This window comes from Misgurnus anguillicaudatus, chromosome 10 (assembly GCF_027580225.2).
Source record: "Misgurnus anguillicaudatus chromosome 10, ASM2758022v2, whole genome shotgun sequence".
NCBI classification, from domain to species: Eukaryota; Metazoa; Chordata; class Actinopteri; order Cypriniformes; family Cobitidae; genus Misgurnus; species Misgurnus anguillicaudatus.
The window spans coordinates 21,333,015-21,465,796 of record NC_073346.2 but is presented as its reverse complement, the minus strand read 5'-3'; the positions used below and the strand labels follow the sequence as shown (position 1 = coordinate 21,465,796).

At 39.5% G+C, this 132,782-nt stretch overlaps 2 protein-coding genes across 2 annotated transcripts; one reads left to right on the top strand and one right to left on the bottom strand.

Moving 5' to 3' along the window:
• Nucleotides 1–15,739: 15,739 nt before the first annotated feature.
• LOC141367253 (uncharacterized) lies at nt 15,740–60,117 on the top strand. Its single transcript, XM_073872101.1, has 8 exons — nt 15,740–16,004; nt 48,315–48,507; nt 48,605–48,718; nt 49,401–49,753; nt 49,954–50,153; nt 52,838–52,997; nt 53,109–53,250; nt 59,758–60,117. Exons 3-7 carry the CDS (start codon nt 48,690–48,692, stop codon nt 53,171–53,173), a joined length of 807 nt encoding a protein of 268 aa, XP_073728202.1. The 5' UTR covers nt 15,740–16,004; nt 48,315–48,507; nt 48,605–48,689; the 3' UTR covers nt 53,174–53,250; nt 59,758–60,117.
• Nucleotides 60,118–60,293: 176 nt separating this feature from the next.
• LOC141367382 (cell adhesion molecule 4-like) lies at nt 60,294–101,607 on the bottom strand. The gene is made up of 6 exons (XM_073872726.1): nt 101,451–101,607; nt 89,758–89,904; nt 83,653–83,940; nt 81,285–81,446; nt 61,485–61,562; nt 60,294–60,778 (listed from the first exon to the last, which is right to left on the bottom strand). The coding sequence occupies exons 1-6, from the start codon at nt 101,605–101,607 to the stop codon at nt 60,762–60,764; spliced, it is 849 nt and encodes a 282-aa protein (XP_073728827.1). The 3' UTR covers nt 60,294–60,761.
• Between the last annotated feature and the right edge of the window lie 31,175 nt (nt 101,608–132,782).

Below are 132,782 nucleotides of genomic sequence, written 5' to 3'. Positions count from 1 at the left end.
TTGCAGTGCTGGGTTAAAAGTTACTGGTTTGATCTTTTTCTACATTTTCTAGGTTGATAGAAGCACTGGGGACCCAATTATAGCACTTAAACATATAGAAAAAGTCAGATTTTTATGATATCTCACCTTTAACTCTTTCCTCGCCAGCGTTTTTTTTTTTTTAATTGCCAGCCAGTGCCAACATTTTTCATGATTTTCACAAAAGTTTAATGCCTTCCAGAAAATGTTCTTCTGTAAATATATAAACATACAATATATCAAATGAAAAGACAGACCCTCTGCTCTCAAACTAAAAAAAGTTTCATCCTACCTAGTTCTCTTGAATCACCTTCTTCAAAAACAACAAATTTTGAGCAAAAAGCTGAGATAATTCAATTTTTTATAGGAATTTTGATAGAGATCTCATTCAGCGCACTCCTCAAAACACAAACTTCTTGCTCTTTAACATGAGGTGTCTGGGTTGCATAAGTTGCAGAAGAGCGCACAGCCAAAAAATACTCATGATTGGCAGGGAAATTTCTCATAATTGATGCGTTAACGTGTCAATGTCGGGAAAAGAGTTAAAATAACCACCAGAGCAATGTTTGCGGTAGCTGTGATATAAGCGGATTCATTTACAAAACCTCAGTTGGGGTGTGCATTATGTTCAAATAATTAAACAGCCTTCGTTAATTATTCCTTACTTAAAGTCACCTTATATTGCACATTTTCAAGATGTAATATTAGTCTTAAAGGAATATTCCATTTTCTTAAAAGAAAAATCCAGATAATTTACTCACCACAATGTCATACAAAATGTTGATGTCTTTCTTTGTTCAGTCGAGAAGAAATTATGTTTTTTGAGGAAAACATTGCAGGATTTTTCTCATTTTAATGGACTTTAATAGACACCAACAATCAATACTCAACTCAACACTTAACACCTTCTTTCAACAGAGCTTCAAAGGACTATAAACAATCCCAAACGAGGCACAAGGGTCCCATCCAGCAAAACGACTGTCATCTTTGACAAGAAAAATAACAAATATACACTTTTAAAGCACAACTTTTCGTTTAGGTCAGGTCCAGCGCGACCTAACAAATGCGTAGTGACATAGGGAGGCCACGTGTTACATATAAAACGCACATTTGCGGACCATTATAAACAATAAACTGACACAAAGACATTAATTAGTATCAGTTGACATACAACAACATAGGAACGGTCCTCTTTCACCACACTTGTAAACACTGGGGTGGAGTTTCGTGTTCGTCCTCTGTGACCTCTTGACGTGATGATGTATTGCGTCGGGTCACGCTAGCGCATGACGACCAGATCTAAACGAGAAGTTGTGCTTTAAAAGTGTGTATTTGTTATTTTTATTGTCAAAAATGACAATCGTTTTGCTGGATAGGACCCTTGTGCCTCGTTTGGGATTGTTTGTGGTCCTTTGAAACTCAGTTGAAAAAAACTGTTAAGTGTTGAGTTAAGTATTAATTGTTGGTGTCTATTAGGGTTCATTAGAGTGAGGTCCTGCAATGTTTTCCTCAAAAAAGCGTAGTTTCTTCTCGACTGAACAAAGAAAGACATCAACATTTTGGATGACATGGTGGTGAGTGGATTGTCTGGATTTTTCTTTTTAGAAAATGGAATATTCCTTTAAGTGTCCCCAGAATATGACTCAGAATATGACTGTGAAGTTTCAGGTCCGAATTCCGAATAGATAATTTATTTTACCATGTTGAGAAGCCCTCTTTTGGGGTATGCAGGAAAAGGGGCTGTTTTTGTGTGTGTCTCTTTAAATGCAAATGAGCCCCATTTACTGCTATCATTACTGAAAACATACACCGTTTTAGACAATCACCTTACTTTATTGTTTATATTGAATGTGCGGGAATGAATTATGTAAAGAAGATTTAAAATCTCTATGTTACTATTTCTGGTAGCAGCCAGTGCCTGTTGTGTGTTGGTGTGGCTGATGGGCCGTCATAGACATGACCTGTACTGTTGTTCATCAGCAAAAATGCTGGTCAACCAGCATAATCTTTCTGATGAAGCTGGTTGGTTGACCTTGCACTCCTGAGGACCAACATCCACAACATTCTGTTTTTTGAACAGTGTTTTGTCCTTTTACCCTTTCTCATTCTATTTCTTGTTTTTATACAGTCATTAGATTGCATGACCATGCAGCTGAACCGAGTGAACAGTGCTGGACCGAGTGAGACTGGGACTGAGATCTTTTATGTTCCATCTACAGTCATAGTGCTTGTCTGTCAGGTAGTACAGAGCTTCAGAGCCACACTGGGACATTGAGACCGCTGTCTGGATACAGAACAGTGCCTGTCGCCCGTTTTTGAAGAACACTCAGGAAAAAAACAGGCATAGAATACTAATGCTACGTTCAAAGTCAGGAGAGTGAAAATTTAGGACACTGTTCCAGAAAGAAGACATTGTGTCATTGCTCTCACATCTATTAGCATGCCAAGTTGTCTCTATCCCCTTCTTTTTAAGGGGCAGAAGAGACCTTTAAGTGCTACTTCGTGATGGATGTGAGGTATCTAATGCAGGCTACTTGAATCACTTCGTACGCTATAGAGCAAACTGTTTTGGAGATTGTAAATTAGTGTCTCATTCGGTCCCATCTGCATACTCTTGTCATCAGATGCAGATGAAAGGTTTGAACCAGCGTTAGTGCTGCTCAACTGTTACAGACAGATATTTAGTGTTACATTATGCGTTTGCCTGAGGCACTTCTGTACTACAGTAATAGGGAGTCTTGCTTTCCTGCCTTTTGATATATGAATGACCCTCTTTTTCATTTTTCATCACAGCCACTATGCTTCCTTTACAGCTGTCTTATGTCTGATGGTGTTTTAAATCTGTAGCACTACACACACACAGCATTTCATGAATAACATTGCGCTAATACTATTCATTGCCCTATGGGAGTAATGGTTGGGTGGGTACAAAAATCCCTGCCCATTAAAAATTTCTGCCACCTGCAATTGTAACTGCCACTCAGCTCTTGCTGCCTGCACAATCCTTTTTTTTTTATCGATAACATGTTTTATTCCTTTTGTTGTCCTGTTTTATCTAGGACTGAGCAGGTTGGGTTTTTGCGTTCATATTTTGACCGAGAAATTAGCTTCAGTGCATTTTGTGATGTCAGAATACTTTCGCCCTATCGTAGTTTAATGTGTTGTGACATCATAATAAGACATTTGCAAATTTACTCACGCAAATATGTAAATGTTGTGGCTAATTTGTATATTTTGAGTGGCGTATCAGCATGTATAATTATCTAGCCACTCTGAACAGTGCTGGATTATTTTCAAAGGACAAACCCAGACTGTTGGGTTGTAACTTAAAGGGTTAGTTCACCCAAAATTGAAAATAATGTCATTAATGACTCACCCTCATGTCGTTCCAAACTCGGAAAACCTCCGTTCATCTTGGGAACACAGTTTAAGATGTTTTATATTTAGTCCGAGAGCTTGCTGACCCTTCATTGAAAATCTATGTGGTATACTGTCCATGTCCAGAAAGGTAATAAAAACACCATCAAAGTAGTCCATGTGACATCAGTGGGGCAGTTAGAATGTGTTGAAGCATTGAAAATACATTTTTTGTCAAAAAAAAAAAATAATTACGACTTTTATTTAGCATTGTCTTCTTTTCCGGTTCTGATGTGAACCGCGTGCACAAGACTCAAGTCATGTGACTGCAGTGACGCGGATAACGCGTTATCCTCAGACATGTTTGCAACGTTTTTTTTTTCAAACTTACAGCATACTTACTTACTTAGTCCCTCAGACTGTAAATGAAGCAAATAAATAAAAGACTGTAAATAAAGTTGTCATATTTGTTATTTTTGGACCAAAATGTATTTTTGATGCTTCAACACATTCTAACTGACCGACTGATTTACATGGACTACTTTGATGATGTTTTTATGACCTTTCTGGACATGGACAGTATACCGTACATACATTTTTAATGAAGGGTCAGCAAGCTCTCGGACTAAATATAAAACATCTTGTGTTCTGAAGATGAACGGAGGTCTTACGAGTTCGGAACGACATGAGGGTGAGTCATTAATGGCATTATTTTCATTTTTGGGTGAACTATCCCTTGTTGTTTTAATACAAAATGCTGGGCTTGTTAATTTTATTTTCAATTGCAAACATTTTCTGGATTAATTTAACCCAACATCTGGGTTTGTCTTATTTTACCCAATGCTAGGTTAAAAAAATAACCCAGCATTTTAGAATGTAAATGATGGACACAGTGTCAATACAGAAATAAAAAATACATTTTCCATCAACAAGGTTTTTTCAATTTTTTTAAAGGGATAGTTCACTTTAAAATGAAAATTCTGTCATCATTTACTCCTCATGTTGTTTTAAATCTGTATGAATTTTTTTTCTAATGAACACAAAATAAGATATTTTGAGAAAATGATGGTAAACACACAGCAGATAGTGACCATTGACTTCCATAGTAGGAAAATTTTTTTTTTATATATTTTATTTTTTGTGATAAATGATGGTAGGCACACAGTTGACAGTACCCATCAAATTCATCATATTTTTTATTCTTACTATGAAGTCAATGGTCATTATCTGCTGTGTGTTTATCGTCATTTCTTAAAATATCTTCTTTTGTGTTCATCAGAAAAAATAAAATTATACATGTTTAGAACAACATGAGGATTAGTCAATGATAACAGAATTTTCATTATAAAGTGAACTATCCCTTTCATAGAATTGTACCAAAATAATCGGTTATGTCGCTTATCATAAGTTATGTTTGCTTTGATGGTTTATAATGCCATGGTTTGTATTCACTCTAAATTCTGCTGGTTATTTTAACCCAATGCTGGGTAAATATGTACAGATCACATGTTGGGCTAATAAATAAACCTATGCTGGGTTGTTTCAATGCAATGCTGGGTTGTTTCAACTCATGGTTGGGTCAACAACAATCCAGCATAGGTTTATTTGTAACCCAACATGTGATCTGTACAATATTTACCCAGCATGGGGTTAAAAATAACCCAGCAGCAGAATTTAGAGTGTTGCCTTCAATCCAGGGTGTACCCTAAAGGTAGCTGTGACCTGAGATGGAAGGACGTTCTCCTGTCCCCGCAACCCTGCAGAAGACAAGCTTGTTTGGGGACTGGATAAATGGCTTGTATTGCTGTTATTTTATTCATTTATACATTAAAGGTATTGCGGAGGATTTTCTTTTTTCGGGTGGATCATCAAGACTATTGGTCCTCCTAGTTGTCAATCAGGAGTGTTGCGCAATTGCATTCTTTAAAAAAGTGGAGAAGGCGGTTCTTTTCTAAAATTCGAGAAAATCCTCCGCTACACCTTTAAGAATAATTAGAGTTAATATTGTGGTATTGTGAGTGACTGACAAATTCATAGTGACTATAATACACTTGCCCAAGGCCACAAAATAATATTTCGACTCGTTGTGTTGTTCTAATAGCTTTAATATTCATTAAAGACATTTTAATTACCATTCTTTAATGTGCACTTAACATTGTTAGTGCAATTTCATCTCTCAAACATTTGCATTGGGCACTGCATTGCAGTCTACATAGTCCGGTTCTGAGCTAAAGCCATGACAAATGCTGGAGGAGGATAATCTGTTCTTTCTCTTTCTTCTATTTCCATTTCAATCCCTTGTTCACAGCTGGAACGCAGCCACTTTGCATGTTGATGAAGAATGGATCATCCCGTAGGAAAAAATGCAACCCGACAGGAGGAGTTACACAACAAAGGAGGGTAGGAGTAAAATATAAGAGAGAGAAAGAAGGGAGGCAAGAAAGAGAAAGGGTGTGATTGTGATTGTATGCTTTTAAAAAGCACTCAGAGAAGATCTATTATTTCTACTTGTAAACAGATCGATTGTTCTTGCATTTCCCCCCTTTCTTTGATATTCCTGCCAACAGTAGCGCGCATTCTGTAGACTGCAGTGTGAAGTCATCTTTTCTCAGTCCGGCACGAGTCAGAGATGCTGAGTCAGATTGCTCATAGCCAGCATCATTCTACCAGGAAGTGCTGAGCGGTGGGTCACCATGACAGAATAACTAATCTGTCACTGGGTCATTATGACATAATAATCAAACTATTGTTGATAATGTCAGAGGGTGGATGAGGATGTGAAGTATGAAAGTGAGTCAGATGTTGGTGGTTATGAAGTATGTGAGACAGGGGTTAAATTGGGACTTGTTGGGGAACCCATAAGATCTGGTGTCAGTGGTGAGGCTACATAAGGGGCAGGGTGGCACTGGCCCACTCAGATTGACAGCTGGCCCACCCAAACAGAAGAGACACAAAATATTTTTGTGGGAAAGCAGAAGAAATCACGTATAAATGATAATATTCTCTTTAATAAGAATCACATTATTCAGAAATAAATAAGAAAGTTTTTCATGTGCATGTGTTTCTAAATCTTGCAAATGTTAGCATTCAAGCCATTTTAAACAATCTGAGTAAAAGAAGATGCTAAAGTGAGCTGTTATCTGTATGCACAGACACACACTCACAAGCGCACGCTTTTAAAATGCACATAAACACAGAATCTATCTGCGCTTGACAGGACACATACACCCAAAAATATCTCAAAATACAAGAGTCTTGGCAATTATTCTCATAAAAACAGTCAGTTATGTCTAAAAAGTAAACACAAACAGTTAAGAAAGAAAGATTTGTGTAAGGACCATGTTTATTTAGGCTTAAGAAATATGCTTATGTTTTTGTCCTTATGTTAATCAAACAACAGAAGGCAAAAGGAAAATCACTTGTGTAGCTCAAAAATATTAATTATTTTTAATTTATAGAATGAATGAAGAATTATTTATTTGATTTTATTTCTGTTCCTAAATACTGATTTGTTTTCATAAATTAACCACTCTATATTGAATGATTTCCCTAATACATTGTGATAATTATTAAAAATGCCAAAATGTCTGGAATTGGGTATATCCACTGTAACAAAAATTCTAAAATGAACAAATTCTTACTGTAGAACATTTATACTGTAAATATATTTATCCTGTGAATCATAATAATATTATATAAATAAAATAATATCATAATCATAACAATAAGAGTTTTATCTCAGCTGGATTAACCCACGTGAAACACATTGACGTGCACATTTTTGTCCAGTTTGACCCCAGAAAGGTACAACTCATTATTTTTTATTATTTGGTGTCCAAAGTGCCTCTAGGAGCAAAAAAGAGCTGTTTTCATGTCTGTACTTTTAAATGCAAATCAGCGACAGCTCCTTATTCCCTTACCAACGGACAGTGAGAGCTTTTAGTGGAAAATAGATCTGATTCCTGTAAATACAGTCTGAGAAAATAGTATCTTAAGCTACATTAGTGCTACAAGTTAAAAAAACACATTTAGAAAAGTTTTTGGTTAAAATAACCAGTCAGTCATTGGTCGTGGGCAGGGCTTTGTTTTTGTGTCAGATTACCAAGAGCACCAAACCAGCATGTCTAATGAGACTGCTTTGGTTAAATGGGGATTAAAAAAGAAATAGAGGGTGTCTTTTTATTGTAGGGTTGTTTTGTTTTCACACACTGCCAATTTTGGTCCAAACCTTGTTAAAGTGGATTTTGCATATATAAAATATGTGCCCTTTAAACTACTCGCTGCACTTGAAAATAAAATAAATAAACAACTACTAAATCAATGTTCTATGTTGGCCCGTAAATAAATCTGATATACTGTAATCATATATAAAAATGTATATAATCACAGTTTGTGACTTTTTACATTGAATGCTATTTACACTCACCTAAAGGATTATTAGGAACACCTGTTCAATTTCTCATTAATGCAATTATCTAATCAACCAATCACATGGCAGTTGCTTCAATGCATTTAGGGGTGTGGTCCTGGACAAGACAATCTCCTGAACTTCAAACTGAATGTCACAATGAGAAAGAAAGGTGATTTAAGCAATTTTGAGCATGGCATGGTTGTTGGTGCCAGACGGGCCGGTCTGAGTATTTCACAATCTGCTCAGTTACTGGGATTTTCACGCACAACCATTTCTAGGGTTTACAAAGAATGGTGTGAAAAGGGAAAAACAGTCTGTATGCGGCAGTCCTGTGGGCAAAAATGCCTTCTTGATGCTAGAGGTCAGAGGAGAATGGGCCGACTGATTCAAGCTGATAGAAAAGCCACTTTAACTGAAATAACTACTCGTTACAACCGAGGTATGCAGCAAAGCATTTGTGAAGCCACAACACGCACAACCTTGAGGTGGATGGGCTACAACAGCAGAAGACCCCACCGGGTACCACTCATCTCCACTACAAATAGGAAAAAGAGGCTACAATTTGCACAAGCTCACCAGAATTAGACAATTAAAGACTGGAAAAATGCTGCCTGGTCTGATGAGTCTCGATTTCTGTTGAGACATTCAGATGGTAGAGTCAGAATTTGGCGTAAACAGAATGTGAACATGGACCCATCATGCCTTGTTACCACTGTGCAGGCTGGTGGTGGTGGTGTAATGGTGTGGGGGATGTTTTCTTGGCACACTTTAGGCCCCTAAGTGCCAATTGGGCATCGTTTAAATGCCATGGCCTACCTGAGCATTGTTTCTGACCATGTCCAGCCCTTTATGACCACCATGTGCTACTTCCAGCAGGATAATGAAACAAAACTCGAATCATTTCAAATTGGTTTTTTTTAACATGACAATGAGTTCACTATACTAAAGTGGACTATGGCCCCCACAGTCACCAGATCTCATCCCAATAGAGCATCTTTTAAATGTGGTGGAACGGGAGCTTTGTGCCCTGGATGTGCATCCCACAAATCTCCATCAACTGCAAGATGCTATTCTATCAATATGGGCCAACATTTCTAAAGAATGCTTCAGCACCTTGTTGAATCAATGCCACGTAGAATTAAGGCAGTTCTGATGGTGAAAGGAGGTCAAACAGTATTAGTATGGTGTTCCTAATAATCCTTTAGGTGAGTGTACATTTGAATGTAATTATAATATTTATGTATTCATGCTTGTGACATAGGGATTTGAATAGTTCACAGAAATATGACAAATATGTTTTATATTGACAATAATTTGTTCTATAATATCTCTAAAATATTTAAATGCTTTTATTATCTGATTTTCATACTGAATTCAGAACAAGCTTTCAAATAGTGAATGTAAAATTGTGTGTCCATGCAGGGGCTCACACAGACGCTTGGATTGTCTCTGCGACCTGCTTGCCTGATCAAAGGGACAGAAACAAAGCTCACAAACCCACCGAGCCAGATGATCACACACCCACAGTCGCACACATATGCTCTCCTGTGGGACACCGTGCCTCACCATATGCTGAATATTGATTATGATTCTTATTGATTTATACTTCCATGCCTTAGCACTTAATTAAGTCTGAACCCTTTTCAAGAAATTACTGCAGTGAAATTACATTATGCTGCCCTTGGCTTTTGAAAACAGCAAAGACTTTGCTTTATGCTTAAATAATGCAAAAAATGTTTTTGCAGATCTCCGCAACAATCTATTTCTGCTGGCAGCCATGGTAAATCAGCTGGTAAGTTGATTAAAAGAACACGTGGGCATTCCACTGCACTGCCCCATTCGTCCTGATGAGCGGGCATGCTGGGAGCTCAGGAGTCCAGATCACAGTGTTAAGTAAGGGTGCTCAGTTTCACCCTCCCAGAACTGCAAGAAGCATGGGATTTACAATCTTTTTTTCCAAAGCTTGCAGCAATTTGTCATTGTGCCTGAGCATGTGTCATAGTGTCTCTTCCCTGAATGCAGCGTCATTGGGGTTAATACAATAATGAGCATCATCATGAGTAATAGTAGATGGTGAGAGAGATGGGCAGGCATGAGTTGAAAAAAGAAAGGGTATTCAGGGTGATGTAAAGGAGATGGGAGGTGGGGGGAGAGGAGGAACTCGAGGTTGAAAATTAAATATGAAACATGGATAGGTGAAAAACAGATGGAAATATTGTATATATATAAAAGATAACAATTAAAAATACATCACTTTTGCATGTCTGCATTACACAAATTCTTTGTCCCCTTATGTGCTAGGTTAAAAAGACTATTGGCTGAAGTGGTTTTAGTCCAGTATCTGAGAAAAGAACCCCACATCAAGTGGATTATCCTGCTACTGTAGTTGAATCGATAAAAGGCAGAAGTTGACTATATAAATGTGTATATGGTGGTTTGGGGGTGAGTCTGGTTGTCCCCCTCATGTGATGAGGCCCCTCGGGGGGAGGTGACATCAGTGGACTTTGGCACTGAAATAGGCCTCACTGAACACAGATGGGGCCCCACTATAAAGCAACTAACACGCACAGACACTGCCTAATGGATGCACAGGTGGACAAACACTTTTACGATCTGGCTCTAGAGAGATGGACTAGAAATCTGAGCTTACAGATCTCTCAGCCAAAATTCGCTGTTATTTCTGCTGTATGGTGCAATTGTTAGATGAAATTGTGGGTGGGTTGAGAAAGTGTTCAAATATTATATTTTCTGGCTGGTTCAGACTGCAGTCTTGCTTGTGTTTAGATTATGAGATCCGGTGTGGCCAGCGCGTCATGTTTATGCACATATTGGTTGCCTCATTAAAATGCTTCCTAGATAAACAGTCACGCTTTGACTCGTGCATAATTACCTCTCAATTCATTTCATTTAACTATATTATTTCCCTTGAAAGTGAGTTATAATTTTTTATGTAACTTTATGTAATTTGCCTTAAAGCTCGGACACCCCCACACATAAATCTTTTGAGTCCATGTTGAATTGTACCCCAGGCTAGTGCAGGCGTACGTGTGTAAAGAGAGAGTGCTAAAACCGATAAAGGTTTAAATTCTCAAGGCATGTAAAGTATGAATATTTTAATATTGTTTTTAATGTTTTATAAAATTGGATGTTTATTGGCCTTTGATGCTTACCATACAGTTTTTAGAGTAGAGGATGGGTTTGTTTGATGTGCTACCTTTAATTAATTACTTTGTACGCTTTGGATGACAGTAGACCATATGCAAGTGGTTCAAAAATATTACACATGCAGCTTAAACAACAGCAATCCTAAATGCACTCTTAAATACATGATTCTGTTTACACAAAAAAAAAACAGATCCTTTCAGGAGTACATGTATATTTTTCCAAAAACTAGGTAGTTGCATGTCAAATTTCTCTGTAAAGCAAAGCTTAAATAATCACTCCCGTTCCACCACATCCCAAATATGCTCTATTGGGTTGAGATCTGGTGACTGTGGGGGCCATTTTAGTACAGTGAACTCACTGTCATGTTCAAGAAAACAATTTGAAATTATTTGAGCTTTGTGACATGGTACATTATCCTGCTGGAAGTAGCCATCAGAGGATGGGTACATGGTGGTCATAAAGGAATGGACATGGTCAGAAACAATGCTCAGGTAGGCCGTGACATTTAAACGATGCCCAATTGGCACTAAGGGGCCTAAAGTGTGCCAAGAAAACATCCCCCATACAATTATACCACCACCACCAGTCTGCACAGTGGTAACAAGGCATGATGGATCCATGTTCTCATTCTGTTTACGCCAAATTCTGACTCTACCATCTGAATGTCTCAACAGAAACCGAGACTCATCAGACCAGGCAACATTTTTCCAGTCTTCAACTATCCAATTTTGCTGAGCTTGTGCAAATTGTAGCCTCTTCTTCCTATTTGTAGTGGAGATGAGTGGTACCCGGTGGGGTCTTTTGCTGTTGTAGCCCATCCACCTCAAGGTTGTGCGTGTTGTGGCTTCACAAATGCTTTGCTGCATACCTCGGTTGTAACGAGTGGTTATTTCAGTCAAAGTTGCTCTTCTATCAGCTTGAATCAGTCGGCCCATTCTCCTCTGACCTCTAGCATCAACAAGGCATTTTTGTCCACAGGACTGCCGCATACTGGATGTTTTTCCCTTTTAACACCATTCTTTTTAAACCCTAGAAATGGTTGTGCGTGAAAATCTGAAAATTGTCTGGCACCAACAACCATGCAACAATCAAAATTGCTTAAATCACCTTTCTTTCCCATTCTGACATTCAGTTTGGAGTTCAGGAGATTGTCCTGACCAGGACCACATCCCTAAATGCATTGAAGCAACTGCCATATGATTGGTTGATTAGATAATTGCATTAATGAGAAATTGAACAGGTGTTCCTAATAATCCTTTAGGTGAGTGTATAAGCACTGGTAACTGATCCGAAAATCCTTGCCAAATGTAAAACATAAAAATGCTGCCGTATACACAATAACATAACTTTGCTATTACAGTACAAAGAACTTGTGTGATTCACTGTAGTGATTATGACACCAGCAGTTTTATTATGTGAGTCATCCTATTTGCGTTTACAGTAAACCCCTGCGTTATGGAGCATAGAGTCATTGAATTGTATTCTGTACACACTGACTGTGTTTAATGAGGCTGTTACTTTGTCTGCATGATGAATCTTCATCTGCAGTGTTTACTGATAGTTAGATGTCGTCTTCTGTGTTCTCTGACCCACACATTAAGCTCTGGTCTATGTGGTTTATGGTTTATGATAATCAGCTCTGTGTGCAGAGAAGGATGTTAAGTCAGGTTGTGGGCAGCAGGAATGATAGCCTCCATTGTTTCTCCAAAGGCCCCAATGAGGAAGAACCCTAGAGCTGAAATGTCAGCACGCCCGCCCACGTGCCACGCTGCCATGATTGGCACGTAAAAGGCAAACTTTTGGGTTAAATTCTAGGCACTATGCCGTCATGATTAGAGACTGTTATGGCTAGATCTAAAAGCTGGATATGTGCAGCTTGTGGGCTTAGTGTGGTCATTCCTGGAAAGAGAGCAGAATGTGGATCTGTCCCATCTGTATTTAAGTTATACTCTCAGCCACAGGCACCGAGTGCAAAACATCTCTGCATAATGTAGATGGTAAATCCAGTTTAGGAAATTTAAAGAAATTGTCCTATCAAAATATTTTTTTTTATCATTTACTCACCATCATGGCATTCAGCCAATAGTATGTTGTGTCTTCTGTGAAGCACAATAGGAATTTTATTCAGATAAATATCTGAGTAGCAAGTGGAAACCCACCACCACTGGAAATTAGTTTCAAGCTTAATGATTTCTTACAATAGCTTTGTGAGGAAAAGACTCAAATGTAACTTAATCTTGCATTTGGATTTGACAATGAAAATATTTTCTTTATTTGTAAAATATTTATTTTAGTTGGGATATACATACCATCATTCGAATTTTGTTTCTGTAAAATACTGTATCTTACGCATCTTTCAATAACCAGAAGGATTTTTTCCCAGCACTTCTTGAAACACTGTCTCTGTGCCAAATTTTACCACTTACTGTACCATTTTGGCTTTTACTGAAAATAAAATGTTTCCGTTTTCTAAGCAAAACGTAGCCCAATGTTAAAAAGGCATCTCTTAAAAGCACATTTTAAGTCACATCTCCTATGACAGGAATACCATGTGCAGTAAAATAGGGAAGGTAAAACGTATCTGTAAAGTGCATCTGTAACAAGAAAAATTAAAGCAAGAAGGAATTTAAATTCAAATTGTGCTTGCATGGGGTGTATGAAAAAGCAGTTTATGTAACTGCATTTATATGCGCAACAACCTATAATATGCATCAGAATGCATTAAGCGCATCAATTTATTATAGCTGCACTGTCTGTTATCCCTTCATTCTTTCTGTACTAATTCACTAAAGCCTAAAGTCCTGCTTTCTGTCTCTTAAGCACCAATTTATCATTCTGTTTCTCTCCTCTGTTCTTATATATCTTGTTCCCCGAGGCTTCATGCTAGTCACACCTAAGAATCAAAGACTTCTTCTGACCTCTTCTCTGCCCTTTTCATCATTTTATCATTACGTCGCTTTATCACCCTGCCGTTTGAGTGTAATTCTGATGGTCCTGAAAATGACACTCAGCACAACACTTTTGAAGGATATCACACAGTTTAGATCACTACTACACTTCTGGGTCAATGTTTACAAGACTACTGTTTGGATCATGGAAAGGTCACAGAGTGGGATTCAATTACTAGAATGTTCTCCACTTCTGGCTCTGGTACCAGTAGTAAAGTAGGCTTTGAAACTTTATACCATATACTGTACAACGGAAGCTTAATATCAGCAAGGTTGGTTTATATCAATCTGTTTTATCGTTGATGGTGTTTTAGCAGAAAATATGTACAGTCAGAAAATATGGTAAAAATGGGTTCCATGCTGTCAGTACTGTTTAACAAAGTCCTAGCATTTAGTTACAGATGTGTAATCATTTGGTACTTTTGAGGTATGAACTCTTTAGGTGCAAAGGTGTAGCCTACTATTTGAAAGAGCACTGCCCCAATGAAAGCTAGGAACCAATTTTTGACAATTTTTCTTAAAAAAAAAAAAAAACTTAAATCAATAAGTTTAAAGGTGCAGTGTGTAATTTTTAGAAGGATCTATTGACAGAAATGCAAAAAAATATATAAAAAAAACTATATCATTAGGGGTGTATAAAGACATTTTTATAATGAACTGATATGTTTTTATTACCTTAATGAGACTTTTTTATCCACATACACAGAGCCATTTTGTGCCGCCATGTTTCTATAGAAGCCCTTAACAAACTTTTTTTACTAAGTTGTCTCCGACAATGACATGTTTTTCTGTGGTGGCTATCGTAGCTTCTCTATGCATTTCAAAAGTGAGGGGTGAGCAGTGGACTGAGCTGTTGGTTGCTATTCGCAACCTCACCACTAGATGACGCTAAAATGTACACACTGCACCTTTAACTCCAATCATTCCAAATCATTCCATTCTTCAGGAATCTGTAATTTCCCCTTACCTTTAAATGTGAGGATGAAATGCCTGTGCAGGGTCTATATAGAATTTGAAGTGCTAAGAGTCACTGCTATTGTTATGAGGTGAGCATTTTAATGCTTTGCTGTGGTGTCATGACGCAAGAATAGCACAAAGTAACAGTTATGACACATCTGAACATCATACTGTATCAATCCATCCATCTCTCTCTCTCTCTTTATGCCCCGCCTCCCGTCCTCTCTCTCTCTCTCTTTCACACATTCTTTCTTTACTTCTTTGCTTCTTAATTTCCCACACCCTTCCTTCTTATCACGTACCCCACCTTAGCCCTGAGAAAAATAAAGCAGTTCATTTGCTATCACTATCCTCTAAATGTCTGTTTGAAACCTTGTGTGTATCTGAGAAACTATTATTACCAATAGGACACAGAGATGCATGATCTAAATGAGTGGCCGGGGTGAGATTATCACATCCCTGCCTGAATTAGAAACTCCTCTTTAGTCACAGAAAAAAACAACACAAATTTAGACATACAAGTAAGTAGCCTACTACACTTGCGTGGGGCATTTACAGAATATTTTAATACCATTAGACTACTACTATTGTGTAAAACCCATATAGCTCCACTGAGCAGTCAGCACATTTTACTAAACCTATAACTCGAATGCATTGTAAGTTGCTTTGAATGAAAGGATCTGCAGATGAATTGTGAAAGTTTTTTTTTAAGATTTAGAAATTATACAAAGACACCCCTTAGGTTTAATCTTGTTCTTTGCGCATAATCATTCATTTTTGAAGTAAAAATTAAAACGTGCGTTTCAGACAACGTAAAAACTCTCGTCCGTTTGCACTCATTCTAGCAGCACTTTTTTGGGAAGGGAGAGGGAGGGGCGGTTGGTCACCTTTTGTAGACTACATATCAACCAAGTCACCATCCGCATCAGATTTCTTGCAGTAAAAAGAACAGGGGTGCGCACTACTGAGTGTGTGTGAGAGAGTGAGTAAGGCAGACAGCAGAGAGTGAAGGAGTTGTACAGACCTGCGACGGACTGACGAGACATCGCAAAAATATTAAAGCGACGCTACTCGAAATAAAGCAACTATGGAAAGAACGATGTTGGGACGCTGCAGGTTTTGGACCTTACTTGCTTTAACACTGCAAGGTAAGAACGATTCAAACACGAGTCATTTTACAAAAAAAGCGCCTAAGCAAGTTTGCCTCGCTGCGGCTCAATTAAGGCGCATTTGTGTTAAAAAAATGCACTTATTGATTAATGATTGTGCTTTTGAATGTTTGGACGCAGATTACATTTCTGAAATGGATACATTTGCATGATTGTTTTTTCTGATGTTTTGCCTCAACAACCTGTTCCTTAAAACCTTGTGCGGAAGAAACAAGAGCGCAAGTGTGTAGACTGTTTTTAACGGTTTTTACTTATCCCACACAAGTTCACGGGCTTCACGTCTGTCGTTAAAAGAGACACTTCCTCAAAGTAACGAGATTGTGATCATTTTTGTGGCTGTTGGTGGTCTTTGAAAGTTTGCGCATTGTTTAAATCAGGGAATGGTTCAAGGGTTAACAACTCGGACAAGTCTTGGGTTTGAGTCGTCGCTCCGCTGCGCTCGAGAGCGGAGGTGTCGTCGTTGCGCGACTGTCGCCGGATAGACGCGCTTCCTTTAATCTCACCTTAAATGCGCAACAACCCGCTACAGACCTTCTGCTCACCGTTTTTACAATTAAAACTTCTAACATATAAAAATGAATGGGTTAATTTATTAGCACTTTGGTAAACCGCACAGCCGAAGCCGCTTTGCTAAACGACATTCGTTTAGCAAGTCAAGTTAATGAACTGTTGAACATGCGTTTAATTGCAAATTGCAAAATTTGTTTCACATATGTCTCAAAACATCAATTTATGACTAATTATTTGAATGTGGCAAATAAAAGCGATTTATGGGCAGCTGCACCAGTCCAACTCCCCCAAACCCCCTTCAAATCCAAAACCCCTTCCAGGCAGGCATTCCTCTCCATCTCAGAGGTACCTGCTTTTATCTTATCTGCTCTTGAGGCTCTCTCACTCCCCAATCATATCAAGTGTATCTGCCTTTTCTAGCACCTTCTTTCTGGTGCAGATATCTACTGCCTTTTTTACCCACGTATGTTATCCCTCAGTCAGCGCCCTATACTTTGAGAGAAATGCGCACACTCGCACAGTGCCCTTTGGCTGTATGTGTGGAGCAACAAATAGATGAAGTATTTAATCAATATGTGATGCCTCTGTATCTTTTAAAACCTCATGTGAGCCTATGTATTTAAGTGTATTTATGTTTTCTTAACTGTTTAGTAAGCAACTGTTTTTTTTTTTTTTGCAATGCTTTGCATGAGCTGAGACAGTATGTCGTTTGATCACATACTCACTTTTGTGGCCAGACTCATACCACATGCAAATCATACCACATGACCCACGATTTCATGAACTTGGTGGGGTTAAAAATACCATTTCCTTTAAATTTAGAGCAGAAAATGCATCCACGGGAAAACCTGTTTTAACATTTCTAGTGGTTTCATCGCTGTAGTGTTTAACTGCCAAATGGAAGCTGTTGGACCCGTGCCCATTCATTTCAATTTGTTGCGTTCCTCTGCCAGCCCAGAGGGGCACCGGCTTCTGCTGCTGGTTTCTTATAATTTATCCTATCTATTCCATAACGGAAGGCTCGGTGATTAGCATATAAAATGGTTCTTGGCCAGTCTCATATTTAGTTCACCTGACCTTGTTACTTTAGCCACCATTACTCTCAGTCACAAAGCAATACTCTATTCAGGTGGCATTTAGACTGTATTTTTTGCTTTTTTGGGGGGTTCCCAATAGTGTGTATCCCTAGGTGGTATCACCGTGCACCTCAGTGAGGTGTGTGTGGCTTCATGCGCTTGATCACAGTAGGTTGTTAGAAAGTGGCGGAAAGAATCGTTGAGACAGCTTGTCAACCGAGTTTAAAGAGCTGTGCAAAAACACTGCGCTTCCCTCCTTTGTCTATCACTGGCTTATTTCCCCAGCTCATTTCCTTGCTTAAATTTCGCCTCCCCTAACTCCGCGGCATCAAACGCCAGCACGCACACACATCACCTCCTGCTGCCAACTGTAATTATTATGGTATTAGGAAGCTTCAAATTAAAACCTGCTCTTTGTGCCCGCAGATAAAAGCCAAACTTGTGTCTCTGAGGTGGATTTTCCGAGCTCAAAACTCACGTAGATATCCATCTCACACACGTATGCATTTCTTTATGACAGCGCGTGCACCTGCAGCTAGACACGCACACCCATTTACGGTAACACGTACAGCTCAGTGGCTACTGCAACTCACTTTACACATTGTGCAACTTTACCAACCCAAGGTACTCATTTGGTTGGGGATGGTGGTGGTGTGTGAGGCAGCTTATTGTTGTGGGACCCAGATTCGCATAAGCCTTGTGATTCATGCCTGTGGGGGGAGTTACTGCTTGGAATGAGAGGCATTCAGCAGGGGACAGGTTACATCTCGCCCCCTGACTCTTCAAGCCACCCCCCAGATTCTCTCTCTCTCTTTTTTGCTATCTCTCATTCGGCACAGATGGACACACAGGTTGCCAAAAAACTGCTCGTGCAACCACAACACTGGTTTTAATCCAAACCAATATGACACTTTGGGGTTTACCATAAGGCACATTTTATGCATAGTTCAGATTTTGGTGGTTTAACAGACTGTTTGTAAATATAACTGTAGCTTGAATAATATGACATATCTATTACATTTAACACCAAAAACAGAGCCAGCTTTAGTGATTCTTTAAACGCCTGAAACGATGATCAAAAAGCGCTTGGCTTGCTTTAATTGTTTGGAAAGCCCATTACGAAAGCTTGTTTTTGGAAGCTTAGGCCCAATGGCGGCAGTCGTGCTGGCAGGCGTTTGAAGAGAGCTCGCTGGCAACAAAGCGGCAACAACCACATGCTGCACTACAGCTTGATGTGAGCTCAGAAAGAGAGAAACAAAGCAGTCTGGCATTAATATCATCTAAGCCAGTGTTTCCCAAGCCGTTTTTATCTTATAAACCCCATCAGTGAGCCTCAAGGTTCCTTCCTAAGGTAAAATAGGTTTCTTTTAACTTCCCTGTATGCTAGATGTCATTCAGCATTATTACAATGACTAGGATATAACTAAATCAAAAATAGGCTTGCCAAGTAGCTTTATTTCCAATGAATAAAATGTTTATGTCTTGCATGTTTTAACAGTTCTGACTTTCTCGAGAAGGACCTGTGAAGTTTTTTAGAAACAAAATCTAGTCTTGACATCACATCTTTTTTATAGGTTCAACAAATATAGTAAACTATAAAAAGCCTCTCTTTGAATCTGGTTTATTACCTCTTGTGAAGGACGACCCCCTTGTTGGTTCAGTTGAGACACTGCTGCAGATGTTATAAACCCAGACACAACATACACACATAGTTTATATGCACTGGATGAGCTTTGTCTCAGTTCTTTCAATGCCCCTATGATTATTAGTTTCTCTCATTGTTTTCAGTAATGATGGAGGTTTTTGTTTGAAGATCAGTGGGTGACTATTGATGTTTTGTGGTGATTTACGGTTGTCTCCATTTAACATGCAGCTATTGTGCGTGTCCGCATAGATATCTAGCTTTCGTACACACAGAGAGGTTGACACTGAGGGCAGACGTGTGTATGTGGACGTGGGGTGGCAGTAAATTCATGCAGACTTTTCACTTTTCGCAATTTATCACCACCACCACTGCTGATAGAGTCACGACTTTAGAAGAGAAAAGAAAACCCCGCCGTCTCTTCTCTCCCCTTCCGTCTGCACCTCGGCCCCTCACCAACCCTTGGGTCTTTCATGAAATCTGGACCCTGCCCAGTCCTCCAGCCATCAAACACTACAAAGCATTCGGGCAGGGCTGAGAAAGAGGATGCAGGTAGACCCGCTGCTCTTTCATTTCTCCAAGGCAGTTATTACTGGCATACACAGACAAACACAACAGTGTGTAAGGAAGTTGTGTGTGTTGGCTGTAAAGGATATTGAAGTGGTTTGATACTAAAGCGGGGGGTACAAAAGGATATAAGGGACACTGAAAAGTGCATTGTTGTGTGTGTGTGTTGGGGTAGTGCTTTGAAGCACATCCTTGAATGTGGGGCTGATGGTAGCGAGAATGGAAACCTCATGGGCTCTTTGGGGAGACAGGGTTAAGTGCGACTGATCCATTTAGCTGTAGAGATCAGCAGGGTGATTGGCCAATGCAAATCCTGAAGCCTCTCTCAGGCATTCCTAATGGATTCAGCGCTGATGGGTTTCCTTTTGGGGAAAATATCCCTTTTTAGCAAAGAACTTAGGTCATGATGTATTATTGCCCATCCTGTAGTACATCGCAGCATCTATTAGACTCTTATCGATCCAGAAATGGACATTAGTAGTACTGAATTGATTTGTTTATCCTAACAGTGTTTGGGGATTTTGCTTACGAGAAAAGCTTGGTAGTTTTACATCTTGTTTTTTGTCATACACTAGATCTGCGTTTTCCAACAAGGGGGCCGGGGCAGATTTCCAAGGGGGCCTCAAGATGACCTAAAATATAAAAAAATGGACAAAACAAGCATCAAAATAAGCTAAAACAAGCAAGAATCTACCGTACTTTCTGGACTATAAGCCGCACCAGTCAAAAATGCGCCATTAAGATGAAATAACATATATAAGTCACAGAGGACCATACGTCGCGTTTATTTAGGAAATTATTTCACAAAATCCAAGCCGAAGAACAGACATTTATTCTGGAAAGGCAAGTTATTCAACTAAACAATAGCATACAGAACAGCAGGCTGAATAGATGTCTGTATGTTAAAAGTAATATTTTCAGTTATTTAAACGATAAATCATAGCATACAGAACTTACTTGGAAGGTTTAATAGGCTAAATTAACTGAACAAGCCAACTACTTAAGTTTGCATACTCATCATTCCACATTACTGAATTCATTGTATTACATAAATAAAGAAGCAGCATATGGCGAACTCTCGCGGCTGTAGATGGTAATGTTGTCTCTTGCCTCATAAATGTCAAATTTAATTCATACTGACTTACAAGGCGCACCTGACTATAAGACGCAGCACAAGCCAAGTTATGAAAAAACGCGGCTTATAGACTGAAAAATATGGTAGATGTTTCTTTTTTTGGCCATTTTAGTAGTGAATCTGTCTAGTTATTGTAAGCTCTAGTTAATTTTATTTGGGAAAAAAATTAGTGAATGGGGGGCTTCAAATATTGTTGTGGGCAACTAGGGGGCCTTGAAGTGAAAAAGGTTGGGAACCACTGCACTAGATTGTTGGTTTGATTATATGCTAGGACTGGATGATGATATAGCATAATAATATTTTTATTTTTTGCCCTTTTTTCCTGGAATTGTCAGCCATTGTTGCACATCAAATTCAAAACATTTAAACCTTTGTGGTCCTGTCTGCGGCATCCAGGTTAAAGTCTCATAATCTCATTGTGAGATTGAGAGCATCAAAGTTTGATTTCACTTCAATCAGTATTTTTACAATGCCGCTTCATTTATATATCACCAGCATAAAACGTGCTTTGCAAATAATAAATATATATCATGTATTCCTTACTACATCACAGACTGCTTTCCACCCTGCTGAAAAACCACTATAGATAGTTTCATCGGATGCACATGCACTGACGCGATACATGTCTGTATCCGAACTTTACTTCCGGTTTCGTTTTTTTAATGGTCTGACTAGTTGCTAAACTGATCTCTTTGTCGAAAATAACAAATGTTTTGGTTTCCTAGGTAATCTGTGTTGTTTTTTTTGCTTGTTATATAAATAAACTATGTTTAAAGAACTTTCTTATTATTTATTCTTAGCAGAGTTTACCGGAAGTTACGTGCGGACCACGACAGCCGCTTGGTTTGTTTATGTTGTTACTGCTGAAATCGTTTATAGACCAGTATGAATTACGCGGGTTTGATTCTGCTCAGCAATGTTTAAAAGATCTCTTTCATTTGCGTCATCTCACAGTTAGACTCCACAGAAACTGTTTTAAAATGTGCAAGATTTACCTCAAAACACAGAATTGTTAAAACACTGCTTGTTTAAGGACTCTTCAAACATCCTCTTCCTCACACAGACTCGGCTTGTTGTCCTTGTATTATCAGCTGGCAAACATTCCCTAGAGAAAAGTATACTGACACAGGGGAGAAAAAAGCTTTTATAACCCTTAGCTTACGGGCGTTTGGTTAGTAGAACACACCCCTAGGCTCAGGTATTCAATACCCCACACTCCAGAGACCCTTTAAGATGTGTTCCCATTACACAATCACACACATACACATTAAAGTAACCCTAATCTTTTGATCTTTTGCACAATCTTGTGTTGGGTGCACACAAAATCTCCAGCAAATATTGCAATTGTAAAAATACAAAAAAGTTATTTTATTGGATAAGTTTGGTTACTGTTTAGTCTTAAGTGTCCTTATGTGTACGCAGGATCTACAATTTAATGTTTTATTTTGGATATTTAACTAAGACAAACAAGGTATTCAGTGTGCTGGCTGTTATTTATCATCTAAAGTCTCCTTTTCAATCTTTCATGCTCTATTTACATAGCATGTGCCATGAAGGACACATTTTTTTGTATCGGGACTATGTTGCCGTTTTTTTAATCTGGTTAATGGTTAGCCGACCATTGTTAACCTCTTCAGCGAAACGGTCACTGCTTGACGAGCCGCATTGTTGCTTTAACAGCGCTTGACCCATGGAGCACTGCAGGGCCCACTGGTGATTTAAAATGTCCTCGTAGGGAGGAAAGCAATGAGAGTTCTGCTGAGCAGAGGAAAACAAATTAAATGAGTCCATTAGTGAGTGCGTGTGTGGGTCTGGGGCGCATTACATCAAGAACTACTGCAAAAATCATGACATGTTTCTCTATAAATAAACCTGTTTATAAAATGGACTCGACATTAGATAACCAGCAGGCTTATGGACACTTTAGTAGGGCTTTGAGATTGGGGGTTCCCCGTATTCAGACTGGGATTGGGTGACAGATCACATTTCATTCAGGATGCACATGTTTACCTGCGGGAGAACAGCACCTTTCATTTCATCTAACGTCAGCTCTCGGAACCTGCTCAGTGCTCACTTTGCTTAAACCTGTATGAACATGACTTTAAAATTGACCAGTTTAGATAAAAAACAGATTTTGCACTTTTCCTCACCCTTTCCCTCCTCCTCTTCCACATCTAAAACCCCTCATTCCTGTGATTTAGATTAGCTGGCGTAGCGTTTTTTGGTTAATGAGTGTCCCAAGCTGATAGTTAATCTGGAAGGTGGTCGGACGGACTACGAGGATCTCGGTGCCAACTCGAATTCTGGTGGCCTCCTGATTGACACTTAGCTTGATAATCATATTCAGGCCTGCGGGGCTTAAACTCACAATGGTTTAACTCCAGTATAATCTCATCCAATCAGTGATTTCCCTGTACAGTATACCAGCATGTGACTGACAGCTGTGGCTAAATTCCCTATTGAGTTTCAAGTTTCCTACCTTGTTATTTCTTATAGGTTGTAACCATATATTTGCTCTGAAATGAAAGGTTATTAATGGCCAGAAATCAGTTTTGGAAGTTATTTTAGTTTTTAGTTCAAATCACAGAGGATATAGATGTCATTTGCGTTATGCACCTGCTTCAATGGGTAAGATATTTCCCCATAGCTAGAATATGAGAGCCAAGCTGACTAAAATTTAGCACAAATGAAAATCCAGATGATGATATTATGTGTAATCAAAGGAAATGGGATCGGTGCAATCAAATTAAGCTTTCATTAGACCAATAAATTCTTGTTTGCTTTCAATTCCCAGCAAAATCACGAATTGCTCTTAAATGACAATTATACAGACAACTATGGCATTTGGCTTATGGTGGATTAGTTTAGTTCATTAGAAAGCAAAGCTTACGAAATGGTTCTGCACTAAAACACACAGGGCTTTAAGACTGACTTAATTAGACAGTCATTTTGGGATGAGACAGACACACATTGGTAGACTGAATCTGTTAGGCATATGTTTGTAGGGGTTTGTTGGTGTCTTTGGACAACCTGGCTTGCCGTATGGGGTGTGGAACGCCCGTTGGGCGAGGGCAGTGACGGCTGTCGCTCCCCACACCTCGGATGAACATTTTTGAGATGGAGGTCAGTCTAACCCCCGTTCCCTGCCAAGTAACCATAGCGACAAGCACGCACAATTCCCTAGTCAATTAACAGTCAAAGTGGGAGTAGGAGTGGGCGTATGGGCGCATATTGACTAGTGCACCGGGGAGGGCTGGTGGAGAGAGTACAGAGGACACATGTTCATTAAAATGATCCACTCTGGTTCAGATGTAAGATCTGGAGACCCCCTTTCTCATTCTCTTTGAAACAGTGGTTGTGTGAAACAGTGGTTACTGTACCTCACTGAGCTTAAGGCAACTTTCTCACACTGTGCTCTTTCCTTTGCCCTTTGTCTATTGTGACTTGCTTTGTTAACGTCTCTGTTTCTGTTGAGAAAATTCCCTTTTTTCCAAATATACAGTAAGATATCTTAAAAAATTGTTTGCTAATTGTCTCTGCACTCTCAGGAAAAGGTACAAAAGCTGTCACTGGGGCGGTACCCTTTAAAAAAGTACACTTTTAAGAGTACATAAGTACCTCAGCTTTGGTACAACTGGTACCAAATATATACATTTCCGTAAACCGCGTCAACAAATTTTACGTAGAGCGCTAAAACGGATTTGAGGCTGTATCTTCGCCAAACTTAAGCCTATTGACACGAAAGTTGGTATTTGTGATGCCATTCAGGAACTGAGGAGGCATGCCCAGTTTCGTTGCAGGGTCTCCTAGTGGTAAGACAAATGTTTTACACGCTTATAACTTTGGCTGTGATTGACATATTCTCACGGGACTTGTTTCCTTGGAGTCCTGAGTAGTAGCCGAGTCCAACGATACCAAACATGCCAGAATTCGCCTTATGGTTAGCCCCGCGCAACATAATAGCACTTAAAAAACACGAAAAAAAGCACTTATATCCGCGAGTGTTATTCTGATCGACTCGAAAACACCATAGGAAGAACAATGCATTTCATTCTGAAGAAAAAACTCTATTGGCGTTATATAACAATAAAATCAATGTAAATCAGTATTTCATGTTTGTTTATGTATTTAGTAAGTGCACTCTGTGACTTTTTAAATCTTTTTCCGACCCATTCAATTCATTTGAATCTTTTCACTTTCTGTCTTACGCACACACAGGCATAGAAACATGCAGCCGCACGTGAGCAGACACACATCCTCTTGTACCTGTGCAGCGGTTTAAAGACAGGGCTACATTGTTAAGACATTCCTCAGGCTGCCGGAATGCAGGTATTAATGCTGAGTGATTAGACACAGCGAGAGGGCACACGAAGATGAGGAGGAACAAGAGAAGGAAAGAAAGACTGGATTGGGAGAAAATAATGATGGAGTGGGACAGATTGGGGAGCATATTGCAGGTGGAGGCATTGTAAAGCAGGAGAGGATCGTGGGTAAATGCAGTTCACAGGTCACTTTGAATTCTTAGGATTAGTTTGTGTGTGCAGAATGTGTTTATTATTGACAGAACTAACATTCCGATGTGTTTGTGTGTTAACATGAGTGTGTTAACTTTTTAAGTGTGTATACGTGGGGGGATCACTATCAAACAGGGACTTAAAAAAGATAGGAATTTGAATTTAACTGTATTTAAAAATAGGAAGTGGAATGCCTAGGAGGTCCCAGCATAACAGTACCAGATGGTGATTGGATCTGCCGTGGATCAGAGTGTATGAATAAGAGAGAACCAAAGAGGGTGGGGAAAGATGGGGGTTGCCTGTTGGTGCTTCTATGGGGAGGGCCACATTGCCAACCAATGTCAACCATGCCATCTCTGCTACATGGCCAGGTGGCGTCAGCCAGCATCATGTCCTGGCACCCTCCACACCATTCCGTTTCCAACACGTAGGGTGGTGTAATCAATGTCAAAGTCAACCTCCTCTACACCATGATCTGCCCTCACCCTCCATAGAATTCCAGCTTCTATGTCCATCTGCTTCCTGCAAGTGCTGGGCAACTGGGTTGAGGTTCCTTTAAACATTTGTCATGGTTTCCTATACTGAAATTTGACTAGGTACAAATTCATTCATTTGCAAATTCGTAAGCTGAATGCCATGAATAAAAATGTAATGTTCAATTTAATTTGTTAATTACATTTAGGCATTTGACAGGTCTATACATTTCTTTTATTGGTATGTATGTTCCTTGCGATTTAACCCATGACCTTTGCGTTGCTAACATGTTGCTCTACCAATTGAGCTATATGAACACTAACTATAATGAACTTATTAGGATTGGTTGTACTGTTTATAGATCACTTTTATTTTTGTCTTGGTTTATGCATAAATCTTAACTTCATTTTGCAAGGTTTAGGCTTTAAAGAGTAGTCACCGATCTCTGTGGGAATGACGGTGTACAGTGTTGCTCTGGACAGATTGACAGAGAGACAGCTGGACACGCTGCCCTACGGATCAGCTTACACATGCTCACTGGCATGTCTGCTTGCAGTTTTCCTCTCTTTCTATGTCTAATTCTCGTTCGTTCCACTTCTCTTATTCTGCCCATTGCTCTGCTTTTATCAACTCCCTACTGTAAATGCACACGGTGCTATGTGTTACGGTAGAGTTGGCGTCTTGTATTCATGTTTGTGGAGCAGTGGGTGAAACTGCTCTGGGGCAGTAACAATAAGCCCCTTACCACACACACACACACACACACACACACACACGCGCTCGCACGCATGCACGCACACACACACACACACACACACACACACACACACACACACACACACACACACGCATTCAGATGGAAACACGTTTTAAAAGCGTGACTCTACGATACCCTGCGGTGTCATTCATTTGTCAAGCATGGAACGTTTCGCTCATGGAAAACTTTTGATGGTGAAGACTGATGAGTGACTGACATGCAGATACTATCCCCCGTACCCCACCCCCTCCTCTTTCGCCGTACCCCCATTTTAGATGACAGATGGCTGTTTTCCCTCTTTCTTTTGTCACTATGTTTCTTTATACCTGCCTGGACACAGACCCTATGCCACCAAGCCTTGCAGAACCTTTAGCAAACACACTAATATACACATCTTACCCAAGAGTTAGGACACAGCCTAAGGCCATGCATACTTCTCCAGGTGGGTTTTAACACCAAAGCCCTTTAAAGATTTAGCAATAAAGGTGTGTGCACACCAAAGCTTTTAAACACGGCTGAAAATGTCAGGCGGACGCCGACTGCCAGCTTTCTTCAGGTGATCGCTTTGGTTGTTGTGATACTTCTGCTTTGTTTATCAGTCGTTGTACGATTCGCCGGTTGGTTGTTGTGACTGACATTGACGAGCTGAGAATTTCACTAGTTTTTGATCTGTATAGCCAAGTTTGCCCTTCATGACAAATGTGAGGGGGGTGAATTTTTGTGTAAGTCCTCCATTTAAATTATATTGACCTTTAAAGTTCTGCATAATTAAAGGTGTAGCCACTTGAGTGAGGGGTGAACAGCCACTGCGGTCACTAGAATCGATCTAGGCAGGCGTGGTTTCAGCAACCAGACACCTCAGCTTCACCAACGTCCCGCCTCTTTACCCATTTTCGGATATCCGCGAGTGATGCGCGATGACGCGTGGCCAAGATGGCGACGGAAGGCAACGCCTACTTTAAGCTTCAAAACCGATCTTCAGAAATCAATGGATGACGTTACGGACACTACGTCCATCTTTGTTTACAGTCTATGTGTGCACGTCCCCTAAAAGTTGAACTGACACTCTCATTCTAGCTTAAAGTCACCATAAAACAGAAGTAGTGATTGTCTTATTTTCCCTGTGGTGATGTATGTCTGAGTGAAACGGCTTCTGGAATGAATAAAGCTAGGACTGGACTTGTCCATTGACAACTGATTGGATCGTTTGAAGTTGGGTCATGTTGCTATTTGCTAATTGCTACGTTCTTTTCCCGGACCGCGCCCACCTCCCATACCATATGACCAGAAATAAAGAAAGATTTTTTCGAGGAGGAGAAGAGATATATGTTTTTGATTTAAGATTATGAGGGCACTCAAATTTTTCTACAACAAATGACAGTTTTTCATTTCAGCTTTATTGTGACTTTAAACTGCCGACAGCTGCCATCACCTCCACCCGGTGTGTGTGTTTCCATGATTTTAAGCGGATACAGTGTGACATGTCTTTTCATGTCAGTCGTGCGCTTGTAACATATTTCACCGGTCAGACAATGAGTCACAACTCAGAAGAAAAGGCTTGAATACACTGCAGTCCTTTAATGTTTGTTCTTATCATGTTTGTCAAATAGTTGTCATAGTTGGGCTGCGTATGACCTTGTTATCGTTACATGTGCATTTCATACTTAAGGTTACACAGCTTAAAATCATTTTCATAATCTGTGTGTTTTTAAGTGCAAATATGCTTAAAACAAGATAAAATCATTTGAGAATCAAAATTGCGATTTGGTTGTAACAAAATGTTTAGTTCAAGAGATATTCATGAAAATAAGTCTTAATAATGTATGTAGTTTTCACTATCAGAAAAAAGATTGTGACCGAATCTTTCAAACATTTCCTGCTGACGTCAGAGGTATTCAGGCCAATCGCAACGTACAAATTAGCTGACCAATCAGAGACACATCGCTTTTCAAATAAATGAGTTTTGTATATGAATCAGTGCGTTTCAGGAAGCAAATGAAATCTGGAGCTACAAAAATGTACGGTATGTGGAAAATAATATGTTTTTGAACCAGAAATCATGCAAACACATTGTATTATACCAAATGCACAAAATAACCTTGTTTTAGCAATGAAATAGGTGACAGCCCAGTGACAGCTTGGGTCCATTTTCTTAAAGTATAATGTAAATGTATCTTGTTTCATAGATTTATTTTCATAGACGAGATCAAAACCTCGTCTGTTTTTGTCTTTCTGTCTTTGTTTCAGAATTTAAGTTTTCTGGGAGACAGTAGCCCCTGTTCTTATCACTCTTTTACCCAAGGTTTCAGTTCACTACCCTCCTCTATGTCTCTATCTCTCTTCTTATCTCCACAAGCACAAGCTTCTGTCCATCCTGCCAGAACATTTGAAGAGGAGGATGTTGTGCCAGGGGCATCAGAGCAGCCTGTGTTCAATTTCATTATTTTTTTTTTTCACTTTTTTTCTCCCTCCCTTTAACCTCAGATCTCACCCGCTACTAGAAGCCATAGTTTTAACTTCAGCAATAGTTTAACATGGAGGCTTTAAATTCTCTCTTACATTTCTCTTTCTCTGTCCAGCTGGAAATCAGATTGAAATGATAATTTGTCACCTGCCCTAATTATTGATAAAAATCTTTTTTTTTTGATCATACAATGCTGGTTCTTCCACCTTCATGTCTTTGTTTTGGTCGCACTCTTCGTCTTTATCTGCTTCTCAGCAGACTGTGAACATTCTGGCCAGTCTCCACCCCATCCGCCCTTTTTACATTCAAGCTGACTCGCGCTCACCAACTATATCTCAAGTTCATCAGTATGATGGTGGTTTTGTTTGTTTGTGTCTTTATTGCAGCAGTGTTGAATTAGCTTTTCAGCTGGGTGCTAAGTTGCCTGCTGACCTTCATAGTGGAACCATGTCCTTGTCTTCCAATGTCTTTGATATGAGAAGACAGAACGTCAGCATTGTGTTACTTAAGTGGGTGTTCAAAATCTCAGCAGTGTTGTTTGTGTAATATTGTTAAAGTAAAGGATAATACATTTAAATAATTGTTTTTTGTCTTTCTGAAGTCTGTTCCAAAAAGTGCTGTCCCCTAGGACAGTGTTTCTCAACCCTGGTCCTCAAGGACCCCCTTCCAGAAAGTTTTAGTTGTCTCCTTATTTAAAACACCTAAACCAACTCATCAGCCTCAAGGGAGTCCTTGAGGACCAGGGTTGAGAAACAGTGCCCTAGGATACATTGTTTGCATGTATATTTCATACAGAAGGCAATCCCAGAATGCACTGAAAATGGGCTGAGAACAAATAAGCACAAGATGGTGAATGAGGAAGAAAATATGTTGGTTATGGGTGTACCACCCTGTCAGAAAAAAATATGAATGGTCCCAAGCTGTCACTGTGGAAGTACCCTTTAAAAATGCCCCAGACCTCAGACAGAGAGATGCACATGTGTTTACTGATAAAAGCATTACTGAAGGGCAGCTTGTGCAGGAAGAGATTTTATAAAGTACACCTGATCCGTAGCCTTAAGGAACCTGTGACTCCACATCCGATGTGACACATTTAAAACAACCATTTATGTGTGCGAGTATCGGTCTGAGATGGTTACTCAGATTCCATGTGTGGTCATGTCTCTGTCTTCAGCAGGATGTTTTTCCCCATCCCGTCATGTATGAAAGAGTCAAATTGCAACCTTTTTGTGTTTATAGACTTTTCTCAATCTGTTCATTAATTATACAGCTCTATACCCCTGACACAAACAATCTCGTATCTTTGCTTCCTGTCTCCTACAGGTTGAGACGTGTTATGTCTGTAATGCAGATATGGCTGTGTGATCCTAATCTCTGGCTCACTGAGATTTCGCATTGCTCTGTTCTTCAACTTTTTAAGTGTATTTACAATTAATACCTGGGTGTTGCCATATTTACTGTAGCTTTTAATAAATTCTAAAGTTTTTTCAGCATCATATGAACCAACTTTTGCACATAATGACAGTATGTCCCATATTACAGTACATTTGCCCTGTAGTGACACCATAAATGACGAATGAAAAATACTTTCTGGAGGGGCATACTATACATAACAAGGAGTGTTATTTGTCGCTTCTTTGATGTCTTAACTATGATCTCTGCTGTGTAACCTCCAGCAGTGTTACCTTAAATCAGTGAAGCGATCAATAAAGAGGTGATTCCTTAGGCCAAAGACCCGTCCTTGACCTGACCTATCCCGACACCCCGCCGCCCCTCTCGCTTCTCTATCCAACCTCTGTCCATTTAAGGGGATACATCCTCCCCTTATTATCTCTGTCCCCTTAATGGCTTTCCTACATATAAGCCAGTAACCTTGTTGACACTGCATTGTTGTCCTTTCCGCCCTTCAAATTTAGAGGTTTTCCCTGTGGATACGAAGCAGGACGCTTTGTCTGTGTTATTGTGTAATTTAGAATTTCTCATGTCTTTATAGCTGACTTTTTGGCAAGTGATAGATGTATGAAGGGCAAGTGGAAGTGTTGTGTGTGTGTGTTTGTTTGTGTGTGTGTTAACAGAGTGATAAAAGACAGGTGTCTCATAACTACAAAGATTGGGTTCGATTGTTCCACATACACACTGAAAGACGGATAATGTTTTAGGGAGGTGGGATGGCTGTTTTTCCTGCCTTTGTTGTCATTGGCAAAGGCCACTGATGTCTTTCTAAAGGAAAAATACTGTTTCATAGCACAGAAAATGCAACAGTGTTGTGTTTGGTTATTAATAAGTTTTTAAAGAATTTCTAGGTATAATAATAATAATTTGGAATTTTGAAGAATTGTCTAAGAAATGTTTGAGGTTGCAGACTGTAAGCACACTTTGAGACATTGTTAAAATTCTTCTAAATCTTTCTCCGGAGATTTAAGACAAACTGTCAATTTAATCTCATTTCTCCATTTTGTCTGATAACTCATCACTTTTTGATTTTTCTTTCCTACGTGATCGAAGACACGTGTATTTCTCTGTCTATCTTTATGTCTATCTGTGTCTCACTGATTGAATTCAAAGAATCATGCATGTATGTGTGTTTGATCAGTGTCTTACATACCTAAGTGTGTGCGATATACTGCTCACATGACACAATAGAATGCAAAACACCTTTAATGAAAGCACGTCACAAACACTGTCCCAGCACAGATAATGCAAAACTTCTCAATGCACTCATGTGAGGTTGCTCTCTTATTAACTTTGTCTGCATTATAGATGAGACGGGGTGTTAACAAGGTCTTCCCAGCAGTCCACAAACAAGCACACACTAAATATGGCTCGGGTTGTTGTGTTGTATCACTAATGTGTATACTGTAGGTAATTGGAAGATTAGCACTGAAAAAATAGTTGTCATCATTTACTCTTCATATTATTTTAAACCTGTTTGATTTAATGTGGAACACAAAAGTGACTTCAATTTCAGTCTGTCCTTATTAAAGCTTTAACACTCAAAGTCATATTGTTATTTGGAAAATGCAAATCTCTCTTTTGGTGTTGTATGGCCTGATATGACCCATTATTTTTGTAACCGAAGATCAGACGTGAGATTTTCAATCAGCTTGCATGTTGTAATGTGCAGCTGGATATTTTTAAACAGGGAGGAAAACCATGTCTTTGAATTTTATTTTCATCATACACTGTTTTAATAAACATCTCACATGAGGATTTGAAAATATGCCCATTTTCCAGCTCCTCTCGAGATAAACATTTGATTTTTACCGTTTTGGAATCGATTCAGCCGATATTCGGGTCTTTTAGTATAGCTTAGCATAATCCATTAAATCTGATTAGACCATTTAGCATCACGCTCAAAAATAACCTACAATTTCGATATTTTTCCTATTTAAAACTTTACTCTCCTGTAGTTACATCGTGTATTAAGACCGACGGAAAATTTCTAGGCCGATATGGCTAGGAACTATACTCTCATTCTGGCGTTATAATCAAGGACTTTGATGCCGTACCATTGCTGCAGGATGCGCAATGATATTACACAATGATTCTAGCCATATCGGCATAGAAAATGGCAACTTTTAATTTTCCGTCAGTGAAAATTAGCATATTTTTAAGTGTCCCTTCAACATTTATAAAAAAATACAGATATTTATTGCATATCGCCATCCATCCCAAAATTACAAAAAATATGAATTAGGGTCAATATCACCCAGCCCAATTCTCATTTTATGTGAATTGTCTCTTTAATGCTGCATTCAGACCAGCCGCGGTAGATGCGTCAATCACAAGTGATATCAATGTTAAGTCAATGTAAAGACGCGATTCCGCCTCATTCGTGCGTCTAGTTTGCGCGAATGGCGTGAATTGAGTGTTGCCGCGGCAAACGTGAGAGTTAAAAAAAATGTGAACTTTGGTTAAAAAACGCGCCATTTAAACCAATCAGGAGCTTGATCTAGTAGTAACGTGATTACAGGAAGCGAGTGGAGTCGCAGAAGCCCCTCCCATGATGCGGATTTCCACGTGAATGAAGCAAGCAAACAATACTAAATAAAGCTCCTCATCTCATCTAAATATAATTTCCTGCTGCTGTAAATGAACGTCTCCTCAGTGCGTATGTGGACTGTGTGTGGTTTAACATTGAGTGTCGTCTGCGCTAGGTGACCCTCTGTTTTAATCAATCAAATGGATCACCTCACAGCTACACAAGAACAATACAGTGATGGAGAGAAAGAGAGAGGAAGAGTACAGTAGAGAGTAGGTTGACAAAAAGGAATCATTAAAGGTAGAGTGCACAACGCTAACAGGGATAAGATGGATTAGCTGGCCGTGAGCTGCATCGATCCTCCGTCGAACTCTCTGACTTGTTTACGCACTGGCTGCTCTGAGCTACAGAGCTCGAGACACAAACCCCAAGCGTCCGTGAGATTGTGACTCGCTGCCTTCCACTTACCCACAGCCATTGAAGCATTATAAAGCTAATCCCCCCTAATAGGGAAAAGAGAGGGAGAAATAGAGGGCTTGGTTTCGCAGTGTATGAGGGCAAGTGAAATGGAGGGATAAAATGGAACGGTGGTTTCATACTAGAAGCTTAGCTTTGTGTTTTTGGTTCGAGAAACTGATAACTTGTACAGACGGTCCCTTATGATGAGGTCATGGTTTGTGCCACTAGGCTAAACCCAGCAATAATCACACTTAATACATTGTGAGGGGAAAACAGTGCCATGTTTTTAGGATATAGTGGCAGGATAGTAATGCCATGCTGCTATAAGTAACTTGCTGTTTTTTTTTCAACCCAATGTTGGGTAAAAAGCACAATCCCATTGGGTTAAGTTAAGCCAGCATTTTGGGTTGAAACCACCCAGCATAGGTTGGGTTCATCCCTTTTTGACCCAGCAGTGGGTTGGAAATCAACCCAGTGTTTAGGAACCATGATATAGGAATATAGAAATACACTGATGTTTTTGGCAATACCAAAATTATAATTTCATGGGCAATAGTTGATATGTGGGTCGATACACTCTCAGAAATAAAGGTACAAAAGTTGTCACTGGGACAGTACCGTTTCAAAAAGGTACGCCTTTGTACCCAAAGAGTGCATATTAGTATTTCAAAGGTACATATTGGTAGTTCAAAGGTACATATTTGTACCTAAATGGTACACATTAGGACCTTTTGTAAAGGGTACTGCCCCAGTGACAGCGTTTGTACCTTTATTTTTGACAGTGCATAATAAATCTAAATGATAAATATACATCTGTCAGTTTTTTTTTGCTTTACATTATTAAGACAATATTTAGTCAAGATTTATTAAATGTAGTTTTTCTGTTGTGTTGTTTTTCTTTTCTTTATTGTTTTATTTCACCAAAATATAAAATGCACTGTACATTATAATCAAATATTTATTTATTGCTTTTCATACTTTTTTCATGCATTTTTTCATGCATTTTTTGGCATCAAAAATGCATGTACTCAATGCAAGAATATAACTCAGTTTGGACCAATACAGGTCATAAAAATCTGCTAATATTACAGAGACTGATATGGTCAAATATATCATGCATCCTTATTAAAAGTACAATTTGATATGATCGCTATATTATGATATTGCCTCAGTACTGTATCTCTATCTGGTTTAGGGAATATTGAAGAAAAAACTCCTCAGATAAGCAGAGTGAATAAAACAGAGAGAAAGGATGAAAGGGTGTGTTGAAAGAGCAAGGACTGTTTGTGTGTGACCTTTTGCCTTCAGTCTACTGTTAGCACTGTCAACACTGTAAACAATCATATCTTATGCTGGAGACAAGCTCAAAGAAAAAAGCAATATGAGACACAGAAACAGCAGGAATAAGAAGAAAACCTGGAGGGGAGAGACATGGGGCGAGAGGCGGAGGAGAAGAGGAAAAAAGATTTGAGAAGGAGGGGAGGGAGGGAGGCAGGTGCGGGACTGACATTAATAGTATTGTGCTGGAAACAGCAAGACATTTACATTGATGCATTTATCTGTGCTTTGCAGATGAATATCATTTTCTATTTGTAGATTGTGTCACATTTGTTTTCAGAATTCTGACACTATTGTTTCGCTTTTGTGACAAAATAATGCTATAATCGTTGAAAATGAAGAGACTACAATTTGTAAACACGAAACAAATCTGTAAATAGGTTCTAAATCTGCAAACAAACTCCTCATGATCCGCAAATGTAAAACGAGATCTACAAATATATAAAAATCCACGAACAGACTCTTCATGACATACAAATATAAAAGGCGATTTACAAATAGATTTAAAATCCGCAAACCAACTCTTTATGATTCACAAATAGAAATCATCGACTTGTACTTGACAACCAGAATTTAAATGAATGCAAAGTGATTTGTCTGCGCATGAGGGTCATTATTTGTTTTTAGATTGTGTTGCATTTGTTTTCAGAATTTTGGCACAACTGTTTCGCTGTTTTCCATTAAAAAAATCTACAAATGCCCTCCTCACAATTTGCAAACAAACACAGTCTAACTTGTATTTTCCAACCATTGTAAAAAGACATTCTTAGGGGGCGTGCACACCAACGCTTTTACGCCCGCGGCCGGCGCATGTTTTCAATTCATTTCAATGAAAACTCAGCGTTTTTCAAATAAGCCAGCAGCTAGCGGTTTTCTTCCGCGCTGAAAACCGGCGCTCGGCGGTTTTTCCGCGCTCTGCGCTGAGCACAGAGAGTTGAAAGATATTCAACTTTGGAAGAAAAGCTCCGCTCGTCAATGTCAGTTCTCACGCGGCGTCCAATCACAGTGGAGGTGGGGCGGGACAAGTATCACAGCAACCAACCATCTCACAGCTGACGTATCAGAGCTACCAAAGCGCTTAGCTGAAGAAAGCTGGCACTCAGCTGAAAAACAGCTGGCATTCGGCGTCCTCAAGGCGTTTTCAGCCGCGTTTAAAAGTTTTGGTGTGTCCAGCCCCTTACACATTCTGTGCAAAGTTCAGCATGCAAGTGTTGAATCCGTGTTTGCAGATCACAGGGCATTCACGGATCCTTTTGCACACATCTACAGATCTTTTTGGCACTTTTATGGCTGAATCCAAAACCGCCTACTTCAATACTACATAGTATGTAAAAAGCGCACTTTACGTACTATATAGTATGGAAGTAGGCGGTTTGGGATTCAGCAGAGTTTGTCACTACGATCCACGCGTGTAGTCAGCCAATCAGGAGTATTGCTTCAAAGTGATGCCACGCCCCCTCAATAAAATCTTTTCAAAATAAAAGCTGGGCTGTGTCACAGCGCTGAAAGGCGGCCAGACCGGGTTATCGATATTATATTAACGATATTAAAGCATTTATAGCATGGCAAATATGTAGCAGTAACGTAAACTAGAACAACCCCTCGTTTAAGTTATTATCAGTGCCTGACAATTCAGCTGGTTGACTGTATGCAAGTCTATTATTTTTTCATGAAATTGCTTTTGTGAACAACAAATCCGTGTTGGAAAGAACATAGCTAGCAAGCGGCGTGCAGCTAATGTAGTGTGTGTTTACAGCGTTACCTCCGGTTGGTGCTCAGTGTTTTTAGTTCAGGAGGTTTCTACCGGGAGACGAATTAACACCGAGGTCATGTCCAAAACATACGGACCTGGCCATTAAATCGTTAAAAACACTGCATGACGCGGTTTTATTCTTAAAACATCTGTGTCTCTTCAACGAACATTTGCCAAGCGTCAGCAAGCCAGCTGGATGGAGTGGAGCTGCTAAGGTGACGCAGCTAAAATAAAGCAAGCGGGTGCACCGATAATATTGGATTTAACTTGCAGTAATTAACAAAAACGTGAGCCTTATTTGACAGCAGCACTAATTGAACTATTTGACCATAAGCATTTGATATACAGACCGTGACTGGAATGCACTCAGAAATCGCGCTGTTATTAGAAACATTTAACTGTTCCAGACTGAGCATGGACACAAACAAGCACAAGACCGTTTATAAAAGCAGCTGCCTTAGCGTGTACGGAATGAAGTCAAAACGGTCTCAGTTTTTAGACCGGCAGTCTGCCTGTGCCATTCCACCCTAATCCTGACTGAAAAAGACATGTTAATATTAGATCCACCATTTACAATCTTTCCCTTAAAGGCTGTTCTGCTTTTAACAGCTCAAAGCTATTACTCTCTGTAGCTTTCGAGTCCGTTGTAGGCTACAGGTAAATTTTGCAGATGTTTTTGTTAACTTTGCAGCGCATTTTTTTATTGTCGCAAATGGTCCTGGGCTGGGTTTCCCGATAACGATTGAACTTAGCTGCGCTTTCTACGAGCTACTTAAAACGATCGCTCGCAGCTGGGTTTTAAGCAGTGTTGTATAAAGTACTAGAAAGCAATACTTGAGTAAAAGTACAAGTATTATACTAGAAAAAGACTTTGGTAGAAGTGAAAGTTGTCTTTTAAAATATTACTCAAGTAAAAGTCTTAAAGTATCTGATATATACTGTACTTAAGTATCAAAAGTAATTTTCTGATATTTAATGTACTTAAGTATTTGAATTAAAAGTAAAAAGTTTTTTTTTAAAGCAAGCGGTTAGAACTTTGATTGTGAACTTTATTGTGGCTTTCTTATAGTAAAGCATATTCAGGGTTCCCATTATCTTCTTAATCTCAATCATCAAATAAAAATCTTTTTTTTCCAAGACTTTTCAGGCACAATTCTCTTAAGTTCAAAGAGCAAACAGCATATTTTTAGAGCTGACATCAAATAAAAAAGCAGAAATTTCACTTTTGTATGAACTTCGGGTAAAAATGAAAAATAAATAATAACTTATTTATTTCAAAACATGAGCATATTTTTGAAAAAAGTGGAGTATCCCTTTAAGTTAGCTGCTCTACTAAGAAAAACATGCCAACTCGTTGAGTGGCAATGAAAGCAATGTGACTTTGATCAACAATGCAAGCGTACATTCACAATGTATAACATTAGCACAACATTATCCTATAGCCACTGAGTTTTGAGTTAATTACATAGACCGTAAAAAAATATGGACGTAGTGTCCGTGACGTCACCCATTGGTTTGTGAAGATCGCTTTTGAAGCTTAAAGTAGGCGTTGCCTGCCGTCGCCATCTTGGCCGCGCGTCCCCGCGAATTACTCGCGGAAAACCAAAAATGGGTTAAGAGGCGGGACATGGGTGAAGCTGAGGTGAAACCACGCCCGCCTAGCGCGAGTCTAGTGACAGCAGTGGCTGTTCAACCGACACTCAAGCGGCCACGCCCTTAATTATGCAGAAGTTTAAGGCTTAATATAATCTAAACGGGTGAGTTACAAAAAAATGCACCCCCCTCACAGTTGTCATGAAGGGCAAAATTAGCTATATAGGCCAAAAACACTTTTTGTACCAGGCTGTAAACATATTATTTTCTACTGTAAAGTTGGCATTTTTAACATGGGAGTCTATGGGAATTGACTCCCTTTTGAAGCCAGCCTCAAGCGGCCAGTCGATGAATTGCAGTTTAAGTCACTTCTGTGTTGGCTTCATTAGAGAGATCGGAAGGTTGCCCCTCGGTTAATTAACATAAAAGGAAATCTCAAGTTTGGCAAAACGTATGATGCTTTTGAAGACGTGAATACAGTCCTTAAACTTTCTTTCTAACCTGCCACTGATTAACAGCAGTTTTTAAAAAATATTTCTCAATCTAACATTAGCCTACCGGAGGGAATATTCGGCCGGCAGTTATGCTGTTACCATAAACAGTTAAGCGTGTTTCAGTTGAGAGTTCTCTGTGAATTAAATAAATCCATGGTAAAATCAGCAGGTTAACGTTGACGTTTATTAAACATGTGCGCCTGGCCATCACATTAGACAGATCATTATCTGATACAGCTTGTGATAACTAATGTTGAATCACATTTACATTGTGGCTTTACTAAATAACTATTTTAACGTACCTTGATGTGATTCTTCAGGTTGGACGGGGAGTTTTTAAATGACAAAATGTAGGTGATTTTCGGTAGGCTTAAGAGGCACTTTATTCGGTAATCGGGAATTTTTAATTCCAATGTAAAAAAAACAAATACGGCCACGGGTGTATAACGTTAGCTTTCTCACCCTGTTCATCGTCGGGGTGGTCGATTACGATAACGGGAGGTCCTCCAGTAGGTGCATTCATTGCAGTTTCAGTTGTGCTTCCTCATCCTTTGCCAACACTACGCTAAAATAGATGCTGAGTCCCAATTCGCCTACTTATACTACGACCTAAAAGTATGTACTGTTTTTGTGAGGAAAACGTACATACTTTTGAGTGTGTATCAAAAGAGTATGCACGTTCTGGGACGTACTTCGATGACGTCATGCAACGTGAACGAAAACGTGGTTGCCTAGCTACGCACACCACGACTGTTAACAATATTTCATTCATTCTTATAACTTATGTCAAATATTATTTTATTTACTATTTCCATCTTTTTCTCTCATCGTTTTTGTTCACAATACATTTTACAATGTGTTCTACCAAGTTGAGGAGTGAAGCAGAGCATCATACCAAACGCAGGTCGTTTGTGAGGCGGCTGGTTCTGACGTTCATGTGCAATGTGTGTAACGAAAACTACTTATTTTAAAGTCAAAATATTTAAAGTTTATAGTATAACTATTGTTTTACGTATTTTATAGTTAATTTTATACTTATGTATATGACTCAAAAACACTCAGATGAAAATGAACCATGTTTTTACTATAGTAAAAATGTAGTAACCATGTTTGTTTCGTTGGAGTAATAAAGTTAACATTTGTACAGCCACAGTATTACTACAAATACGCAAGAGGGTCAGTGTAGTTAAGCTCCTCCCTCCCGCACGCAATGGGTTGTGGGCAATATTAGCCATTAGAGTGTGGATCGATCTGCACTTCGAATTCCAACCGGAAATAGTAGACCATCCGGGTATCTTTGGGATACTCATTTCAACATACTACGATTTGGGACGTACTAATTCTAGTTTCGAATACTATTTAGGACGGATAGTATGCGAATTGGGACTCAGCAAATGTGTGCGTGAAATAGAGTGTGCGCAGCGTGCGTAAATCAATCTAGAAGCACTGATTCGCCAAAACCTCCCTTATTGAGGTCGCACACATTTCTTCTGATTTTATTTTGTAGTAACGAGTAATGAATATGCTTAGTGGGAATATATCGGAGTAAAAGTATACATTTTATCTAGAAAATGTAGTGGAGTAAAAGTGAAAGTAGACATAAATTTAAATAGCGAAGTAAAGTACAGATACGTGAAATTTCTACTTAAGTACAGTAACGAAGTATTTTTACTTCGTTACATTACAACACTGGTTTTAAGTGCTACTAACGAGTCGCTATCCGTTTGTCAAGTGCTGAAATGTCACTTATTGAATGACTCGTAATTGTAGCAGAAGCTTGTTTAGGCTATGATCGTCAGCCGATGTGCACTAATATTTTTTAAAATAGTATTAATTATTTTTCAATGAATGTTTTAATCATTTGTGCATCATGAAATGAAATGATATATGTATATGAATAATAGCAGCAGTTAGGAACCATTTATCAATTTGCTAGTACCTTTACCAAAATTGTACCAAAAACATTTTTCCTTCTTTATTAATTTATGTTTAGTCATTTATATTTGATTTCTCATTTGAATTTTAAATATATTATATTAAAGTAATTTAAACAAAGAACCCAATAAATAAATATACATTCAAAACATTACATTCGATTTTTCTAAAGATTTAGCGGGTTGTTTGGGAGACTGGGCAACACATCTTGGCATTTCATTGATTGCTTTGTCTGCCCTTTTGTCTATACTGACTTGCTATAGCGTTGCTTCCTTGGGGAGCGGATCATTCCATTATTTTGGTATACAGAAAATGTTCAGCCACATATTTCAGAAGCTTTCGTCAGTTGTCCGAAGTCAACACTGTTTCAAATTACAACTAAACATTGATGGTCTTCCACTTTTTAAAAGTTCAGGTGTACAGTTCTGGCCAATTTTAGGATTGCTCCCGACTTATAATAGAAAACCTATGCTGATTGCTCTTTACAGTGGGAACTCAAAGCCCCAGTCACTCGCAGAATATCTGAAGGATCTTGTTTGCGAATTGAAATCCTTGAGCTCTGGTTTTGTTGTTAATAGAAAGACCTTCTTTTTGACTGTGAGTTCCGTAATCTGTGATGTTCCTTTATTAAGGGTATTAAGTCGCATAATGGGTACAGTGGCTGTGATAAATGTGTACAGTCTGGGGTTTACATTAATAATCCCCAGAACTCAATGCTACATTAAAAACTGATGCATCTTTTTCAAATGGAGAGGATGAAGACCATCATGTACGACAATCCCCATTTTGTGAAACAGGTGTTCCTATGGTTAGTGGATTTCCACATGATTACATGCATTTAGTCTGCTTGGGTGTGGTGCGTCATCTACTTGATTTGTGGATGGGTACTTGTGGCAAGTTGAATTATCGTATTTCATACAGGCAAGTGTCTTTAATTTCAGGCAAACTGCTTGCTTTGAAAAGTTACATACCCTCAGAATTTGCTAGGAGGCCCAGGACCCTTGATGAGAGATTGCGATGGAAAGCAACAGAACTGAGACAGTTCTTACACTGGTCCTGTAGTTTTAAGGGATGTGCTGAGGTCTGAGGTGTATCAAAATTTTTTGCTGTTGTCTATAGGCATATACATCCTGGCAAGTCCAACTTACTGTTTGCTGTTAAATGACTTTGCAAACAGACTGCTAAGATCATTTGTACAGCATTTTGGGGAGCTCTATGGGAAAGAATTTTTAGTCTACAACATACATGGCCTGACTCATCTCAGTGATGATGTGAAGGTGCATGGCCATTTAGATTTAATATCAGGGTTTCCTTTTGAAAACTACCTGAAAAAAATTAAAGGACTGGTTAGAAAACCTAGCTCACCACTTCAGCAAGTTGTACGCAGAATTTCAGAACTTGATTCAACAAGTTTAAAAGATCAGGACTCTATAAAAACCCACAAAAAAATGAAAAAGTTGCACTCGGATGGACCTGTTCCACACGGATTTACAGGAGTGGTCTCCCAATATCAGGAACTAGTAATGGATGAGTTTGTCATAAACACATCAGAAAGGGACAGATGTATCCGAATGAACAATAAAATACTCTTGGTTCAAAATATAATTGTCTTTGAGAATGTAGAACACATTGTTGGCCAAGAATACAAGCACATTGCACAGTTTTTTGATTATCCCATAGACTCTATAGAGTTGGGAATGTGTTTTGTGTCAGATCTGTCACCAAATATGATGCGTTTCAAAATTAGCACCAACATGCAGAAGTGCATCAGGCTGCCTTTGGAAGTTGGTTTTGTTGTAATTCCGCTTCTTCATGTAGATGAATCCTAAATGTCTGCCCTAGTTTGTTTGGGGTTTTTAAATTGTACATATGCAAACCTTTTAATCTTGAGAAAAAAAATCATAATTTATCATGAGCAACAATTGTGGACAGCAGCTACAGTAACCAGCCTACCTTCATTTATCATTATAGGTGTGTATACCACATTGATTTTGGATTGTGAACATGTATTAACTCATTCCCCACCGGCCTTTATTAAAAAGTTGCCTGCCAGTATTTTTTGTGATTAAAAAAAAAACGTTTTACAAAAAGCCTTCCAGGAAAATGTTTGTCTATAATTGTATCAACATACAAATGAAAGAACAGACTCCCTGCTTTCAAAAAAACTAACAAAATGGAAAAAAGCTTTATCTCTTTTATCACATCTCAAATATGGGCAGGTTTCTTCAAAACTACCAAATTTTAAGCAAAATGCTGAAATAATTGCATTTTTGTAAAGAACTTTTGCTAGAGATCAGATTCAGAATGATGATTAAAACAAACACAGAGCTTACAATGTTGTTGAACTATACGTGCACAATAGCGGAATTATACATTACTGTTAAAAACTCATCAGGGAAGCATCATTGGCAGGAAAATGTTTTCTCTTAATTGCTGAGATAACTTATCAATGGTGGGGAAAGAGTTAATAAAGAACCCTAGTTGCTCCCTGAGCACTGCAGGATAGCTGCTCACTGCTCTGGGGCCTCATTTATAAAAATGCGACGTAGGAACTATCCTACATTTTATCTAAGACAATTTCTGAAATTATCGTACGTGTGATTCAGAGAAAGGGAGCGTACGCACAAAAAAACGTGCGTACGCCTCTTTTCCAGATGTGCAGTTTATAAATCACAAATGATCTTAAAATTGTGCGCAGCCGAATGCTCTTAGAACTCCGCCTTGTAAACGCCCCTAATTTAATTCATTAGCATATAAATCACTGATTCTTGAGAGTCGGGACAAAACAGGTTTTAAAAAACTGTTTTTTAAAATACACACCATATCAATTAAAGTTATATGTTTCTGCAGAGGAAGGTCTTAGCTATTTAACCATGTAAAGGAACAGGTTCTAAATAAAAACACATTTTTAAAAAATAAACATGTTTCCCTTCAGAACTGGATTTGTGTCAACTCCATCAGACACACTAAAAAGTATAAAATTGAAATTCTTTCAATCCAACCAGAATCTAAAGTTCTCAAGTATATTGTTACAGTGTTTAGTTACTCTGATATGTAAAAAAAATACAATATATAAACTTAGGTTGTGATTCCACACTATTCTGAAAACTCAGATTTCTAAATATTAGCATTTGCAAACATTGATTTTAACTTTAATATTGTAAAAACAATTTCCTTAAATAAATAAAACATAAGAGATGGTAGATCAGATGGTCCTTTATTACAAAAACAACATTAACTGAAGAAAGAATATTTTTTCCCCCAAAAATTAACAAAAAATACATCCAACGCTGTTGGAAAATCTGACGGTGTTGACAGAAAATCTGACGGTGTTGACAAAAAATATGTGTGCATTGCTGATTATTGAACAGATGTGCTCTTCAAACACTACTACTAAAACTACTCATTGTTATTAGAGTATTGAACTTACTGTAAAGTAAACTATAATAAAGATATTGCACATACACCGTTTCCTACTATCAAAAAAAGAACAATAAGGGAAACCAGGGGCCCTCCTCCGCCTCTGTTTTCATTTCACATGTGTGTGTTTGGGTGTGTTGGATGTATGATTGATGTTAATGCAAATTTCTAATCAGCCAATCACATGGCAGCAACTCAATGCATTTAGGCATGTAGACATGGTCAAGAGGATCTGCTGCAGTTCAAACCGAGCGTCAGAATGGGGAAGAACGGTGATTTAAGTGACTTTGAAAGTGGCATGGTTGTTGGTGCCAGACGGGCTGGTCTGAGTATTTCAGAAACTGCTGATCTACTGGGAATTACACACACATCCATCTCAAGGGCTTACAGAGAATGGTCCAAAAAAGAGAAAATATCCAGAGAGTGGCAGTTTTGTGGGCGCAAATGCGTTGTTGATGCCAAAGGTCAGAAAAGAATGTCCAGCCTGGTTCGAGCTGATAGAAAGGAAACAGTTACTCAAATAACCACTTGTTACAACCGAGTATTCAGAAGAGCATCTCTGAATACACAACATGTCGAACTTTGAGGCGGATGGGCTGCAGCAGCAGAAGACCACACCGGGTGCCACTCCTGACAGCTAAGAACAGGAAACTAAGGCTAAAACTCACACAAGCTCACCAAAATTGGACAATAGAAGATTGGAAAATGTTGCCTGGTCTGATGAGTCTTGATTTTTGCTGCAACATTTAGATGGTAGCGTCAACAATATGAAAGCATGGATCCATCCTGCCTTGTATCAAGGTTCAGGCTGCTGGTGGTGGTGTTCTAATGGTGTGGAGATATTTTCTTGTCACACTTTGGGCCCATTAGTACCAATTGAGCATCGTGTATTGTTCCTGACCATGTTCATCCCTTTATGACCACAGTGTACCCATCCTCTGATGGCTACTTCCAGCAGGATAACGTGCCATGTCATAAAGTGCAAATCATCTAAGACTGGTTTCTTGAACATGACAAAGAGTTCACTGTACTCAAATGGCCACCACAGTCACCAGATCTCAACCCAATAGAGCTTTTTTGGGATGTGGTGGAACGGGAGCTTTGTGCCCTGGATGTGCAGCTGACAAATCTGCAACAACTGTGATGTTATCATGGCAATATGGGCCAAAATCTCTGAGGAATGTTTCCAGTACCTTGTTGAATCTGTGCCACGAAGGATTAAGGCAGTTCTGAAAGCAAAAGGGGGTCCAACCCAGTACTAGTAAGGTGTACATAATAAAGTGGCCGGTGAGTGTGTGTGTGTGTATATATATATATATATATATATATATATATATATATATATATATATATATATATATATATATATATATATATATATATATATATATATATATATATATATATATATATATATATATATATATATATAAGTTACATGTTACACAATAACAAGCAGACCACTGCCTGCCTATTCTTTACAAGTGAGATGCGTATGGTTAAATAATGTAATGCATGCTATATGTGCATTTATGTGTAAATAAAACCCTGAAATAACGATTTAATCCTTTACTATATTCACAAATAATAATATAATCGCACATTAAGAGGTTATTGGTGGATTTGTCAACTCCATCAGCTTACATGTCAACTCCGTCAGACATAGAACCTGACGGAGTTGACGTCTGACGGAGTTGACATAAGGGCATGTATTTTCGCTCCAAAACATGTAGTGTACACTGCAGCTAGGTACTTTTTCCTCAGTTGCTAGCTGTCCCAATAACCTCACTAAAATGCTTAAATTCAATCCACTATGGTTTAAAAAAGTATCTTAACAGAAAGATGGTGTTGACATGGTACAGCTGTGACCATAGGAATATGCATATTGTTTGTCTAAAATATATAACAAATGTAAACATAACAGAGAATGTGTGGTAGTGCTGCATTCACCACAGGCAGGGAGATGAAAATGGATCCTCAGGGATATAGCTGACCTGAATTTCCTGATTTAAATAGCTTTATTAAAAAAATCTGACGGAGTTGACAGAAACTGAGGACACAACTTTAATAGGTAGATTTTTATGGAAAATATTGTTTGATGTTCACTTCATGCATTGTTTTTTATATTTATAACCCTTATTTTTTATTGGATATATATGTTTTCACAATTGTAGAGCTTTTTTAAAGTTTTTTGGGATGATTAATATTGTGACCTCTTGCTGAGGACAAGTGAAATAACATGGACCTTCTAACCACAGACCACACATTTTAAAAAAAATCCCCCCAAAAATAAAAAAGTTTATTCTAAAAATCTAATTGGTATATACAAATCCTATAGATTTAACTTTGTAATTATGTCAATCATGATGAATTTCTTAAATTTTGCTATAAATTAGACTTTTCTAAATGGGACATGTTTTGTCCCGACTCTCAAGAATCAGTTAAATATTACATTATCAAAGGCCAAATTCTCTGACTGCTACAATGGCAGTGGTAAAAAAAACATCTTTGTTGATTGCTTATGTTTTTAATATTTCTAAATTCTAACATGGAAACTTTGACATCATTCAAGTTAAGGCGATTATTATTGGACCTTTCAATTAACGGGTTTTATTTTACTTTACAATAAGGTTCATTAGTTAACATAAGTTAATGTATTAACTAACATAAACAAACCATGAGCAATACATTTGTTACAGCATGTATTCATCTTTGTTAATGTTAGTTTAATAAAGGTTTAATTGTTTGTCCATGTTAAAACGATTGAATTCGCATTCACAGTGCACTAACGTTAACAGGATTTTAATAAAGTATTAGTAATTGTTGAAATTAACATTAACAAAGATTAATAAATGCTGTAGTGCAGTTCATTATTAGTTAATGTTAACTAATGTAGTTAACTAATGAACCTTATTGTAAAGTGTTACCCATTTAAATATATTTTTTACATGTAAACGTAGTATTTGTGTCTTAAAAGTTTTGTTTCAGTTTGGCATGCTCTTGCACGGCGGTGTAAAAAATAGATTTTTTACTTTAAAATTCAAAGATCGTATCATAAACTGTCTGAATATATTCCATATTCATTTGGATTTACAGATGTTTAACATTAAAATCGATGCATGGGAATAATTTATATTAATTTTTTAAATACCCATCACTCTTAAATGTCGCATGTCCCTTAGGCTACATCGAGGCTTTAAAATGTAGTTCCTTTCACGTCCTTTTAATCATTGAATTCGTTTTTTTCTTTAATTTAATAAGCACGTTTTGTAACATTTACATATGCGTTAAACACCGCGAAACAATTTTGCTATATTTGTTTTATATTTTTTGAAAAGATGACGAACTAGAAAATCGTTTCCTGAGCCTATATGGACACATTGTTGCATCGGAATTGCCATACATTTTAAAATATCAAAATAGGCCAACATATTTTGTTTAAAATATATTCTAAAACTTTTTTATTATGTTTCTATTCTGAATAAACCAACAGCGCAGTTTACATGCTTCGTCCTTGTTGCATTAGTTCATTAAGATAATTCTGAACAGATTTCTGTAGTTCAAACAACTCTGAATTGTAGTTGAGAACGTCATGGCGCACTTTTAAAACATTGTCGGGTTTAAATTGGACTCGGGCTTATAATTACAGTTAATTTGTTGGTCGGGCCGGGCCCGGACACAACGCGCAGGGGGCCTCGGCTACCCCTTCTTTGGGGGGGCCTAATATAAGCTCCAACACAGATGATGCCGACGCTGCAAAAGTTTCGAATATGCCCACCTGCAAGACTGCAACACCGCCACAAGGAAACGTACGCACGTCAAGTAGAAACCCGACGTGGAGATAAGTACTTTTCCACGTCAAAGACGAGTTTTATAAATCTGAAAGTTGGAGTGGATTTAAGGGTACGTACGGTCTAAGATCAAATCTGTGCGTAAAAACGCTTTATAAATGAGGCCCCTGGTGTGTGTTTGTTCACAACTTGCAGTGCATGCATTCACTGGAATGGGTTAAATGCAGAGGTAACATTTTGAGTATGTGCTACATTTTTGACAAACGTTTCACTTCATAAACCCTGTAAAGTAAACTTTGTAATAATTAGTTAATTTGTTATGCAATTAAATTTAAAATTAGAAAAGTTTATGTTTATACTAACTTTGTGCCTTTTCTGGTTCTAGGCAATGTTTTACATGGTTGAGTTTCTTGCAACCCAAGAGGTTGAAGTGGTACCAGCAGTCTGGGTTCAAGATGATGAATTGTGCCAATGGCCAGCTCACTATAAATCCGATGAATTAATTAAATCGATACGAAGTGAGGAAAAGCCTGGACACACATGGGATGCATACCACGTCAGAATTTTATACACAGCAGGTATGCACATCACACTTTTTATCAATTTGAATGAGCGATTTGACAAATCGCAATCTAAATATCTAATATCAAATCAAAATATTTATCACTATTACAGCCAGCAACTTACAAAACAGCTCGTCTAAAACTTCCTCAAGCAGAAATGCACACAGACTTGCAAACTGCAGAGGAGGAAGAGAAGCATGAAACTCGGAAAAAAACGGAAAAGGCTGTAAGTATTAAATAAAATATATTTTCAACTTCCACAGTACTCAGCATAAATTAGTACACCCCCTATTTAAATGATTGGTTTTCTCTCTTAAATACCACTCTTATTTGGCATTTATCCTGTGGCCATGCCCCTGCATGATTATTTGATAGACTAATTTCCTTGTGAATTCTGTTAATTACACTTAATTTTTTTCTGTTAACATATTCATTGGGTTGTACTCACTTTATTAAGATATTCTTTGTGTCTTAAATATGTAAAGTGATTTTCATGTTCATAAAAACTATTTTGTAAAAATACAGCAAATTGGTCTTATATTTACTAACAAGTGGAGAAAGATCTTAACTTTTAAGGGGGGTGTATTAATTTATGCTGTATGAATTTATTAAGGTTCTCAAATTTGAATTCACAGAATTTCAGAGTTATATATCTTAAGAGAGAAGAAATTTGTATAAAAATGGGAACACACATAGCAATGTATTGTTAGCCTGCATCATTAATGTTAGTTTAAATAAAGTATTATTCACTAAAATTGGCTAACTTGAATCAAAGCATACATGCAAATATTAAACCAGATTTGTAGCAATTTAGAGACACTACCACAGTAGACAGAAACTGGTCTGTAAAATTGTTAATAATCATTTGTGATTTCATTTATCGTCCCCTCTATAAACACCACTACAAGACCAAGCAGTCGCTTTGAGAGTGGGAGTGATGATGAAGGTACGGTGAAACAAGCCAAGACATTGCCTCCAGCCCCAAAAATAAAAGGCCCAAACTTTGACATCCAATCTTCAATAAAGAGACCGCTCAGAAAGCCTGAATCACACACAAAAATGACAAGCCCAGAACCCAGAATGTCTGTGAGAAGCCCTGAGCCCAGCTGGAGCCTGGCGAGTCCTGAGGTTGAGGAGTCTGAAACAAGCATTGAGTGCATACACTCAAAAAGTCCTGAACCCAGCTGTGTGAGAAGCTCTGAACCACAACAAGAAAACGAAGGTCAAAGACCAGGAACATCTACCTTAAGTGGTCTTGTTAGTAAGTGATTTGTGCAATTTTGGTGTTGTTTGTATATAAATTAAATAATGTATTTGTGTGTGTGTATAATGTATTCACATAGTACATACCTCTCTCACAGATGCATTAAATATTTTTTTTTATTACAGTCATCCTTGTAAAAAACTTGTTTCATCAGATGGAAAAGAGTCATCTATATGTTTATTGTCTTTATTTTTTAGCCCTTTTGCATCGAGTTATTACGAATCAAGAAATGAAGATGGATCATCTCAAATTTATTCTAATGACTATGCAGAAAACAGGCGAACCTGCTCGTGGGCAGGATCCCTTTGAGAGAGAAATGCTGCCACTACAAGATACTACCTCCCTGCTTGCCCTGGAGAAACGATTGCGAGAAGAGGATGACCTCAAGAACAAAATGGTACATATAACATTGTGACATGGCATAAAAAACTGCTTTAAATGCTGACTTTAAGTTGATTCTACAAAAATCTTTAAATGGCATGGTCTCCAAGGACATAATACTTGGTACTACTGTAAATATCAAAACTCATTCTGGGTTCTGGGCTTGTCATTTGTGTGTGTGTGATTCAGGCTTTCTGAGCGGTCTCTTTATTGAAGATTGGATGTCAAAGTTTGGGCCTTTTATTTTTGGGGCTGAAGGCAATGTCTTGGCTTGTTTCACCGTACCTTAATCATCACTCCCACTCTCAAAGCGACTGCTTGGTCTTGTAGTGGTGTTTATAGAGGGGACAATAAATGAAATCACAAATGATTATTAACAATTTTACAGACCAGTTTCTGTGTACTGTGATAGTGTTTCTAAATAAGTAGAAGTCTGGTTTAATATTTGCATGTATTATGCTGTGAGCCAATTTTAGTGAATAATACTTTAAAGGTGCAGTGTGTAAATTTTAGCAGCATCTAGTGGTGAGGTTGCGAATTGCAACCAACGGCTCAGTCCACTGCTCACCTCTTGCTTTTAAAACACAGAGAAGCTATAGTAGCCGCCACTGGACAAACATGTCATCGTTGGAGACAACTTAGTAAAAAGTTTGTCTGTTAAGAGCTTCTGTAGAAACATGGCTGCACAAAATGGTGGCTTCCATGTAAGGGGACCCTCTGTATATGTAGATAAAATGTCTCATTCTAAGGCAATAAACACATACGCACAACCGGCGCAATGTCATAGAATGTCTCTGAAAAGGTTCACGCCCACTTTTGGGGGAAATCGCACTAGACGTTCCATTGGCTTTCATTCAAAATAGCGGAACAAAGCAACCTTCGTACACAGCCGGCAGGCGTAAATAACTTATGAAATCACTCAGATTAAACATGTTGAGTAATTATCTGTCCACCCTGCCGGCAATAGAGCGCGAAAGATAAATTAACATATTTAATTTGGTCAATATAAAAACATGTCTCTTTCATTCTCCCAGCATCAAATTTGTGTAACAACGCTCCCTATTGGCCAGAGGTGTCTTACCCGGACATTTACTCGTACCTCATCGAGTCAACAGGGAAGCAAGTGAATGATTTTACTTCGTATTTGAAAGTTACTTCGTAATTATTTATTATGTCTTTATATTTAGAGTAATGAGTGCACTTTTCCGTCCAGCCATACAACTAACTGGCTTAGCGATATTTCCAGCAATCACTGGATGGCGTTGTTACACAAAATTTGACGCTGGGAGAATGAAAGGTTTTTATATTGACCAAATTAAATGTGTTGATGTACCTTTCGCGCTCTATGGCGGGCGGGATGGACAGATAAATACTCAACATGTTTAATCTGAGTGATTTCATAAGTTATTTACGCCTGCCGGCTGTGTAAAAACGTTGCTTTGTTCCGCTATTTTGAATGGAAGCCAATGGAAGGGCTGCTTTTTTATCCCCCGAAAAGGGGCGGTGACGAAAATTACAGTCAAGTTCCAGGATGTGCCGGTAGTCCGTATAACGGTTCATTATGAAAGGTATTTATACACCCCTGATAATATAGCCTGACGTTGTCATACTCAATTCTAGTCAGAATTTGAGTCTGATACCGCTCCATTGAGCTAAAATTATGAGGCGTGTCTCAACCGAAAAATGCCTCTGCACTCAATTGGATAGACATACGACCAATCAGAGCAACGGAGTGTGTGACTTATGTTGAAATGGCGTCTTTAGCAGCCTGACCGAACTGCTAGTTATTTCGCTACAATGATACTAACATCATTGTAATTATACTAAGTCTGAGTTAGCGAAGGTACATCAACACCTACTATGTTTACAACATTTCATTTATATCACAACATTAAGTATTTAAGTCATACAGTAAGACTATCTCTTACCATTTGTACGTTAGGTGAACTTCATCCACGACGATAGCTACCCGGAGCCTAGCATGTCCCTCCACTTATTCAGCAGTCACGATTCCAGGCTTCCGAAAAGAAGCTGGCAACGACCGCTAATTATATCCATCTCGTCATGCACGCCGAGTTGCATCGCCGTGATACCAATTTCAGTTGCTTCTTTAACTTTGTCCTCCATAGGAAGGACGGCGAAAACATAAACAAATGCCTTGATCGCGTTTCTCTGTTCCTCTTTTTAAATCAATGCTCTGTCGATATCTTTTAGAACAGACTCGATGTCAGAATCCACACATCTGAATTCACCAGCGGCAGCCATTTCATTGTAAACAGATTGAACACACACGCTCTTTGGTGACGTGGTTGATACGTTACTGTTGATCATCTGTCCATCATCGTATAAAGCCCGCCCTCACAATTTGATTCGTCGGCCGGTTTTGGTATTCGCATAGTAGCTCCTCAACGGTGAATCCCCAGACCGATCTTCCCGTTTTTCCAATTGTGGTGGGCAGGGCTAAGATCGGCTGGCACCCAGGCTACTGATAATATAGTTTTGTATAGTATTTTGCATTTCTGTCAAGAGATCCTTTAAAAATTAGACACTGCATCTTTAATTATTTAAACTAACATTAATTGTGTGTGTGCGTGCGTGCGTGTATTATTATATATTGTATGTTTATTATTGTTTAAGAGTAGGGTTACTGTGAACAGTGTTGGTACCATGTATTCATTGCTTATAAATTATATTTGTCAGATTATGGCGTTGAGCGTCATTGGAGGACTTGACATCAAGGATACTGTGTGGCGAGTTATGAAGCACTGTTTTACAAACTGCCTTGCCAAACAACCCAAATGGCGTGGCATTAATGGCAAAACAGCTTTTCAGAGGTTGGAGCTGAAAAATGTAACTACTGGTAAGTGTTACAAGTGTCACATGTCACATTTCTTGCATGTTTGACAAACTGTTTATATTAATGTTAAGTTAAAAAAATCATTATGTAGTTACTGTTGATTGTGTATTTTAGCCACTGTCAGAAAGAACAAACTTACGGCGATGGCCACTGATCAAGAGGTAGAGATATTTATTTAAAAATGGCTTCACCTTGCAAGTGACCGAGATGGAGGGAGAATAGAAAGAGAGAAATGAAAAGAGTATCCCAGATACCCGTAAGTCAGTCACTTAGTTTCTATATGTGTAATTGATTTTGTGTACTATGGTCTGAAATTTTAATGGTGTTTTTGTATTTGCTTTGACACCAAAAGTGAATCTAAAAGCCCAATCAATGAATCCGTTCACTCATATACATAACCTTTAGACCAAGTCTAAACTACAAGCACGTTACAGGCTTTAATTTCTTTTTTGTAATGAAAACGTCTCGGTTACATATGTAACCCTCGTTCCCTGAAGGAAGGGAACGGAGACGTCACGTCGTGACCGACGAATTGGGAACCGCTTCGCGGGTGACCTATCTGCTTCGAGAAACCTTTAAAACGCCAATGAACTTGGCATGCAGATAATTGCATCTGCCGGCGCCGCCCCGCCGCATAGGTATTTAATGAGCCGGCAGGTGCAGTTATCAAATCAGCTATTTTTTTGCTGAGAAAGCTGGCCAGAAAGAAAAAATTGTCCGGCCGATATCAGCAGTGGAACAGCAAACTGTGGCGACGGGACGTGACGTCTCCGTTCCCTTCCTTCAGGGAACGAGGGTTACATATGTAACCGAGACGTTCCCTTTCAGTCGGTCACTACGACGTCACGTCGTGACCGACGAATTGGGAATCCCTACCAAAGCGCCACTGAAGCTGACCCTTCCAGTGCCTGCGTAAACCCTCCGACTCTCCCCTTTAAGGGAACGGAAATGGGGTTGAAGCAGAGGCCGGTCACTACTTGTTCCTTAACCCACGATAGTGACTAGGCGAACTGGGAAGCGAACTCGTCAGGCGGGACTAAGATCGCTGCGGAAGAAAAACCCTCTAGGGGTCTACCACTAAGGTGATAGAGAAAAAGACACAAAGTCTCTAAAAAATACACTCTCTTAGCAACACTAGAGGAACTCCGCTAAGGGAAACGTGGTAAATCATAAACTTTCCACGGAAATACTCACAAAGAAACCACTAGGGGGCGCAATGTGGGCGCTAGCCTCACCCAGATAGTCAAGAATACATCCAGTGAGAGGCTGGCAGCCGATGCTCCGCAACATCGGCCGCCAAGCGGTGGAAAAAGACAAAAAACATTTTTTGTAAAGTTTTTGCCATAATGGCCTTCCATACTGGTGCGGTTTCTGCGCAGCCAAAAAGAAAGGCTCCAAGCCGACACAGGAGCCGTTCCTCGATGTTCTCACTGATCTGATGAGAGAACTCGAGAGGATACCGGCTCAACACGAACACTGTAGAATCTAGTGAACGTATTAGGTGTCGCCCAGCCAGCAGCTCTACAAATATCTGAAAGCGAGGAACCACGAGCCAAAGCCCAAGATGAAGCCACGCTTCTGGTTGAATGGGCTCTCAAACCAAAAGGGCAGGGAATGCCCTGTGTCTCATAAGCCAGGGCGATTGTGTCTACAATCCAGTGAGACATCCTCTGTTTAGTGACAGCTCTCCCTTTCTGCTGACCACCGTAACAGACAAAGAGCTGCTCTGAGGTCCGAAAGCTTTGAGTGCGATTCACATACACACGTAGTGCACGTACAGGACATAACAAAGCCATAGCTGGGTCTGCCTCTTCCAAAGGCAGAGCTTGTAAGTTCACCACTTGATCCCTAAAGGGAGTGGTGGGAACTTTAGGCACGTAGCCCGGCCGGGGTCTCAGTGTAACGCTGGATTCAGCCGGCCCGAACTGAAGGCACGAATCGTTGACCGAAAATGCATGAAGATCCCCTATCCTCTTAATAGAAGCCAGTGCGAGGAGCATCAAAGTTTTCATAGTGAGAAACTTGACACTCACCGTCTGCAGAGGCTCGAACGGGCAGTCCCTGAGAGCGTTCAGCACCATGGACAGGTCCCAAGGAGGAATAGAGGGAGGACGCGAAGGATTGAGCCTCCGTGCACCTCTTAAAAACCTAATGACCAGATCGTGCTGACCCACAGATCTACCGTCTATGGGTGCGTGATGCGCGGATATTGCCGCGATATCTACTTTAATAGTAGATGGTGACAGCCTCTTCTCCAAGCGGTGCTGGAGATATGAAAGCACAATACTGATCGGGCATTCTCGGGGGTCCTCTCGTTGAGAAGTACACCAAACAACAAACAGGTTCCATTTCAGCGCATACGCCTGTCTCGTAGACGGCGCTCGCGCTGCAGCGATGGTGTTAGATACCGCCGGGGGTAAATCACCTACAACCTCCGCGCCCCGTCCAGAGACCACACATGGAGGTTCCACAGATCGGGACGGGGGTGCCATAATGTGCCCCCTTCTTGAGACAGAAGGTCCCTCCTCAGGGGAATCCTCCAGGGAGGGGCTGTCGCGAGGAGAGTGAGCTCTGGAAACCAACTCCTGGTGGCCCAATATGGAGCAACTAAAAGAATTTTCTCCTCGTCCTCCCTGACTTTGCACAATGTCTGTGCAATGAGGCGCACTGGGGGAAATGTGTATTTGCGAAGACCTCTCGGCCAGCTGTGTGCCAATGCATCCACGCCGAGTGTTCCCTCGTTCAGTGAATAAAATAGGCGACAGTGGGTTGTTTCTGGAGATGCGAACAGATCTATCTGTGCTCTGCAGAAACATCTCCAAATCAGCTGGACCGACTGAGGGTGGAGTCGCCATTCGCCGGGGCGCGCTGCTCGGGAAAGCGCGTCTGCCGCTGCGTTGAGCGACCCCGGGATGTGAATGGCACGAAGAGACCTCAGATTCTTCTGACTCCAAAAGAGGAGATGGCGGGCGAGATGCGACATGTGACGAGAGCGCACTCCGCCTTGGCGATTGATATACGCAACAGTCGCAATGTTGTCTGTGCGAACTAATACCTCTCAACTCGCTGCTGAAGCAGACGAGCGCAAGATATACAGCCCACAGTTCTCGGCAATTTATGTGCCAATGCAGCTGGGGTGATGTCCATGCTCCTGAAGCTGCAAGCTCGCCATACGTGGCTCCCCACCCCGTGTTGGAGGCATCTGTGCATACTATTGCATGTCTGGAGACCTGTCTCAGTGGCACCCCCGCCCTGAGAAACGCTGGGTCTGACCACGGGGTGAAAGTGAGACGGCATTTCGGTGTGATCGTGACACGGTGAAAGCCGGTTAGCCACGCTCTCCTCGGGACTCGGTCGTGAAGCCAATGCTGAAGCGGTCTCATATGCAGCAAACCGAGCGGTGTTACAGCCGCGGCTGCAGCCATATGCCCCAGTAATTTCTGAAATTGTTTCAGAGGGACCGCAGTCTTGCCTGAAAACGTATTCAAGCAAGCCAGAATCGACTGAACGCGCGCCTCCGTGAGGCGTGCTGTAAGATTGACCGAATCCAATTCCATGCCGAGAAAAGAGATCTTCTGTGTCGGGCACAGTTTGCTCTTCTCTCGGTTGACCTGAAGACCGAGACGGGCGAGGTGTTTGAGCACCCGATCTAGATGAGTGCAAAGCATTTGACGCGACTGTGCTATAATGAGCCAATCGTCGAGATATGCCAAGATGCGAACACCGCTCTCTCTGAGAGGTTTTAAAGCGCCCTCTGCCACTTTTGTGAAGACACGGGGAGAGAGAGAGAGCCCGAACGGTAAGACTTTGTACTGATATGCTTTTCCCTCGAACGCAAAGCGGAGAAACGGCCTGTGCCGGGGAAGGATTGAGACATGAAAGTACGCGTCCTTCAGGTCGATGGCTGCAAACCAATCCTGTGGGCGGATGCATTGAAATATGGTTTTCTGCGTAAGCATTTTGAACGGCATCTTGTGCAGTGCTCGATTCAGAATGCGCAGATCCAGGATCGGTCGCAACCCGCCGCTTTTCTTGGGTACAATAAAGTAAGGGCTGTAAAACCCTGACCTCATCTCGGCTGGAGGAACCGGCTGAATCGCGTCTTTCGCCAATAAGACAGCAATCTCTGCACGTAGTACGTGCGCATCGGCGGGTTTCACTATAGTGAAACGGATGCCCGTAAATTTGGGAGGTCGCCGGGCGAATTGTATCGCATAGCCAAGACGGATCGTGCGTAAAAGCCAGCGCGACGGACTGGGAAGTTGCTGCCAAGCTTCCAGATACCGGGCGAGGGGAATTAACGGCACAATCGTAGTACCCGCGGCGAGTGGAACGGCGGTGCTCGATGACGCGCTCTCTTGGGCTGCGTTGACATGTGTATTGTGAGAATGAGCACTCACCTGACTCCGCTGATGGATGGCTGCGCGGGGAAGACTCTGATGAAGATATCTCGGTGCGCTTAACACATCCTTTGGCGAGAGAGGAGGGGGAGAACGTAGGGTTATGAGCCCATCCGTCACACCCGACTGCCTCTGATGACCTGGAGGAGGAAGAGGAATTCGCTCTTTTTGTGGTTTTGTGGGTGCCGGCTGAAAAGCCGGCGGAACAGAAATTAAAGAAAACCAAAGATTCCCCACCCGGTCCTCCTCCGGGGGGGGGGAGTGGTGCGTTCACCATCTCCCGAAGAGCGATCCCCTCCACCTCCAGGTCGCCCATCTCAGGGCCGCTTAGATTTTCGCTTTCCACCAGGCTTAGCGGGCTGAGCGGGCGGGGCGGGCTGCTGACGGCCGGTTCCTCGCTTTCTTGGACGGCCCCGATGAGGAACGGAGGCGGCCGCCGCTGCAGGACGCCCTCGGCGAGGGGCAGACTGAGGTGCCGACGTCGACGGGGCAGGTGCTGGTCTCTTCCGACGCGGCATGATGTTAGCCAGAGCCTCAGTCTGCTTCTGGGTGGCGGAGACCTGTTGTGCGAAGTCTTCCACCGCCTCGCCGAACAGGCCGGCCTGGGACACCGGGGCGTTTAGAAGCCGGGTTTTATCGGCATCCCGCATGTCCGCAAGGCACAGCCAGAGGTGGCGCTCCTGGACCACCAAGGTGGACATAGCACGACCGACGGCCTGTGCGGTGGTCTTGGTCGCACGTAGCGCCAGATCCGTAGCCGCACGCAGGTCTTTAAAGACCGCCGAATCGTGACCTCCCTCGTGCAGGTCCTTCAGAGCCTTAGCCTGATGAACCTGCAACAAAGCCATGGCATGTATGGCAGAGGCCGCCTCCCCACAAGCCCGATATGCAGACTCCGTCAAAGCTGACGAATGCCTGCAGGCCTGTGAGGGAAGGGTAGGACGGTCCTTCCAGTAGGAGACGCCGGCAGGACACAACTGCATCGCTACCGAACGCTCCACTGTCGGGATACCGGCATACCCTTTAGCGGCCCCCCCATCGAGGGAGGTGAGGGGTGATGGCTGATGCGGACGGTTCCGGGAGGAAAACGGGGTTTTCCACGTCCGAGTCAGCTCATCATGCACCTCGGGAAAGAAAGGTACCGGTGGGGAAGACTGTGAAGCCCGTGCAGCCCCAAAGTACCAATCGTCTAGGCGGGACGGTACGGGAGGGGGAGGAGCTCTCCACTCCAACCCGACCGTCTCCGCGGCCCGAGCGAGCATGGCCGTCATCTCCGGGTCGAGATCGGGAACCGCAACCCTTCCCGAAGGAGGGAGAGACTCGGGATCCACGTCCGAAAGTGACGGCCCCCCCTCCGATGTTACGACAGACACCGAATCCTCGGGAGGTCCGACAGAGGTAGAAAGCGACGCAGAACGCGCGCTCTCCGTCTCCATCGGAACCTCAGATGGTTGCGGATCCGGTGGCTGAGAGCCGCTGGACGAACCAGCTTGCCGATTCAGCACCGTGAGGCGGAGGTCGTCTCTCCGTAGCTTCACAGCCGCTTTCTTAGCGGTGATCAGCAATGGAGGGCGGCGTTCCCGGAGAAACGCCACACGACCCCGCAGATCCGCAAGAGTCAGGCTCTCGCAAGCGGAGCATGTCCCTCCCATGAAAGCTGCCTCAGCATGCTGGAGACCCAGACATGAGAGACAGCGATCATGTCCATCGCGAGGACCCATGTATTTGCCGCATCCAGAAGTCGAACACGGACGAAAAGACATCTTTAAAAAGACGCTTTAACGCCCGTGAGCAGTGAACGGCTGTCTTTAAAAAGACGCAAGTTCAACTGCAGCTCTTTTAGGGGAAATCACTCTTTTAGCTGTGTAGTTGATGAAGCACACAGGGAGGAGAACGCACACACTCAATAAGAGAGAGTGAAAAAGGTGATCACAGAGATCAAAGAGGTGGAAACACTCGCGAGCCTCGCTGTGGTGCCTTCGCCCAACCAACTGACACGCAGAGATCTATTCCTGAAGATCAGAGCAGCTTCTCGTGAGCAGTGTTAGTCTGCCAGCTTTCGAAGCTAAAAAGCTGATTTGATAACTGCACCTGCCGCTCATTAAATACCTATGCGGCGGGGCGGCGCCGGCAGATGCAATTATCTGCATGCCAAGTTCATTGGCGTTTTAAAGGTTTCTCGAAGCAGATAGGTCACCCGCGAAGCGGTTCCCAATTCGTCGGTCACGACGTGACGTCGTAGTGACCGACTGAAAGGGAACCAAACCTTTTTGTACAATTCTAAACACACTTTAGTGTGCGTGTGTGTGTGTGTGTTGCACAATCAGCGATAAAGGTCTGATTCATTTGTTTATATTTTAAAGACCCGCAAGACTGCCGTGACTCTGCTGGGCCCAGCTAAGGAGACCATTAAAGCCTGTGTTTGGAGGATTCCTGTTCCCAAGTTTCTGTTGTGCTGAATTGAATTTTTCATTTCTGACTTTTTTTTTGAAAGAACTTTTTTCCAGCTGTCACTGTCAGAAACTTATAACTTATTTTTTTATTTATTTTTTACACACCAGGTGTGTTTCTTTTTTTGCATGTTTAAATTGCTTTCAAGTTTTTGATATGGTATGTACCATACAATGTTCCCTACATGGGCAATATTAATAAAGGATTTAGGAATTATTTTCCTAAATGTTTTTGGATTATCTGTTTTTACATTTGTCTTTATTGCATGTTAGACATTTGATGCACATGATGCAGAATTATGTTTGGTTACACTTTACAATATGATTGATTTTTTTAACATAACCTAACATGACTGAATAATGAGCAATATAGTTTATCAGCATTTCTTAATTATTGTTAATGTTAGTTAAGGTCAATACAATTGTTAATGTTAGTTCATGGTGCATTAGCTAATGTTTACAATTACAACTTTTTTATTGTAAAAATGTATTAATTATTGCAGAAATCAACATGAACTAAGATGAATAAATGCTGTGGAAGAATTATTTATTGTCATGTTAGCTAGAGCATTAACTAATGTTATTACACGGCTATAACAAATAATAACCGCTCCAAAGTAATAACGCATAGCCGGTACTACTTGTAAGATTAAAATCGCTCCACGCCAATAAAGATCAATAAAGATTACTGTTTGGCACCATCTTGTGACAAACACTGGACAACCACAATTAAGAATGGAAAATTTAGACATTAATTTTAACATGTACGGAAAAAACAAAACATTTAAACATTCCGAAAATCTGGAAAACAGGGGAGGACCGCTTAAGTGCCATCATTCCATGCCAAAGGTGGGCCAGATGAAAGTGACAGATGGGAGCCAGATCTGGGCCACAGCAATTTTGCTATCTGGGTTTCACTATTTCAAAACAATACCTGTTAAGGTAAAAGAAAGAGTTATCTCTTGTAAAACAACATGAGAATGAGAAAAGGATGTCATAATTTACATTATTGGGTGAACTACTGTACCATATTTTCCGGACTATAAGTCGCACTTTTTTTGTAGTTTAGCGGTTCCTGGAACCTAAGTTCAGGTGCAACTTATACGTCAAAATTATTTCATATTTACCTTCTACAGCTGAGAGAGTCGGCTCTATGCTGCTTATATATATATATATATATATATATATATATATATATATATAATTAAATGGATTCAGTGATGCAAAATGACTTCGGGACCTTTTTAAACTTGATTTGGATTATCGTGTTAATTCAGCCTCCAAGGTATGTTCTGTATGCTATGTGTATCGTGTAAATAACTGTTAATGTTACGTTAACCTACAGACACCTATTCAGCCTGCTGCTCTGTGCTATTGTTTAGTTGAATAACTTGCCTTTCCAGATTAAATGTCTGTTCTCCGGCTTGGATTTTATGATCCTCTTCAAAACGCATTTTTGACTGATGCGACTTATACTCCGTAGCGACTTATATTCTGGAAAAATATGGTATCCCTTTAATAGTTACAATAACAAAAAGCCTCTTAAAAATAGGTGAAAATGCCAAAAACATACATTTGGTTAGAAACAGAAAGGGAAGGGAAAATGAGCAGAGGAGGTGAGGTGATGGAGGAAGGGTTACCTTGACACTTGCCTTGAAACCTGAAGGATGGAGGGGTGGGTTGAGCAATGCCAGGATGGGAGGTGGGTGAAACAGACACTACAAGGGAATGGCAGTAATACAGGGTTATTTATAAACTACTGCAGCTGAACACAAGCTCATGCAGAGGCAAACACATGCAAAATGACACATATTAGACATGTACTGTGTGTGGGTAGAGAAAAAAAGGTTGGGGGTCAAGAGGTCTCCACATCTTCAGCCAGCAGGGTGCAGCAACTTTCTCCTGAAGCCCTCTTTTCAACACCGCTGACAAATACTGCAGTTACAACGCACCCCAGGTTCCGCTCTCTGTCTCACTGTAATCTTAAATCCCTCCGTCCCAAAGATCATCAATCTTTCTGCTGTGCTCACCATCCTCCACACCTCTAATAAAAGCACTAGTCTCATCAGTCTTTCTTGCACTGTCTCGCTCCCCTCATAGGCTCACAGCTACTCTTTCTTCCATTTGCATATAAGTCTATCATCTTTATATATAACCCAAAGCAATGACTATTTTTATGAGCGCGTATGCGTGTGGCCCCTTCGAGGGATAAATAGCATGAGACCACACAGATTAATAACTCGACACAGATCAATATCTTGAGACCACCCTGCATGTTCAGAAAGAGGAGGATGCTATATTTTCTCTTTCTCTCCTCTCAATGGGTGTCATTGGTACGTGCCGACGCACACATCTGTCAGTGAAACCAGCATTCGAACACAGAGGTAATGATTCACGATACGAGTTTGCAATTTACTTCATACTAAATTTAAAATGAATGACTGACACCATACGTATGCCAAAGAATCCCAAAACAGCCATGATACTCAATCATTCAGATTCTTTAATTATATTACATCTGCTCCTCTCTCCTTTTCAACTCTCACTTTTCATTCAATGCGTTTCTATAGCACTTTTTCGTAACTGCCGTTTAAAAGGCATTTCTTCCTGCTTCCTGTATATCATTACAGTTTAGGCTGAAATCTAATTAGCATTTCATAACACAGATGTTAGAGATGTCGATCTTTGAGTTTTGAGTCAGCATTATACCGAAGACAGCGAGACAGTAAGTAGATCTTGCATTTATATTTATGAATTTGGCAGATGCTTTAATTCTTATTGACTTAAAGTGCAATCAATTCATACACTTATTTATCAGTATGTTAGCTGGGGTCAAACCCACAACCTTACTAACAAATGCTACCAGTTGAGCTATTCTAATCCACCGACTATGGAGTCCATATTGATCTCTCACCTCTCCTCTCTTTGCTGAAAGATCACATCCTTGTCGTCAAAACCGTCGTCGTACCTGTGATTCAGTGCACTTAATATTCCTATCATGACTTCTAAAATGTCAAAATTGCAATTTTACTTCTTGCGCACTTTCTCACCCTTTTTACCGAGCTTCACTTCATTAATTAATCGCCTGTGTTGTTTCTCCCAATTAAAGCTCCAGCTCATTACTGTGCATCTCTCCTGCGGGGCAACGATGGTTCTGCCTCCATCTTTCTCTCCATCCCACTTTCGTCTCCATTCATTTCAATTTCGGTGGCTCTCTCAGGCAGTTCGATAGTAATGGCTTTTATTGGCAGCGAGGTCAATCATAGAAAAGTCCTGCTTCTGTTTTACATAAGCACGTCTCCGGAGGGCTTCAAGGTCTGACTGGATGACCACTAAAACTGGCTGCATATGTGGAGGTAAGCAGCACACACACACGGTTAACTGAAGGACCTCACCGACAGTTGATTGCTCCCCAGGATGGTTTTAAAATCCTTGTAAAATTTTGGTTGGTAGCAAACCATCCCAACCATAGAAAAATATAATGACTTAGTAGTTACACAATAGCTTTGTTAGGACAGCGTGTCCACAAATGTAAAAGCAAATAAATAAGCAAGGCGCAGAAATGTGTACAGAATGACATTTTGATAAAAACACACAGCATGTCAGCATAAATTTTGACAAACATATTTTCATCCGCCTTTGTCCTTTGCTCCTCACAAGGGTGAATTTAATAATTCGGAGGCCCTAGGCAGAGAAAAGACTTTGTTTCCCCTGAGCTTTCTCTCTTGCTGCTGCGCTCCCTGCTGTTAATCTCCTCTGAGACTGTTAACAGTTCTAATAATTCATTTAAATCATTATTTTACAAGTACATTTTAGATCTCAGGTGGATTTAATGTAATTATTGTGTAATGTTTAATATACTTGTGTACATACAAAGATAGTATTTTAGCACACACAAAAATGGTACTACAGTTGCCAATAGATTTATTTCCGATAAATTAAAATTATTTTTATAAAATCTTCATTGCATGTGAACCTGTCTTAAAAACATAAGATTAGGACCATCAGCGTTTCATTTCAATCTTTGACATGACCTCGCTCATTTAATATTTAAGACCTTAACTGGCACCGTCCCCCGTGAGCGGGACACCTGACTTTACTTTCAATATTTTACATGTAAATTTGTATGTATCACGACAAACTATGCACCATTAGAAAGGTCTAAGCCTCTAGAATAGATATTTCAACAGTGTTTTTATAAAATAAATTATGTAGGGAGAATAATTGATTCATTTATGAAAATGAAATGTCACTGTCCCACCAGCGGGATGCCTACGTTTACATCAGTGTATTGTATGTGAATTCTTATTCAATCATGATATTGTTTAAAAGCTCTAAGAGTGTAGTTTTCAATTATCATTTTGGTATAGCAATGACAAAGTGAGAGCCATTTTCTAAAATGTCATGGGTCCACAGATGGGCCCACTTTGTTATTATATATTTGTAACACTAATACCCTATTTTAAACCTAAACAATCTTGATAAACTATATATCATTGGAAAGCTCAAAGAGTGTGGTTTTAATATTGCTGCATCACCATTTTCTGTTACATAACTCCCCCCATAGGAATGCATATTCATTTTATATATTCCTAACTATATATCCTATTATAAATATCTTGAAAAATGCTTACAAACTATATATCATGTTTAAGCTCTAAGAATGTGGTTTTCATATTTCAAAACTTTTTTGCAATAATTATAATGCAGTGAAAGTAATTTATTAATTTGTGACAAGAGTATGCAGCAAACCGTTGACACCTAGTGGCCGTTGTTGGTAAAACCACTAAAAGTGTGACACAAACCTCATTTTTTGGTGATTTTAACTTAAAGAGGCCATGGCACAAGACTTTTTTAAGATGTCAAATAAATCTTTGGTGTCCCCAGAGTACATATGCTATAATAAATTATATATATGGTATTTTGAGCTAAAACTTCACATTTTAAAATTGACACTTTGTAGGTGTGAACAAAAATGTGTCGTTTTGGGTGTGTCCTTTAAAATGCAAATGAAATTCAAACACTGATCACAATGATGGTGGTTTGTTGAAATTGAAACTCAATTGTGCTGTGAATTATTTTCTCTCTTTCTCTTTTTCTCTTCATTAAATTGCAGTGCTGTGGTTGGATAGTGCAGATTAAGGGGTGGTATTATTATAATAAGAGCTCCTTATGACATCATAAGGAGAGACAAATTTCAACGACCTATTTGTTCATGTGCTTGTAGAGAATGGTTTACCAAAACTAAATTACTGGGTTGATCTTTTTCACATTTTCTAGATTGATAGAAGCACTGGGGACCCAATCATAGCACTTAAACATGGAACAAGTCAGATTTTCATGCCATGGCCCCTTTAAAAATTTGGATCATAACTACTTGAGACCTGTGGCTTCATGCTTACATTATTACTTTTGTGAAACATTTACATTTTTATAATTGTATTTATTTATTGCATTCTTTTTATTTCTTAAAAACATTTAAACTGCTATAACATTATTTTTCTATATCACGTCCAGATCTGTGAAAAACTTTACATTTCTTCTTTAAAACGTGACCAAGATTAGGCTTCTAGCCCAAAAAAAATGCCGAGGTTGTATTAATTTGAAGATGTACATCACAGTTTCACCCCCCCCCCACACACTTAAAAGGGATTTGTGCCAGTTTAGGGGTTAAGATATCAAGGTAATATTTTTACAGAATGTTCATTACCTTACGTATGTTACGCCTCCCTGTTTCCCCCTGCTGGCTCTGCTAAACAGTGCAGATGTTAGTTGGGTAACAGGTGCATTCTATTTGTAATCAACCCTCTTATGTGGTGTGGGTATAAAAGATCTGTGGCGCCTGAGTCTCGCTCTCTCTATTTTTTTTATAATATATATATACATTTTTTTCCCTTTATATCTTTTTTTCCCTATGATTGTTTGTGTCAGACTTTATGCATATTTAGTTACCACACGCGCGTGTTCTTTTTTTCCCTAGACGTATGTTGTTTAATGTTTTTTTTGTGTTGACAATAAATTGGTTTATTGTTTGAATCACTTGTTGTTCTCCTCTTTTATGTTGCGGTTTATGAGCCAGCCGTAACATAAAAATGGGGTCTTGTCCCGGATTTTGAGCGTTTTTGTTTGAGGGAGTATTTTTATTGTCTCTTCAGGATTTCCTGAGAATCGGCTTGCACTCCGGTTAGTTAGAGTGTTTCAGCTGGGCTGCCTGTGCGCGGTCCTTCCGTCGGAACGCTGTTTGTTGTTTTGTTGATTTCTTTCTATTTTGTTTGGAGTTTTTGGAAGGAAATCCTGGGTGGGGGTACGCTTCTCGCGCAGCTGAACTCATTTGGGGAACAGCTGTTACGAGGTTTAGCGTTTCAAGTCGCCTCGAGCCCGGCAGTCCTTTGAAGACTAGTTAGGTTAGTTTCAACAGGCAGACATATCGGAGATGTAAAGCCAATGGAAATCCTGGTGAGTACTCTATTTTTTTCTCTCTCCCTGTGTTTCGCTTAAAATAAATTACAAAGAGAGCATTTTTTTTCTCTCGCGTGTTGGTACTATGTGCTAGTTATGCCATTGTAGGACATAGGTGGACGTTTGTGTAGACCGGTTAAAACATTGGTTTTGTTTACACGGAAGTCTTGTGTTAGGGACAACAGTAGGTTATATGATTATCGGGGTGAAATCACTGTTGTAGCCTATTGAGTATTGTATGACACGAGAGTGTTTACTATTTGTAAATTAACACTGCATCGCGGGATGATGCACGTCATACAAAAATTACTGGTGTAAATCGGTTTTGATTTTGTGTTCACTTTAAAACACTGGAATTGTGGTATTGAAACAGACTTTATGGTCTGTGGAGAATAATTTGAATCATAAAACTAATGAATTTGGGTTTGTTATTCATCTTATGTGTTCTAGTGTTATTATAGTGGATTATTTAGCTAGGCTGTATGAAAGATTATGTCAATAGGGGTAATATTGAATAATCATTTAAGTCTAGGATGTTTTCTGGCACTTCATATTTTAGGAAGTCAATTTATTAACTAATCTTCATTGTGTGAATTTTTTTTAATACTGGTTCAAAATGACTTCCAACGAGGAATTGAATGTAGAATTTTCTGAAAGGTTTCTAGATAGGTGCACCAAAGAACAACTTCTAGAACTTGCAGAGAGTTATGCCATTGTTTTGACTAGTAGTGATAAGAAGCGCAAGGAAGATTTGTTAAAGGCTGTTAAAAGCCAGTTGATAATTAAAGGAGTTCTTGTTATAGGAGATGAGAGTAGTGGTGGTAAGGTATTGCCTCCAAGTGTAGGGAGCGATTTAATGTCAAGAGAAAAACAAACACAGTTTGAAACTGGGAAACTAAAGTATGAAGATACTCAAGTATTGCAAGAGAGAGAATGGGAAAAACGTGTTCAGTTTAAAAAATTGGAGCTTGAACAGGAGCTTGAGCGTGCTCAGTTTGAGTTGAAAAAATTAGAGTATGCACGTGAGAGTGAACGTGAACAGAGTCAGTATGAGATGAAAATGCTAGAGCTTGAATTGGAAGTTAAAAAAGCTGAAGCTTCTAAGTCCGTTCCGGTAGGGCAGACTTCTTTTGATGTTGGTCGAAACATTAAGATGGTTCCTCCATTTTGTGAACGTGATGTAGACAAGTATTTTGCCCATTTCGAAAGAGTTGCTGTTTCTCTAAAATGGCCAGAAAAAGTCTGGACTTTACTTTTGCAGTGTGTTTTGACAGGGAAGGCTCAGGAGGTGTTTGCTTCTCTTTCTGAAGAAGAAAGTGTAGATTTTAAACAGGTAAAAATCGCCATTTTGAGAGCATATGAATTAGTGCCTGAGGCTTATCGACAACGATTTCGGGGTTACAAAAAACTTGAAAAACAAACTTATGTTGAATTCGCTCGGGAAAAGGAAATGATGTTTACAAGATGGTGTCATTCTCAGAAGGTAGAAACCTTGAACCAGTTGAGGGAGTTAATTCTTGTAGAGGAGTTTAAAAACTGTGTACCAGGCTCGGTATCTACCTATTTGAATGAACAAAAGGCCTTGACCTTAGCAAATGCAGCTGTGTTAGCTGATGAATTTGTTCTGACTCACAGAGTTTCTTTTCCTGATAGAGCATCAAGTGATCAGAATAAAAAGTTATTTAGAAATCGGTGGACACCTCCAATAGTTACATCAGGTACGGTGGCAAGTGTACCCCCTGTGAATTTGAATGTTCCATCTGATAAAAAAGGTAGGGTGGTCTGCTTTTATTGTCATAAAGTAGGACATAAAATCTCTGAATGTAACGCTTTAAAGAAGTCAGCTAAGCCAGTTGGATTAGTTGGGCTTGAACCACTGAAGATTTGTGCATACGAACAGAATTCTGCGGGTACTAAGGTGATATCAACTCAGGCTAACGTTGGGGATCATTATACAGAGTATGCTCCATTTATCACTACTGGTTTTGTGTCTCTGCCAGGACAAGAGGAAAAAGTTTCTGTGCAAATTCTGAGAGACACTGGAGCGGCTCAGTCCTTTTTGTTAGAGGGAATTCTTCCACTCTCATGTCAGACAGCAACAGGGAAGGATGTGTTGATTAGGGGGATAGAAATGACTTTCTTAAAAGGTCCCTTACATAAGGTACATCTTTCTTCTGATCTTGTAACTGGTGAGGTGATTGTTGGAGTACGATCTTCTCTCCCTGTGCCAGGGGTTACTTTTATACTGGGGAATGATCTTGCTCAGGGAAATGTTTGGGGAACATTAAAATCTGTACCATCTACTGTTGTAGTCTCCAAGCCTGTGTTTACAGATATTCCTGATGAGTGTGGGAAAAAGTTTCCCCATGTGTTTCCTACCTGTGCTGTTACCCGAGCTAGAGGAAAACAACTAAAAACCAACCAACTGTGTGAAGGTGAAGTTTCTTTAAATCCCGACTGTGAGGTAACCTTAGAGGGAACTTTACCTGTTTGTTCTGAGAATTATGCTGAGGAAAGTGATTTACCCTCTAAGGAAGTTGGTAGTGAGACAGGTGAAGATGTATCACTTAGCATGACCTTAACTGATAACATCATTCAGGATTCATCTGATTACTTTTCTGAGAAATGTGTTTCTCAGGAGGATGGGATATCAGAACAATTTTTGTCTTCTCTTTTAAACGTTTCTCGAGAGAACTTGATTCAAGAACAGTTAGCTGATGCAACTCTTGAATCTTTGTTTTCAATTGTGTGTCCTGAAGGAGATATTGAGACTTCGTTACCTTCCTGCTACTTTTTAAAAGAGGGGTTGTTGCTTAGACGGTGGGTCAGTGAAACTGAACCAATTACCAAATCTTATATTCAAGTGGTAGTTCCTCTTAAATTTAGACAATCTGTGATCAGGTTAGCTCATGATGGAGTGGCTGGACATATGGGTGTGCGGAAAACGTATGATCGACTGCAGCGAAAATTCTTTTGGCCCAAATTAAAAAGAGATGTGTCCAAGTTTATTCGAACTTGTCATGTGTGCCAACTCACTGGTAAGCCAAACCAGAAAATCCCTGTGGCTCCTCTCCAACCTATTCCAGCAATATCAAAGCCATTTGAGTATTTGCTTGTTGATTGTGTAGGTCCCTTACCTAGATCAAAGACAGGTCATCAGTACTTACTTACAGTTATGTGTTTGTCTACTCGATATCCAGCTGTGTATCCTGTTAGGTCCGTCACTACAAAGTCTATTCTCAGAGCTTTAACTGATTTTATGTCAACGTTTGGCATTCCTAGAACTATCCAGTCTGACCAGGGCTCTAATTTTATGAGTCACCAATTTGCTAAAGCTTTGCGACAGTTAAAAATCAGCCATAACATTTCCAGTGCATACCACCCTCAGAGTCAAGGAGCCCTAGAAAGATTTCATCAGACCCTGAAGTCATTGCTGCGGTCATATTGTGTGGATCTTGGCTCTGATTGGGAGGAGGGGTTGCCTTGGCTGCTTATGGGTGTTAGAGAAGTTATTCAGGAGAGTACTGGATTTAGTCCCAATGACTTGGTCTTCGGACATGAAGTTCGTGGTCCTACTGCAGTTCTTGCTGATAACTGGATCCCCATTGAACCCTCTAAAAATGTTCTTGATTACGTAAGTGGGTTTCGATATCGGCTGTATGAAGCTCGTGCAATTGCCCAAAGGAAGCTGGGAAAGTCGCAAAGAAAGATGGAAAGGTTATTTAATAAGCAAGCCGTGTCTCGAAAGTTTAAGGTTGGAGACCAAGTATTAGCTTTGTTGCCTCTTGTAAATAACCCTTTTCAAGCCCGTTTTGCAGGTCCTTATCCTGTTTTAAAATGCCTCTCTGGACAGAATTATCTGTTAAAAACACCAGAACGACGTAAGGGAGTACAGGTTTGCCACATAAATCTTTTAAAGCCTTATTTTCCTCTTGCATCTTCTGTTGGTTTAGTAACCACTGTGTTTGATTCTTCACATTTGAGTGAAAAGGAAACTTCCTCTTTAAACGGCTTATCTCTGGATTGTATTGGAGATGACTATGTCAATCTTCCTTCCCGAGGTATTATTGAGGGACGATTGGATAACTCGGAGATGTACGAAAACTTGATCCATCATTTACCCCATCTCTCTGAGTCTGAGAAAAGTGACATTCTTCAGTTAGTGGAGTCTTTTCCTAACCTGTTTTCTGATGTGCCTAGTTGCACTACCATTATTGAACACGACATTGATGTGGGAAGTGCTTTACCAATCAAGCAGCATGCATATAGGGTAAATCCTATGAAGCGTGAATTGTTAAAAAAGGAGGTTGTTTACTTATTGAAGAACAACTTGGCTGAGCCCAGTTTTAGTGCTTGGAGTTCCCCCTGTCTTCTCGTAAATAAGCCTGATGGATCTTACAGGTTTTGTACCGACTATCGTAAGTTGAATTCCATCACTAAGCCTGATTGTTATCCTTTACCCCGCATAGATGATTGTGTGGACCGAGTGGGTTCTGCCAAGTTTGTGAGCAAATTTGATCTTTTAAAGGGGTATTGGCAGGTCCCATTGACTTCTAGGGCAAGGGAACTTTCTGCATTTGTAACACCTGACGACTTCCTACAATACCGTGTTATGCCATTTGGCGTTCGAAATGCTCCAGCCACTTTCCAGCGCCTTGTTAACAAGGTGTTGTCTGGATTAGCTGGTTGTGAGGCTTATTTGGATGATGTGGTCTTGTTTAGCTCATCCTGGGCAGACCACTTAGTCCAGATAAGGGAGTTTTTTGTTCGTTTGACAGAGGCCTCTTTAACTTTAAATCTGGCAAAATGTGAATTTGGAAAAGCTACTGTCACTTATTTAGGTAAGATCGTGGGAAATGGACAGGTTCGTCCAATTGATGCGAAAATTGAGGCTATCTGTGCTTTTCCAGTACCTACAAATCGCAGAGAATTGCGTAGGTTTCTGGGAATGTCTGGGTATTATCGTGGGTTCTGCCCAAATTTTGCATCCATTGTGTCACCCTTGACCGACCTTATAAGTACTAAAGTACCCTTTGAGTGGACCACTGTTGCTCAGCAGGCATTTGATGGAGCTAAAGCTCTGTTGGCTTGTGCCCCCGTGCTTGTTGCACCAGATTTTTCTCAGCCTTTTTGTTTGGCTGTAGATGCAAGTGATACGGGAGCTGGAGCTGATCTCTTACAGAGGAGTCAAGATGGAGTAGAGCATCCAATCTGTTACTTTTCAAAAAAATTTAATGTTCATCAGAGAGTTTACTCCGTTGTTGAAAAGGAGGCACTTGCCCTTGTCCTAGCTATTCAACATTTTGAAGTTTATTTGGGGTCTTCGGCTAGTCCCATTGTGGTCTATACAGACCATAATCCTTTGGTGTTTTTACATCGAATGAAAAATCACAACCAGAGGATAATGAGATGGTGTCTCATTTTACAACCATTTTCCCTTGACATTAAACATATTCGAGGCAGCGAAAATGTCATTGCAGATGCCTTATCTCGAGTGTAAGATTGTATGTTTTGTTGTGTTCCCTATTTCCTTCTCTTCTCTTTCTATCCTGTTTCCTAGGGCCCAGGAAGCCGGAACCAAGTGGAGTGGGGAAATAATTGGAAGTGTTTTTTTTCTCTTCTGCATTCCTTGGAGGAATACTTTTGTGGGGGAGGTGTTACGCCTCCCTGTTTCCCCCTGCTGGCTCTGCTAAACAGTGCAGATGTTAGTTGGGTAACAGGTGCATTCTATTTGTAATCAACCCTCTTATGGGGTGTGGGTATAAAAGATCTGTGGCGCCTGAGTCTCGCTCTCTCTATTTGTTTATAATATATATATACATTTTTTTCCCTTTATATCTTTTTTTTCCCTATGATTGTTTGTGTCAGACTTTATGCATATTTAGTTACCACACGCGCGTGTTCTTTTTTCCCCTAGACGTATGTTGTTTAATGTTTTTTTTTTATGTTGACAATAAATTGGTTTATTGTTTGAATCACTTGTTGTTCTCCTCTTTTATGTTGCGGTTTATGAGCCAGCCGTAACACGTAGGACTGCTTTTTTGAAGAAAGCAGTAAATTAAAAAAAAAATCCTTTAGCTGAGTTTTCACAGGCAGGGTCACATATTTAAAACATGACATTATAATTAGATAATGTGTCTAACTGTTGTGATAACTTTATATGCGCTACATATTTAACACATTTAACTAATTTCATAACTATTTATATTAACGCTGGCAGCAATATATCGAATGAACAGATTATGGTGATATAAAAATACTATACTGTTGAAATGGGAACTGTGCAGTTCACTGTCAAGGTATATAGATCAAAAGAGTGTATATGTGTGTGTGCATGTTTCATCACTTCTGCTGTGTCTCTCTACTCTCTCTCACCCTCTTCAACTTTCTAAACATCATTCAAAACCCCGACCATCTTTCTTAAAGTGGCTGTTTGCTCTTCATTTCGCACTTCGTGGTCACTTTAGACAAGACAATAAATCGGTGGGAAAAATGTTTGTCAGTGCGAAACAGTGAGATATTGAGATCTCCCCTCCTCCATCCTCAATTCCATTGAGCTGTCACGGTGATGGCTGACTCATCATCTCACCAGCTCTCCCTCTTCTTCAGTCAGCCATTTCACTACCGCTATCACTGAACATATGACCTCCGGCATGTGATGCTTGAATAAGCTAATACCGAGAATTAATGCTTCATCTTCTCCTGGTCTTAGCCTGGTATGTATGTATACTGATTTTAAGAGCAAGGTTAAGGTTTTCAGGCACATTAAACTGATCAGCGTAGGGGACCAGCTGGTCGACTAGCTAAACGAGTTACAGTAAATACAAACTTGGCCAAGTTGGAAGACCATACCGGCCTAAACCAGCTGAAACCTTGTTATTGTTGGGAACTCTCAGAAGAGAAAGAGCAAAAGAGAGAGAGAGGGAGGGAGGGATGAAAGATGACATTCCCACCCACCTGCTCTCTATGAGCCCCCTTGTTAACAAGAGTGTTTGATGGCTGTCACTACCATGTGAAAAAAATGCCCTCCGGGGATCTAATATCTTACACTCTTTCAAACTACATCACACCTCTATGTAGGGTGACCAGAAGTCCTGAAAAATTTGGGACAGTCCCGAAATCTAAGCTGCTGTCCCGAATCCCGAATCCTGCTCTAATTGTCCCGAAAATTATACTCAAGCTGGGGCTGGACACACCAAAGCTTTTACGCCTGCGGCCGGCGCATGTTTTCAATTGATTCCAATGGAAACTCTGCGTTTTTCTCAAATAATCAAACAGCTAGCGGGTTTTTTCCACGCTGAAACCCGGCGCTCTATGGAAGGTTTTTTTGGTCTTTTTTAAATTAATTAATTAAATTATAAAATAATTAATTAAATTATAAAATAATTAATTAAATTATAAAATAATTAATTAAATTATAAAATAATTAATTAAATTATAAAATAAAAAATAAAATCGCAAAATATGTCCCAAATTTGAAAATGAAATGCTAAAAGAAAAATTAATTAATAAAACATATTAAATTATTTCATTTTCATTTTTAACTTGGTGAAGCATCATTCCGGCCAAATTAATTAAATTGATGATTTGACATTTCATTTTCAATATAATCTTGAGTCAAGACTGACAATATTAAAATAAAAAGGCAAGCTTGAAAAGGAATCTTTAAATACATTTTTTAAAAGGCTTTTTATTCATGCCCAAGCAATAATAGGGACAAAATTAAAATGTAAAGTTCAGTTTTAATTTCATGTTCTGTTTTTCTTTTTCATTTTCGTTTTAATTTTCGTGTTCATTTTTATTTTCAACTTGTATGCAAATTAAATGTTAGTCAGTGGGTGGGGCTTACTTGCTTAAAAAAAGGGGATTGGCTAAAGCAGTGTTCAGTGTTGCCAACTCGGTGACTGTGTTGCTTGCCAACTTAGCGACCTTATTGCTACATCTAGCGACTTTTAGACTCATTTAGCCAAACTTAGCGACTGTTTGGATGAATATTAGCTTCACATCTGTACAGATAGGCTACTGTGTCGATTGTACTGGCCAACGAGTGCCGGGTGGCGCTGTCACGGTGAAATGTGCCCTCTGTGCATGGAGCAACATTCAGACTGTACGAGCTGACGCGTGGATGAGATTCGAGTACATTGTTTACATTTCAAAGGAGGAACAAACATTAAAAGAGGCTGGTCCGCTGTTATGTATATGCGTATTTTCACACATCTGATCCGATGAGGCGTCAGTTCAATGAATTGCAGACATACACAAACAGTCACTTACTTTTAAATGAACATTATCTGTGCTGTCTGTACCACCCCACAAGTATCACCCCTATGTGAGTCTTTCGGGGTCTACTCTGTACACTGCACTGGGCACAACATAGGCTGCAGTTCTGACCATAGCTGAAGCGTAAAAGACGAGCTACGCACATAAATGCGGTGCGGTGATGTCACGGCATATAGAAATACATATTTCATGTTGTTATTGCTAATATAATTTGTTGTTTTAATAATGTATAAGATTACTGCTTACTGGGGGGGTTGTTGTGCTGTAACACCCTACCGCGTGATTTTGTTGCTTCTTCACCGCGGTAAAACAAAATCCCGTACGGTCACAGCCAACAAATCAGCGTTACAAATGAGGACCACTTACAAATATGCAGAGTTTAAAACTGGGCCGAAGCTGAACCCCGTCACAAAGGCTGAAGTCTGCTCCGGTGTGCCCGCTGCAAAAGTAAGTTACTGGTCGCTGTGTATGTCCATTCTCATGAAATGCATACAAATAACACGCAGTGTGATTATAGTGCCATACGGCAAATTTCAATTTTGAGAGCATATGATACAGTCCTTGCATGTATTGCACGATTATCACACTGCGTAATACTGTATGTGCATGCATATGAGAATGACTGACGCCACACCGGATCACATGTGTAAAAATATGCACATACATAACAGCGGACCAGCTTCTTTTAATGATTGTTCCTCCTTTGAAATGTAAACAATCCACGCGTCAGCTCGTACAGTCTAAATGTTGCTCCATGCACAGAGGGTAGACGCACATTTCACCGTGACAGCGCCACCCGGCACTCGTGGGCCAGTAATCGACACAGTAGACTATCTGTACAGATGTGAAGCAAATATTCATCCAAACAGTCGCTAAGTTTGGCTAAACGAGTCTAAAAGTCGCTAGATGTAGCAACAAGGTCGCTAACTTGGCAAGCAACAGAGTCACTGAGTTGGCAACACTGAACAACTGCTTCAGCCAATCCCCCTTTTTTAAGCAAGTAAGCCCCACCCACTGAATAACATTGAATTTGCATACAAGTTGAAAATAAAAATGAACACGAAAATTAAAACGAAAATAAAAAGAAAAACAGAACATGAAATTAAAACTGAACTTTACATTTTAATTTTGTCCCTATTATTGCTTGGGCATGAATAAAAAGCCTTTTAAATAATTTATTTAAAGATTCCTTTTCAAGCTTGCCTTTTTATTTTAATATTGTCAGTCTTGACTCAAGATTATATTGAAAATGAAATGTCAAATCATCAATTTAATTAAATTTTTCAATTTGGCCGGAATGATGCTTCATCAAGTTAAAAATGAAAATGAAATAATTTAATATAATGTTTTAATTTTTATTTTAGCATTTCATTTTCAAATTTGGGACATATTTTGCTATTTTATTTTTTATTTTATAATTTAATTAATTGTTTTATAGTTTAATTAATTATTTTATACTTTAATTAATTAATTCAAAAAGAACAAAAAAACTGTCCATAGCGCTCGGGGTTCAAAAATATTAAACTTTGAGAGAAAAGCTCCGCTCGTCAATGTCAGTTCTCACAGGGTCGTCCAATTACAGTGGGGGGGGGGGGGGGGGGACGGGACATTACCACAGCAACCAACCGGCTCACAGCTGAAGTATCACAGTTACTAAAGCGCTCGGCTGAAAAACAGCTGGCATTTAAAAGTGCTGATGTCTCCAGCCCCTTAATCTTAATCTGAATCCCACTCAGTTAAAACCTCCGCGAAATATGCTGAAATGGTATTGTTTCTATTACTTTATCTAATTCATCTATATGCAAGAAAGACAATAGGACAATTTTGTTTTATAAGAGAGCGAAAGTTGCAGCAGCCGTGAGGACAGTTGAAAGTGCTGGCTGGCAGTGACAGTCAGTCGCGTGAAGGAGTCAGATTGGTGACGAGCAAGCGTGCCGCACAAGACCTGAAAAGTGAAGCCAAAACGTCTCGATCGCCCCCCAGTGACCGGTCCCAGTATAGGTCATAAAGCCCGCCTCCCCATGTTATTCAATGGGACTTGAGACCAACTAAAAAAATTAATTACACTTCAATTATCTTTTTTCCAAAGCTGGTTTCTGTCATTTACTGTAGTTTTTATCACGCTGATGTAAATTCAAATGTTTGTTTTTAAAATAGATTTGTGTTTAGTTAGTTATTTAATGATATAAAAACGGTGGTGTCACATCATGATTGACAGCTGTGATATCGTGTGATATGCGCATTCTACGAGAGCGAGGGCGGAGTTTTGACTTCGCGCCTTCCCTTCCTGCTCACTACTGCGCATGACTGGTCCCGAAATCGCTAGTGCGCAGACTCAAGACCCAAGATGTCAGCGCCATATCGGGACACTGGCGGCTTCACTTTTCACCAATGGAAGAGAGCGAACAGGCGTCGTCCATCTTTTTTACAGTCTATGGTGACGAGGCACTGTGTTAAAAAAAATACGTCTATACGTATTATATAAATGTATGTACTTATATTAATAAAAATATGATTTGGTTCAGTAACTTCCATTTAAATTTAATTATCTTTTAGTATTAAGTAAATGAAAACTATGAAGTATAAAACAGTTCTATATTATATCAATTTATGAATGCATAGGTACTTATAATAATATGATTGGTTCTGTTTGAAATTCATTATCTTTAATTATTAAATAAAATAAATAAATTAAACTAATATTGGATGATGGTTTTGTTTCACTTGATAATCTCAATAGCGTGCTCGCGTTTATCCTCGGGATTCCCCACACACATCAGGATTTCTGATCGTAAATATTCAACATGTTACGATTCGCGATCGGCGCGGCTCCGACGTTCTTCCGAGCAGGTTCGGACACTCTTAACACACCTCACATGAAGGGACAATCTGATAAGATAATCTGTGAAACCTTCGCGATACTCGGGACATAGCTAGGATTGTCGGAAGGGGGGAAATCGGCCCAAAGCGTACGCTCAAATCCACTCAAACGCTCAGATTTATAAAACTTGTCTTTGACGTGGAAAAGTACTTACCTCCACGTCAGGATCCGACTTGACGTATACACGTTTCCTTGTGGCAATATTGCAGTATTGCAGGTAAGCATATTCAAAACTTTTTGTTTTGTACCTTTTGTGGTCAACATACAGAAATGTTTTCTCATTTGTTTTGGAGTTGTCCTTATTCAAAAAAAAAAATAATTGGTTAGATTTGTGCTCTTTTGTTAGAATTCATATATTTTGCTTAAGACTTTGTTTGGAAAATATTTAATTAGTTTTTTCTCTCTTATGATATCTTATTACATAAGAAATATTATTTGATTAATGTGTTACTTTTGTTTGCAACGTTTATTATAATTAAATGTAAAAATGGTGATTATAAACAATTATTCCGTATTTTTCTATTAGAAGTTAAGCAATAGGCTACCTAAAATCTATTAATAATCTGATAAACAAAGAAAGCTGCTAAATGTAAATTAATGTATGTCAGCATTTCCATGTTTTTATTTAATTCTTTTTCTCTTTCATCCCCTGGCTAATGTAAAAAAAGTGTTGAATATGTTTGATAAAAAATAAATAAATATTCGAAACTTTTACAACGTCAACATCATCTGTATTAGAGCTTAGATCGGGCAAAAAACCATAACCGAAGCCCCTGCACGTTGTGTCCGAGCCCGCCCCGACCGACACATAACCGACAATGTTTTAATAGTGCGCCGTGACGTTCTCAACTACAATTCAGAGTTTTTTGAATTACAGAAATCTGTTTAGAATTATCTTAATGAGCTAATGCAACAAGGACGAAGCATGTAAACTGCGCTGTTTGTTTATTCAGGATAGAACCGTAAAAACATGCAACAATGATGCACACAGAAAATGAACAAACTGTGGAGAAGGCCTACTAGGCTACTCCAAAATAATTTAACCAGGTTTTAGGATATATTTTAAAACAAAATATGTTGGTCTATTTTGATATTTTAAAATGTAAGCCTATTCTAATGCAAAAAGATGGCGCCCAAGCTATATGTTCAGAAAACGATTTTCTAGTTCGTCATCTTTTCAAAAAATATTTAAAAATATAGCAAAATTGTTTCGCGGTGTTAAACGCACATGTAAATGTAACAGAACATGTGCTTTATTTAATGAAAGTAAAACCGATCGAATTTAATGATTAAAACGACGTGAAAGGAACTAAATTGTGAAGCCTCGATGTATCCAAGGGATTATTCCCATGCATTGATTTTTATGTTAAACATCTGTAAATCCAAATGAATCCATATGGAATATATTCCGACAGTTAAGCAATATCGCAATATCGCCTGCGGCCTCGTGCCTCTGCCCTAATCACAGCCGTGATGATATAGAGCTATATCACACGACTCCGAGAGCGATATTGCTTTTATACAACAGTTCGACGGCACACGTTTGAAAAACGAAAACTAGAAAACAACAACGGAGTTATTTTAAAAGCCTCTTTGTTTGAGAACTACTTCTTCCGCCACGGATTTGAGGGCGGCCAGAATGACAGGTAACACTTTCGGCTGCTTTGAATCTCATATTAACTCAATGGATGGAAAAGCCGTTACTTTATATTACCGTTTCTTGGTCACAAAGTGTAGTTTTAAGATTAGTTCGGTCGAGAATGTATCTGTATTATATTTAAATCTCCAGTCGATTAGTAAAGATAGCGCCTGTTTGAACGTTTGCTTAGTGAGATTCGGTACGAATGAGAACCAAAGCATGAGCGGACATCAGTGTTTACTCGCCCCGCTGACCACCGCCCTCTCTGGGCTACATCTCTGAAAGGGATTCCCTGGCTCTCATGTTGGCCTTGTTTGTTTATGATCATCAAAATGAGATCAAATCAGCAGTATTTGGTGTCATGGTCAAACTAGTACTTGTTTTTTTATTCATATTTAACAGTTATTGTCTTTTGTGTTGTTATTGTTTTGGCGCGAGGTAAAAGTTAATAAAACTATACTTGTGTAACGTTACTATTGCTTTCTCATTTATTCTTAACGCGATACGAGCACTCGATTATTATTATTAAACTTTGTTCTTGTCAGTACTATACAAAATGTTTTTTTATAAGTGTCAGAGAGATGTTTTTGCATGCTGCTTATAAATATACCAGTGGCGATATCTCATAACATGTTTTAATAGTCACGTCACGATAAAGTAAATGATCAATGTCCACATTTAAAAGCTGTGGTGCTTACCTGCAGTTCCACGGTGTTTTCGCGTTCTGATAAAAGATATAGCTCCAGAAAAAAACGAGTGTTTATATTCCTCTTTCCAAGTGTTAATCGTTCACACGATGTGACAAGACATTTCTCCCATTAACTTTAACGTAACATCCAAGAGCGCTGATCTTTGACGGAATAATACTTCTGATTGGGGATTCACAGAGTGATTTATGAGCTAGTAAACTAATGAGACACACGGAGAGCGTGTGTTTTTCCATTCAAAGATGAGCCTGCTTTAGGACCTCCATTCACTAGGTGGCGGAATAATACGAAAGGTGAAGCGGTTACAGTGCCGTTTTCAGCACAATATCGTATAGCTCTTAGCCAATCAGATTCGAGAACCAGAAAGAACTGTTGTATAATTTAAGATACGATCTTTGAATTTTAAAGTCGAAAATATCTTATTTTAACACCGCCGCGCAGGACGCATGGCAAACTGAAACAAAACTTTAAAGACACAAATATTATGTTTAGCCTACGTGTAAAACTATATTTAAATGAAACCCGTGAATTGTAAGATCCACTAATAATCGCCTTAACTTGAGTGATGTCAATAAAGTTTCCATGTTAGAATTTAGAAATATTAAAAACTTAAGCAAACGACAACAAATATGTTTTCTTACCACTCGCCATTGTAGCAGTCAGAGAATTTGGCCTTTGAAAATTTTATATTTATATGCTAATGATTTACATTAGGGGCGTTTACAAGGCGGAGTTCTAAAAGCATTCAGCTGGGAACAATTTTAAGATCATTTGTGATTTATAAACCGCACATCTGGAAAAGAGGCGTACGCACGTTTTTTTGTGCGTAAGCTCCTTTTCTCTGAATCACACTTACGATCATTTCAGAAATGGTCTTAGATGAAATGTAGGACAGTTCCTACGTCACACTTTTATAAATGAGGCCCCAGGGCTGATTTCTCACCTTTCTTAGGATATTCGATTACTTAAAATGACTGATTTACAGATACTGATAGATAATGAAAATTATCAAAATAATCACACAGTATGAGTTCTGATGTGCCCCTGGCATCTCACCACCACCCTTACGCCAACCTCTATTAATTTCACTTCTATTAAGTATTATCAAATATTATGTTACATTAATTGATTTAGTATTCCAAGAGGGGAAATTTAGCTCAAGTCGATTCATTGTCATGCTTAAACCCTTCATCAGGGACGGCAAGCCAAATTTGTCTCATTTACGAATTAAGAGATAATGTTAAATCGTGAATCGTTTTTTTCAAGTGTTTAACACTTGATGTGTAATGGGATATACTGTCGTCTTCATCATCCTTTATCAGAGCAGGCGAGATGTAACACAAACAAACAAACCTTGTTAGAGACTTGCCAAGTGAACATGTTTAAACAGATGGGGCTTATGCGAGCTAATAACAACCGCTAATCAGTGTAATATGGCAGTAGTCATGGAAACATGACTGCATTGTTGGCTCACAGTGAACATCCAGGCTGTAGTGACGAACTCGCTTCTGTCCTCTGAGAGCCGGGTGAGACGCCTCGCAACTCAGCGCCGCTCCATTATCTTTCCTCTCCACAGGGATACGGATAGTGTTGGATACACTCACAATCTTTCCGTTCTCCTGCTGAGAGATCACACCTGGAAAAATGAAAGGTCAGTTAAATATTGAAGCATGAGCACTCTTTTGGTGTTAACTGTCATATTAGCAGAAACTCTAAAAAGAGGACGTTTGGTCTGACTTTGTCGCGTCTGGAGATACTGACACACATACGCAAGTAAATAAGGATTTAGATGTCATGTTTTGGTGCAATCGGATGAAACAACAAGGAATGGAGAGACTTGGTTGTGGATTGCGTATCCATTGACTGCAGGAGGCACAAGTTATGCATATGGATGTCTCTGCTCATTCACTTCAATGGCGCGGGGGCGTGGCGATCTCTTCTCATTACAGATAATCAGGTGACATTAGAAAGACGGTCCCTCTCCTGCTTTTCATACAGTTTACACCGAATGACAATATATGTTTTCGATTTCACTTACATCATTTAAAAGCTGACATTCCAAGCATTATGTAGACATTTATCCTTTGTTTATATAACATGTATTCGTGAAGTTACAGTTAATTTTCTGACGTGTTTCTGAAATGACTTCACTGAGGGAGAGAGAACAAAACGCGCATCATGTTTATTTTCTTAATTTTGCGAAAAGCACAACATTCTGTTTTTATTGGGAGTGGACAGAAAAAAAACTAGACACTTTAACGTTTTAAATGATGTATAAATCATATCTGTATGTACAAAATCAGCAGAGTTATCTAAGTCTCTTTACGGAGTGATTGAAAAATAAAGAGTTGGCGGCGCCCGCGCCGCAGCCGACCCCAGAGTGTTAAGGGTGAGAGGTGCACAAACACACAGGAGACACATAGTCTGGTTGTTCAAAACAACTGTAAACTTCCGTCACTACAACGAAAGGCCCGCCTCTCCCCGGATTCGATTGAACAATGGAAAGAAGCGAATGACGTCAGGCACTTTTCCGCTCTCAGTGCTCCTTCAAAAACATGTGCTGCAGCAGGCGATAAAAACGCAAGGCATTCGGCGAGCATAAACAGCGCGCATAACGCTCACTGCCCATAAAAAAAAATATTTAAAAAAGGCACCTGCAACTGCCATGAACGTGTTTGTTGTGATCTGCCCCTAAGTAATCTATTTCAAAAATATTATTTTAAAATAAAATAATATTTATAAGGTAAAATTATCACTTTATATAAACACACTAGCATATAGACACACACACTGAGGCCAAAAGCTACAAAACTCTAATATCGATTTTATAAGGTCTTTAAAATGCTGCCTCTGTAAGCAGCTCACTAGGTTTTGGGAAAAGAGCATCTATCTTGTGCCTGCAATCAATCTTTACATTTTAACAGCCCTGATAGCGCACTGAGCCTAAAATCCAACTCTGCACTTTCCCTATCACCATTTCCTTCTTTCTCTCTCTCTGTTTCATTCTCTTTCTGTTTCTTTTTTCTCATGGAGCCCAAGAGAAAGCAGAAACAAAAACACACAACAAATGTGATGGCAGTGAGAAAAGGGGAGAGATAGAGGAGGAAACAGAGCAAAGTTGACAGAAAAGAAAGGAAAGCACAGATTGGGCTGCACCTGGATCCAGATTCTAGCACAGTAGTGTGTGTTTGACAAACCCTTCTCTGCACACACATGCAAGAGACACAGATGGACAGATGCATTTGAAACTCGACAGAATGGCATGAATCATTAGAGTGGAAAATTTCTGGCAGAGATTAGTTAAAACTTATGACAATTACATGTGAGGACAGAAAATCAAAACAAAACAAAACAAAAGTATATTTCTGACCCTGACTATGAAATCCATGATAAAGTATTATAAGATTAGGAGCATAGGTTTGATTTCAATCACTGCATGGTTATTTCTGCACAGAATGAATGAATCTGTGAGTATTTGTATGTGTGATCTTATAAATATGAAGTATATATTGCTCGTATGTTATATGGATGTATAGTAGGCTATATAAATGTTTTCAAGGATTAGAGACTCCTTATAAAACTTTCACATATGGCCATACACTCACACTTTTTTATATTTATCATTGTAAAGGACTGTTCATTGACTAATTGTTTAATACTAAGTTTTTTTCCCAAAAACTCTCCCTTTAACATAACACTAACACTAACACAAACCTTTTTTACAAAAAACCCATTTTAATATGTGTATTAAACTGTCCTCATTGTATGTTGGTCATTTCAGGTTTTACAATCCTAATGGGGACTTGACGTCCACGCAGTTTAGGCCAACCCCAAACACTCACCCGGGATCTCTCTGCGGTCTCGAACCCAACGCAGCGTGGCCGGCGGTTTGCTCCGTGGAGAAACACATGTGAGTTCCACCTCTCCGCCCTCCACCGCCTCGGTCTTCACCTCCACTGTGGGGATCTCTGGAGGCACCACCACTGACAGCGTGGCCACCTGGTGGTGTGTGCCATCGGTGTAGAGCTGGCAGAAATAGCCGCCCTCATCAGATACACCAACATTAGTCAACGTAATCCTCACCAGCTGCCGCGAGAAGAGGACCATCTGAAAACGGTCGTCTTTCAGCACTGAGAGACAGAAATAGAGAAAGGGTATATATGAATATATAGACATGTATCAGGAAAAACAAGCAAAGGTAGATGGGAACCTGCAAAATGCAAGGAGCATGAAAGTATCTTGTTGTTTCGAAAATAGTGTAGCTGTTACAAGTCATTTCACTACAAGCTATTTCCAGTAACAAGTTGCGCTGTGGTGCGATAAAATACAACATTTTTATGTCACACTGTCAAAATTTTATGTCCCATATTTACAATACAGATGCATACCCTTTAAAATCCTGCATTCTTAAAAAGTGCTGGGAATGCCAATTCATTCAGTCATTGGTTTGTTCGGATTGTTTACAACAATGAAACTATTAAGTTTACAGTCACATAAATTCGTTTTTTTTATTTATTTAGTGTCAATCTGACACTGAGATCCTGATTGTTTATATGGAAGATATGTAAATAAATCATTTGATAGTAAAACAGATAAGAGGTATTGTAGGCTTGTAGGTGTAGCTTAATGCTTATTACTTTATTAAGATGGGACTACTTTAACTTTTAAGTCAATAAAATTTTATAATGCAAAAATGCCACGTATAATTTTCCAATAAAACAGCAGTGCATTCAAGCTACACATTTTAAGAGTATGTGCATTCCCTAGAAACCCGAAATCTGTTGAGCTTCACTCCGATGGAGAATAAAATGATTCAAGAGAACAAAAAGATGATGAAAATGAGAAGAAACTGAAAAAGTGAAGGGTTTAAGTATTGTTTATCACAGAACAACACAAAAACAGTGAGAGTAGGCAGAAAACACAGCGATTTAGGACAAGATAGTGGAGAAAATGATTTGTGCTTTGAAACCTAGGTGAAAGAAAAATCAATCTTCAGAAAATGATAATAATAACAAATAATGATGCCAGTTGCAGGGGCTGAACGAGGCTTTTTGGGATAGAAATCACACAAACTCATTTTGTATTGACTGGTGCTAAATACTGCTTTTTCTCCTACTTCCTTTTAAAGCTGTTTGTCAGAGGCTGACTGTGCTATGGAGATATGACCCTTTGCCATCAGCACACTCTAAGATAGCAGCACTATGCACTGGATCCATAAGATGATTACTGCTCTCAATGGGCTGAGGGCTTTTTCAACACCTGGGCTTTGCCTGCATTTATCTCACTTTTAAGTTGGAAAATGTGAGTTAGAAAGAGAGAGAAAGAGAGAGAGGGTGACTGAGTTATAAGTGAACAACCGAATAAAAGTGGGAGATTTGTGAATCAATGAGATACAAACATGAGATAATGGCCCAATGCTCCGGGCACATATTATACGTTCATCAAATGCTTTTGCTTGAAATTTGCTTAAATCATGGCCTCAGGCCATTCAAAAATACAGGTATGTTGGCAAAATCCATTTAACGGCATAAAGATTTATTAGCAAAGTCCTCCAAGTGCACGGAAGAACAAATAAACGAACGCACATACATTGGATTTAAATTGTTAATTGTTTTGTTACCCGGTTAAAGGAAACCTATACTGAAGATGTACTTTAATAATGTGTTAGAACATTAATATGTGTGTGTAAAGATCAGCTTGTTTCATTTTTAATAATTTGGATAAAGCCAAACTTGTTTGGAGAAATGCACAGATGTTCCCATGTTAATAAGTGATAGAATAAGTAAGTGAGAATTTACTGACTATGTACTGTAAAATTGTGAGTAACAAATTGAATGCTCTCCCATGACATGTGTATCGACTCACTCTATCCCTGTTTCATTCGCCAGGAATAAAAAGACTCACGCTGAAGAAGATAAATACCTTTGCCTGTGCTAAAAGGCAGGGAAATGTCAATGCATTGTCCATACCGGTGTCCCCTACTGAAAAATCCAGCTAAAACCAGCATAAGCTGGTAGCTGGTTTTAGCTGGTTGTAGCTGGTTTAAGGTGGTTTATGCTGGACCTCCCAGCCTGACAAAGCTGGTCATGCTGGTGGGCTAGCTGGTATTCCAGCATGACCAGCTAAGTCCAGCTAGACCAGCTTAAAATGTGACCAAAACACAGCTAGACCAGCTTGCTACACCAGCAAAACCAGCTTCCTACACCAGCAAAACCAGCTAAAACCATGCTGGGGACCAGCCAAAACCAGCTCACCAGCCCATGCTGGTCTCAGCTGGATTTCTCAGCAGGGTCACCTTTAGTCACGGCTCATTTACATACCACAAAGATCCAGCCAGTCTGAATGAATCTTACAGAAAGGACGCACACGGATAGGCTATTGTGTCCGTGACCACCAAGGGATATTTACACCCTGCCGCCCACTAAAAGACTGTTATCGAGATTCATTAGTTATCAAGATGAGAATTTAATTCAGTGTTTTGCTATGCATTCAGACCAGAGCACACAAGATCAGCTGGGAGCCATCACGGCCACAGGGCAGAATCCACATATATTAAAAGCAAAACGATTATTAGCAAAAAGCATGTCTGGATATAGTGAAGTAAATGCTTCAGAAGAGGGGTGATTTAGCATTTACAAAATGGCTCAATTATGTTCGCGCACAACGGAGAGGTCACGGATACTATTTTAGATTTCAGCTTTTGTATCGTTTATTATTCTTTCTCCATTTTGTATTTGGCTAAATTACGTATGCTTTCTGAGTTCTCCCTTGAGTCAAGGGTTACAAAGAGATGGATAAAAACATTGTGGGTTGTGTAAAATGAGACCGACAGAGAGTCATCACTTAGAGGCATTTCAAATTTGAGCAATAGTGATGGCTTGAAGGTAAAAAAAACAGATGTTATTACATGAAAGCGACTTTAAAAAGGAATAGGAATAAGGTGTAATCAGTTAAAAAGGATTTGAGAAAGACTGATAGCACCAGCAGATGATAAAAGCTTAACAGAATGAAAAGAGACTGCTATAGACTCCAAAGTTGTGTTTAATATATTTAACACTTGCCAGCGCTGCAAGACAACCATTAATAACCAATATTATGTCATATCATATGTAATGCAAAATGCTCTGAGTGTGTCTGGTATGTTTTCTTGTAAATGAGCAATTTTATCAGGCTCTTATGTTAAGGTGTTAACCTTAGTCCAATTTATAGGCGTGCGTAAGGTCTATGCCGTAGGTTATCCGTAGCCTCTGCGTAGCCTGACGTGCACCTCGCCAAATTTTTAATAGCACGTACGTTCTACGAAGACCGCAAGCGCTATGATTGGTCCACTAGAACCCCCCCCCCCCCCCCTCAGGTAAAAAAAAACTGTCATAGGTATTTCCGTTCGCGACGGTGAGAACAAAGATGGGCTAAGTTGAGGAGTCATTTAATTGAAACTGCAACAAAAGTGTCATGATGGTTTTATTGATTGCTATATTTTGGTTTCTCTGTGTTGGTGTTTTTGTGTTGACAGTTTCACACGTGCGCGTCTCTGTCACGGGTGTAATAAGTGTTATCTGTTTCACCTGCGTCACCCATCTGCAGTTCATTTGATGGCCATTCGGTTCAGTATTTAATCCCTGTGTGTTTTTGTGTTCATTCCAAGTCCGTTTGTGTATGTACTCGCCCGTTACTAGCTCTGCTAGTTTCCTGTCTTGTCGTGTCATAGAAGTGTCAGTTTTCCAGTTTATTGTTTTGTTTATTTGCCCAATTTCAATCTGTGCTCTCTGCTGCTCAGGATCTATCACGCTGCTCGCTGAAGACTTCAGAGACTGTTTCCATCTGTCAATATTAGAGACTGTGATTCCTGAAACTAGAGTGAGACTCTCCGCGGCTCTGTCACTGTCCAGCAGAGCGGGTCATCCCCGCTGGAGCTGTCCAAACAGTTTGCTCCCGCACCTTTAACGCTCTCTCTCTCTCTCCGCAGCCCGGATCTCTTCAACCCCTTTCTCCCTCCGCTCGAGTGGTAGGAGCCCGAGTGTGTGCCGTTAATTAGCGTATGTGGTATCTGGCCAATGCAGCTCCTCATCCCCTTCACCCGCCGTTCGTGGGGCAGGAGCCCGAACGTGCGTGGATCTAGAGAGTGCTCCTCATTCCCCATCACCCTCCGTTCACGTGGCATCGGCCTGGACGTGAGTGGATATCCTCCAGCGAGCGGACCCTGTGTTTATTGACTCTCATTATTTTCCTTTAAATAAATATTCTGTTAATCTGCTTTGGGATCTCTGCCTGACAAAAAGTTTATTTATTTCCATCACTGCTGGTCTTCTTAAAACATACACAACAAGTTGCTGTTTCTTCTTCGTTTGTGGGTTAAACTTGCCAAGCTGCTTTTTCATTGACGATTGCGCTGTTACTATGGTTACATACGTGGTTACTGCCTACCAGCGGTCTGCATGTGTGTTTGCATGTTACCGCGGACGACGACGCAGAAGTAGCCTGTATATGAAAACCGATGCGTATCCTACGCCATGGCGGCTATGCCGTAGGACGTACACACAACTACAATGAGCCCTTTATATTTTTATTTTAAGGGCAATGAAAAGGTTATTAGTCAGTAATTGAAATGCCTTATTTTCACAAATGTCACTTCAGTCATTTTATTGGTATTTAACAATTTGACTCTTTTCAGTCCTCAGTGAGTTTTTTTGTGATTGTAGGGGGCAAAAATTCTTGACCTTGCAGGACATTTTCTTAAAAAATGCGATGGAAGATGAGGGATATTTATGCAATTTTATGCGATGAAATTGCGACAACTGCGGGAACTTGCAACAACTGCGGGAACTTGCAAAAACTGCGGGAACTTGCAACAACTGCGGGAACTTGCAACAACTGTTTGCAGCTTTTCAATCTTGTTCACGTCACATAATCACGTTCCCAATCATATAATGTTCCCATGGCAACAGGGGAAATGGCTGCGCTTGTGTGAAGTAAATGCAACATTTTTCAACTTTCTGCTAAGATGTATGTTACTTTTTGCTACAAAAATGTGGTGATTATGAAATCACGCAAGCCCCGCATATTTTGCGTGCGGAAATCTGTAATTTATGCAGCGAACTGCAGCGTATCTGCAAAAATGCGGCCCCCGTATAAATATACAGACTTTGGCTGATTATGTATTGAATTATGCGATCGCAAAATCACGTTTATCTGGAGGGGATGTCTTTTGCTGCAAAACCCTCTAAGTACATGATCTCCAAAAATCTCCAAGTCTCCAGTCACGCTTCACTATTTTCGTCCATTTCATATTAAATCAATGTTTTCCGTGAATCAATGTGGTGTTTAATGGATTTTGCCAACAAAACAGTATTTCTAAATGGACGAGGCCAGGATTAAGCAGATTTGAAGCGAAAGTATATGATATGTGCAGAGAGCAGGTTAATATCACTTCTTATTTTTGACCATGTGGCGTTTAGCTGCTTTTGCATCTGAGCTCTTCATATATTCTAACATATAAAAAGTTTGTGATTTATGATAACTGAGATTGACTAATGATCTGTTAAGCATTATATAATTAAATGAAGATTGTTAGTGTTATTAATGACATGATTAGGAAGTTGTTGTATCATGTCACCTAAAACTTTCCTCATTTGCTAAATCTCATCGTCTTTGTACTGCTTGTTTTGTTTTATAAGTAGCAGATACATTCGTACAAAATCAATTTAAACGACTCATTGCTGTTGTTTTCCATTACTTTGTTGTGTATATTCTTCTATTAAAACTATCTGACTAATTAAATCCGTTTATCCCATAACAATCAATCTTCAAGCTAAACTAAAATCATTGAAGTAGGCACAATAAATTTACTTTCTATAAAAACATCAGGGATAAGATCTATTCAGAGATTAAAGCATTCAAATAGACTTGGTGGTGATTGAGTCGGTTGACATTGCAGCTCACAGTCTCACCTCGCGTTCCATTGAAGAACAGCGTCTGCCTGCGTGGATTTTGAATGACCACGATTGAACCATCATAGTTCTGAAGACGACACGTGATCTGTGCCGTTCCCCCCTCAAACACTGTCACGTTCTCAGACTCCACAGCCTGTTCCTGAGCTGAGAGAGAGAGAGAGAGAGAGAGAGAGAGAGAGAGAGAGAGAGAGAGAGAGAGAGAGAGAGAGAGAGAGAGAGAGAGAGAGAGAGAGAGAGAGAGAGAGAGAGAGGATTAACCAACTTTTATTCCTCTTCATTTATAAATCATACAGACTCACAATAGAAAATAATAAAAATAATTATATATTCAATATCAACTGACCCTCAAATAACACACATAAAATATCTTTAAAACACCATATATCATAAAACAGCATTTCATTATACACCAGTTTATAGTAAGCAAATTCAATTTTGATTCTTCCACCCATTAGTTTTCTAAACATCATTTCCACATCAATAGTCCCAAGTTGATTCCCTTTATTTTTCCTCGTTTTCCATATTGCTAATTTTGCTGTGCCCAACAAATAATTTAATAAGCATTTCATTCTTCTCATTGAATAATAGGGATGCATATCAATTAATCGCGATTAATCTATAGCAGAATAAAAGTTTTTGTTTACATCATATATGTGTGTGAACTGTGTATAATAATTATGTATATATAAATATGCACACATGCATGTATAATTTTAAGAAAAAAATATATTTATATATTAAGTATTTATATTTATATATAATATAAATTATACATAAATATACAAATGTATATACACATGTAAACATTGCTTAAATATATACATGCATGTGTGTGCATTTGACTATGCAGAGTTGTTATACACAGTGCACACACATATATGATGTAAACAAAAACTTTTATTCTGCTATAGATTAATCGCGATTAATTGATATGCATCCCTATTGAATACCTATACTTAACTCCCCCAATAAATACTTTATCTGAGAATTCCTCATCAAAATCCATAAACAAATCTTTAAGAAATTCAAAAAGACCTTGTAATCTTCCACATTTCAAAAATAGATGTTCTAAGTCTTCTTGTTCCCCGCAAAATCTATATTCACCACCCACAGCTGGATTCAAGTGCGCCACATGTCTGTCCGTAGCTATCGCCCCGTGAATAACCCTCCACTGTAGATCAGCAGTACTTTTCTCTATGGGAGGCTTATACAGGGCTCTCCACCTGTCCCTAACGAGGAAGTCTGATCCCAACAAACCTGGCCACTTTGAAGCTTTTATCCTCCTGAGAAAAACTTGATTTGTGACTTTTACTGAAGAATAGTACATTGCTTTCTTTGACACTAATTCAAAACAGTCCAGCTGAGGTGTATCAAAAGACAAAATGGATTCCATATTCACATCCACTCTCTCCTCCAATATAACTGGTCACACTCTGATTATTGGAAATTCTTCTTCTGTATCTCTTAAGTCCATCAAACGACCACGCTCAATGTACTCTCTGTGCCCACTTGGTAATACATTCCAAATCTCCTCTGTGAGTTTTAATACAAGACGTTCAGATTTCAATCCTGTCACTTCTTTTAGAATTTCCACCAGCTTCCACCCATCATCGTCCAAGAGGTGTCTAATTTTAACAACCCCATGCCGCTTCAAAACTGCAGACACACTTACTGAAGAGAAAAGCCTTGTTTGGATCATAGGATTGAAAAATAAAGGTTCTTCCAGAATCCAGTGTCCCGTGTCATCACTACTCCGATCCACCTTAAAAACCGTCTTCCAAGACTGGAGCATTGATTTATAAAAAGGTGTGATCTCTGACAGGCTCACTTTTTCCAAGTCCATTATAAACAAATGTTTGTCCAAACCAAGCCCTCCTACTTTCTTTCCTACTTTCTACTTTCTCAAAATTAAAATTGCAATATGAGTCCAAGCCAAGTCTTTGTGATATAAAAGTCTTTGTGCTGCTTGTATCCTGTAAGACATCAACCGACTTCTCATATTCACCAGCCCTTGTCCCCCTTCATGGACAGATAAATAAAGTGCTGCAGCATGGATCCAATGTGCCCCACTCCAAAAAAATTGACAAATGTCCTTTGTATTTTACCAACCAACTCCACTGGGGGCTCCAAAACAGTCATTTTATGCCACATTGTAGAGGCCGCCAGATTGTTAATGACCAAGACCCGACCTCTGTACGACAATTGTGGTAATAGCCAATTCCATTTATTGCCAACAAAACAGTATTTCAATCGGGCTATCACTTTCTCCAGCAATCCCTCCCAGTTTCTCATCTGAAAATATTCATTCCCTAAAAAATACCTAATGTTTTTATCCCCTCTCTACCCCAAAGTAAACCACATGGTAGTTTTGGAGGTCCTGCTTCTTCCCATTTACCAATGATGTATCCCTCACTTTTCTCCCAATTCACTTTAGCTGAAAATGCATTTTCGTATTTTTCAATGATTCCCGTTAAAACTTCCACATCATTTTGACCTATTATAAACATGGTGACATCATCCGCATATGCAGACAAGGATATTTTACATGTACTCCTTGAATCTGGAATTGAAATTCCAGTTAATTCTTTCCTTAATCTACACAAAAATGGTTCAATTGCCAAACTATATAACTGTCCAGAGAGTGGACAACCTTGTCGAATACCCCTGGACATTTTTATAGGTGTGCTCAATCCACCTCCAACTTTAACCATTACAAAAGCATCAGAATACAACAATTTCATATAAGATATAAAGTTATCACCAAACCCAAATTGTTCCAATACGGTGAAAAGATATTTATGATCAACTTGATCGAAGGCTTTCTCTTGATCAAGCGAAAGAACCCCCAAATTTAAACTGTCCCTTTGATTAAAATCAATCACATCACGCAATAAAAATAAATTATCCACAATTGATCTATCTGGTATACAATAGGACTGGTCTCTGTGAACTAATACTTGCAGATGTTTTTTAAGTCTATTTGCTAACGCCTTCGAAAAAATTTTGTAATCCAAGCATAATAATGACACGGGTCTCCAGTTCTTTTGAAGTCCCAAGTCTCCTTTTTTTGGGGATTAAGGATAGAACTGCTCTGCAACAACTTGTAGGTAAAGTCTTCGTTTTGATACAGTCTATCAGCAGCTCATTTAAATCTTGTCCAAGTAATTCCCAAAAAGTCTGATAAAACTCCACCGGTATACCATCCACTCCTGGGGATCGTCCAGGAGATAATTGCCTCATTGCACCAGTAAGCTCTTGTAAAGTTAGTTGATTATCCAGTGACTTTCTTTGTTCATCTTTCAACTGAGGCAAATCACAGAGCAAGTCAGCAATACTTCCAGGATCACAAACCTTTGCACGATATAATTTAGAATAAAAATCCACTGTAATTTTTCTCATTTCCATAGGGTCAGAGGTAATAGTTCCATTAGGACGTCTTATATGGCACAACTGTTTTTGTAAAAAACGTTTCTTTTCCAGATTAAAAAAAAAATGCACTAGGAGCATCCATATCTTTTATTGAGCAAATTCTTGATCTTATAAGTGCTCTTTTAACTTTTTCATGTAAAAAAGACCCAAGTTCTTCTTTTTTTCTTATTTAACCCATCATCATTCACAAATCCATTATTACTTTTAAAACGTCCTTTTCCAAAAATAAAATGTCTCTTTGTAAACCTTTGATTGTTATTTTCATCAATGCTGTAGCATGTGAAGTATAATCTTGACAAAAAATTCTAATATTTGCTTTACCTACTTCCCACCATTGACCAAGATTTTCAAAAGTATCTTTCTTCAGTCTCCACTTATCCCAAAAAATCTTAAACTTTTCACAAAAACTAATATCATGTAACAATTTGACATTAAAATGCCAAAAAATAACAAGGTTTAACCAATTTTTTTAAATTAAAATAAAAGGTGATCAGAAAAGCCACTAGGCAATGTGGAAACATTCATGACCTTATTATTCCAAATCTTCCCTAAGTAAAATCTATCAAGCCGAGCACCACTTATTTGATTATTCAATATCTTTACCCATGTATATTGTCTAACTCCTATATTTCTACTTCTCCACAAGTCTATTAGATCAAACTCATTTATAATTTTTAACAATTGCATGCTTGACTGATTATGTGGTTCCTCTCCATTCCTATCAACTTTAAAATTGGTTGTGCAATTCCAATCACCCCCAATTATCATGCACACAGTATCATCAATATTTTGAATGGCTGATCTCAAATCCATAAAAAACACCACACGCTCATGTCCATTATTAGGAGCATATACATTAATTAAAACAAATATTGTTCCTTCAAACTCTATTTTGGTTAAAAGTGCTCTTCCTTTTTACAATTTCCTCTACTGATAATATATTTACATTTAATTTTTTGGAGAAAAGAATAGCTACCCCAGCACTTATGTTGGTTCCATGGCTAAGAGAATATTTCCCTTCCCACCACATGCCCCACTGAGTCTCATTATCATTGCTTGTATGCGTTTCTTGTAAAAAAAAAAACTATGTCAACTTGTTTAACAAACTCTGAAATCATAGCTAATTTATTTCTATCTCTGCCCCCATTTATATTTAAGGAACCAAATTTTAAAAATTCCATAGAGAGATAGAAATAAAGAAAGAACAGATACATGAAATAAGTATAAAGATTACCCTGTGTATTAAGCATACTATTTTTTCAAAGCTCTTTTTTCTTTCCGCAATTTAGCAAGAATCTTCTTCAACCTAAACCTCTTCTTTTTACATAAGGCCTCATAGCTAACAACTTTCTGCATTGACACCACTGACCATATGAATTTGTCTATATCCGGGAAAAAATCCTTCACTTCAACTGTATTTCCAAACGTCAGATCCAAAAAATCATTAATCTCTTGCACGGAGTATGTATCATCTCTACTCTGTAAATCAACCTCAGAAAATTCAGATGACTCAGACAATGACTCAGACAATCCTTCATTCCATCATCCTCACAGTTTTCAACATCATTTGAGTTTTCAGTATTTTCAATAGCAATCTCTTCAGCATTTTCACTTTCTTTCTCTACCATTGTATTTGTACTATGCTCCAAGACCTCATACTCCTGTGTTACATTTACCGTTCTTTCATTTAGATTTATTTCTGCACTTTCAGGTGATTCATTTCTTTCAACAATACTCTCCTCTACAGGGTTATTATTATTATTACCTTTATTTAACCAGAAAGAAAACTCATTGAGATTAAAAATCTCTTTTCCAAGAGCGTTCTGGCCAAGACAGGCAGCAGCACAAATTAACAAGGTTACAGACATAACAACATGAAACATGTAACATAAAACATAGTACAATAAATAGTAAATTACAAGGTTATAAAATATCCAAAGTTTCATATATACATTATCTAATGCGATAAACAACAGCAAGGATCATTCCAATAATCAATCGAAGCATTTACATCCATTTTGAGTAGCCTCCAAGTCATTTAAAAGTAGTTTAAAAACACCTAAAGAAACTGGCTCCTTAAGATTCAAAACTGTTTGCAGCTGATTCCAAGCACAGGGGGCCGCATACTTAAAAGCCCCTTTTCCCAATTCAGTCCGAACTTGAGGGACAGATAAAACTAGTAAGTCCTCAGAACGAAGACAATATCCTGTACCTTTCTTTTTAATGTAAGATTGAAGGTATGGAGGAAGCAGACCGAGAATAGCTTTATAGATAAAATGAACCAATGAGTAAGTCTACGTGTAGACAATGCAGACCAACCAACCCTCTCATACAAAGAACAGTGATGAGTAAGTGCTTTAAAATTCGTGATGAACCTAAGAGCTCCATGATAAACAGTATCCAACAATTTCAAACTTGTTATGGACGCATGCATGTATATAATATCGCCATAGTCTAGCACTGACAAGAAGGTGGCAGCAACAAGTCTCCTTTTGGCCTCAAAAGAAAAACACGACTTGTTTCTAAAATAAAAACCCAGTTTCAATTTTAATTTTTTTACCAGCTGCTGAATGTGAGGTTTGAATGAGAGTGAGTCATCAATTATGATACCTAAATACTTATATTGAGATACTAACTCAATTTCGAAGCCCTGAGAAGTAGTGATGGGTTGAAGGTTACGTAACTTTGATTTTGCACTGGAAAACAACATAAGTTTTGTTTTGTCGTCATTCAGGACTAGTTTTAAATCGAACAAGGTACGTTGTACAGTATCAAAAGCAAGTTGTAACTGACAAAGAGCTTGATTAGGAGTTGGTGCAGAGCAGTAAATCACAGTATCATCGGCATAGAAATGGAAATTCGCATTTGAAACATTTTGATCAAGACTGTTGATATATAATATAAATAAAAGTGGTCCCAGCACTGATCCCTTGGATATACTAAGAGGGCTGGAAATGAAGCCATCTGCCTTTACGCACTGAGATCTACCTGATAAATAATTATTAAACCAGCAAACTGTTTGTTCTGATAACCCACAATTGAGAAGTCTTTCTTTCAATATTGCATGATCCACAGTATCAATGCACGGTTGTATTGTTTACCTTAGCGGCAGTTACACCACTAGCCCTGAGCAGGTACGCATCGGACGCCGTGCCGCCGCGAAACAGGTGGCTCCCCACCCGTCGGAAAAGACGCCATTCCGGCGCCTCAGTGAACACTACCAAAAAATATATGTCTCAATTCCTTTTATTTTATCCAATTTTCAAAGAAGAAAAACAGAAAGAAACCGAAAACAAAAACTCCCCCTCCGTGAAACCCTCACCAACACCCCAAACGCTCACAGCACACACCGGAAGTGAGTGAGAGAGAGTGAGAGAGAGAGAGAGAGAGAGAGAGAGAGAGAGAGAGAGAGAGAGAGAGAGAGAGAGAGAGAGAGAGAGAGAGAGAGAGAGAGAGAGAGGGGGTTTTAATGGATACCTCTCATTAATTTAAATGAATCATTTATAAATGCATTTTGATGAACAGGAAGAGATGGCACAATAGAGCAATTCAAAAGATAAAATATCGCAGTGACCAATTAACACATAGCTCACATATCTACCTTTGTGCTCAGAAGTATGAACTATGCAGAAGGGGAGAAAGCAAGAAATAATGAGAGACTGACAAATAGACGCAGCGAAAAGGACAAAAAGAACGAAAAGGGTCTTAATTAAGTGGCAGTAAGACCAATAGCATCATTATCTTTATCCATTATTTTGGGCCTGGCACACATCTCTCTCTCTCATCTGTTAGGCCTGACACTCAGCTCATGAGAGCAGTGGTAATCATGGCTCTTTTTTAGGAAAGCGAACTCCAAACCCTCACACACAGTGAACAGGAAGCATCCCTAATGGCACTTTCGATGCTTTAGTCTGTTTACAACATCTTAATGGCCAGTCGAGCACAACAGCACTTGTGGCATGTCTCTGCAGCATATGTTGTGCCTGACGCTTCGCAGCCATCGTGGATTGTTGATATTCATTTGAGAAGGCTTAAGATGGGGTCATCACCATTGGATTGCGAGTGGATGTCGCGGAAACCCCCGGCACATCATTAGCCATGATCTTCGTCGAGAGCCTGTCTCGGCGCGCAGGATAATGATTCGCAATACTGACAAGTTTTTCAGCGGTACAGTGACTCCAGAGGTGGAAAGTAACGAATTACATTTACTCACGTTACTGTAATTGAGTAGTTTTTAAAATCTGTACTTTTACTTTAGTATGTTTTATTTAAAGTATTGTACTTCGCTACATTTTAAATCATATCCGTTACTGAGTAAAAAAATATTTTAAAAAGCAAGGTGATAAAGACGCGCAACGGATGTAAATAGGCGGGGCCCGGGGGAACGCGCAAAAAGAACCATGGAGACGGACGAGACAGGCACGCGCTAATGCAGACCCGCCTCAGTTCAAATCTTATGAAAGAAACCCCTGGTCATATTTAAGCGACCACTTTCCACTGACGCGAAGCGAGTGTTTCATTTCTATGAAAGGTAGGATTCATGCTCTTAAGTACGAAATTGCACGACGGGTTACCATGCGCATTATCTTCCGAGGTCTAGCAGCTTCACGTCAAGTCAAACACAACTTCAAAACTCCTCGAGAATGCGCATGTCATTAGACATTGCAGAGAGAGAGAGAGCGCGAGAGAGAGAGAGAGCGAGAGAGAGAGCGCGCGCGAGAGAGAGAGAAGAATAAAGGTCATCAGGTCCCCAGGTCAGGGAAGTAAGAAGATAATAAACGTGTCAAATGTATATAGACATGGCACTCATGTCATTATATGCTCATTTAAACTATATATAGTTTAATAAAATAATGTATGTTACCAGCAATACATCAATTACAACCTTACTATAGTGATTGTATTTACAAGCTGCTGACCACCTTCAAAAGTGCATAACTCACATGTAAAAATCATTAAACAATTCCATAAATGTTTCTTACTTTAAAAAAGCTTTTTATTTTATTAACTTTTTGTTTTTGCACTTTAATTGTAAAGATGTTCCTACAATTAAAAACACCTAGTTTGAGCTTTATATTCCCTTGTCGTTTTTGAACTATACTAGAATCCTCCACCTCTTCCCGCTGTAAAAAAGTAACTTTTACTCTGAGTAAAGTTAAAATGACTTACTTTTTTACTTTTACTTGAGTAGATTTTTAGACAAGTAACTTTACTTTTACTTAAGTAAAATATTATTAAAGTAACTTTACTTTTACTTGAGTACAATATTTTAGTACTTTTTCCACCTCTGCTCAGCACTATTATTAGTTCTTTATTTGGGAGGGACAATGGACAGTAATGATACTACCCCAGAATTAGCTTCAAAGCTAAATTTCATCTGCTGTCCCTATACACTATACAACATAGAATAAAAATCCACCGCCAACTTCCTCATTTCAGTCGGATTTGTTGTTATTTTCCATTTGGGCAACGAAGATGATGCATCTGTTTATACTGAACAGTGTTTTTTTCCAAGTTAAAAAAAATATGAAGTTGGAGCGTCCATGTCTTTAATTGAACAAATCCTTGATCTCACAAGTGTCCCTTTCACTTGTTCTTGTAACAAAGTCCCCAGTTCTTTCCTTTTCTTATTTAAAATTCTACTATTGTCCTGTACTCTTTTGTTATTTATCAAATCCTCTTCAAAACAGTCAATGTCTTTTTGCAAGCTTTGTATAGTTTTTTTCACATTTATAGAATTGCAAGCAGAAACATTTTGACAAAACTCTTTAATTTGCACTTTGCCTACATCCCACCATTGACTAAGGCTTTCGAAATCACTTTTTTTCTTTCCATTTTTCCCAAAACAGCTTAATTGTTTGACTCTGTGGACCCTGTACAGGGTCCAGAATTATCTTATTTTGACTTAATATAAAATATTCCTTTAATTTTGAATGGTCTGTCATGGACCCAGTACCACATATGAGATACTGTTTGAAAGCTTAGACCCTCTACTTTCTGTAGATATGCATCACTTTGAGATATGTTTTACTGTAAGAAAGTTAGTTACACTTAATTTACACTATCACCCCCCCCATATTTTTTAATATCATTAAATATTCACATATTTCATATTTTTCAAGTATGACAAACATGGGCAAGCCTTATATCAAATGAAAGCTCTCACTCTCAGGAATAAGGCTGCAGCTATTATTATCACATATCCAGCTATTATTATCACAATCGTCGAATGAATAATGAGGTAAAAAAATCGTATTTTGTAAACATATGTGAAATTTGAGTGTGGACTGCCTCAGATAGCACATATAGCCACAAATGATACACCATCTTTTATTTTAGGTCCTACTCTAAAAAATGAGTCTATTCACAGCATTTTCTTTGGTTGTGTGCATGAATAATCCCTTGCTATTTATTAACTGTGCAAAACAAAAAATTAATATTTATATGAAAAATGTATTTTCGCACACTTCAGTAAAATGAGAATAACTTTTGAATGCGACATGTTAAAGAGTTCATTCTTTTTTTGGTGTTTACTGTCTGCTGCTGGTAACAACCAGAACTGTCTGCAGTCTGCTAGAGCACCCAGAACCAGAGTTATACACTATCAGAGACAGTATTTACAACATATAAAAAGAAAATTTGGTGTTTCATCATATGAAAAACAACATAAATAACAATATTTTTTACAAACAGCAGCTTTTTATGTAACTTCAAAGGGTTTCCTGCAAAATGATATAAAGATATTGCATTTATTCCACTGTATGTGGTTATAGGAGCACTTCAAATGTTTTTTGGCAGAAATTGTATACCAAAAGCGTATTATTCCCCCCATCAGTTGGAGTAAAATAACTTTTGCATTTATTATGATAGAGAAAAAATTCCTTTTTCCTCTGTAAGCTGGCAATTGCTGGAATCAAACAAAACTGTCTGCAGGTTTCATTACCACTCAGGGCCAGAGTTATACACTTTTAAATACAGACTTTAGAAAAAAAAACTAAAAAGCGCCTATTTATTTTTGTGTTTATTAGAGGACTGACAACACATACAACCATGTTGAGCACTTTTAACAGTGTTTTATGTAATTTCAAAGAGTTTCCTGTAAAATGATACCACACTTTTGTATGTGCACCTCTGCTTGTGGGTATGAGAAGCTTTTGAAAGTGGGTAGGCCAAATCCAGGCGAAAATCCCCAAAATAGCCTCAGAGTGTAAGAGGTAACTGTCACAAAAAAGTATATCTTTTAGCAATTTTTCATTAAAATGCCAATAATATCTAGGTTTTGAAATTTGCTTAATATTAAAATAAAAAATGATCAAATGATGATCAGAAAAACCATTCGGCAATATTGATGCACTCATTACCCTATTTTCCACCATCTAACTTAAATAGAACCTATCCAGTCTAACTTAAATAGAACCTATCCAGTCTAGCCCCACTAACCAGATTTTCTACTACTTTCATCCATGTATATCGTCTTCTCTTACTCCAATATTCCTTCTTCTCCACACATCTACCAAATCATATTTCCCCATTATGTAGACAGTAATTTATGTGACTCTTCACCATTCCTATCAATTAAAAAATTAATAGTACAGTTCCAGACCCCTCCTAACACTAACCAAGTATCATCATCAAAATTTTGAAGCGCTTTATCTAATTGATTAAAACCTCTTACTCTTTCCATCCCATTATTTGGGGCATACACATTTTCCAGAACAAAAACATGTTCCCCATACTGTATTTTTAGTAAAAGTACCCTTCCTTTTTCAATTTCTTCAGTATATGAAATATTAATATTCAACCCTTTTTTAAATAATATAGCTACTCCATGACTTAATACCAAATTTCCATCCCACCATTTATTCCATTCAATTTCGTTATCATCATTGCTATGAGTCTCTTGCAAAAATACAACATTGACCCGATTTATATTTAAAAACTGAGATATTACTGCCAATTGGCCCCTATCTCTTCCTCCATTTATATTTAAAGAGCCCACTTTTAAATTCTCCATAAAAAAGTTGAAATATAAAGTGGACAGAGACAGAAGGACAACACATAAGAGTCACCCAGTGCGTTTTAGCCATTACTTATTAATTAGAGGCGACCCTTTATTTTTCCTCACCTTCGTAACAAATTTCTTTAATCTGAATCTCTTTTGTTTGCTCAATGCATCATAACTCACTGTACGCTGCAGTACTTTAATTGAATAAACAAAAATTTCTACATCTGGGAAAAATCTTTCACCTCTACCACTTTACCAAAGGTTGTATCCAAAAAATCCTTAATCTCATCCAACGAGTACATCTCCTCCATATTTTGAGACCCAATCTCAGAGATATCTGAAAAAGTATCATCCTTGCTTAGATCTTCCTCTCTAGCCATCTCAGGACAAACCAGCATATTGTTCATCTCCATATTAACCACTTCATTCGTCGGAACATCCCCACTTTCCTTACAGTCTGAACCAAGACTTTCTCTTATTTCTGTAATCTTGTCAAAATTCTGATTTACATGTCCTATTGCACTACTACATGATGCGATATCACTTCTATCACTTTCTTTTAATGCATTAGGAGTCATTTGCTCTCTGTTGGATTCGTTTCTGGTCTCCGGGTCAACAGTAGTAATCACAGTACGAATCACACTGTGTCCCAATTCAAGGGCTGCGACCTTCTAAGGACGTATTTTAAGACCGATTGCGTCACAGCAGCGCGACTTGAGGCTGGTAAGGACGTCCCAATTCAAAGGATGCTTAGTGAAGCCTCAAAATGCGTCCTCATTTCTCTGCGATGTTAAGGATAGAACGAATGGATCCTTAACAGCCGAGGATATCCCAAGATTCATTGCGCGCCGGCAACGGCTGGATATTCTAAAATAAACAATTAAAACCTTTATTAAAAAAAGTGTATTTTTCAGAAAACATTTTTTCTCTTCACTGTTTTAGTATTATAAGTTATGTTTTGTGTTAATATTATTATTTTTATGATGCATATATTTTTAATTTTGATTAATTTAATATACTGTTGAATAGTTTAATCTACATCAACATGTCATATTTTCTAAACTAAATTAATATTTTTCTGATTTCATATTTATTTTAATAAGTCAGAAACGTTTCCGCTATGTCCTGCTGTCCTGAATGGCGGGTCACGTGAGCTGGCAGGTCAAGTGACCAACCATCTCTGCCACTGGCAGCTTCCACTCAGCCACTGCCAGGTCACGTCACCCTCCAGTGGCTGCTCCTGCCAGCCAGCTGAAGATTGAACCCCCTCTCCAATTATGGGTCGTCCGAAGGTTAGACTGTCTCATTTCAGTTCTCTTCGCGGACTTCTGAGGCTGCCACCTTGAAAGACAGAGTGCTCATATTTAAGGTCGCATGCTTAGAAGGTCGCAGCCCCTGAATTGGGACACAGCTACTGACGGGCAACTTCTCTACCTATTTCCGGTGTGATGCTCGAGTCTGTCCCAAATGCACCCTCTGAGGGTCAGAGGCCCCAGAAGCTGGATTGGTGGTTAGAGTCCCCAATTTGTATGGGTTAGAGTCCCAGATAACAGTCAAATAGCCAAAAGAGGGTTAGAGGCCCCAAGAGCTAAAATCCCGAAATTTTTATTTATTGGCATTTTAATTGGTGGTTAGAGGCCCCGGGAACTGTTGAATGGCTGAGGGTTAGAGGCCCAAGATGCTGAATTGGTGGTTAGAGTCCCCAATATTTATGGGTTAGAGTCCCAGATAACAGTCGAATAGCTGAATAAGAGGGTTAGGCCCCAAGAGCTAAAATCCCGAAATTTTTATTTACTGTAGAGAAGTGTTTATTCTGTTATTATTTTTTTAAGGGAATCCTGAAGTATTGCCCTGTTGATAGTAAATCCTGAAGTATTTACTGAGTGTTGTAAACCAAGAAGTGTTTACTGAGAAATTGTTAAGAATAAACCCTGAAGTGTTTATTCTACTGTATTTTTGCTGTGTTTTTGCTGCGTTATTTGGTGTGTATATGTTTGTGATGTGCTTAGTGTGCTGAAGCAATGACACAGAGGAAACCTAGCGGTGTTAACAAAAACCAGTTGTATGCTGAAATAGGCAAATTGAGTGATTTTTTAAATTTGTGAATAGAAAGTTGTATTGTTGCATTGTTGTATTGCAATTTGAATCCCCGGGGATCGCTAATTGTATGTGTGTGATCGAATAATAGGTTATGATTCTGAATAATTTAGGATCGCTAATGATTTTAGATCGAGTAATAATTTGTGATTGCTAAGAATGTTTGATTGCTAATAATTTATGACTGTGTTACAAGCCGGGGGTGGCCGCAAATGTAACTAGGCCACACCCCTGTTTAACTTCCACCTCGAGGAGGTCCCCAAAGCCAACCCAATGACCAGACAACACAAGCGCAGATAAGTATAAAAATAATCTTTTATTTAATTTAATTAAAATGACTTCAAGAAGGGTGGGGGAAAGTTTAAAACTAATGCTCTGATTCTGTTCTCCAGGTGGGTCGTGGTCCAGAACCAATAGAAGAGGGGGGGGGGAGAAGGGATCGGACGTGTATGTCTGGAACGTACCCTTAATCACGGGTATCTCTCTCTCTCCACAGGTAGCTGGCTAAAGCACAAGGATCGGTCACGTACACAACTGGGGGTCTCTCTCTCACCTCTCCAGCGGAGGACAACACACGGTATATATATTACCGTTAAGACTTCCTTCGTCTCTTGTTCCACACAGGCTGTTAACTAAAACAGGGTAAGTACACACTGGGGGTTCTCTCTCTCACCTCTCCAGCGGACACGACATACAATAAGTATGGTGTAAATAATCTTCCCTTCTCGCTTTCTCCACGCAGGCTGCTGGCTGGGACACACAGAATGGTTTAGTACACAACTGGGGGTTTGCTCTCACCTCTCCAGCGGACACGGTATACAGTAAGTATGGTAAGTATAATCCTCTCCTCTCTCTTTCTCCACACAGGCTGCTGGCTGGGGCACACAGAATGGTTAAGTACACAACTGGGGGTTTTCTCTCACCTCTCCAGCGGACACAACATACAGTAAGTATGGTAAGTATAATCTCCTCCTCTCTTTCTCCACACAGGCTGCTGGCTGGGGCACACAGAATGATTAAGTGCACAACTGGGGGGTTTCTCTCACCTCTCCAGCGGACGCGACATACAGTAAGTATGGTAAGTATAATCATCTCCTCTCTTTCTCTCCACACAGGCTGCTGGCTGGGACACACAGAATGGTTAAATACACAACTGGGGGTTTTCTCTCACCTCTCCAGCGGATACGACATACAGTAAGTATGGTAGATATAATCTTCTCCTCTCTCTCTCTCTACACAGGCTGCTGTCTGGGACACACAGAATAGTTAAGTACACCACTGGGGGTTTTCTCTCACCTCTCCAGCGGACAAGACATACCGTAAGTATGATGTAAGCAAAGCTTCACTCCTTAGTTGTCTTGCTTCCACCCGTGGCTAATGGACAATCAATATATACATATGTTTCATTTGGGTGAGTGAAAAAGGGTGGACTTACAGTGACCGTTTTTCCCCAGCTCGCCGAAAGCCTCGAGGCGAGGTGACAATGATGGCGTCGAGGAACGGCTCCTCTCGACGGCTGCTGCTACTGCGGGGGGACAACTCACTCTGTCACACCGAGCCGAGCGCTGCCCTCTCCTTTCCACTTCCTCAACTAGCGAACGCTAGACAGGGGCACCCTTTTGAAGAGGCTACGGGACAGATGAGATCGACTCCGCCTCACTCCGCAAAGCACAGGTTATGAATTACAACATGCAAGCAATCGTGTATCCTTTATGTTACTCACACAGTTCCTTGTGGTCAAACGCTTCACCACCTCTTCGCCACACAACCCAACTCCACAGAATGTCCGCCGATCTTCCACCACGATAGGTGTTTCCACTCGGGGCTCACCTACAGCTTATATTAGACAGGTACAACAACTGATGCCGGCAGCCTTTCCGTCTTTCCACGGTCTAGAGGATGGAGGCGGGGGTCTGGCTGACAATACACACACACAGCAAAAGGGCACTGCACCACTCCAAAGTGAAAGGTTCCACACAATACAGACTCACCCCACCGCACTACAAGTGAACACTGAGAAACCCCGTCTTCTCCTCCTTCACCGGAATTCGATATGGCGTTGTTTACACGGCTCAGTCTACGTTCATGGGACTATAGTCACCCGAACTGGCTTCCTTCTGGCACTCCCACCACACTGCTCCGCGGTAGGGCCGTCCTTCCTTCACTAAACAGTCTGGCACACAACAGGTTAACAGCCAATGTCCAAAAAGTATTTATTTGTACTCACAGTTACCGTACAATCTGCTTCGTTATCCTCATTTTCTTCACACGCAGGCCCGCATCCACAGCGGCATATGATTTGGCATGCACACACGCAGGACAGTATTTACGCCAGAAATGCCAACAGCCTTTATTTCCTTCAGATCATTAATCACTCACTCTGACGCCGATCTCTCTCTGTTTCATTTCAGATTCCAGCAGTTATGCTTTCCATTGTCCCACACAGCCACGCCAGCCCAGCCTGAAGAGTAAACACAACACAGCAGCAGCGCCAACACACAGCAGCAATGACTCCAGCAATCGACTCCTAACTGTGTTTTTGAACGATCTCTTTATACTCCCCGCTACGGTTAATCACCCGCACCTGTATCGAATTTGCTGATTTTCTCTTGCGGAGTTTACCGGAAGTTCCGGTGTTCGCGATCTTCCGTCTAGCTGGAAACGCTTCCGGGCGGAACAAAACTCTCCAACTTCTAGTTCCGCCCCCAAAAACGATCGTCACCCTGTGACAACTGCGTGGATCGAGTAATAATTTGAGAAAATTAGAAATTGTTGTGGATGTTTTAAGAATGATGAGTAATTAGTAAAGTGTATACTAATATATAATATATAGTATAGAATAATGCAGAATGTGAAATCAGAATGTGAGGTATATGAAGAAGTGGAAAAATAAATATCTATGCTTAGGGAAGTTAAATGTATAAAAGTGCAAAAATTTTGTTGAAAAATTTAGAGATGAAAGCAATGTTTAAAACAGGAAAAGAAAAAGTCAAACCTGAACGAGAAATATTAAGTGCAAGAGAATGGTTGGAAGGAAGTGTTAGAAGACAAGAAGGTTAAAAAAGAAAAAAGTATAGAATAATGTATAAAAGTTTAAAAATAATGGTGGTGTGTAGACAGGAAAATAATAAAACAACCCCTGTAGTACGCACAATGGCACTGGAGCCAGATTCAATCCCATCCCCTGAAGCCTTAGCACATGTTATATACCAACCATATGCAGGGGCAAGAGCAGATTTAGACAAAATGATTAATAGAGCTCCCCAGTATTATAATACCATAACAGTGTGGCTCAGCCGAAGAGTAACATGATCAACACCTTTAAAGATGGTATGCCGCCCTTAGTCACATTGCGAAGGATGAGGTTCTTTTTCAAAGATGTTTAATGCATTCATCGACATAGACACCAATACAGACATCAACTTCAACACCAACACAGTAGAACTGAATAAAAAAGACGAAATACACAACATAATCACCAGTTACACATTCAGTTACATGGAAAACAAATCAATCACATTAAACTCTTAAATAAACAGAAAATATATCCACATACACTTTTGCCTGCTTGTGAGCTAAGAGAGGGGGTTATATCTTGAATTTTCTTGGTTGGATGGCATATGATATAGATAGAAACACTCTTAAGTTAGCAATGCTTACATTGCTCCATCTCTTCATGTGGTTGACAAAACAGGAAATGACAAACCAAGAAGTGACATATAAAGGCATGATGGGAGTAAAATAAAATAACCAACAATCTCTTAGAAAAAATAAATCTTGCTCAAATAAACAACAATTCAGTATAGAAACACAATACACATTAGAAAATAATCAAAATACACAAAATTAAATTAACCAAAAGTAACTTGTGTAAATGAGTGCTAAGGTACACAAATGCCATCTAGTGGAAAATAAACATTAAACACAGAAAACTTTGTGACAGCAAATACACTCCCACCATCACACCAGAGGTGGAAAAAGTAATAAAATATTGTACTCAAGTAAAAGTAAAGTTACTTTAATAATATTTGACTTAAGTAAAAGTAAAGTTACTTGTCTAAAAATCTACTCAAGTAAAAGTAAGTCATTTTAACTTTACTCAGAGTAAAAGTTACTTTTTTTACAGCGGGAAGAGGTGGAGGATTCTAGTATAGTTCAAAAACGACAAGGGAATATAAAGCTCAAACTAGGTGTTTTTAATTGTAGGAACATCTTTACAATTAAAGTGCAAAAACAAAAAGTTAATAAAATAAAAAGCTTTTTTAAAGTAAGAAACATTTATGGAATTGTTTAATGATTTTTACATGTGAGTTATGCACTTTTGAAGGTGGTCAGCAGCTTGTAAATACAATCACTATAGTAAGGTTGTAATTGATGTATTGCTGGTAACATACATTATTTTATTAAACTATATATAGTTTAAATGAGCATATAATGAGATGAGTGCCATGTCTATATACATTTGACACGTTTATTATCTTCTTACTTCCCTGACCTGGGTACCTGATGACCTTTATTCTTCTCTCTCTCTCACGCGCGCGCTCTCTCTCTCTCGCTCTCTCTCTCTTGCGCTCTCTCTCTCGCGCTCTCTCTCTCTCTGCAATGTCTAATGACATGGGCATTCTCGAGGACGTTTTGAAGTTGTGTTTGACTTGACGCGAAGCTGCTAGACCTCGGAAGATAATGCGCATGGTATTAAAAACGCGTCGTGCAATTTCGTACTTAAGAGCATGAATCCTACCTTTCATAGAAATGAAACACTCGCTTCGCGTCAGTGGAAAGTGGTCGCTTAAATATGAGCAGGGGTTTCTTTCATAAGATTTGAACTGAGGCGGGTCTGCATAAGCGCATGCCTGTCTCGTCCGTCTCCATGGTTCTTTTTGCTCGTTCCCCCGGGCCCCGCCCATTTACATCCGTTGCGCGTCTTTATCACCTTGCTTTTTAAAATATTTTTTTACTCAGTAACGGATATGATTTAAAATGTAGCGAAGTACAATACTTTAAAGGGACACAAGGCAAGTCTGAGTATTATTTCTCTACAGTGATGCCGGTAACGCGTTACTTAGTAACGCGTTACTCTAATTTTACCACTTTTTTTAGTAACGAGTAATCTAACGCGTTAATATTTTCAAACCAGTAATCAGATTAAAGTTACTTATCCAAGTCACTGTGCGTTACTATTTTTGAAATGTTCCTTAGTAAAATATATATTTTCTTGTATATTTCTTCTTGCGTCTCGGGAAGTGAAGTCAGGTGTGCGACAAGTCACGTTTTCAGCACGAGGACAATTCAGGTCACGTGTAAGCGACACAAACGTAAACAACGTACAATGGAGAGAGAAGAGAGATGCAGCTACAAAAACACTACGTCAATTTAAAAAAAAAAAACATTTGGAGTCGCGGCACGGCGCAGACAGTCAGTCAAAGTCCCACCCGGTGATGCGAAGCAGACAGTGAGCAGGAGTTCATCCACTACCCAAACAACAAAAGCTGGACTTCAGTGCAAAACCAGTAAGTGTGGGAGAGTTGAAGAACGAAATTAACAAAGCGATTTTCTCCGAGTCCTGATAACATCTAAATCTCACTATGACAGCATATTAGCACATAACCTCTGAAAGAGTTGACAAATATCGCGTTATTTACTCACCGATTTCCACGTGTAGATCCAGAACTGTGTTTTCAACCATGATAAGTACATTCCAAAAGCGGTCTTTTTTTCTTACAACGCGTTGTGTTTCTCGTTTCATGTGTTACAATACCGATAAATCTACAAGGTATATAACATCCTGAAGACTTCTCAGTTTTTCAAAATAAAAGTAAGTCGAGTTTATAGAGTAAGTAGATCCTGTCGGGTCAAAAGTAACACTTGTTAGTTTTGTCCCGCTGCTAATACTGTGTATAATATGGTAAAAAATTGATATTATTCTAATTTGATTTAATTTTATTTTAATAGTGTTCAAACTATTGAATTTTTTTTTTGTCTCAGCAATTTAAGTTTGTACTGTTGGTTGCTTTTGAAACATTTGATAAAACTGAAATTTAAAATAAAAATGTAATTTAATTATTTTTTACAAAGATAAATGACAAAATAAGTTTGCAGTTACATATTAAAGAGGTCATAGTAATATATATTTAAACAAGTGTAACACAAAAATCTATCATGTTTTGTTGTGTTACTTTTGACCCACCTGTGTGTTACTTTCGTCCCTGCTGTCAAGGTCAAAAGTAACAATTCACTACTCGTTTAAAGTGAAATTATACAGAAGTCGTTTTACATTTGTTCAAAATTCCAGCTGGTTTTGATAGACCACACTTGTGAGTTATTGAGCACAACAAAAATATATCTCTGTCTAAAACATTAACTTTTAAAATTAAGTTTTTCTGAAAATGGCCCCTGCTCACCCCTATTTATGTTAAGTGAAGTCAAGAAAGACTCATATATATATATATATATTTTAGTTTTTTAAAACACAACAGTTCAACTTAAAATGTCAGGAGATACATTGTTGACGTTACTGTTAAAAATGCACTTCCAATAAAGTGAGTGTTGGCAAAACCGGTTGTCATTTTTAATGTTGAGGCAGTGGGGGTGTTGGCAGCTACTGGAATGTAACTAACAAAGTAACTTGTAATCTAACTTAGTTACTTTTAAAATCAAGTAATCTGTAAAGTAACTTAGTTACTTTTTAAAGGAGTAATCAGTAATCAGTAATCAGATTACTTTTTCAAAGTAACTGTGGCATCACTGTTTCTCTACTAGCTCCCCCTATTGTCTGGGAGTAAATGCTTTCTATATCTGAGACTTCACGAGACTGAAGGACACCGGGTCGGATACAGCGAACTTGCAAGTGGGGTATTCTTCCTACAGACGGTAGGGGCGGGCGAGAGAGACTTCATTCGTCATGTAATGAGTCATTTAACCATATACAGACTTACGATGATGATTTATTAACATAAAAATGCTGCCTTGTGTCTCTTTAAATAAAACATACTTAAGGAAAAGTAAAAGTACAGATTTTAAAAACTACTCAAAAAAGTACAAATACACAAAAGAACTACTCAATTACAGTAACGTGAGTAAATGTAATTCGTTACTTTCCACCTCTGCATCACACAATGTGTGATTCTTAATCAAAGTTCTGAATGTTCAAGTAAATCAGCAGGAACTTACACACACCAAGGGGAAGCATCGTATACACATTAGCATACATGTATTCTTATCAAACTTAACCCTTTAATCAGCTTCAAGAAGTAACACTGTTTTGTGTATAGGTCTTTCTAGGTAGACTGGCTTACTTGTGCGTGCACCCTTACTATCTAGTGTTGCATCGCTAACAAGAAGTTTACGTCTTCTCACCCTACCATCAGTTCCTGGGAAGACTTCTACTAATTTTGCTAGCCTCCATTGATTTCGTGGGGCCAAGTCATCTTGAAGTAGAACAATGTCATTTATCTTGGCATTTCTCCTGCTCTTATTCCACTTACATCTTTGCTGCAAACTTAATAGATATTCCTTTCTCCACCTGGACCAAAACTCATTAGCCAAAATTGAACTCTTTTCCATCTCTTCTGAAGATAGAGATCTTCACTTCAGGCTTGTGCACAATTCAGAATTTTAGAATTGGCCTCCATTCAATTCATGAATTGGAATTTGAATTGAATTGACTCCGCCTTACAGGAAGTTGAATTTGAATTTGAATTGGAATGACAGGAAGAGGAATTAAATTCATGGCAATTCAAAGAAATTCCACAAACAAAACAGAAAGAATCTCACATACATTCAGTGTTAGGAAAGTTACTTTGGAAAATTGTTTGGAAACCATTTTAAATACTTGGTTAAAGTAAAACATTCTGGAAAATGAAGTCATGTTCCATCATGTTACACAAAATTACAATTACAAAAATATCAAACTTAATTGTTTGTTATGTGACTAGAATTTTGAACATTAATTGCTGGGGGAAAACATTTTCTGTTAATGTAATCTGTACAAGTAATTCAAACTAATATAATTTTTAGAATATGTAATGCAATCATATCTGACATATACTGAAAGCTTCATTTTTAACACTTTACTTACTGTTTAATATGTATATTAATTTCTTAGAATTTCTATTGAATTGCAATTCTGCTACCTTTAATTCAAATTCGATTTTTAATTCTAGATCCTGTTTTTGACATCAATTCAAATTCAATTCAAAATCAAGAATTGAATTGGAATTCAGGAGTCATTCTCAATTCAATTCTGAATTGTGCACAAGCCTGCTTCACTTACAAACTCTCCAGGAGGTAGTGCAATGATGGTAGGCTTCATTGTAAGAATATGGTTTGGCGTCAATGGTTCTGGTCCCACAGGATCATTGATATGTTCTGAGGTCAATGGTCGACTATTTACGATCGCCATTACTTCATATATGAATGTTCTTAAGGAAGAATTGTCCAGTCTCGCTGCAGACTGGTCTAGAATGGACGTCAGTACACTCCTTACAGTACGGATCTGTCTCTCCCAGACACCACCCATGTGACTGGAAGCGGGTGGGTTCATGACAAAGGTACAGCCTAACTCCTTTACACATTCTTGGTCCATTTGCTTCATCAACTCTAGGAACTCTCTCTTTGCACCAATAAAGTTGGTACCTTGATCACTATGCAGCTGACTTACATTGCCACGTATAGAAATAAAGCAACGCAGTGCATCCCAGGATCCAAACACCATTGGACCGGATTTCATTGATGGTCATGCCACGACCTTGATGTTGTACCTTCTCATGGAAGTGTTTGATGAGTAAATGAGATACATGATGCTTTTTAGGAAGAATGGCTGGATGCTTGATATGAGGGTGAAGTTCTGCCTTTGTCAATTTGCCTCCAACCCGTAAGATATCATGATCGTCGATAAATGGACTTAACTTGTAAAGCTTGTTATTTGAATGAACTTCTTTCCCTTGTCTTAGTGACTTGATTTTGTCACTGAACACCTCTTCTTGAATTATGAATTGTTCAGCATTCATTCTTTCTTCAAGTGTTGTGGATTTGTTTGATCTTTCTTCCAAACCTTTCACACCCCTTACATAACGTTTGAGTCTTGCTATAGCTTTCACTGCTCTCTTCCAATCTGAAAACCCTCGTAGGCGATCTGAAAGAGACCATTCTTCATTTGCCTTTACCATAAGAACCTGTGCCCTTTTGATCTCTGGGTCTCCATCATCAATTTCTCCCACCATAATGTCTCCCTTAGGCAGTTCTTTTTGCCATAGAAAACTTGGACCAGTAAACCAATTCGAGCCCATGAGTTCCTTTACGGTGAGTCCACGAGAGGCATGATCCGCTGGGATTTGATCTGAAGCAACATATCCCCATTGGCTAGGCTTAGTGCTTGTCCTGATCTGCTGAATTTGATTGGAGACAAACACATGGAACCGTCGTGCATCATTGTTAATATAACCAAGGACAACCTTGGAGTCGGTCCAGTAGTATTCACCAATGACATCCAATTCTAGTTCTCTTTTGAGCAGATCACCAATCCTTGTGGCGACCACTGCAGCTGAGAGCTCCAACCTGGGGATTGTCGTTACCTTTGTTAAGGCAACCCTAGCTTTACCCATAACAAGAGTGCAGTAGACTTCTCCAGACTTGTTTACAGATCTAAGATATGAACCTACTCTATAGCCTGACACACTGGCGTCTGAAAAATGATGTAGCTCATATTGCTGGACATCCTTGAATGATAATGGCACATAACAATGTGCAATCTTTACCAAAGACAGGTTATGAAGGTCTCGCAGCCAAGCTTCCCAATGCGGCTTGAGGTCATCAGGAAGTGGTTCGTCCCAGCCCGTCTTGTCTTGACACATCCTTTGTAAGATTCTTTTCCCAAATAGAATGAAGGGAGCGATGAATCCAAGAGGATCAAAAATGGAAGCAACTGTAGACAAGACTCCTCTTCTAGTAAAAGGTTTTCCCTTTACTTGCACTCTGAAATGAAACTTGTCTGAAGTTATGCACCACTGAATTCCGAGCACTCTTTCTACTTTAGGTTGTTCTCCTAGGGCCAAGTCAAAGTCAGTCACACCTTCAGTACATTCCCCCTTTGGAATTGTGGCAGTCACTTTCTTGCTGTTGGTGATGAATTTATGCAAGCGGAGCTTACCAGTATTGCAGAGATCCCTAGCTTCCTTTACAAGCTGGATTGCCTCTGCTTCAGTGTCCACACTTGCCAAGCCATCCTCCACATAAAAGTTACGTTGTATAAACTTTACTGTGGCTTGACTAAACTTGCCTTCACCTTGCGCAGCAAGATACTTGAGCCCAAAATTTGCACATCCAGGTGAAGCGGCAGCTCCAAACAAGTGGACTCTCATCCGAAAAACTGTTGGTGGGGTTTCCATGTTGCCTTCCTCCCACCATAAGAACCTGAGATAATCCCGATCCTTAGGAGCAACATAAAACTGGTGGAACATACGCTCGACATCACACATAATGGCTAATTGCCCCTTTCGGAAACGACACAAGACCCCAACAAGAGTATTTGTGAGGTCAGGCCCAGTCAGTAGATGTTCATTCAGAGAAGTATTCTGAAATCTTGCAGAGCATCCAAAGACATTGCGAATCTTGCCTGGCTTCTGCGGGTTGTAAACCCCATGATGAGGTATATACCATACTGGCTGATTGTTTAACTGCATCTCTGGAACCTTTTCAGCATCACCTCTTGCTATTATGTCTTTCATGAAAGCCAAGTAGTCCTTGTGGTATTGCTCTTCCCTCTTTAAACGCTTCTCTAAGGATTTGAGTCTATGCTCTGCACACGCTTTGTTGTTTGGCAATTCTGGTCTCTCGCCCTTAAATGGCAATGGCATCTGATAGTGTCCATCTTGCGTTTGCTTAATGCCTTTGTTTAACTTTGCCAAAAACCTTAAGTCTTCTTGTGATGTAGAGACTTCCTCATTCTTCCTTTCAATGAAGTCAGACTCAAAAACTTTCAGTACCTTTGCTGGAGTGATAATTTCCTTAACCTTGTTCCTGTGTATAAAACAGACTTCAGACTTGAGCTTGTGAGATCTTTCACCAGCTGGTAGAACTTGCTTTAAGATAATCCTGTCACTCACACCAACTTCATCTTCATAGTTCTGCCTGTCATAATGGTTGTATCCAATGATACTCCAACCCAACACAGATCTTTGTGCAAACGGCTGATCTTCGTTACCGCTGAGAACATCTCTGGGGAGTAAGGCTTGAGGACAGTTATAGCCTATTAGCAAACCTACTTCACAGTCAAGTGCAGGAGCCATTTCATCTGCCAGATGTTCTAGATGAGGCCAATTCTTGGTGGTTTCACATGTTGGTATATGAGATCTATTGACAGGTATGTAGTCTCTAGTGTAGGTTGTTGGAAGTTTAATTTTCACTTCAGGTTGAATTCCTCTTACTTGTAGTCCATTCAATTTGTGACTAGACCCCACACAGCAGGAGACTCCTATGCGGATCCGCGTTCAAGTCGCCAAACCCGCGTGACTGTCACATTCGTTTTGGTGCCGCGCAGAGGATCAGCTCCGCCTCCGGCAGCGCGGTAAATTCTACTGTCAAACAGCGGATCCTGAACGGACCCATGTCGGATCCTTGGACGCGCCTTTACTGAACGGTTAAACGATGCACACCTGTCAATCGAGATTTTCTTGCTGGGACACGGTTCAGCTGAACCCTCTTTTGAGTAAGTATTGATTTATTGATATAATTGTGCCAGTAAACATTGTTTTTGTAATCATCCTGTAAACTAATGATTGGAATGACGTTGATATTAGGAAAACTTTAGCATGTTCACTCGTGGAGAATGGTTTAGCCCTAGCTGTGCATTATTAAGTTTACATGTTGGCAATTTTGGTGTAGTGTATCTGCCATCTTCTTTATAATGAAAATTAATCTTTGGCAATTTATCATTGTTTGACTCGATTCAGACTGCAAGATGCCATGTCATGTGACCTAATCAGTGACTAAATGAATGCAGGTGTCAGTCAGTGACTAAATGAATGCAGGTGTCAGTCAAAGCGACTGTGTGGTTGGTAAAGACAATCTTCTCGTCTGTTATTTTGAGCGGCTGTTAACAGGGTGATTTAACCAGAGGTGTGTAACGAATTCCATTTACAGTTTTGGGTAACTAGTACTTTTAAAGTGATTTTTAAGGATACATTTACTCAAGTACATTTCTAGTGAAAAAAATGTACTTTTACTTCATTCAGTGGTGTTATTATGATAAGCATACTTGACTTTGGATGCTACATACCATATTTGTCTGTTTGATTACAGGTGCTGTGTTCAACCTGGCAACAGATCGGGCAACGAGGAGACGTGTAATGGGAGAAATGATTAAATAATAAAAATACATTTTTGTTGAACAACTTGTCTTTCTCCAGTTATTCATTGTCAGATGTTTTAGCTGTTCATATAGTGCAGCATTTCATTGAAGTTGTAGCCTAATAGATCAAGTATTTTATGTTTGCATTGACCTGGGCCTATAAAGCACTAAATTAGGTTTTGACCACAAAAATAATATTTTTAAACAAAAACAGAATATGCTATAGTGGGGCAAAAAAGTATTTAGTCAACCACCAATTGTGCAAGTTCTCCCACTTAAAAAGATGAGAGGGGCCTGTAATTTTCATCATAGGTACACTTCAACTATGAGAGACAAAATGAGGAAAAAAATCCAGAAAATCACATTGTCTGATTTTTTAAGAATTTATTTGCAATTTATGGTGAAAAATAAGTATTTGGTCAATAACAAAAAAGCAAGATTTCTTTCTCTCACAGACCTGTAACTTTTTCTTTAAGAGGATCCTCTGTCCTCCACTTGTTACCTGTACTAATGGCACCTGTTTGAACTTGTTAGCAGTATAAAAGACACCTGTCCACAACCTAAAACAGTCAGAATGCAAACTCAACTATGGCCAAGACCAAAGAGCTGTCAAAGGACACCAGAAACAAAATTGTAGATCTGCACCAGGCTGGGAAGACTGAATCTGCAATAGGTAAGCAGCTTGGTGTGAAGAAATCAACTGTGGGAGCAATTATTAGAAAATGTAAGACATACAAGAACACTGATAATCTCCCTCGATCTGGGGCTCCACGCAAGATCTCATCCCGTAGGGTAAAAATTATCACCAGAATGGTGAGCAAAAATCCCAGAACCACATGGGGGGACCTAGTGAATAACCTGCAGAGAGCTGGGACCAAAGTAACAAAGCCTACCATCAGTAACACACGATGCAGCCAGGGACTCTATTCCTGCAGTGCCAGATGTGTCCACCTGCTTAAGCCAGTACATGGTCGGACCCGTCTGAAGTTTGCTAGAGAGCATTTGGATGATCCAGAAGAAGTGTGGGAGAATGTCATATGGTCAGATGAAACCAAAACATAACTTTTTGGTAGAAACTCAACTTCTTGTGTTTGGAGGAGAAGGATGCTGAGTTGCATCCAAAGAACTCCATACCTACTGTGAAGCATGGGGGTGGAAACCTCATGCTTTGGGGCTGTTTTTCTGCAAAGGGACCAGGACGACTGATCCGAGTTAAGGAAAGAATGAATGGGTCCATGTATCGTGAGATTTTGACTCAAAACCTCCTTTCGTCAGCAAGGGCATTGAAGATGAAACGTGGCTGGGTCTTTCAGTATGGCAGTGATCCCAAACATACCGCCCGGGCAAAGAAGGAGTGGTTTCGTAAGAATAATATTAAGGTCCTGGAGTGGCCTAGCCAGTCTCCAGATCTCAACCCCATAGAAAATCTTTGGAGGGAGTTGAAAATCTGAGTTGCCCAGCGACAGCCCTAAAACATCACTGCTCTAGAGGAGATCTGCATGGAGGAATGGGCCGAACTACCAGCAACAGTGTGTAAAAACCTTGTGGAGACTTACAGAAAACGTTTGATCTCTGTCATTGCCAACAAAGGGTATATAACAAAGTATTGACATAAACTTTTGTTATTGACCAAATACTTATTTTTCACCATAATTTACAAATAAATTCCCAAAAAAATCAGACAATGTGATTTTCTGGATTTTTTTCTCATTTTGTCTCTCATAGTTGACGTGTACCTTTGACAAAAATTACAGGCCTCTCTCATCTTTTTAAGTGTGAGAACTTGAACAATTGGTAGCTGACTAAATACTTTTTTGCCCAACTGTAACTGTCCATAAATGTAAATGGCAATTTTATATTTCCATTGAGTAGTAATTACTTTTGTACAATAAATTGATATATTTTAGTGAAACTTTTCTGTTAGACCTATTTACAATATTGTTAGGTTAAAAATACAAGACAATGCAGATTTAAGGTTCTATATTGCTGCAGTGGCCAGGCCTAGTGATAGTTTTGGTTTTATCCTTTAGTTTTATCCTTTAGTTTTATCCTTTCAGTTGCGGGTCCGCGGCAGATATATGAATGAATTTGCGCCACGGATGCGGAGCGTATGCAGCCCGAGGCCACGGCGGGTCCGCAATCCGCCTTCATTGCGGATCCGTCACTGCGCGCAAGTGGACGCCGACACGGAAGAGTGTGGCCATATCTCTTACAAAAGACACATATAATACTAGTCTTTTCACTGGAACTAGTGGTGAATGTCTTGGCAGTTGAGTTGCGATTCCGTTGGAACTTATACTTATCTTGATCAGTGTACTTGGTTCTTTCTTGCTCTGCTGGCTTTATTGCTTGAAGTGAGGTGATAGGATTGCATGCAATTCTTGCTTCTTTGTTGAGAAATTCAACAAAGTACTTGAAATCAGGGAATCTTCCACATTCATCTTGAAACTTGGTTGCTGCTCTATTCCAACGAGAACTTAACCATTCTGGCAATTTGGCTGATATCCTTTGATTTTCAACACAGTCATTTAGAGCCTGTAAACCTTGAACATAAGGCATGGCGAATTCAACACTGCTCAGGAAATCTACAAATTCACAGAGGTCTTTGGTTTCTTTGGTAGCAATCTTGTGCCATGCCTGTATTTTATCACGATATGACTTGCCGACTACAAACGGATTGCCAAACCTGTCATTGAGTATGTTCCAAGCAGCGGTGTAAGCGGTCTCTGTTCCAACCAGGAAGTGTCGTTCAATAGCTCTTTTGGCTGGACCACTCACATACTTGCGTAGAAAGAAGAGCTTTTCTTGGGCTGGCAAGTTCTTGCGATCAATTAACGTTTGAAAGGACAGTTTACAGTCATTATAAGTAAGAGGATCTCCAGAAAAAACAACTGGTTCTGGAATCGGAATCCTATTGGCTGTAATCGCTTCAGCAAGTGCCTGCACAAGATCATTAGAGGCTTCATTTGGATCAACAAATTTAGTTGACTGGGAGATATGAGCTGTTGTGATTGGAACCCTTTGAGGAGAACAAGAGGGTTGGTATAAAGGAGCAGTGACTGGAGCGAGCCTTTGCGGTTGAGGAAGAGAAATAGGAATGTTTGGATAAGAAGTACAATCTTCTTGTCTTTGAAGAGGAACAGAACACTGTTCAAGCTCATGACCTTTGATGCTTTCAACATAAACTTGCAGCCTTGCTTGTGCTGCATTATGCCTTTTTAGTTCCTCCAATCTTTTCACTTCCTTTTTCTTCTCCTCCAGCTTTATTTTTCTCATAGTACTTTCTGAGATAAATTGAGCCCTTTTTCTAGCATTTTCCGCTTCCATCTCCCTTTCTTGAGCTTCTCATTCGGCTGTTAACCTTTCATCCTCTGCTTCAAGTTTTCTAATTTCCCCTTCATATTGATGTTGTGTCTTCATTATTTTAATCACCTCTTGTGTAGCCGCTACTTCAGCTGCTGCTTCTTGTCTTTTCTGCAAAGAATTATAGGAAGATTGACTGGACATCTTGGAAACAGACTTTGACTTACCGGAGGTTGCCGAGATGATAGTGGACACAGTAGTTTCAAAGACTGAATTTGAATCAGGCCAGGGTATGTCCTCAGGATCTTCATTTAGAAACCGTTGCGCTTTCTCATTAGCAATGCTAGTAATTGAGAGGCATGTGTCATTTTTCCTCCTTATTTCTGTGTCAGGGCTTGTGATGCTTCTTATCCTCTCATAGAGATGATCAACCTCTGACTGTGTGTTATTAATAGTGCTCACAACTTCAAGAATCAATTCAGCCTCATCATTTTTCTTGATGGCTCTCTTCAGACCATTGATGTGATATTTCCATCTTCTGTACTTCTGCTCAAAGCTTCTCTTCAATTAATTTAATTTAGCATCTTGGAGTGATTTACCCTTTTCAGTAAGTGTGCGTGCACGCTGACTTCTTCTAATATCTGTGACTTGTGTTTGTTGTACTTGTTCAGCAACTTCAACTTGGCCAGCTACATCAGCATGCTGTGGTGGGATAACCTGCTCTACATTGTCTAACTCTTGTGTAATTTAAATAAATTATAATATAAAATTATAGGATTAACACGAATTGTAGTTGCTCAACAACACAGGAACAGTTAAAAAAAGGCGTAACTCACAACTCCAGAGGTTCACGGAACGAGAAGGGGGAGGAAGGATGGTGAACTTGCATGTTAGTAAAGGCAGGCGCAGGAAAAAAACTGTTCAGTGTTCTGGAGACTTATGGACTTTAAGCCACAAATATTTATTTTCCCAGTCTTTCTTGTACCCACACCTTCACTTTTTAATTGATGATGACGATGCAGAGTCTCGGTCTCTTTCTCCATTTTTCAAATTGGAAAGCGCGCATCTAAAAGTTATGCACGTGCGTGGCTGTGTGCGCACTGCCCTGTCATGACAACAACGAAAAAGTTAACAACCAGTCTGAGGGTTCAACTGAGGGGCAATAGTAGCATGCGCGTAGCGAGTGGTGAACGAGCCTGAACTGTCAAGTAATGTTTGTTTGGCTGCCTGGGGCTCGAGGGTATAAAGCGACCAACTTTTTTTTGAGCAAGCATTGATTATGCGTGACATGTTCTCAATTTGCGGGACGCATGAATTGTGCTTCAAACGCTGTGCGCGCACGCCCTACGCGGGACGGGTGGTCACCCTATCTTGGCCTTCACCAATGCAGTGAAGTGTTCTACTATGCCACCCTTAGTCACATTGCGAAGGCTGAGGTTCTTTTTCACAGAAGTTTAATGCAGAAACACTCTTAAGTTAGCAATGCTTACATTGCTCCATCTCTTCATGTGGTTGACAAAACAGGAAGTGACAAACCAGGAAGTGTTATATAAAGGCATGATGGGAGTAAAATAAAATAACCAACAATCTCTTAGAAAAAATAAATGTTGCTCAAATAAACAACAATTCAGTATAGAAACACAATACACATTAGAAAATAATCAAAATATCAAAATACACAAAATTAAATTAACCAAAAGTAACTTGTGTAATGAGTGCTAAGGTACACAAATGCCATCTAGTGGAAAATAAACATTAAACACAGAAAACTTTGTGACAGCAAATACAGATGGCTTTAACTTTTTCCTCCGTAAATAAAACGGCTAAACTGTTACTATAGACACTTTCCCCATGATCCAGGTAGAACAAAAAGAAAATGAAATAATGCAGGCTTTACAGGCAGCATTAAAATTACAATGGAAAAATTAGAGATGATTTCACGGGGAGAAATGTAAACGGAGAGGCAGTACCTTATAATGATGCCAACTTACAAAACGTTTGAGCCCCTATATAGGAACACATGAGAACCATGTTTAAGAGAAAGGATAACTATTGAGCTTTAGCAGAAGTTAAACAAAAAGAGAATGAAATGGTAGATGATTTTGCAGTGCGTTTTGAAAAATAATTAAAAGCGCATATAGTGGCATTGTGTTTTCTGATAATCCAGAGGGTCCATATCAGTAGCAATGAAAAAAAATGTTCAGATGCAGGGTTACCGTTCACAAACATCTGGATTTATCAGAAAACACTGTAGCTTTTGACACTGCCAGCTTAACAGATTTAAAAAGCTGGGTGAGACATGTAGAAAAATTTCATATGACAAAAAGAAGAAAAATAATTTAAAATAATTTGCATTTCAGGGATAGCAAAAATCTTAAAGATATTTATGCCCCTGTAGTCATATCGCCAAAATACCCTGTTAATTTGTTAGGAAGAGATTTGATGTATTAGTTTAATTTCTGGGAAAGGAGACATGCAAGCAGCTTATTCTATAAATAAAAACCCAGACAGCTATAACAGCTCTCAGTCAGAATATTATTACACTCTAGACGTGAGAAATCTAGAGGAAGCACAAGATCTTTTGCAAATAGTTGCATTAAAAGAGGAAGTTCAGTGGACAATGAAAGCGAATGGTGCTTTCATAAGATCAAACAAGAATTAGTTTCTTCCACTGTGTTTAGCTTTAATTGATTGCACTAAACAATTTGTGCAAACCGTAGTTAAAAAATGAAATGAATGGCTTCCATGTTGTTACAAAAGCATGGCACAAAGTTAGGACCTGTAGATTTTTATTCTAAGAAGTTAAATATGGTATGGTATACCAGCACTACCACCCTGTACAAGCAGTTTGTGAAGCAGCAATGGGTGTAGAAGTATTAGCTGAAATTATTTTATTTCACCATTTGAAATTTTTAATTACATATGTTGTAGATATTTTACTTTTAAAAACCTAAACTGAAGTTCTTATCACCTGCTCGACATATGTCTTGTATCACCGTGCTAATCTCACAACCACACATTCCCATTCAGAGGTGTAATACACTAAACCCAGCAATTGTAGGAGAACCTCGTTGTTGTATTGAACTAACAGATCAATTGGTTTTGGCCAGACCAGATCTAAAAGACCAACCATTAGAACAAGAGAAGTGTGGTTTATAGATGGTTAGTGTTATAAAGATAGCGCAGGCAAAACTATCACAGAATATGCTGTGGTTAGCTCAGATCAAATTATAAAAGCCAGACAGTTGCTAAATAAACATTCAGCAGAAGCTGCAGAGAAATAATAGCTTTGAAAAGAGCATGTCTTTTGTTTTTTTGTTTATTTGTTGTTTTTGATTTGAAAAACAATGGGAATGTAGAGGTATGAAGACCTCTACGGGAAAGAGTCAATAACTGATAATTAATTGTTTGAGCCATGGGCTTTGCCAATGTCTCAACAGGAGGGAGTATAAAGTAATAGATGAACATTTTATAATCTATGGATTTAATTCCTACTAAAAAAATTTTTGTCAAGCATGTACCTAACCATATGCATAAAGCATAATGCACAAGGAATTGTACCACTCAGAGGTAAATTCCCGGAACCAGAATACCCTTTTCAGAATTTTTGTATGGACTTAATTGAATTGAATCAGAGTGGTCCATACAAATACTGATTGCATTCCTGAGAAAATATATAGTGACAATGGACCCCATTTTGTAAATGAAGTAATAAAGAGACACAACCAAGATATCACTTTAAAGAATCATTGTGCATACCATCCACAAATTGCAGGACTGGTGGAATAAATAAATGTCACGGTAAAAGAATAGGGAAAAAAGTCAAACAAACGTATGGATGAAACTGTATTGATTTAGTAAAGTTATTCAGATAATATTTTTGAAAGACAGCTTAGAATGTCCCTGTTAACCTCCTCTTTGCAGAGGGTTGAAGAAGAATAAAAATTTAGTGATTATTTAAAAGCTATTTTCTCTAAATGAGAAGTGAAACATACTGCCAGATTTTCTCCTCTATCTGTCATACAGGAAGCAGATGTCCAGCCAGGTGACTACGTCTTCATCAAAGTCATAGAACGAAAAAACTGTTCCAGCTCGAAGTGGGAAGGCCCTTATCAAGTTCTTAAAACCACACCAACAGCAGTAAAAATTGCAGAAAGACCTTCGTGGATACATCTCAGCCACATCAAAAACAGTTGGTTTGTTCTGCTCAGGGCAGTGAAGTTGTTGTTTAGTTAACCTAGGTAAGAGAAGTGTAGGTAAGTGAGTGGGCCCGGAAGACTGTTTTTGTGACCCCTGTATATTTTTCACGGGAGCAAGGGAAGTTTAACCTAGAAGATATTGTAGGTAAAATTAGTTAGCACTGTCCTGTCTACACAGAACAGAAGAAATGGCTGATTTTCTGAAAATAATCATTGTGATCATAGCAATCATGCTGGTGTGTGAGACCCCGCCTACGAGATCAACATGTGGTACCGTTATGCAAAATATACTGCTTTGAGTAGACATCACACAAACTGTTATGTCTGTTCAAAAAAGCCCAAGTCAGGAATTAATCTGCATGTAGTTCCTGAACCCGTGATAGATGTTTCTGGCCTGTTTCCTGAATGTCTGTTATCAGCTTATTCACCACAGTTTCTGAACACAACTTTGCAAAACCGCCTGCCACCTCCTGTGGATATTAAGAAACTGACTTTTAAGAACTTTATGAGCCTACCGTTTAATGTTAGTGATAAAATGTACGTTCCAGTCCACGTTCCTCCAAGTGCACAATTTATTTGTTATGAGAACACTGTGACTTTGGGAGATGAGATTTATCTTGGAAGAGTGCCCAAACAGAACTGTAAACGCATATTCATGCCTTGTACTAAAAATCAAACAGGACATTAGACAATCCGAAGCTAACAGAGGAGTTGTGTGTACAAATTATTTCAACGCACCCAATGTCATGGGAACCACCCCACAGATGAATTTTGTGTGGTTGTGTGGCTTAGACACTTATCATCATCTTTCTACTGGGTGGAAGGGCCGTTGTGCCCCGCCCTACCAACAGATCACTCTTTCATCATCACCACGAAGGAAGCTCAACATCGCACCAAACGAGATCTCTACAAAAAACATGACTCCCTGTGGGGAACTGATGTCCCCAATGACTACAAGCTATGGTACAACAGTCAGAAAGTTGGACTTGCGCTTTTTCCTTGGCTAGGAACTGGAAAACTTATGCTCAGAATGGAAACCATTGACTGTCGATTTGAAGTATTTCTTAATAGCACCATAGCAGCATTGAAAGATACCAAAGAAGAAATAACAGCCTATGTATGATGGACAGGTAATCAAACAGCCCATTAACAACCTCACCATGCTTCGTGAAGCCGTTGAGAAAGACTATGTTACAGCTGATGGTGTCTCCAAATGGTTGTTTGGAAGGTTGCCGGGTAAACGCCTTTTGAAAGTGTGTGTTGTTCCTGATCTGCATGTATCTGAGCTGTGTGTTACCCTGTATTATGAAATTAATGAGAAAATGATCCATTCTACATTTTCAGACATGTATTTTATGGGAAACTTTGCAGTGGATGATGATTATGAAGTATTTTCATGAGTCACTACTTCAGTTAAAACTGATACAATGATATAATGTTTTTGTTTGCTATGTTTTTATTTTTTCCTATTAAAGATAGTAGATTAATAAAGTACATTAGAAGGTAGCGGGGTGTAACTGAAAAAGTAACAGGATAAATGATAAACAGGAGGGAATGTTGGAGAAAATGATTTTATTATCATTTATAGATTTGTTTCTTTTTAATAGATGTGTTTTACTAAACAAGTAGATGTATTTTTATTAAGGTTTTCTCTGTAATAGTAAACAAACTATGTTTTGCATTCTTTCTTTTAGCCACATAGATAGGAGAAGAGCACAAGCTGTACTTTGTTCAGCGTTTTTCAAGTTCAGGGTGAAGGAAAGTTGCTTATCTATTTAGAACACAGTTTTTACCTATAGTCTAGTTTAAAGATGTTTTCAGATGTGTGTGTGTGTACGTGTTAAAAAATCCATGACGTATGTTGTCTTGCACTTATCTTTTTTTGGGTGTCAACCCATCTAATAAAAAGAGCTTGCAGAAAAAGAATCGGAGAGAGACAGCTTGAGCATATATCGCGAGTTTTAAACCTTTATTCTTGGTCTGATGTGTCTTAATTATTGTTAAGGTAATTTAAATAAACCTAACATGTGCCCTTTTTATACTTTGAGCACTGTCCCCTCCAAAGGTCTCTGCACGGCCCTAATGATAACATTCAAATGATTAATAAGTTCGAAACTAGTTGCTATGAATACAGATGCCATCATAGTCTTCTTATGAATTACTTGTTTGTCAGGGTTGCTAATGCAAACTGGGCCCTTCCGGTTGCATATGTCAGATTTTTTGAGTTAAGGTAATGGTGAAGATCAAATAGTCAAACTGATTATAAAAAAAGAAATGTGATGCTCCCTTATAAAAGTATTTTCTAGTATTTTCAAAATAAAAAAATACAGTAGTTTATTTTGATGCATGTTGTGACTGCTGTATTTTGTACACTTTATTTAAGCTACATTTAAACAAAAACAGTAGTAAAATAAAATGAAATACAAACTTTTGTTTAAATGTATTTTAAATAAATTGCAACCACTTACCTTTAAAAATGTAGTTAATTGAATGAATATCTTTTTCAGTGTGGTTTATTTTGATAGATTTAAAACTAAGGTATTTGGTATTTTATTTTAAAATACATTTTGATATATCTTTACCCAATCCTGACTGTAGGATCTTGGCAGTCTGTTACTACAGATATTGTAGTTCTTGTTTAACAAATATCTTTTTATGTTCCTTTATTAAAGCATCTGCTCAATAATGTAAATGACATCAATAAATATAAATCACTTACTATATGACTGAACCTCCACAAGAAGATGCAGAAGAGTGATGATGAACAACTCCATTACAGCAAGTGTGAGAAAAGACACAAAACGAGACTCACAAGTATCTGAATTAGGAAGGAGAAGATCGACCCACAGGAAACCACAACATGTATCATGCCAACCCATTATCACGCTAAAGCGTGTAATAGACACGCTGGTCCACTAGAGCAGGGGTTCTCAAACTTTTTCCACGTACGGCCCCCCCTTGGTTACGATGCATTCCTTCACGCCCCCCCCCCCCAAAGAAAATTTATGACAAAACTGTTCTAAAATTTATTTTTTAATTACAGTTTTTTACAATTGCTAACACACATTTTTGCAAACTAGTCTGGTTTTATCAAAAAACCAGTGCTTTAAGTGGGCCGGAACGCGCCGGTACTCAGTACCGCCACTTCTAAAAATAGCTCTTGAGCGTACCACCACCTCTCCCTGAGGCCAGAACGTGCTTTTAGCGTACCGGAACGCTCATTTGCACATCTGTTTAAATCAGAGGTTTTAATCCTTTGGCTGCGCTGCGTGGTGTGGAGATGTGAGACTCATACCCGTCAAGTATCCCGTTTTGGCCGGGAAAGTCCCGTATTTTACCCTTCTTTCCCGCCGTCCTCCTGTATTAGTATTTTCCCTTAAATCTCCCGTATTTTATCCTCCGTAATTTCGCACGCAAAGGTTGTGATCTATAAAAAGATCCTAAAGATCGCTAAAGATCCACTGATTCTGCTAATCCACTTCGTGTTTTCCCGCACGCTCCGCAGCATCTCTGTGTGCACTCTCTGCCTGGACGACAGTTTCTGAAGTTCGTTGCATTAACAGGTAGATTTATTACATTATATCAGCTGTTAAACCGCAGAATTACTCATTTGGAAGTTTGTTTATGTATTTGTAAAATGTAAAAGTGCTTACAACTTAGCAAGCAAACAACAACAAAATATACACATTCTTACTATTATCGCTTGTCTAATGGATTTAATGTTCCCGATCAGATCTTAATATTAACTTAATATAAACACTAAATTTGCTGTTGTTGGCACACTTTGTAGGCAAAAATACAAAAAACACAAATGCCTTCACAAAACAAAGACAGAGAACGGCAAGGGAGGCTGCTTCTAAAGGCAGTTCAACATTGCAAACATGGATTCAAAGATCCATCAAGCCAGCAGGTAAATCATATTGAATATTTTTTGTCACACTTTAATTCTTGTTATTATATTTCCCATTATAATCACTTGTCTAAGTTGATGCTAGTAATATAACTAATAGTACCACCCCCTTTGGTGCCCTTTTTGGTTTGGGACACTGCCCAACGAAAATCCAATGAATTTGAACGACGTGCACAGTAGTTTTACCACCCTCAAAATGGAAAACAATGGGAAAAAATAAAGTGATGACTTTTTAGTTTTAAATTGCCAGTATTTTGTTATTCTTGAACCCATAGACATGGTCTTGGTGTCATTTTAAAGTTTTTGTTTTTAAGCTCTTTCTATCTGAACAACTAGTTTTAGCATTTAACCATGCTGGAAATTTTACTTATATATCTACCTTTTGCACACTTTATGTATGTTCAATAGCTATTTTTAGCTCAAGCAAATCCACAAACTTATATAAGGATTTATTATTTTTTACAAGCTTGTCTGTTGACTGCTGAATATAAAACCCCTTCAATATAGAAGTCCAGTCAGCAAAAAAAAAGAAAAATAGAGTACCGGCACTTCTTTTGGGCCACTTAAAGCACTGCAAAAAACATAACACAATTTACAAAACCACACACCCAAATAGCAAAATACCACATATTTTCCTGCAAAATGAAGCACTCCAACCGAAACTACATATAACATTATCAAAATCAAACTTTGACACAAATTGGAACACACTTCATTCATATTACCAGATTTTTGTCTAACCAACTACACACAGTTGGGCATAATGAAAAGTGCACTTTTCTTTAGTATGCTTTGCCATAATACTAAAATATGTATTAGATTGTTCATGTCACACCCAGGGGCTGGCTATGCTTTAACTAAAGCCACGCCCCTTCTCAACTTCCACCTCGAGGAGGTCCCCAAAACCAACCCAATGACCAGACAACAACTAGAGCAAGTAAAATTTAAAACAATCTCTATTTAATTAAATATTTAAAAGAATAGGGGAATGGGGAAAGGGCAATTAAAACTAAGGATCTCTGGCTTCTTCCTCCAGGGGGACTACTGCTACGGACAGGCAGGGGCAAAGGAGCAATGGGGATACAGGCCACTGTAAGCCGGGGGAAGGGAACGTCAGGCTCCGGCCTGGTCCCTGCTATCCGTGGCGCCCTCCTTCTTCCTTCCTGGAGGCAGAATGCAAAGCAGTGTGACTTGTCGAATGGATAGTTCTCTGTCGGTGTACCTTTGTCTCTGTCGCAGGGGGTCCTCGCCCCACGTGTTCTCACGTTTCCTTGTCGTAACGTTCCTCTCTTTCTCTTTCTCTCCACAGGCAGCAGCTGGGGCACAAGACACAGTTAGTTTCCTTGGTTTACTCTCACCTCTTCGCTGTACACAGCCTACGATAAGTATAAGGTTTCCCACAGCTCGTTTCCTCTGGTGTTCACTCGCTTTCTCTCTCTCTCCACAGGCAGCAGCTGGGGCACAAGACACAGTTAGTTTCTTTGGTTTACTCTCACCTCTTCGCTGAACACAGCCTACGGTAAGTATAAGGTTCCACACAGCTCGTTTCCTCTGGTGTTCACTCTCTTCCTCTCTCTCTCCACAGGCAGCAGCTTGGGACACAAGACACAGTTAATTTTCCTTGGTTTACTCTCACCTCTTCGCTGAACACAGCCTACGGTAAGTGTAAGGTTCCACACAACTCGTTCTCTCTGGTGTTCACTCTCTTCCTCTCTCTCTCTACATGCAGCAGCTGGAAATGGCAGACTAGAGGGGTGTTTAAACTTAAATACAGTGGGAACAGCGGACTTACAGCATTTGGTCTCCTCTTACCGAGTCTGGTGGGGTGTGCGGTTTCCACGTAGTGTCGGGGGCGAACCCTCACGACGGGGGCATTGGTCGCAGAGGGGCGTAACGTCGCACCGTCGCACCAAGGCCGAGCGCTGCCCTCTCCTGTTACCGTCAGGCAATCTCACACCGGACAGGGGCGCCCTTTTGTAGGGACCTCGGGACGGGCGGGATTCCTACACCACACTCTCTGCAACGGTAGCAAAATGATAAAGTGAAAGTTCCCACAGCACAAAGACTCACCCACCACACTGAAGTGCACACAAAGGACGCCCGTCTTCGTTCACTTTGCCCAGGTCCGATGAGCGATAGATGTTGCGGTCTTGTGGTGGTTTCGTCACTGTGGCTGGCTTCAACACAACAACTCTCTCCGGCTCACCCACCACGCTGTATTTAGGGGTAGGGCCGCTCTCCTTCTCACGGAGGTGTCCACTAAAAAGGCAGGCTAAAATACACAGCGTGCAGGCAACAATATTGTTACTCACAAATCCTGGGGGTTGTGTCTCTTACTGCCCTGTTCCTCTGGTCCACACAGCAGGCAACGTCAACTCACAGTACTCCGTTTCCTTTCCTCTTGATGTATCGTTATATCAGTAACTTCCGTTTGTTCCTCAACCTTTAAGGTCTCCACTGTTCCTCCAACGGACGATCTCAGCCTGAGGAAGAGAGTTTGGACCGCCACCAGTAGCGCGTCGAGTAAAGTGCACAGCACAACAGTCAGTACACGTAGCACCCAACAAGCACCACCAAACTGTGATTTAAGGTGATCTTAAATACCATCTTGTATAGCATATCCTCCAATCATCGACCGCTGCTGTTAACTAGGCCCAGCTGCATTCAATTCGCAGATTTTCCACCTCGCGGCGCTACCGGAAGTTCCGGTGTTCTTCGTTTCCGGTCCGGGTGAAACACTTCCGGACGGAACCAAAATTCCTCACTTTTGGTTCCGCCCCTAAAAGATCGTCACCTTGTGACATTCACATGCACAAAAATATTTGCAGATACACACACATGCTGTTGAATTTTTTTATTTTTCACCAAACAAGTCATAACGCCTCGTCCACATCACAGGCAATATATTCCCTTGCCAGACATCAAGGGAAGAAGCGCCTTGAGCGCCTTATCCATCCCTAAATTGCACCAACATCAATCTCATCATATGTCTCTTCCATAGTCTGCAAAAGAGGCATGCGCACAAAGGGCTGGTGGTCATATACCTTCCATATAACTCTTCTATGGGGTTCAAAAATGGCAAGTATAGTGGGAGGTATTGCACGATAAATTTTTGGTAGTCAGCAAACCAGTTTTGGACTGGAGCTATGTCACAAGGTGACGATCTTTTAGGGGCGGAACCAAAAGTGAGGAATTTTGGTTCCGCCGGAAGTGTTTCACCCGGACCGGAAACGAAGAACACCGGAACTTCCGGTAGCGCCGCGAGGAGGAAAATCGGCAAATTGAATGCAGCTGGGCCTAGTTAACAGCAGCGGTCGATGATTGGAGGATATGCTATACAAGATGGTATTTAAGATCAGCTTAAATCACAGTTTGGGGTGCTTGTTTGGTGCTACGTGTACTTGTGGTACGTACTGACTGTTGTGCTGTGCACTTTACTCGACGCGCTACTGGTAGTGATGGGAGAAACGAAGCTTTTCGAAGCTTCGAATCAATTGAACCAATTGCTTTGAAAATTGATTCAGTTTTTCGAAGCAGTTCGAAACACCACACACGCTGGCGACCCCTGCTGGTCAAAATAGTGTAAAGCAGATATGGCCAAACATTTTAAACTTTTTTAACAAAATAATAGCAAGATTTTTATTAAAATATGTTAAAAAATTTATTTAACTTAATTTAGACATAGTTAAAAGTGTATTATGTGTTTTTAGTTTTATTTAGGGCAAACAAATGATTAAAACTAACTACCCTTTTAATTATGCACATTTTTGTCATTTAATCTGTCTATAAACAATAAATAGACAAAATGGAAGTGTTATTGCAGAAGGATAAATGTTTTATGAACTTTTATAATAAAACTGGCCCGAGTTCACCGAAACATATTAGACAGTGGTCATGTGATCAACTCCCCCTAGTGGTGAATCGTCGGATTTTCGAAACGTTTCGAAACAGTTATGACGTAATGAAGCCTCGTTTGCTAAAATCACGTGACTTGGGCAGGTTTGAAACAAGCTCCGAACCACTGATTCGAAACAAAAGATTCGTAAATGTTTCGAAGCCTCATGAAGCAGTGCTTCGAAAACGACCATCACTAGCTACTGGTGGCGGTCCAAACTCTCTTCCTCAGGCTGAGATCGTCCGTTGGAGGAACAGTGGAGACCTTAAAGGTTGAGGAACAAACGGAAGTTACTGATATAACGATACATCAAGAGGAAAGGAAACTGTGAGTTGACGTTGCCTGCTGTGTGGACTAGAGGAACAGGGCAGTAAGAGACACAACCCCCAGGATTTGTGAGTAACAATATTGTTGCATGCACGCTGTGTATATTAGCCTGCCTTTTTAGTGGACACCTCCGTGAGAAGGAGAGCGGCCCTACCCCTAAATACAGCGTGGTGGGTGAGCCGGAGAGAGTTGTTGTGTTAAAGCCAGCCACAGTGACGAAACCACCACGAGACCGCAACATCTATCGCTCATCGGACCTGGGCAAAGTGAACGAAGACGGGCGTCCTTTGTGTGCACTTCAGTGTGGTGGGTGAGTCTTTGTGCTGTGGGAACTTTCACTTTATCATTTTGCTGTGCATTTTGCTGTGCATTTTGCTGTGCATTTTGCTGTGTATTGCTGTGTGTGTCTCGTCAGACAAACCCCCGCCTTCGTACATCTTGTCCAGGAGGACGAAGAGGCAGTCGGTCTTAGTGGAACTTAATATACTGTATGTTGTGAGTGTGCTTCCGGTTCAAAGTAACGGAGTAGTGTCCCGACTCGAGCCTCTGTGCAGACATTCGGGGTTTTGTGGAAGAGCGGCGGTGAAGAGCTGGAGACTAGCGGATGTGTGAGTACTACTAGGAACTGTTTATTGTGGATACTTTGACCTGTGTATTACCTACCGTTGCAGAGAGTGTGGTGTAGGAATCCCGCCCGTCCTGAGGTCCCTACAAAAGGGCGCCTCTGTCCGGTGTGAGATTGCCTGACGTTAACAGGAGAGGGCAGCGCTCGGCCTTGGTGCGACGGTGCGACGTTACGCCCCTCTGCGACCAACGCCCCCGTCGTGAGGGTTCGCCCCCGACGCTACGTGGAAACCGCACACCCCACCAGACTCGGTAAGAGGAGACCAAATGCTGTAAGTCCGCTGTTCCCACTGTATTTAAGTTTAAACACCCCTCTAGTCTGCCATTTCCAGCTGCTGCCTGTAGAGAGAGAGAGGAAGAGAGTGAACACCAGAGAGAACGAGTTGTGTGGAACCTTACACTTACCGTAGGCTGTGTTCAGCGAAGAGGTGAGAGTAAACCAAGGAAAATTAACTGTGTCTTGTGTCCCAAGCTGCTGCCTGTGGAGAGAGAGAGGAAGAGAGTGAACACCAGAGAAAACGAGCTGTGTGGAACCTTGCACTTACCGTAGGCTGTGTTCAGCGAAGAGGTGAGAGTAAACCAAGAAAACTAACTGTGTCTTGTGTCCCAGCTGCTGCCTGTGGAGAGAGAGAGAAAGCGAGTGAACACCAGAGAAAACGAGCTGTGTGGAACCTTATACTTACCGTAGGCTGTGTTCAGCGAAGAGGTGAGAGTAAACCAAGGAAACTAACTGTGTCTTGTGTCCCAGCTGCTGCCTGTGGAGAGAGAGAGAAAGAGAGTGAATACCAGAGAAGACGAGCTGTGTGGAACCTTATACTTACCGTAGGCTGTGTTCAGCGAAGAGGTGAGAGTAAACCAAGGAAACTAACTGTGTCTTGTGTCCCAGC

What these genes read in the sequence shown, in the direction of transcription:
- LOC141367253 (XM_073872101.1), top strand. Translation starts at nt 48,690, where the DNA reads ATGAAACTCGGAAAAAAACGGAAAAGGCT. An exon ending in GGAAAAAAACGGAAAAGGCT is followed by an intron (nt 48,719 to 49,400) that starts GTAAGTATTAAA and finishes CACCACTACAAG; the next exon opens with ACCAAGCAGTCGCTTTGAGA. An exon ending in TACCTTAAGTGGTCTTGTTA is followed by an intron (nt 49,754 to 49,953) that starts GTAAGTGATTTG and finishes TTTATTTTTTAG; the next exon opens with CCCTTTTGCATCGAGTTATT.
- LOC141367382 (XM_073872726.1), bottom strand. Translation starts at nt 101,607, where the DNA reads ATGGAGATGAACAATATGCTGGTTTGTCCTGAGATGGCTAGAGAGGAA. An exon ending in TTTTTTGGATACAACCTTTG is followed by an intron (nt 89,905 to 101,450) that starts GTAAAGTGGTAG and finishes TCTCTCTCTCAG; the next exon opens with CTCAGGAACAGGCTGTGGAG. An exon ending in CTACAGCCTGGATGTTCACT is followed by an intron (nt 61,563 to 81,284) that starts GTGAGCCAACAA and finishes ATTCCCTTGTAG; the next exon opens with TGTCTGTTTCACCCACCTCC.